Consider the following 106855-nt stretch of genomic DNA (forward strand, 5'->3'; position numbering starts at 1 on the left):
TATTTTTATAATAAATTAACTGAGACTCATAAATGTGAATATCATTTGCTAGAAACTTGATCAAACATGAATCACTAGGAACCAGTCTCTATCACATTAATTTTTTGAATGTCAATTAGGAGGTCTAAACATAAGGTAATTATAAGACTAATTGCATAAGCCGTGACGAATTCGCGAGACAAATTTATTAAGCCTAATTATTTTATTATTAGTATATGTTTACTATAGCATCACATTCGTTATAGATTCGTTTCGCGAATTAGTCATGACTTATACAATTAGCTTTGTAATTATTTTATATTTAACACTTCTAATTAGTATTAAATATCCAATGTTACAGGGACTAAAGTTTAGTCACATGTATCAAACACCCCTGCTGGCACCCAATAGTTGCATTCTTTTATGTAGTAATAACTAATAATATAACTTGTCACATGAGTCCATTACTCCGTCCCATTATCTAAAACAATGTCATTCTCATCTGATTCTCTTGAGCAGCGCGATGATAAATTTATTAGTCGATTCTCAAAACACTGATTCTGACAATCCTAACAACCCGATTCCTAACACTCCTAAATGAAACCCTAACAATATCATTGAAACCCTAATACATGATTAAGAAAGCAGTTCAACTTTGTCTCAACTCGCGGTTGGAGCTCGCCGGTGCATTATGGCATTTCACGCCTCCTGAAGCCAGTTTTGGCATAGGGTGCGTCCTTTGAAGCAGTGGCGGCACTTCGCCGCGAAGAAGGAGTTTGCTGGCGTGGTGTTGGTGTTCTGCCTTCTTCACAGGCTTCTTTATTGCACCTAGTTTTAAAAACAAAACTAGGTATATCCCATGTGTATATATAGTTATAAATAAAGCTCAATATCAAAGATAATGCCTTTATGATTTATTAGGATTATTGCACATGGGCTTTGAGTGTTAAAAAAAAGGCAGATTTTATTATTTTCGGAATTAATTAATTTTGTGTATACAATAATTTTAGAAAAGTACAGAATTAATATTTAAGCTGCAAAAATACTTTGAAAGGTTCGGAAATTTGAGAAAAAATTTCAGAGACATTATGGAACATGAGAAACCCAAATAAAGTATTTAGAGCTCATGATTGGAGCATCATAAAATTAAATTATGCTCATAGACAAGTGGGAACAAGTTCTAGAAAAACCTAGAAAATTTCTCAAAAAGTTTGTAGAGATTGATTAATGGCGAGGAACTAAAAGGAGTGATTTAGGTCACAAAGAAAAAATTTTAGGAAGCTCTCCTAATGAAAATTTGAGCCAAGAAACAAGGAATTTGATTGTAGAAAAAAACAAAGGCGTGCTGGAGAAGGAAGATCGACCTACTAATAAACACAATTAAAGATTTTGCCCACTCTCAACACACAAAGAAGCAACAAGGAAACATCACATCAAGCAATAGCCCATCAAATTAGTTCAGAAAAATTTAAAGATTCATATTTTTCTATAACTAATTGACGCTATCTTAAACTAAACTTGGAAAATTTTATCTAAACATCGAAACATTTATTGTAGTTAGTGTTTTCTATACACAACCCAAAATAAGAAATTTTGGGGTGTGACATTCTTGCCGTGGTTGCGCGCACCATCTTCTTCTAATTCATCTCCATTGCAAAGGAGGCGACCACAACCTTCTTCTTGAATGTTGGCACTTCTTTTTGCACATTACTACACCCGCCTTCTTCCTTGCCGCCTCATCATGGCCAAGGAAGAGGTGAACCTGCTAGTGCCTAGGTCTCTCTAGCAGTGGCGCCTCTCTAGCCTCATCATCATCTCTGATGGTGGTGACTGTAGCAGCAGAGGAGGCAAGGGGATTGGAGGTGGCGACGACAAGATGCGTGGAGGCGTCTACGGCGAGGGAGGCAAGAGGACAAGAAGTGAAATGTGATTGTGAACGATGGTGAGTGAATGTGAACGATTGTTTATTAGTAGATTAGATTGTAGTCAGGTGAAGGGATGCGACCACTCCCCGCCTTTTCTTTTCTTGCTTTAGACGAGTTTTACTAACACGCATCTGTAAACCACGAATGGTGTTGATTCAATCTTTGGAAAGAGGTCACTTTCTCCCTATGTGAGGGGCTTGCCACCCAATGTGTGGGTAAACCAAGTGTAGTACTTGGAAGATTAATATGGAAGTGGTGATCTAGAGGACTTTTGAGATGCTTAGTTGAAGCAATCAAAAGGGTTGATCAAGAAATTAAGCAACACCCGAAAAAGAGCTAGTCATGAGATTTCAAATGGTATTCTAAATGGTTCTCTCATGTAAGCAATTGTCAAAAGAAGAAGCAAGCGAACCACAATAAAAATAGTGCACATGATCATATAAGTAGTTCTCAATTTATATGGGTGAAGATTTGATCTATCAATTGGTATCTATGATTGGTCTTCACCAAGCTTATAATTGAACTTCACATTGCTATTTGGAGCAAAATTGGAATCTTATTGACTATCCTCTACTCCAAGATAGCAAATGTATCATTGTAATGTGCATGATCATTTCATGCCTTACTAGTATGTGGTTAGTGCATAGAGTACATGCTTAATAGGATCATGCGTCACAAATGAAAAGTTTAAATTCAGAGCCTACCACTATTGCTTGAATGGTTAATTGATTTAGTGGTATGTATATGAGTTTGTTCATGAGCTAGTGAACCCAAGTACTTGATCTATTTTGGATTGTTAACAAGTGACATGTATGATATTGGCAAGATAACCCTTATATGAGGTGTGAAGAAGCTTGTCATTGGTTCAAACCGGATTTGGAAGCTTAGGCAAATCAACTTAGTTCAAGTCAATAATTAGAAGTTCATGATGATAAGAATACAAAAACAAGACAAAAATGCAAATGGATATCTAGTTTATTTCAAGAGATGCAGGTAGTATAATATCACCATGAAAATGGCTATATGAGCCGCCCGAGGATGGCATGGTAGGATGATTGAAAATCTACCACTTCAAACTTGATGAACTCAGTGCGGTAGTTTGTAGGACTTTCAAACGTGATGGGTAGAGTAATCTGTCCTAGAGGTATAGCTGCTTCGTCGGGTACTATTCTAAAAAATAGAACGCCTGTTGGAGTGATCACCTTTGAGAACTCTAACCCCATCTTCCTCAGTGTATCAAAAAAATATGATGTTGAGCCCAGCTCCTCCTTCGATTAAGACTTTGGTGACAATCATGCCAGTAATGGTAGGATCTAGGATGAGTGGATAGATCCCACTGTTTCCTACGTTTGTCTACTCATCTTCTCTTGAAAACTGAATCAGATATTGTGACCAATTGAGGTATCTTGAAGTAGTTGGTTCTACCTCCATGATGGACCGGAGGGCTAGTTTAACCTGATGCTTGCTCCTAGACCCTGGGACACCAGCGAAGATTACAAGTACTGTGCCTTTTGATTTTGGAATCCCTTGTCTCCTTGATCTTTTTCTTCTTTCTTCTGATCGACTTCTTTATTGTCTCCCTTCTTTCTCATATATCTATCGATGAAGATTTGACAATCCTCGGTTGTGTGATTCCTATGTGGATGCCATATATAGGGTATATTCTCAGTGTCATCAAACTTCTTGGATTTGGAAAAATGGCTTATTTGCCTTGTCTGTTGTAGCCACGGTGTTGTTAGGTCCTCACTTTCCCTATTGTCCATTGCTATGATGGTTTTGTCTATCAGAGTTGTCCCTGTTGTTTCGATCTAGGAACCTTCCATGAGTTTTCTCCTCTATGGTAATCATACTTTCTATCGTGTATTTGAAGTCCTCATTTGTCTACGGTTTCTTTGTTGAGAAATCATCGAATTACCACTTGGCTAGAATCCCATAGGAGAGAGCTTCAATGACTTCTCGCTCATTTATGTCATGGACCTGGGCACGCAATTCACTGAATTGTCGGTAAAATTGTTTGATGCTCTCGCCACTCTTTTGCTTAAGTCTTTTTAATTCACTTGAGTGAGGGGGTGTGTGATGATGCTTGCACAATTTTTGCAAAAAACTCTCTACAAGTCTCCATAGCCTCTGATTGATCCAGGCTTTAGCTTGTCAAACAATTGGAGTAGTAATGCCTCGAGCGCCATAGGAAAGAAGAGTGCTTTGATATCATTGTCTCTGCCAGTTAGTTCAATCAACTGACAGTAGTTCTGAGCCATTGTGTTAGTTCTATCTTTGTATCATACTTTGAGTGATTAGACAGTTTGAACTTATAGGGTAGTCATACCAAAAGAAGTCAATTAGCAAAGCAAAGGAACCTATCGGGGTTTCCTGCCTCCATGTACCCAGATTCTGCTCCTCCCTCTAGCCAAATGTTGATTTTGTGAGAGCATGAGTAGTTTTGGGGTAGCGCGAGGATCTATGGTCTATTCCTATTTTCCTTTGGTGGCTCAACTCGGTTACTTTCAGCTCTATTCTACCTAGCTTCTTATGTTGTTGCTTTCAATTAGACCTAGCCTTTCAAAGGTAGACTTCTGTTGGTTTCGATTGTCTTGTCTATGTAAACCTACCCTAGAGGGTTGTTTTGAGTGGACCTTTTTGTCTTGCTAGACTACTGATCACATGACTTCCTTGAGGAGCTCTTTTTCTTCATTGGGGTAAGAGATAGCCTCAAGTTCTTCTAAGAGCCCTTGAATCTTGGTGTGTGGCGGAGTTGTTTGTTTTTCTTTTCACACACATGTTCTCTTTCCCGCTTCAACCTTTTTTTATCATATTCTGCTAGGTCAAACTCAAACTTGCCCCATGCTTCTTTGCATTGCCTTGCTTAGTGCAAATGTCCTTCTTTCAACTTGTTCTTCTTTTCTTTGATTTGCCTTTGATCTTTAGTCTCACTCTCGTGGCCTTAGATATCGGGTGATATATTCAATTCTAATTCATCTCATGATCTGATATCTTGTGCTTCTAGAAAGATCAACGGTGAATGAGGACGACGAACCATGAGTACTTCTTAGGTGTGCAAAACCTTAGCTCTACTCACGTTAGATTTGTTGAGAACTTTTGTGGCAACTTTTGAGTCATAGAGTGAATCTCCTTGGTACTATAGGACCATCGTTGTGTCGACTGGCTAGGTATTGTTATCTTTAGTAATAGAACGTGGCCAATCGACGATGCAATCCTGTGATGTCACTATCACCACGAGTCCTTCCTAAGCTCCCATCAACAACATCCTTTGTGCCAGCCTAGCTAAATCTTGGAACAACGCTTGATAAGACGTAGCTGCGTTGGAGAGCCCAAATGCGAAAGTACCTGACTTCTCTCAAGAGAATCTTTAAAAAGTCTTGAGTTCAGTCTTGGTATGTTGAGGCTATGCTTCCACAGTCCTATTAGAAGAGAACCCAAAATCATGAGCTACGAAAACTTCTCAACGAGTTGATTTGTCACAGTTGATGAGATAGTGAGTGTTCTTTGGGCCTCTGAGTCTTTGAGGAGACATCTTTGGAGCTTGCCATCACCGTCTGCCTCGTAGATCCAGGATCCAAAAATAAAGATTGATCCCACCAGGAAGATCATGTTGTCGAGGTCTATCGAGCTCTTGGATGAAACTCTGTCGAACCCATCTATAGCCACAACATACTACTATGATCTATAGTATTTTCCTTACTATAGACCTGAAGCGCCCCTGGTAAACCAGGAACTCAAATGTGATACAATACTAGTCCCAGGAGGCTAGTAACACATTTATTACATCATATAAGTTTCAGCGTAGTAGTCTTGGAAAGCGTGGACAAGAAAGGCACGCGATAATAATAAGACACCAAAATACAACACCGGTCCAAAGGACCCAGAAACAAACGATATCGCCATCGAACATCTGATGAGTCCCAATGCCACAGGCTTAGTTGGGTGCAGACACGACCTTACTCGAACGCCACTTCGGGATCGAAGTCCGGATCTTCCTCTGTTTAATAAAGCAAGGGTGAGTACAAAGTACTCAGCAAATCCAACCTTACCCTACGGAAGGGGATAACAATATATGCATATGGATAAATCAAGGATGAGGTTTAGTTTTATTTGCATAAAGCTATCTTTTTACACATGCAAGATTTCATTTCATAAATACTGTTGTAAAAGACCTCTTTTTCCCATATATGATAGTATTTCTAAAAAATAGGGGTTTGATCACAATTTTAAGTGTTGTTGAACCTTTGTTCCCACAACACAATAGCAGTCAACCATTTATTTCCAAAATCACACTCACTCACATGTTTTCACTCATACCATCCCATCTAGTTGTTGAAACCAAACCATAACCCGTCCGAGACCGCGGACACGGCTATCCAGATAGATTTACACTCTGCAGAGGTTGTACACTTTTCCCACAAGTAGGATACCATAACTTACACCGTCGTGCAAGCACAGATCCATCAAAGTCATTACCCTCCATAGCTAAGTAATGGCGCTCACCACGGGAACACTAAGGCCACATCTCATGATACCACAATAATTCACAAAGCTCTTTTCATATATTTCCACAATTTCACATACATCACTTAGTGTCCCGTTGCACACCTGCCTCCAGGTGATTGCCATACTAACTAGAGGGATTTAGACTAAGCCTTTCCCATGCAAGGCGAGTGGTTGTACGATAAATGAGTTAGGCAAGATGAATCATCAACTCAGTCCTTAATCGAGACAAGGCGGATATCTTCACGCTTAACCCCGCAAGGTATAAGCCACAACACCAAGGCATCCCCCAACAGGGATCCCATCCGCCCCATCTCTAGTGATCACATTTATAACTTGTTCATTAACCCTTTCACAATACCCACAATTTATTTTTACCACTCACACCTTTTACTTTTAAAATCATTATATTTGAGAAAATATAGCGATGAGTATCCGGGATGAGTAACAAGTCCTAAGCATACTAAATAATAATATTTCTGTCATAGCATATTATTTGTTCCTAGGTTCGAACAAGACAATTACCGGGTAATATCAATTCAAGGATGGCTATTCAACAGGTTTTAACTAAGCAGCGAAAATACTTCGTACATATATCGTACATGCAATATTTAAAACGGCTTCTACGGGTTGTGTTTAAAAATAGGATCAATATGCATCAAAGGGGATCGGTTGGACTTGCCTCCGTCGGCGTCCTCGGCAAACTCCTGCTGACAGTCCGGGTCCTCGGCGTCAAACTCGCGGTACTCGTTTCCAACGTTCTCGTTTTCCAGTTCGTTCACTCCGTCAACTAAAATACGCGACGAACGACACAGACAACAGGCACAGATAAATAATCACATAAATTCAAATGAGCTCCAAAAATCATGAAATTAATATGAGAGGTAGATCATGAATTTAGGAAAAAGAATTATTAAAATCAGAGTTATCATGTGGCATTTGTGAAATGGCCGGAATTTAATCATGCGAAAAAGGCTAGCGATGATTAAGGAATGGATGCTTCACGTGGGCATTTGTTTGGCTGGTAGTGCATGTTGCATGCATGCATGTACTATTTGGAGTTAATGCTTGGCCCACACATGCATGGTTAGAGAGAAATTAGCAGGGGTCATTAGAACTCTTCTGTATGTCATGGTTCTATTCGTGGAGTTCTTGGCAGTGAACCGGTACAGACAAATACATGGAAAAATACAGAAAAATACTACAGAAAGACAGAGAAGAGCAATGAGATGCTCATGAGCTGCTCACCTCGTCTTGCGACGACAGTCGAGCTCGGCTTATGCGTATGGCCGTATACGGTATACGCGAAGTGAGAGCGAGTGAGCGAGTGAGTGAACGTGTTTCTCGGATGGTGAGAGTGAGCACCCGAGGCTGGCTTTTTATAGGCCAAAGCGCTCAGCTGCGTGCCATTAAAAATGCTACTGTAGCGTATGGTCGGTGCCTAATTTCATGCGAAGGACGATGTTCCATTTGCATGCACGTTGCATGCAAATGGATGATGCCTAATCACCGTGTCCTTGCATGCAGGTGCATGCAAATGGACGGTGCATGCTCGTCCTGCATGCATACATGCATGCATGAGATATATATTCATGTAGGTGCACTGCTATGTTTTCTTACATGTAAGCTTGCGGGTACTTGCTATTATTTGTGTGCGAAAAATATAAATGGTGCCTAGTTGTACGTTGCGACTTGCTATCTTTTTGTACAACAAAAGAGGCGCGGAAAAGGCAAGAGGTGGGGCCCGCATGCCGCGGTGCGCGCGCGAGCGAGTGCGCTCGGCGAGGGGGCCGGGCGTGAGTGCGCTGCGGTGCTGATGGTGGTGGGGTCGGCGCACGCGCCGTTGCCAGGTATCGGGCTGAGCGAGCGAGCAAGAGGGATAAGTAGCGGACATATGATGCTCATGCCATGCGGTGCAGGTTATATTTAAAGTTGGATAATTAGAATGGATGGAAAAAGAATTAGATGGAGATACTATAGAGCTCAAATGATTTATAGTTTTTGAAATATATTTTGAAAATAATTTTTTTTAAAGCGAGTGATTTTTGAATGTGAATTTTTGGGATGTTACAAACCTACCCCACTTAAAAGGAATCTCGTCCTCGACATTCGGCTGGGTTCTAAACAGGTGAGGAAACTCTTTTCTCAGGGCATCTTCTCTTTCCCATGTTGCTTCGGCTTCAGTGTGTCTACTCCATTGAACACGACAAATTCGGACTGTTGTCGTTCGAGTTTGCTTGGTGACTGTATCTAGGATTTTTATTGGGACTTCTTGATATCTTAGGTCATCTTGTAAATCAACTGTATCTGGCGATATTTGTTCCTCTGGTACTCTGAGACATTTCTTCAATTGGGAGACATGAAACACATTGTGTATATCTGACATTTCTTCAGGTAGCCGAACACGATAGGCTACAACTCCAATCCTCTGTAATACTTGATATGGTCCAATATACCGAGGTGCTAGCTTGCCTCTAACTTGGAACCTTCGAGTTCCTCGAATAGGAGAGACTTTGACATACACAAAATCTCCAACTGCAAAACTTAACTCTCGCCTTCTTTTATCAGAATAGCTCTTTTGACGTGATTGTGCCTCTTTCAATTTTTCTCTGATTTCAGCTACACGATCTTCTGCTTCTTTTATAAGGGCTGGTCCAAGCAAGGTTCGTTCTCCAACTTCTGACCACATCAATGGGGTTCTACATTTTCTTCCATACAGGGCCTCAAAAGGTGACATGCCCAAACTAGCTTGGTAACTGTTATTATAGGAGAACTCTGCATAAGTTAGGCTTTTCTCCCAATCTTTACCATATGTGAGCACACATGCTCTTAGCATATCTTCCATAATCTGATTTACTCTTTCAGTCTGGCCATCTGTTTGAGGATGATAAGCTGAGCTAAAATCTAGCTTGGTTCCCATAGCTTCATGCAAACTTTTCCAGAACTTAGAGGTAAATTGGGTACCTCGGTCGGATACAATCCTACTTGGCACTCCATGCAATTTGACTATGTTATCCACATATAACTGGGCTAACTTGTCTCCACTATATTTGGTGCGCACAGGTATGAAGTGGGCAACCTTGGTAAGGCAGTCCACTATTACCCATATTGAATCATTTCCTTTCAGAGTTTTGGGTAACCCATTCACAAAATCCATGCCTATCTCATCCCATTTCCAAACAGGAATAGGCAATGGCTGGAGCAAGCCTGCTGGTTTCTGATGCTCCGCTTTAACCCTTTGGCAAACATCACATTGTGCAACAAATCGTGCCACATCAGCTTTCATGCCATTCCACCAATATCTTTCTTTTAGGTCCATGTACATCTTGGTGGCACCAGGATGGATAGAATAAGCTGAGTTATGGGCTTCATCAAGGATTAATTCTTGAAACTTTCCCTCCTTGGGCACACAAATCCTGTTTTTATACTACAATACTCCTTTGTTATCCACTCTAAAGTATGGAGCTTTATTTTCTCCAGTTTGCTCACAAATCTTTATCAGATCCTTATCCTTATGTTGTGTCTGTTTGATTTCTTCCATAAGAGTTGGCTGCACCATCAGACTGCCATTTTGAGGTTGGCGTACTATATGCATGTTCAACTGTGCTATCTCTTCTTGTAGGTGAGTGTTCTTAGGCACCAACTGCTGACCATATGACCTTCTGCTTAGGGCATCTGCTACCACGTTGGCCTTTCCTGGGTGGTAATGAATCTCAAGGTTGTAGTCCTTGATTAACTCCAACCATCTTCTTTGCCTTAGGTTCAAGTCTGACTGTGTGAAGATGTACTTCAAACTCTTGTGATCAGTGTAGATTTCACATTTGTTTCCAATGAGATAGTGCCTCCAAATCTTGAGAGCATGTACTATCGCTGCTAACTCCAAATCATGGGTAGGGTAATTTTGCTCATGAGGTCTAAGCTGACGGGATGCATAAGCAACCACTTTTCCTCCTTGCATGAGAACACATCCTAAACCTTGTCTTGAGGCATCACAGTATATGATGAAATCTTGGTGAATGTCTGGCAAAGTTAACACTGGTGCTGTTGTCAGTCTCTTCTTCAACTCTTGGAAACTCTTCTCACATGATTCTGTCCAAGTGAATTTCTTGTCCTTCCTAAGAAGCTCTGTCATGGGTCTGGATATCTTGGAAAATCCTTCTATAAACCTTCGATAATATCCAGCTAATCCAAGAAAACTTCTAACCTCACTCACATTGGTGGGTTGCTGCCAATGGGAGACAACTTCTACTTTCTCAGGGTCAACTGCAACTCCTTCAGCTGTCAAGATATGGCCAAGAAATGCAACCTTCTCAAGCCAAAATTCACACTTGCTGAATTTAGCATACAACTTGTGTATTCTTAGCTTTTCCAACACTACTCTCAAGTGTTGCCCATGTTCTTCAGCACTCTTAGAGTAGATAAGTATGTCATCAATGAAGACTACAACAAACTTATCTAACTCTTCCATGAATACCTTATTCATGAGGTTCATGAAATAGGCAGGGGCATTGGTTAACCCAAAAGACATCACTGTAAACTCATATTGTCCATATCTGGTTAGAAAGGCTGTCTTGGGGACATCACTATTCTTGATCTTGAGTTGGTGATAACCTGATCTCAAATCAATCTTTGAGAAATACTTGGCTCCTTTAAGCTGATCAAAAAGGTCATCTATCCTTGGCAGGGGATACTTATTCTTTATGGTGACTGTTGACACTTGCTAACACCACTTGAATACTAGGTTGTCATCCCCAGCATGGCACTAGAGTGTACTATGGTATTTATACGCACACAGATGATCCGCAAGCGCACGGATACCGTTGAAGCTTTTACCCGGTTAAAGGTTTTATCGTATCCACAGGGAAACGGGAGAACCAACTACGCTCTAACTTAACCAAGATAGATAGATAGGTGTAAATAGGAAAGATGATAGAATCGAATAAGAACAATATTAAAGGTAAGATAACAGTGAGTGATAATATGGAAATAGAGAATAGAGCAATTCTAGTATATGGGCGATGGTAGCAGAATAGAGAGGATAACTATGGTTTCTCTACTTCAAAGGGGTATGTCTATGTCTAGGACGAACCACGTGATAAGAGTACACCACAAAGGATGCTTATCCATAGGCCGATAAACCCTACCCGTCCTGCTAACGAGAGGTGGACTACAGGGGACCAACGTAACTGTCACCTACGCGGCCTACCACACGATCCAGCTAGTCAGGGGATATCCACAAGTAATCTAGGTCTAAGCACCACGCTTACACCTATACTACAACTCTAACCTATAGGGTCCTATAGATTAGAAGTACTCAAAAGAGTTGTGAACCAGAACATACATGATTAGTAATTGCATAATGAATTAGAAGTAGATTACCAGAGTCATCCCATGAGCAAGCTTGATTAGAGCTTGATCATGGCGAAGTACAACCGGAGGAAGAACCGACAGGCCGGCCTCTCCTCTAATCCTCCTTCGCTCTCCATCTCGCTACTATCTAGATCTACTCTAGTTTAGAGAAGAGAGGAGAGCTCTCATCTCTAAACCCTAGCTTTTGCTCTGTCTATGAATAATGAATAATGATCAAGGGGGTGCCTCCTCCAGGGGCCAGGGGGTCTGGTTTTATAGTCCCCTCAAGTGAACCTGGGCCGTCGGATCAAACCGACATTGATTGAACGGTTATTCTTGATCCTTTAGGTCGGTGGAGCATAATCCGCGAGGTTGAACATGATTGGCCACTGTAGCAGGGCGGGCGCCCTAAGGACTTGGGCGGGCGCCCAGGTCCTGGGCCCGATCGGCCTCCCGTTCGTTCCCGTGGCTTCTGGAGTCTTCTAGATGGTAGAAAATTGCGCGACACGTTGATATCTCTATGTAAACCCGACGTGTGGGCCTTTCTTTCTTATTTCCTGATAACCCCCTGCAGAAATAGACAAACACCAAAACTCGTGGGATTCTGTTAGATAAAACCCTAAGTCTCGATGTTGATTTCATTTGGATCCTTTTCTTTGTTTATTTGATAGTTAAATTTGATACTTAAGGACCGTCAACAAACTCCCCCAAGCTTACCTCTTGCTCGTCCCTGAGCAAGGATAGACTCAGCTATGGATCATAAGTTGTTGCAATATCTTTAAAAATTGACGGTACACATGATTTTAAATGAGGTCTCATCTCTGAGTTAGAGTAAACTGTCAAGACTTAAAACTTACTTACTTTACCTTTCACCATGGGACTTGTAACCGTCACTTCTGTCTTGAGTGGTTAAAAGATAGAACAGTCTAGCCAAGTGCCATGTCTCTTATTCTTGATCAGCTATAGCTCTGGAGTTTTTGTAGATTTTCAAATAAAACTCAGAGATTCCTTGTATGACTCTCTAAATCTCTCTTTTGTGGTATTTCTGGATCCTTACCAAGACAGTGATGGTATATGCCTTCTCTCAAGATATGTGGTATTTGTGGTATAAGGCACAGTGACATTGTCTTCTCTCTCACCCTACTCTAATAAGGCTTTAATATCTGGAGCTCATAGGTGGGAGATAAAATATACATACTTACAAGACATTTATTGTATAGTCAAACCATGGATCCAAAGAAACAAATCAATAAGCCAAATCAAGATGTGCATGTGTGGCGAATGAATAGTGTATGGTGATGATGGTGATAACAATGGTGAAAGTCTAATTCTACTTTTGCTCTTTTGAGGGGATACATACCTTCCTTGCTTTTTAAAACTTTATGAGGAGAATGAGATGCTCTTCTTTTTCTTTCCTCTCAGGTGGGTATCTTATACCCCTAATTCTACTGTCGGACACTTGTCCATTTTTACCTCTCGTCTCACTTTTTCTTTCTTTCGAGGTTCCGGGCACTTGCCCCTTTTTATTTCCTCGTTTATTATTATTTTTTTCTTTTCTTCTCTTTTCTTTTTTTTTCAGAGCACTCATCTCCTGAAATAATGTAGCAAGTGGTAGTAACCAAAATAACTGGAGCATTTATTTCACAGGGAATAACAGGGATAGGAAAATGTTTTTGGCTATTCTCTCCCGGATTAGGAGTAGAATGATTTTGGGTGAAACTGGAGATGGAAATGGATGGATATATGTGGATGGTACTTCCGGAGTAGAAGTAGCATATATGAGTGAACGTGCAAGTGAATCTTGATTTAACCACATGACAAGCTCCTAAAGGTCTACATAGCTTGACCACACTCAATGCTCATAAGCAGTAAATAATAAATGTGTGGCTCAAATTCTAGCAAGCATGTATATATGGCTGTGGTAGGAATTTAAACTTTCATCATACAGGAACTCATCATGCAACATTTTAAAGATTTTTTTCAAAGATAAAATTCTCCAGAATTCTAGCATCTCTAGGAACAGATAAACAGCAGCTCAACCTTTCCATATCATATCCGTTAACAACTTAGATTTCAGATCAAGTTTTCATCCCACAAGTTTAGATCTAGAGCAAGCTTTAAATTATAACAGTTATGTCTAAACTTGAGAGAGAACTTCAAATTTGCAAATTAGGCAGAGCAACTATTCATCATATCCATGCTAGAGTTTTATTATTAAGATTCATAGCAAACTTTATTTATTTATTTATTTATTTATTTAGCAAACTAAGAAAAGATATATATATATATAAGCATAAAATCTTTATTTGGTTTTTCATAGTTTATGTATTTTAATATTCTAATATAATATAAGTATAAAGATAGGTAGAAATACTTAGCGAGATAAATGGGGGTGCTCTCCCCCAAGCTGAATTTTGACGTAATTTCTCTTGACGTAGCTAGCAGGTGGCAGAGGTGTATTTGAAAGTCAGCAGCATTCTGACAGCGATTAGAATGTCCTCCGTCTGCTAGTCTTCTTGATTCTTAAATTCTGTGGAGCTCAAATAGACAACAAAGCTTGTGGAACTAATTAAGTGTTAGCATAAATATCTAGCCTTCATCACGTTGAGCTTCCTCAATAAATATTACTCCCTGTTTTTATATTTTTATTTTATAAAGTAAAAAAGAAATATTTATTTTATTTTTATGCCACCACAGTGAAGGTATTTATGGGTTTTATGCCACTCGTATACTCACATGGGGCTTAGTATTTTTTAACATTTTTATTTTCTTTTCAAGATTGCATGATTAACTAATAATCTATTTAAGGCAAGTAAATAATTAAAGGGAAAAGGGAATGCAGAAAGGATAAATATGGATAACTACCATTCTTACCTTTCGGCGAGGGTTCAATGTTTTAAGTCTTCTTGACAAGACTTCTCACCGTGTTCATTCTTCAGGTGCGTCATTTGATTCAGGTGCGGACCTTGACGTCTGCACCTTTTAATACGGTGTCACCCATGTTCTTCGTTTGCCCAGCAGTTCGAAGTGCGGTGTTAGCAGTATCTTGCTCAGTGTGTTTGTGCTCGTAGTGTATCTGCTCATAGAGACAAGGCAGAGATCAAGTGCATGGGTCTTGTTGGTGGAAAACACCAACAGAACCTAAAGTGTATTTGTTCTTCTTTAACCCTAAGCATAGTGAGCAAGACAAAGTTGATGGATGATAAGTTCATGAGTGTAGCACTTATAACATTTGTTAGATCAGATCGCACAACCTTATGGAAAGATAATTTATCTATGTATATGTCTTTTTCTTTATATCTCTCAATGATTGAATGTGTAACATTTTAGCTCATATGATTAGGAGTGTGGGATCACGGAGGTAGTACTAAGAACAAGGATTAAAGGACTAAACATGTTGAATCAGATGGGTTGGTTAATCTAGAGTTGTAAATCATACACGTTTGTCTCTTTTATTTATATGAACGCCAGAACCAAGGAGAAGCTTATAAAAGTGATAGTCAAGTACCTTAAGATGTTACCTTGCTCGAATAGTGATGGTACAGTATCATCTTGTGGAAGCTTTCCTTTCTTAGCGGTTGTGCGTCGTGTTTGTGACACCCTCCATGGATCATCTCTTATGAGCTATGTCTTCCTTGTGTAAATTGTTAAACTTCATGTGTCACTCTCTTCGTCTCTGATGTGAGTTTATCTCAGGACTTCCCAAATTGATATTGAAAGTTTTTCTGCAGGGGTTAGTCCGACAAAATATACCAATATCTACTCAAGCAGTTTTTTTTAGTTCAATAACCAAACTAGACTCCATGTCTAATCAGATTAAGGAAGGCTATTTAACCTAAGCACCATGCTTAATTTAAATGCCAATGGAAGTATGGCGAGTACTTCCAAACCAACACTTGCTAGTAAATAGACAAAGGTAGCATGACAGCGTTTATAGAGATCTACTCAAGTGGAGATGAAGTAGTGTGATTAGTATTTAACAAATTGAGCATGTCTCAAAGGTAGGGACAACTAGCATAGCAACATGGCAAAGGATGTTTTTATGTAAAGTACTCCCCCAAGCTTGAATTTTGCAAAATTCAAGTTTGGATGAATTTAATTCAATGTTGTATGATGATTGGTTGGACATACCTTGTGCTTGTCATTCATCCGATCTTCTTGCTCCAATCCTAGAAAGGTTAGTGACAAGAATACCCGAAGGAATATTTTTTTACAATTATCCTTATATGCTCAATACACAAGGTAATGTTGCAAATAATTAAAAGCTCATGTTACGATCTGATCAATGCTTATTTTAAGACACTAAGCTTGTCCTTGGGAAACCATCAGTTTATGTTGGCGAAGTGGTTTCCCCTCCGAAGCTAACCTATATCTAGATCAACTCAACGAGATCTGCAATATTTATTATAGACATATGCATCGACAACCGCTCTTTTAAAGTTTTTATAAATAGAAAGGAAGAGGGGGTTGGAGATCTCAAGTGTGGTGATGTCGGAGAGACCAATAGATTGGGAAGATGTTGCATATGAGCATGGAGTAAACGAAGTGGCTATGAAATAAATTCCATGCTCATTAATGTTATCTTCGTCTCTAATCTGAATGTTCGGAGTTTCTCCTGGATTGGTCTCACCTATGTCCTCTTCTGTAGTTGGATGAATCTCATCTTCAAAGAGAGTCAAGAACTCACCATTTGAAATTGAGCCAAAGTCAGAACCCATTAAGGCTTCTTCCTTATCCATCCATTCTACACATTCTAGCCATTTAGAACTTGTGATCAAAATAGGGGAGGTGTTAGAATTTTCTATATGGCTTAGCTCTCCTTCTATGGCATTACTTGACATGCCATCCTTATGGTCTTCATGACTCCTATGGTTTGGTCGTCTTGGTGAATTGCTAGGATCATCATGAGACTGAAAAGAAGAGGGATAAGAGGGATCTCTAAGGTCAAGGATGGATTTAGAACTTGTGAACATGGAAGGGGAGTAGATAGAATTGTCTATATGGCTTAGCTCTCCTTCACTTGATATGTCATCCTCGACTTCTTCATGATAGGAACCAGGACATTCTCTAAGAGAAACATTATTGCAATGATTTGAATTATCCCTGCTTGAAGGTCTCTTATAGAACCAGAAGTCTAAACCATCAGCATCTAAAAGATTTAAGGTCGGAATTCCTTCCTCCATTGGAGAATTTTGGGGTATTGATGGTTTAGGATCGATAGCTAAAGTTTGGGATTGAAGTGGTTGTGATCTGGCTATCGAAGCTTCTTCTTCTTGTCTAGGAACTGGTTCTTTCTCTTTCTCAGGGATATAAAAGCTAGGAGACTTTTCGCTCATTAAATCAATCAAATTCCAAGCTTCACTAGCGGATAGGTGGTGGAAAGATCCTCCAGAGGCCGCATGAAGGGTTTGCTTATTTTTCCTACTAAGGCCCTCAAAAAAGTGAATTAGAAGAACTTCTTCTGGAATAGAAAGTTTTGGGCCAGTGAGAGTAAGGTTAATAAAGCGGTCCCATGATTTGCCAAGAGATTCTTCTTCCAGTTGTCTAAAAGAAAGAATCTCACGCCGAAGTTCCACCACTTTGGAGATTGGAAAATATTTAGAATGAAAACTACTATATAACTCCTTCCAATCTCCATGAACACTCCCTACTTTGAGTTTATACCAATGTCTAGCTTTTCCCGTTAAAGAGAACGGAAAGAGCTTCCATTTAAGGGTCTCATCGGACATGCCTTCTATGCGAAGGAGGTCACAGACTCGATAAAACTCTCTTAGGTGTGTGTATGGGTTTTCCTCACCTTCTCCTGAGAAAGGTTGTTTTTGAATAAATTCTATGTATTCGGGGTCTATCTCAAAGCTAGATGCTATGATAGGCTTTGAAGATTTTGGTGGTTCGAGATGTGTGCCCATAGGTCTATGAAATTCATAGATAGACATGTTTGAATTCATAATAGACCAGAGATCAAGGATTAGATAAGAAGAAAGAATAGCAGAGATGAGGCAAAGGATAAAAGGAAAATATTTTTTTATTTATTTTTTAGAAAATGATTAAACTAGTTCGTAGTCAACTCAGCAACCGTTTCCCCGGCAACGGCGCCAAAAATGCTTGTTGACACTTGCTAACACCACTTGAATACTAGGTTGTCATCCCCAGCATGGCACTAGAGTGTACTATGGTATTTATACGCACACAGATGATCCGCAAGCGCACGGATACCGTTGAAGCTTTTACCCGGTTAAAGGTTTTATCGTATCCACAGGGAAACGGGAGAACCAACTACGCTCTAACTTAACCAAGATAGATAGATAGGTGTAAATAGGAAAGATGATAGAATCGAATAAGAACAATATTAAAGGTAAGATAACAGTGAGTGATAATATGGAAATAGAGAATAGAGCAATTCTAGTATATGGGCGATGGTAGCAGAATAGAGAGGATAACTATGGTTTCTCTACTTCAAAGGGGTATGTCTATGTCTGGGACGAACCACGTGATAAGAGTACACCACAAAGGATGCTTATCCATAGGCCGATAAACCCTACCCGTCCTGCTAACGAGAGGTGGACTACAGGGGACCAACGTAACTGTCACCTACGCGGCCTACCACACGATCCAGCTAGTCAGGGGATATCCACAAGTAATCTAGGTCTAAGCACCACGCTTACACCTATACTACAACTCTAACCTATAGGGTCCTATAGATTAGAAGTACTCAAAAGAGTTGTGAACCAGAACATACATGATTAGTAATTGCATAATGAATTAGAAGTAGATTACCAGAGTCATCCCATGAGCAAGCTTGATTAGAGCTTGATCATGGCGAAGTACAACCGGAGGAAGAACCGACAGGCCGGCCTCTCCTCTAATCCTCCTTCGCTCTCCATCTCGCTACTATCTAGATCTACTCTAGTTTAGAGAAGAGAGGAGAGCTCTCATCTCTAAACCCTAGCTTTTGCTCTGTCTATGAATAATGAATAATGATCAAGGGGGTGCCTCCTCCAGGGGCCAGGGGGTCTGGTTTTATAGTCCCCTCAAGTGAACCTGGGCCGTCGGATCAAACCGACATTGATTGAACGGTTATTCTTGATCCTTTAGGTCGGTGGAGCATAATCCGCGAGGTTGAACGTGATTGGCCACTGTAGCAGGGCGGGCGCCCTAAGGACTTGGGCGGGCGCCCAGGTCCTGGGCCCGATCGGCCTCCCGTTCGTTCCCGTGGCTTCTGGAATCTTCTAGATGGTAGAAAATTGCGCGGCACATTGATATCTCTATGTAAACCCGACGTGTGGGCCTTTCTTTCTTATTTCCTGATAACCCCCTGCAGAAATAGACAAACACCAAAACTCGTGGAATTCTGTCAGATAAAACCCTAAGTCTCGATGTTGATTTCATTTGGATCCTTTTCTTTGTTTATTTGATAGTTAAATTTGATACTTAAGGACCGTCAACAATGACTTCATTTAGAGACCTATAATCCACACACATCCTCATACTTCCATCTTTCTTCTTCACAAATAAGACTGGGGCTCCCCATGGTGAAGAACTAGGTCTAATATAACCTTTCTGCTGCAATTCTCTTAGCTGCTCTTTTAGTTCAGCTAACTCTGCCGGAGCCATTCTGTAAGGTCTCTTGGCTATGGGGGCAGTCCCGGGGATAAGATCAATGATGAACTCTATATCCCTGTCTGGTGGCATTCCAGGTAGTTCCTCAGGGAATACATCAGGGTATTCTTGCACTATTGGTACTTCCTCTATGGTCCTTGCATCCAAGTTGAAGACCATTGGATTAACTTTAGACCCTCGGGTTTGGCATTTCACTTTAATCCCTTCATGGTTAACTAATGATACTTCCTTGGTTGCACAACTAATAATTCCATTGTGTCTGGTTAACCAATCCATTCCAAGGATAACATCTATTCCTTTGGACTTGAGCACTACTAAGTCTGCTAAGAAAACTACCCCACTTAGAATGATCCTTACATTTGAACAACCTAGATGACATTTGATGTCAGACCCAGGCGTTCGGGTTATTAGGGGTAACTTTAGTAGTACTGTGGGTATTTGATGCTTCTCAACAAAACTTGATGATATGAATGAATGTGATGCTCCAGAATCAAATAATACTGTTGCAAGTACTGAATCGACTAAGAACTCACCAAGTACCACTCCTGAAGCAGTCTGAGCATCCTGAGCATGAATATGGTTGACACGGGCTCTACCATAGGATTGTTGAGGTTGCTTCATCATCTGGCTATTATTGTTGGTGTTGCTATTGTTGCGAGGGAAACCACGGTTGACTCCAGGCACTGCAGGTCTTGGTCCATTAACAGTGTGGGACTGAGTGGATACTGCTGGTGGGTTGTTCTTGTAGGGACAGTTGGCGATGTAGTGTCCAGTCTCATGGCAATTAAAGCAAGTCCTAACATTGTTTGTGACTTGACCAGTGCTGTTCTGTTGAGTCTTGCCATAAGTTTGATTCTGATAGGTTGTCTTGGGCTGATATGATGTCTGCATTTGGTTATTGGAGATACTAGCAGGAGAGCGAAACTGCATTGGGGCTTGAGTCCGCTGGCTCGGTTGGCTAAAGGTTTTCAGCCTCTGGGATCTAGCACCATCTTGAACCTTGCGCTCCAGAAACTTGCGCTTGTTTTCCTTCCTTTCTTCAGTCTTGGCCACATCAGTCAGAATGGTCCTGTTCATCAAGGTGTTGAAGTCTGGTTAGATCTGTGGGGTCATGAGGGTTCTGAGCTCACAGGTCAATCCTTCTATGAACTTTGTCTGCTTCTTGGCATCAGTGTTGACCAATTCTGGGGCATAGCGAGACAACTCAGTGAATTGGAAGATGTATTCACTCAGGGTTTTATTTCCTTGCTTCAAGTTGCGAAATTCATCCGCTTTCAGCTTCATGATCCCATCTGGAATGTGGTACCGGCGGATTTCATCCACAAATTCTTCCCATGTGATAGTGTTTGCATTGTCCACAGCTCCACTATAGGCTTCCCACCAAGAAAGGGCAATTCCTGTCAGCTGATGAGATGCTAGCAGAACTCTATCCCTTCCATCGCAGTGGATTGTGTCCAACTTCCTTTCAATCACCTTAAGCCAATCATTTGCTTCCATGGGGTTGTCAGATCCAGTAAAGGTGGGTGGCTTAAGCCTCATGAACTCAGTCATCTTGTCTTGGACTCCGGCTCCACGGTTGTTCCTAGGGCGGTTCATGCCTTGAGCCAAGGTCTCCAGAAGGCGAGTCTGAGTTGCCATGATTTGTGCTAAGTCAATTACTGGAGGAGGGGGCAAGTCATCTTCTTCATTATGGTTCCTAGTCTGACTCACTTCATCTTCATGAATACCGTCAACATTTGCATTGGCTTGACTTCCATTTGGATTTTGGCTTTGTCTACTAGCTGCACGACCACTTGGTTGAGAGCGGGTAGCTGGTTTGGGAGGCATCTGTTGGTTAAGATGAGAAAGCATTAGATAAGAGTTAGATCTATTGAGTGATGTTGTTTTTTTTGTTAAGGCGTTATATTTTAAAAAGGTGCAAGTTTTAAGACTTGCTATCCCGTAAGGGAACAACATAGAGCACTCAATTATTTAGCACAACCAACAAGCACAAATATATATTTTGAATAAGAGGACGGTTTACAACGTAGTAATGGAGGAAATAAGCGTACTACAATACGATTCATCTACTTTGGGGGTTGAACAAAAGTGAAGTAAACTCCACTTCCCCAAGACATAAGGAGGAACTAGGTGCTACTATTCTTCAACTTCTTCAGACAGAACGGCTTCATTCCCTTGGTGTTGAGGAAGATCATGCTTCCGGCATTTGTGGTTCTTCTTTTGGACTAAGAGGTGGGTCACTGTCTTCTTTTGGTGCTAGCTGGGTGAGGAGGGGAAATCCTTCTTCCTTACTGGGCTCCAACTCTAAAGCTTCATGAGAGGCTTCTGTGGGTGGGGGAGCTGATGGCCCTTCTATGTCCATCTTTCTTTTGGTTTTTAGGGACATGATTGTGATTCCTTTTAGGACTATGGGCTCTTGGTCTTCCTCTGCTAACATCCTTCTTTTGATCCTGGTGATAAGGTAGGCATCCTTCAACTCCTGAGCATGGCAGTCTTCAGCTGCCTTCAAGACTTCAGCAATGGCAGTTTCACGACTCTCGGCTGCAGCTGCTTGGGCCTGAGCTTCCGCGAGCTGCACATGGAGCTTTCTAACTATGATCTCGGCTTCCTCCGCATGATGGATGCACTTCCTTAACTCTGAGGCCTGCTCATCATATTGCTTATCTAGAGCAAGTAGGTATGTGGTCATGAATACCACAGTTGGGTCATCTTCAAGTGAGTAACGTCCTTGCAAGAGCTCCATGCGGGTCCTCCAAACTGGTCGGTCTTTTTCATCGGGTGGAAAGAACCTCATGGGTGTACGGGTGATGGTCTTCTCGTAGATCTGGCATAGGTACCTCAAGGCTTTGCGGGTGACGGCTTGATATGTATCTGCAAACCGAAATCCGGTCGCAGTCATACTCCAAGCTTCAGCTATGTTAGGGAAGTCCTCACTTTTCTCAATATAGACGGTAACTTCACACCGCTCGGTCTCATGCTCTTCATATTCTCTGCCTTCGTATTCTGTGCGATCCTTGATTCCAAGTTTCTGCATGGTAGCATACAAGAGCTTGGGAAAACCTTCTACACTTAGACAGTAACTGCTGGTCCAAACTCCTTCGGCCATCTGAGAGACATAGATGAGAGTAAATATTTTTTTTAAATAGAGGGAAGAGGGTAAGAACTTTTGTAAAATACGTTTATTTAGTAAAATATTGGTGCAGAAAAGCCTAAGGTCGCGTCCTACAGCCAACTACGGCTCTGATACCACCTGAAGCGCCCCTGGTAAACCAGGAACTCAAATGTGATACAATACTAGTCCCAGGAGGCTAGTAACATATTTATTACATCAGATAAGTTTCAGCGTAGTAGTCTTGGAAAGCATGGACAAGGAAGGCACGCGATAATAATAAGATACCAAAATACAACACCGGTCCAAAGGACCCAGAAACAAACGATATCGCCATCGAACATCTGATGAGTCCCAATGCCACAGGCTTAGTTGGGTGCAGACACGACCTTACTCGAACGCCACTTCGGGATCGAAGTCCGGATCTTCCTCTGTTTAATAAAGCAAAGGTGAGTACAAAGTACTCAGCAAATCCAACCTTACCCTACGGAAGGGGATAACAATATAGGCATATGGATAAATCAAGGATGAGGTTTAGTTTTATTTGCATAAAGCTATCTTTTTACACATGCAAGATTTCATTTCATAAATACTGTTGTAAAAGACCTCTTTTTCCCATATATGATAGTATTTCTAAAAAATAGGGGTTTGATCACAATTTTAAGTGTTGTTGAACCCTTGTTCCCACAACACAATAGCAGTCAACCATTTATTTCCAAAATCACACTCACTCACATGTTTTCACTCATACCATCCCATCTAGTTGTTGAAACCAAACCATAACCCGTCCGAGACCGCGGACACGGCTATCCAGATAGATTTACACTCTGCAGAGGTTGTACACTTTTCCCACAAGTAGGATACCATAACTTACACCGTCGTGCAAGCACAGATCCATCAAAGTCATTACCCTCCATAGCTAAGTAATGGCGCTCACCACGGGAACACTAAGGCCACATCTCATGATACCACAATAATTCACAAAGCTCTTTTCATATATTTTCACAATTTCACATACATCACTTAGTGTCCCGTTGCACACCTGCCTCCAGGTGATTGCCATACTAACTAGAGGGATTTAGACTAAGCCTTTCCCATGCAAGGCGAGTGGTTGTACGATAAATGAGTTAGGCAAGATGAATCATCAACTCAGTCCTTAATCGAGACAAGGCGGATATCTTCACGCTTAACCCCGCAAGGTATAAGCCACAACACCAAGGCATCCCCCAACAGGGATCCCATCCGCCCCATCTCTAGTGATCACATTTATAACTTGTTCATTAACCCTTTCACAATACCCACAATTTATTTTTACCACTCACACCTTTTACTTTTAAAATCATTATATTTGAGAAAATATAGCGATGAGTATCCGGGATGAGTAACAAGTCCTAAGCATACTAAATAATAATATTTCTGTCATAGCATATTATTTGTTCCTAGGTTCGAACAAGACAATTACCGGGTAATATCAATTCAAGGATGGCTATTCAACAGGTTTAACTAAGCAGCGAAAATACTTCGTACATATATCGTACATGCAATATTTAAAACGGCTTCTACGGGTTATGTTTAAAAATAGGATCAATATGCATCAAAGGGGATCGGTTGGACTTGCCTCCGTCGGCGTCCTCGGCAAACTCCTGCTGACAGTCCGGGTCCTCGGCGTCAAACTCGCGGTACTCGTCTCGAACGTTCTCGTTTTCCAGTTCGTTCACTCCGTCAACTAAAATACGCGACGAACGACACAGACAACAGGCACAGATAAATAATCACATAAATTCAAATGAGCTCCAAAAATCATGAAATTAATATAAGAGGTAGATCATGATTTTAGATGAATTTAGGAAAAAGAATTATTAAAATCAGAGTTATCATGTGGCATTTGTGAAATGGCCGGAATTTAATCATGCGAAAAAGGCTAACGATGATTAAGGAATGGATGCTTCACGTGGGCATTTGTTTGGCTGGTAGTGCATGTTGCATGCATGCATGTACTATTTGGAGTTAATGCTTGGCCCACACATGCATGGTTAGAGAGAAATTAGCAGGGGTCATTAGAACTCTTCTGTATGTCATGGTTCTATTCGTGGAGTTCTTGGCAGTGAACCGGTACAGACAAATACATGGAAAAATACAGAAAAATACTACAGAAAGACAGAGAAGAGCAAGGAGATGCTCATGAGCTGCTCACCTCGTCTTGCGACGACAGTCGAGCTCGGCTTATGCGTATGGCCGTATACGGTATACGCGAAGTGAGAGCGAGTGAGCGAGTGAGTGAACGTGTTTCTCGGGTGGTGAGAGTGAGCACCCGAGGCTGGCTTTTTATAGGCCAAAGCGCTCAGCTGCGTGCCATTAAAAATGCTACTGTAGCGTATGGTCGGTGCCTAATTTCATGCGAAGGACGATGTCCCATTTGCATGCACGTTGCATGCAAATGGACGGTGCCTAATCACCGTGTCCTTGCATGCAGGTGCATGCAAATGGACGGTGCATGCTCGTCCTGCATGCATGCATGCATGAGATATATATTCATGTAGGTGCACTGCTATGTTTTCTTACATGTAAGCTTGCTGGTACTTGCTATTATTTGTGTGCGAAAAATATAAATGGTGCCTAGTTGTACGTTGCGACTTGCTATCTTTTTTACAGCAAAAGAGGCGCGGGAAAAGGCAAGAGGTGGGGCCCGCATGCCGCGGTGCGCGCGCGAGCGAGTGCGCTCGGCGAGGGGGCCGGGCGTGAGTGCGCTGCGGTGCTGATGGTGGTGGGGTCGGCGCACGCGCCGTTGCCGGGTATCGGGCAGAGCGAGCGAGCAAGAGGGATAAGTAGCGGACATATGATGCTCATGCCATGCGGTGCAGGTTATATTTAAAGATGGATAATTAGAATGGATGGAAAAAGAATTAGATGGAGATACTATAGAGCTCAAATGATTTATAGTTTTTGAAATATATTTTGAAAATAATTTTTTTTAAGGCGAGTGATTTTTGAATGTGAATTTTTGGGCTGTTACAAGACCCGTCTATAGTTCACAACACAAATATACACAGACTGTGATGTGTCTGAACGTGCATATATGATGTGTTTTTTACATAGTGGGGCATAACAGAGCGAGATAGTATGGGACTATGAAACTAAGTTTAGCAACCTATTACCACAATTTTCGTCTGATGTTAGTAAAAATTCATCTAGCTGGAGATAGTATGGGTCATTAAGTTTTAGGTTTATACGATAGTAGGGACCAAATAACATGGATTCACCAAAAGGCATTAATTTGTTACACTGATCAAGGAACGCCATTATATTAGCCTCAAGCTGTCCAGACCATCCAGCCCATGCTTACCAAGCAAATTAAGACTACATGAGATATTTATATATATCTGTATAACAAAAGAACAATAAGATTGTAGGGTTGCAGCATATTCCTAAAAACTACAGAAGTCAGATGAGGAACTTTCTAATTGCATTGGTGGCAACATGTATGATTAACATGTACTAATTAGGAATAATATAATTGCCTGCGGATACTCCAAATAGCTGAACATATAAAACGCACAGTGGAAGTTGGAATGACAAATATACTTTATAGATGTATCTAGCCAAGTAATGAAGGCCAATAAGGCATATGTGCAAAGGAAAAAAATTGGATGCCTAGTGTAAATCCTAAGACACCAGGAAATAAACCGAAGCACAACTTCGTCAGTTACTAGATATTTGAACTCCACATAGTGTTGTGGCAGACATGTCGGCCGAACAATAATCTATGTAGTCTTGTTCATCGAAAACCTGCAAAAATAAAAGGCAAACCAATTAGATAAGAAGTATAGTAACAAAACCAAAACCTTACCGATCAATGTCAATAATCAGAGGGAACCTTCATCTGGTATACTGAACAGTATTCAATTATCAATATCAGCGCACGAAGAAAACATTGTAGGAATAAATATGATTTATACCGAATGATCATGATTAACTGCCTATGGCAAGAACTTTGCAGGAATAAACATTTTTTATATGCATATGGAAACATAGATAAACTACGGATATTCTTTGTAGTAGTGGGCTGGCTAGTGGCTATTGTGGCATCATGAATTTGTAACAGAGAGAGATCAAACTCCAAAATTCAGAGCAAAGGCAATGATACCAAATGGACGGTAGAAAATGCATCGAATGGACTGTAGAAAATCCAAAGCAAAGATCCTAGGCAGGCCACAAATTCCCCCTTTGGGATTTGGCATAAAGCACCATTATAGTTGTTATTCTGATTTGTGACTAAAAATAATTCACAGGACCTGTTAGCAAACAATTTCTTTTGAGATCTAGGACATAGCCAGTCCTAAGACATAAGACATCATTGCTAGCTCCACTATTGGAGGGTCTTGAACCTCCATGGTTAGTAACAATCATCATTGGTAGCCTCATATCTGAGTATGTAAATAATATTCAGTGTAGGAGAAAAATAAGGTAGATTTGGACCAAAGGGCAGTCAAGTGCAAAATTCATAAGGTGATAAAAAATCAAGTAAAGGAGAGATTTTGATGGTGCAGCGGTGCCTCATAATTATACGCAGAATACTTTTAGAAAGATGAAACTTTATTGCAACAACTATATGTCTGCAACAAAGATACTTAGGGCACTCACAATGCAAGACTCTATCACAGAGTCCAAGATAATTAATTATATATTGTTTATGGTATTTTGCTGATGTGGCAGCATATTTATTGAAGAAAGAGGTAGAAAAAATAAGACTCCAAGTCTTATTTAGACTTCAAGTCCATATTGTTCGAGGTAATAAATAACTTTAGACTCTATGATAGAGTATGTATTGTGAGTGCCCTTATACCATTCTGGCTTATGAACCACAGATAGTTATACCAATAATAAAGCACATGAACAATAGTGACTCAAAATCAATTCATACCCAAATCATGCAGTCATTCAGCAGTATTTTTCTCGCAACAAATCAGCAAGTACTGTTCACTTAGCTTAAAAGCCATGACTAAAAGTACTATTTATTGAGAGAAAAACACTACTGAATGTTTGACTAATTTAGCTGATAAACTCAAGCGAACAGGCAGCCGCGATGGACAAATTATAGAAAAATACAGAGTAGTATTCCTTAGAATGTAAGGACAAATTTTCCACGCATCATGACCCAGCAAGATACTTCTTCTTTGTTATCTGAACATATGTTAGCTTGGGATTTGCTAAGAACCCATTAAGGAAACCTAAAGGTCGATATTAATGTAAGTACGTAACCGATCGAACCTCATCTAGGATTATATTGGGAAGAAAAGATGCATGCAAGTAATTTGTTTGTCCTCTTGCTCTGCAATATACATGGGAAAACAATGTCTGGAGGAACAAAGCACAAATCAGTAACAAATAGTAGATGGACATGATATCAGAGACGGAAAAGTCTAGCTATGAAGTATGAACCAATAAACTTTGTAAGAGAGACAAGTGGACTACATATTAATGGTCAGAACCGGTCTTAAGTTATATATTTTAGACCTAGAACAAAACTAAAACTTATTTGGATGTTTTCGCTTCTCAATGCATAATGTTACTATCCATTTAACCTCTCTTATGACATTGTAATTTCAAATAATATCAATACGCTAGGAAGGAAAATTCACACGGATTAAACAATTATATATACAACACCTTAGGGAGTCAAGTGCATGCCTAGCACATTGAATATTGAAATACTCAATTAAATCGCAATTTGCAAGTCCCAAATAATGTCCGGCCGTCCGGGTCCTTGAAGCACGGATTAGTCAATCACAAAGACACCAATCAGCTTCAACATATAATTACACAATTTTATAAAGTACGATATCATCGGGCCGTACGTACATGATTAGGGATCATCATAGGAAAGATATTCGCACACCTGGTTGCTGCCGCTACCTGCTGAAAGCCTGGAATACGACGTCGTCGACTCGTCCTCGCCGTGTGCGGAATCGGCGAGAATTGCGGATCACGTGTGGACGCGCGGCCGGCGACTCGCTGCCTTGCGGCGGTGGCTGGCGTCAGGCGTGAGGAAGAGGAAGTCCAACAGCCGACGGTGGAGCGGGGCCAAGCCGGGGGCCCGTGCAGCATGGCCGGTCGGCGGCAGCCACGGGCGCCTGCGCACGCAGGCAGGACACGGCGCGGGGGGAACGGGGTGGCGGCGGCGCGCAAGCTCAGGAGCAGGGCCGGCACAGCGGCGTGCCGGCCCGAGCACAGCAGGTGGAGCATCTCCATCGGCGGCGGCCTGTGTTCAATTCTCGCCGTTCGACCTTTTCGGCGTACGGTTAGAACGGCGGCGGTGTCGCGGCGCCCAAGGACGTACGACGTGGTGTGCACGAATCGGTCGGCGTCGTCGTCGTCGTCGTCCTCCTCGGCGAAGAACTCGATGGCCTCTGCAAGTCGTATTCTGTACCGGACTTGGTGAGAAGAGGAACAGTTTCCGTTCTCTGTGAACCTGCTCGTTTCTTGGCTTGCTGTGATGAAGTTCTGCTGCATGCACGTACGGTGTGCTCTGTTTCTGTGCAGCAATGATTCTCAATCTGAATGGCTCGGCTGTTTAACCTATTGCTCAGTGACTGACTCTTCAAAGCCTACTGTTGCTCGATCGATCAGACCATTTCAGTTTAACAGTTTGTTGCTGCTAAGGCTAACCGAATAAACTAAGGTGGCCTTGTTTAGATGTCAAAAGTTTTTGAAATTTGACACTGTAGCACTTTCGTTTATATTTGACAATTATTGTCTAACCATAGACTAACTAGGCTCAAAAAATTCATCTCACAAATCAGACAAACTGTGTAATTAGTTAATGTTTTTATATATTTTTAATGCTTCATGCATGCATCTAAAGATTCGATGTGATAGAAAATTTTATAAATTTTTAGAATTTTGGATGCATCTAAACAAGGACGTACTAAACGTGCATAGTTGGTCTACAATTTGTCTTGGCATAACTTATCACGGTACAATATAGGAATTAAATGTTACGACTAACCTATGAAACCGTAAAATATAACCTTTACCATCGAGAGAACCTTTTTCATTAAGAGTTATCACTGTTATCATATCTTAGAAACAGTGGAATGATGAGATTGGCCTAAGGACGTGATTAGGGTGCGACCCGTCGCACAAATGGGGAAGATGTGACCCATAGACCGCACACCTCGCCCCACATGCAATTCAGCCTCCACACTAGCAACCACGTGCGCAAGGTAGCACGAAGGCATGGCCTAGTTATCGGACCGAGTTTATTTCAGAGGTGTTGTGCGGCCATCAACCAGTGCCACCAGTTGTGAATTAGAACATACACAATACTAACGTATGTCTAGGAGGGGCGCATCGGCTCCTAGGGTCTGGCCGGGAGATGTCTCCTCCTCAACACCCCCTCCTCTCCCTTTTCTCTATGGCTGGGTTTGTTAATAGTGAAGAGTTAACTACTCTACGGGTGGGTTGAGCTGTAAAAGTCTTACAACTAGCATTTGATTATATTATTCACCTTGTTCTAAACCGTAAAGTCAAGAGAACAGTAAAAAAAAATTACTGTTGGCCTTCCAAGCCGATCTGGCCAACTGGCTTCAGGCGGTATATAAAAAAAAAAGAAAGGAAAAAAAAGGATTCAGGCGGCACTGTTATGCTACGGTCGAAGATGACGTAACGAGGTCGCTTGGCTTGTTCTTGTCACATTTGTTTGGGCTGTTGTCTAACTTTTTCGAAACAGACATTTAGCGAGTGCGCTGATTTTTGATTGGCCGATGCTAAGACATGGCCCGCATGTCTCTTATGTAGTTAGTTTAAGTAGAGGTGAGAGATAAAAGCAAAGATTATTTTATATAATTTTATTTTATATGTTAAATTAGAGATATATGTCATTCTCTTAAATTCTTGGACTACACAAATTAGATATGCTATTTGCTCGTCGCTAGTAACTATTTTTTCCTACTTTTTCTATATCCACGTCAGAACAATGATTATTCTCTCAAATTTTTAAACTACGTAAAATAGATAGATTATTTATCTCTCCTTCCCCTTTCCTCATCCTAGGTGTGGCTCACCTTCTGCCAACGCCAGTGGCGGATCCAAAGGGGGGCTGGGTGGGCTCCAGCCCCCCCTATAAGTATGATTTGTCCATTAGATTAGGGTTAATTAGTCTTAAATTTTTATTAATTTCTAGCTTTAACCCTATAAGTTTACTGTTTAGCCCCCCCCTTGGCCTTCATCCTGGATCCGCCACTGGCCAACGCCCTTATTAATTGTTGCCTTCCCTTCTATTCTATGGACTCCTTGTCCTCTACTTCACTGGTTTCTCGAGGATCCAAGAGTATTTCTAAAATTTATCCTCTAAATTATGATTTAAATAATTATGTGAGTAAAAATTATTTTCTATATTTTTGTACCCTCCACCCTTTTTGTGTGCACTCGAGGGAGTCACTACCACTCCATCTTTAGCTAGCTAGAAATTCATAATCGAGAATATCTATATTTAGAGAGTATTTAAAGAGGTTATTTGAGGTATTTTTTTCACCAAAATATGTATTCCTATAAATTACAAAGAATATAAAGAATCTCTTGGAGTTGCTCTAACTGCCGAACAAGATATGCAAATGGAAAATTCAACCACCCCAAGTGCATCAATCGTGCAAAAGAAAAAACGACTTCAAGGATGACAAGAGCAAGAGAAAAATGGCAAAAACGTGTGGAGTGGGCTTCAAGAAGGGCAACAAAAAGCGCCAAGAGCAATGACAAGGAAGACAAGAGCATGAGCATGGGCTTGTGGAATGCTTATTATGTGGAGTGGGATTTTGACGCCTCCACAAGTGATGATGATGATGATGATGATGAGAAGACTATACATGAGCAAATTGAGCCTAGTCTTAGCCCGATGGGTTTGGACCCGCCCACGAACCTTACTAGACAAGGCCTGGGCACAGATCTTGCTGTGTAGAAAAAAATTTCTTGGCCTAAATCCGGTCCAAAATATTATTTTAGCTATTTAATAGTGTAAAACACGAGGATGGCCTGCCCAGGCCCAGGCCTGGCCCAAAAAAACTAGGCCCAACTTGCCCAATGTACGGTCATGGGCAGGATTTTTTTGGCTTGAAATAACTGGTTTTTTCGGCCCGACCTGAAACCGGGGCGGCCTGCAAAATGCTCAGGTCTAGAGAAGACCCCCCCCTCCCCCTCCAAGACTCTTGCGAGCATTGGTATCAACAAGAGGCCCATCTTCGACATTCCATCATACTTCATGGCCAAGGGACCTAAGTAGGAGCTTTATTGAGCTCTTCCAAGAGGCCCATGGTTATATGATGAAGGAGAGGGAAGTGAAGGAGTTGAAAAGAGTTGCAAATCTCTTGGTCACTCCTTGGAGGAGGTAATGGCCACTCATGAGACCCTCATTGAGACTCATGATGTGCTTAAGGAAGCTCACACCTCTCTCCACTCTCTTGTACATGAGCCTATTGCAAGGGACAACATAGCAGTGACATGTGATATACTTTATGATTCCACATGTCCCCCTAGTACTATTATTGTTATGGACACTAACACCTTTTGTAGCTTAAGGAAGTGATATTCCTTGAGTGATGGTTTTACTTTGGACTCGTCACTCATTTTGTTGACAATGAAAAATTGAAGAATGAGGTGGATGAGGTCACACATGCTTTGAGCAAGCCATTTGTGGTTGAGGCAAAATTGTGCCAATGCCTTGGAAGCCAAAGGTTCTCCCTCAACAAAGAAAGCTTGAGCTATGTGCCTAAGAAAGGCAAGAATGTCTTTGCTCCTCACAAGTCTAGCTAGGTTTGTGAAGAACAATGTGGCACATATTGCCCCAAATGCATGCAAGGAAGTTGGCCAGTTAGAGAAGGATTGCAAGAGTAAGAACAAGATCATATCATCAATAAAATTTGATTCTTGTTATTTGCTTCCTAAGAGATCTAATGGTGTGTATGCTAGATTCATTGGTACTCTAATTGTGGACACAAAGAAGAAACTATTTGGGTGCCAAACAATTTAGTAATTAACCTTGGAGAATAGGTGGAGACAACATGGACCTTTTTGATGGGGGCACATCTTTGGAACGCATTGGAACGACAACGTCGAGGAAAGGGGAAGCAGATAGTGAAGTGACATTTTCCATCTTCAGGTTCATGATGATCAGTCATCAGTCCACCATAGGAAATATACGAGGGATGAGGTGGCGGCTTCTATTCTGCGGGGGAGAATGTGGTGGGGCATTGTACATGTGGTGGAGGCATTGAGGGCGCAGGAGGGTTGTGTGGGAGGGGTAGGCAATATGCGAGACGGGCTTGTGTGCGGAGGGGTAGGTGGGCGCTGCTTTTTTCCGTATGGGAGGGTGGCCAGGGAGTGTTGTGGTGTGATGGTGCGTGGGAGGGGCTTATGGCGGTGCTATAGGGTGGTGTGAGGTGGGTGTAGGTTAGGTTTTGGGTGTTCTTTTTGAGCTAAAATTAGCCGCTGGCTAGGGTTCTCACTAATGATGTGCTTGAGGGGATTGGAGGTTTGGGGTTTTGGGCTTCTTTATGCCAGCATGTGGCCTAAATATTGTTTAGCCAATTCCCCTATGCGTTATTTTGATAACCAATAGAAAAAAATAAAAATAGATAGGATAATCCATAATTTTTATATTTTTTGGCTGCCAACAAAATAAATAATTTTCCAATTGGAGTCGGAGAATTGACACTCATAGGATGTCAACTATTCCCTCTATCCTTGAATAAATAGATTTTTAGAGTTGTTTTAAGTCAAACTTTTTAAACTTTAACCAAATTTTTAGAAAAAATGTTAAGTTTTATGGTATCAAATTAGTATCATTAGATTAGATTTACCATAGAATATATTTTTATAAGGTGCTCATTTTATAACATAGATGTTACTTTTTTTCTTTAAAGTTAGTCAAACTTAAAAAAAAATTGATTACCACATATTCTACGAATTGATTTATTTGGAGATGTTAGGAGTATTCTGTCGGTTAGGCATTTTCTTGTATGTTTTCTCGAAATTCAAAAACAATTATTCTGTCGATGTAGCTAATAATAGCCATAAGAAATTTCATTACCACGAGGAAATTAGTAGTGTAAATATTCATTATATATTTGCTCACCTGATGGAGCTTGCATTGTATTATACTATTGACGACGTATACGTCAAGAGTTAGCTTTGTCATTATTAGCTGAGTGAGCCCTTGCTGTCCCCCGGTGTCCCCTCATTGGCACTATATATATACCACCCGCCACCACCCAGGGAACTCACCAAGCAAGGAAGATTAGCAAGCACTAGCGAGGTCTAGCTGCGTGTCCTAGCTAGCTATAGCTAGTTTCTGTAGTTACTCCCCCTGTTTCTTTGTTATATTATTAGGCATATTGGTATTTGTAGTGTAGTCTTTAGAATCATACTTCTACCATCAATCACTTGTATACGATACATCATCAATTCCTTCAAAAATAGCTTTGTAGGAGTACTGCTAATGTAAACACACATGAAATTTGAATCTGTTGAAACAACCTTTACTATCTGCTAACTATGCATGTAATTTAATTAGTAATCATTACTAGTTAAAATCAGTGAAGTTTGACCTTTTGGAATTATATTATGCCTTGTTATTATTTGAAATGGAGGGAGTACAAGCTGATTAGGGAGATATATATATAGCTAATTAAACTATAGCTAACGTACATGCAGGTACTGCGGTAGCCATGGACGAGTTCTTGTACCAGTCGCTCCTCCTCTCCGTCGTCGCCGTCACGCTGCTGCAGCTGGTGAAGCTGGCCTTCATCAAGCGGAGGCCACGGCTGCCGCCGGGGCCCTGGAAGCTGCCGGTGATTGGCAGCATGCACCACCTCATCAACGTGCTGCCGCACCGCGCGCTACGGGACCTGGCGGCCGTCCACGGCCCGCTCATGATGCTGCAGCTCGGCCAGACGCCGCTCGTCGTCGCCTCGTCCAAGGAGACGGAGCGCGCCGTGCTCAAGACCCACGACACCAACTTCGCCACGCGGCCCAAGCTCCTCGCCGGCCAGATCGTCGCGTACGAGTGGCTCGACATCCTCTTCGCCCCCTCCGGCGACTACTGGCGCAAGCTCCGTCAGCTCTGTGCTGCCGAGATCCTTAGCCCTAAGCGGGTGCTCTCCTTTCGCCACATCCGGGAGGACGAGGTGAGCACTGGCAGTCTACTCGCTACCTCTGCTTTCACAAGCACCCGCGAGAGACTGACGCTGACACGAATTCATGGCTGCAGGTGATGCTGCGGGTCGAGGAGATCCGCGCGGCGGGGCCGTCGACGCCGGTGAACCTGAGCGTGATGTTCCACAGCATCACCAACAGCGTCGTGTCCCGGGCGGCATTCGGGAAGAAGCGGAAGAACGCGGCGGAGTTCCTGGCGGCGACCAAGGCCGTCGTCGGCCTGTCGAGCGGCTTCAACATCCCGGACCTGTTCCCGGGGTGGACCACCGTGCTGGCAAGGCTCACCGGCATGACGCGCAGCCTCAAGGACATCCACAAGACGGTGGACACCATCCTCGAGGAAATTATCCAGGAGCGCAAGGCCATCCGCGATGAGAAGATCAGTAGCGGCGCCGAGGACGTCGACGAGAACCTCGTCGACGTGCTCCTCGGCCTGCAAGAGAAAGGCGGCTTCGGCTTCCAGCTCAACAACAGCATCATCAAGGCCATCATACTGGTAATAATAACATAGGAGTACATATATTAAAAACAAACACAAACACACGCACACGTGTGAACTTTTAAGGAAGCATGTGCGGCATACGCATGCATGGCAGCAGGGATGATGAAAACGATATGGATATTTACCGACCGTTTTTTAGACCAAATTCGTTTAGAGAGGTTTAGATTCATCTGTATCCGAGTCCAGATATTTAATATTTATCGACCGTATTCGAGACTAAATTCGTATAAAAGGGTTTAGGTCTATCTATATTAAAGTCCAGATATTTAATATTCGATACCATATCTATATCCGAATACTTAAATCATATATTTATGATGTTAATATTTAATCGTATTTTATTCGGCACGGTTGACACTATACATATTTGAATCTGAATCCGAAAAAAAATAAAAACAAATATAATATTAATGATATCCGTTCATATTCAATTCGTTTTTATCGCAGGACATGTTCGCGGGCGGGACGGGGACGTCAGGGTCAGCAATGGAGTGGGGGATGTCGGAGCTAATGCGGAACCCGGAGGTGATGAAGAAGCTGCAGGGGCAGATCAGGGAGGCATTCCGGGGGAAGACGGTGGTGACGGAGGGCGACCTGCAGGCCAGCAACCTTGTGTACATGAAGCTGGTGATCAAGGAAATCCTGCGGCTGCACCCGCCGGCGCCATTGCTAGTGCCCCGGGAGAGCATCGAGGAATGCGAGCTTGACGGGTACACGATCCCAGCAAAGTCACGCGTCATCATCAACGCGTGGGCCATCGGCCGCGACCCTAGGTACTGGGAGGACGCCGACGAGTTCAAGCCGGAGCGGTTCGAGGACGGCTCCCGGGACTTCACCGGCGGCAGCTACGAGTTCTTGCCCTTTGGGTCCGGCCGGAGGATGTGCCCCGGCTTCAACTACGGGCTCGCCAGCATGGAGCTCGCCTTCGTCGGGCTTCTCTACCACTTCGACTGGTCGCTGCCGGAGGGCGTCAAGGAGGTCGACATGGGGGAAGCGCCTGGACTCGGCGTCCGCCGCCGCTCACCGCTGCTGCTCTGCGCCACCCCGTTCGTCCCGGTCGACGCCGTGAAGCATGGCTAGATATATACATAATACATCGTCGTCGTCTTAGCCCTTGAGAGCACGTGCTGCTCCCTCATTGACACTATATATAACCCACCACCACCCAGGGAACTCACCATTACCAAGCAAGGAAGATTAGCAAGCACTAGCGCGAGGTCTAGCCGGGTGTCCTAGCTATACCTAGTTTCTGTATTACTCAGTCTTTAGAAGCATATACTTTTACCATCAATCACTCTTATACAATACATATCATCAATTGCTAGTTAGTTTAATTAGGTAGAGCTGGTGAAGCTTGGCCATGGACGAGTTCTTGTACCAGTCGCTCCTCCTCTCCGTCGTCGCCGTCACGCTGCTGCAGCTGGTGAAGCTGGCCTTCATCAAGCGGAGGCCACGGCTGCCGCCGGGGCCCTGGAAGCTGCCGGTGATTGGCAGCATGCACCACCTCATCAACGTGCTGCCGCACCGCGCGCTACGGGACCTGGCGGCCGTCCACGGCCCGCTCATGATGCTGCAGCTCGGCCAGACGCCGCTCGTCGTCGCCTCGTCCAAGGAGACGGCGCGCGCCGTGCTCAAGACCCACGACACCAACTTCGCCACGCGGCCCAAGCTCCTCGCCGGCCAGATCGTCGCGTACGAGTGGCTCGACATCCTCTTCGCCCCCTCCGGCGACTACTGGCGCAAGCTCCGTCAGCTCTGTGCTGCCGAGATCCTTAGCCCTAAGCGGGTGCTCTCCTTTCGCCACATCCGGGAGGACGAGGTGAGCACTGGCAGTCTACTCGCTACCTCTGCTTTCACAAGCACCCGCGAGAGACTGACGCTGACACGAATTCATGGCTGCAGGTGATGCTGCGGGTCGAGGAGATCCGCGCGGCGGGGCCGTCGACGCCGGTGAACCTGAGCGTGATGTTCCACAGCATCACCAACAGCGTCGTGTCCCGGGCGGCATTCGGGAAGAAGCGGAAGAACGCGGCGGAGTTCCTGGCGGCGACCAAGGCCGTCGTCGGCCTGTCGAGCGGCTTCAACATCCCGGACCTGTTCCCGGGGTGGACCACCGTGCTGGCAAGGCTCACCGGCATGACGCGCAGCCTCAAGGACATCCACAAGACGGTGGACACCATCCTCGAGGAAATTATCCAGGAGCGCAAGGCCATCCGCGATGAGAAGATCAGTAGCGGCGCCGAGGACGTCGACGAGAACCTCGTCGACGTGCTCCTTGGCCTGCAGGAGAAAGGCGGCTTCGGCTTCCAGCTTAACAACAGCATCATCAAGGCCATCATACTGGTAGTAATAACATATAGGAGTATAAATAATAAAAACAAATACAAACACCCACACCCGCACACGCACACGTGTCGAAACTTTTAGCGAAGCACGTGCGCTGTACCCATGGTCGCATGCATGCATGGTAGTAGGAATAAAAACGGTATGAATATTTTTCGATCGAATTCGAGATCGAATTTGTTTAGAAGAGTTTATGTCTACTCATATCCGAGCCTAGATAGTCAAGATCTGATACCATATATATCAATATCCGAATAGTCAAATCGTATATTTATGATGTTGATATCCAATCGTATCCTAACCGATATGGTTGACACTATTCGTATTTGAATTCGAATCTGAACAGAAAAATGAAAACAAATATAATATCAGTGATATTCGTTCATATTCGATTTGTTTTCATCCCAACATGGCAGGACATGTTCGCGGGCGGGACGGGGACATCAGGGTCAGCCATGGAGTGGGGGATGTCGGAGCTGATGCGGAATCCGGAGGTGATGAAGAAGCTGCAGGGGCAGATCAGGGAGGCATTTCGGGGGAAGACGGTGGTGACGGAGGGCGACCTGCAGCAGGCCAGCAACCATGGCCTTATGTACATGAAGCTGGTGATCAAGGAAACCCTGCGGCTGCACCCGCCGGCACCGCTGCTGGTGCCCCGGGAGAGCATCGAGGAGTGCGAGCTTGACGGGTACACGATCCCAGCAAAGTCACGCGTCATCATCAACGCATGGGCCATCGGCCGCGACCCTAGGTACTGGGAGGACGCCGACGAGTTCAAGCCGGAGCGGTTCGAGGACGGCTCCCGGGACTTCACCGGCGGCAGCTACGAGTTCTTGCCCTTTGGGTCTGGTCGGAGGATGTGCCCTGGCTTCAACTACGGGCTCGCCAGCATGGAGCTCGCCTTCGTCGGGCTGCTCTACCACTTCGATTGGTCGCTGCCCGACGGCGTCAAGGAGGTCGAGATGGGGGAGGCGCCTGGACTCGGTGTCCGCCGCCGCACACCACTGCTGCTCTGCGCCACCCCGTTCGTCCCGGTCGACGCCGTGAAGCATGGCTAGATATATACATAATACATCGTCGTCGTCTTAGCCCTTGAGAGCACGTGCTGTGAACCTCCAACCCATTGGATTCGTATTGAAAAGTGTGTAAATATATATCTTAATGTACTTTTATATTGAGATATATGTTTGCACATTTTTTAATGCGAATCTAATGGATGAGAGAGTAAGAACATGTGCTCTCAAGTGCAGGAAAAAACTTTACAGTAGCCGCCCATGGCGGCCCAGCTACGTACTTTCTGGCGACTATATGCAACCAAAGCTAGCTGCATGCAACGCGATCGACGTGTGTGCATGTGCTGGCCACACGTACTACGACACGACGTGTCTATCTCAGCTAGTATGTACGCGTCTTCCAAAAGCGTCTACCTACCTAAAGTTTGTACTTCCATTGTAACGTGTGGTGTGTCCTCAGCAATAAACACAGTCGTATGTAATATATTCCTTTGCTATATATATGTTTTGCTTGCAACATCTGGAAGAGTTAGTGCTATGTTAACGATTTCACAGCATGTCTCCGTGACATTGCTTCAATTTATATCCGTCTTTCAAAGAGTATCATTTTCATTTTAAAAGAAATCAAGTATTTTTAAATATATATACATCCTATAGTCAGCTACAAAATATCTTATTCTATAGGCAGGCCAATCCCACCGTTCACCAGCATATATAGCAATGACTATCCAGACGCGGGCTAGTTGGTTCCCATAATTCCATCCCGTCTATACTAAACAAATACTTAGATTATGTTTGGTTCCCTTGCTAAATTTTAGCTAGCTAAACTTTAGTCACTTTAGTAGCTAAAGTTCCAAACACATTGACTAATTAAAAAAAATTAAAATAGTTTAGTTCCATTAGTCATCCAAAAGTAGTTAAAATAATTTTAGCTAGGCCCTTAGCAAAATATTTCTCCTCATCATACAACTTCCATACTACTATTCCAAGCTACTACTCACATGCATGTACGTCTTCTCCTTATCAGGAGTCACGCCATAGTTGCCGACGATGTTGGTTGAAGAGGAGTGTAACTAATCTTGCTGATACGTGTAAGGCATGACGATGGTGAAGAGTTCTCGCTGCTGTCCCATTTGGCATCGGCGTCGTCACCGTCACCGGCGGCACCGACAACCCAACCTGCACCAGCTCTGTTGACTGCTCTTCATGGCCGACCGCCATGGATGAACATGGCCGATGGAATTGATAAGTCGCCAGCCGGCGATGTTAGGCGACTCAATGCACGATGAATCTAGAATCTGAATTAGTACATTGGAAGTGCAATGGATGTACGGCTACGTACATGTAAGCGTTGAAGGCTTGTTTCGTTTCAAAAAATTTTAGGAAATCGACACGGTAGCATTTTCGTTTGTATTTAACAAATATTATCCAATCATAAACTAACTAGGCTCAAAAGATTCGTCTCGTCAATTCCGACCAAACTGTGTAATTAGTTTTTATTTTCGTTTATATTTAATACTCCATGTATGCGTCAAAAAATTCGATGTAAGCAAAAATCTGAAAAATATTGTAAATTTTTTTGAGAAATAAACAAGACCTAGCGCCGGAAAGTAGTAAATGCACCCATGCTCATTAGGTACCTGCATGCATGCACTAGTGCTATATGGACTTCATGCATGCCACAGAATTCTACGACAAATACCATAAAGCAGCCATCTTGACTGCGGCCCAGTTCACCCTAACGATCAAAAACTTTTCAAAATTCTCTGTCACATCAAATCTTGGAGCACATACATGAAGCATTAGATATAGACGAAAATAAAAACTAATTGCACAGTTTGTATGTAAATCACGAGATGAATCTTTTGAGCCTAGTTAGTCCATGATTAGATAATATTTGTCAAATAAAAACGAAAATGCTATAGTGCCGAAATTCGAAATTTTTTTCGAAACTAAACAAGGCCTGCATATAAATGAGCCATCATCAATGAGAAGGACCGGTCTCTCTCATATTAAAGGGCTAATCTCAATAGAAATTTTATACGAGATTCATTTGCATTAAATAGATTGCCATAAAGATATTTTTTTATGACATGGCAGTGTATTTAAGAGGAGAGAGAAGAAATGAGTTTCATCTCTTGGCATGATTACCAACTCTATTGAGTCTTGGAATTAAATGCCTATGAAATTATGAAATGAAACTCTCTATTGACAGTAGGTGTTTCATTCGAGTTTCATTTTATTTCACATACATGGCAGTCTTGGAAACAACACTGTTGACGGGAGATAACGTCAACTTTTATTATAACTTTAAACCTGAAGGAGAACATGAATACACACTAGTATATGGTTTAAACTAACAATTTCCAACAGTTTGCCTTATCCCTCGTAACTAAATATTATGGAATCTTTGAACTTTGTTAGTTCTTTATCCTTATCCCTCGTAACTAAATATTCTCACCACTAAGTTATTGTTGTAAGCATCTCCAACAGTTTGGTAAAACTCACTTGTCAAATCTTGTGATTTGGCAAGTTGCTAAAACATATAGCAAGTGAGATTTTCTTCTGTCTCCAACAGTTTGCTAATTGGGTTTGATAAACTTAAAAAGAAGACCCACAACCAACAACCAAATTAACTAATATGCTGGATAGCAAGTTGACAAATATGGACGCGCGGTGCTGCTGGATGGCAAGTTGCCAAAAGATGACAACTCATTTACCAAACTGTTGGAGTGACTATTTTCTAGTTTTGTCAAGTAAACAAGAAATAGCAAGTTCATTTAGGAAACTATTGGAGATGCTCAGAAATAAAACTTATTATTAGAACATGGATTCATCGATGGTCTAATTAATCAAACCATAAACTAAAATCTCGAGTATTTTTTAACTTAATGGAAATAAATGTATCTTTAAGTTGTACCTATACACAAATACAATCCTCAACAAGGGTTTCTATGTGGAAATTTAATCGAGGGAGATCTTGACAACAACTAAGAGCATCTTCAACGGTTTTGCAATTTTTGTTTTGCAAAACAAGGAGTTTGCCAAGTCTTAAATGAATATGCCAAGTCACAAAATTGAGTGTCTCCAATGATTTTGGCAAAATTGAGTTGGCAAAACCAAATATTTTTTTCACGCGTGTGAAGAAACCTATCGGCCTTTGCCAAGTCGTCCGGGGTTTGGCAAAAATGCTAAGTTTCCTCCCTCATTTGTCAACTTTGTAAAAATATAAAACTCAAATGCAAAACCATTGGATACCTCAATTTGAGTTTTTTTTGGCAAATTAGTCAAATGCAAATCTCAATTGCAAAACCGTTGGAGATGCTCTAAGAGCATCCCCAACCGTTTTGCATAATTGGTTTAGCAAATAAGGGAATTTGACAAATCTCAAAAAAATATGGCAAAGGTGAAAAGAGGCAATCTCCAATGGTTTGGCATTAATCACTTCGCGCCAATTTCCCAATGCCAAGTGTGAACAGGTTTGGCATATATGCCAATCCTTCCTCTCTTTTTGCCAAGTTAACAAAATTGCAAAGTCTAAATGCCAAACCGTTGGATAAGTGTTTTTAAGACTTTTTTGCAAATACATGAATGCAAAGCTTATTTGCAAAACGGTTGGGGATGCTCTAAGGGCACTCACAATGCAAAACTCTATCACAGAGTCCAAGACAATTAATTACATATTATTTATGGTATTTTGCTGATGTGGCAGCATATTTATTGAAGAAAGAGGTAGAAAAAATAAGACTCCAAGTCTTATTTAGACTCTAAGTCCACATTATTTGAGGTAATAAATAACTTTAGACTCTATGATAGAGTCTGCATTGTGAATGCTCTAACTCCTTGCTGATTTTAATCAGATATCATAATTACATAATGATGCCACGTAGAAATTGAGGTCTTTGACAACAACTAACTCATTGCCTATTTTAACCAAATATTATAATTACATAGTTTTATGTATTCTAAAAAGAAGTAACTTATATCTAACTCTACAAACAATGAAAAATAAAAATGGTAAATTTATGAGTACATATTTGTGTGCCTTACAATGGAGGAAAAAATCTATCAAAGTTGTAGTTTAATTCAGGCTTTGGCACCGAAGCAAGTGAAGTCACACCAAACAAGATCGCATGGAGGAGGGCTTTTATCCTTCCATACATGAGCCAAAGTTTTTTTTTTTTGACAAGGGTACATGGAGCCAAAGTTGTTTTAGTGGCTCCGCCTATAGGCCTTCTGACTCAGGCTTCGTCTTCAACCATACAATACTTGGCACAGAGCCGCACCAAATGTGCATGCCCTTATATTATGGTTGCCATAGTGATCATATAATAAATTATGGCTATTAAATATTCTAGAAATGATAAAAATAAATAGATATGTAATATCTCATCCTAATTTTTTATTAAAAAAATGATAGATTTTCTCTCGTGTTGTAACATACGGATATATTTTCTAGTATTTATTAAAGTAGAACCTTGAAAGAATGAGAAGGGAGATGAAAGACAAACCTGAAAGAATAATGAGCTTGGAGAGATGTCAAAGGAACATTATTTTTGATCTGCACCTAACTACTCTATCTGTCTATAAAAGAATGTAATTATGTGATCTGCATTGGTCAATCTAACTTAACTTTGACCAAATTTACAGTAAAATAGTATTAATTTTTATGTGTCTAAATCAATTTATTATAAAAATACATTTTATAACTAATATAATAGTACTTATTTTATATCATGAATGTTAATACTTTTTATATAAATTAGTTAAAGTTTAAACGGGTTGACTTCTCAATTCTTTTTTTTAGACGGAGGGAGTAATACGTGCGGCGGTTTCAATGCTCTACAAAAGCAGCCCGCAGTCCACTCCACCCTGCGTGACTTAATCGGTATCAGTATCACTAGTTAACGTCACAAGCTTATCAGTATAATTATTTATCGTCACAAGCTGGTTGTCGCATGCAAATCCTCGCCAATTCGTCTTGTGATCTTGTCACGTGACAACAAAAGCATTGCGCGCAGTCCCCGCCGGCCGGTGGCTCAGTCATTATCAAAATTATCATCGCAAAACATCGTCAAGTTGTCAGTTCAGATGCCCCCCCCCCCCCCCCCAGCCCGCGCCGGACCAAGGAGGGCAAAAGAGCAGGCAAGTCTAGGGTCTATTTGGATGAGACAGTGCTAATTAATGCAGTTTCAGCTAAAAATTAACTCAAGCTAAGTTTGGCTAACTAATTAGCTAATAACAACAACTTCCTCCGTCATAAAATAAGTGATGTTTTTTACTATCAAACATCTCGTTTGACCATTTATCTTATTCAAAATTTTATATAAATATTATCTATTTTGTTATGAGTTTATGACTTATTTTATCTAGAGACACTTTAATAATAATTTATTTATTTTACAATTTATACAAAAATTTTGAATAAGACAAATAGTTAAACACGATGTCTAAAAATAAAAAATGACATTTATTTTAGAATAGAGGGAGTAGTTAGAGACTTAGCTTAAAAAATTAGCCTGTCTATTAGCCACTCTATTTAGGTACACTAGAGCTAGTCTTAGCTTATTTTAGTTAGCCAGTAATTAGCTCTTATATCAAACAAGCTCTGCCTCTATATATGATGTAACTCAAATTGTAATAGTCAGTACCAATGACTAACTAAATAGGTTATTATATTTTGTTCCAGGAACCAACTACTGCCAACGTCTCTACGAATCAACGGTTTGTTGAGGCTTTTATCCAGTCATCTTTATAACTCGATTTATAGAGACGTCTATATGTTGAGCTTTCTCTACAAATTGTCCTAAATAAATAATAATAAAAAAATAATCTTGTCCAACGTCTCTACTAATCAACAATTTGTTGAGACTTTTATCCAGTCAACTTCATAAATCGATTTATAGAGACGTCTATATTTCGAGCCTTCTGTACAAATTATCCTAAATATAGTAACAAGAATAATAATAATAATCTAGGGAGACCCTACCAGGTAGGCAGTCACAAAGTCACAAGATTTCTCGTGTGTAAACGTGCTTCGTGGTCATAGCGGCTCGGTCCTGTGACATCAGGCCTCGCGTTTATCTCATCTAACCACTCTATCCATAAATCACTTTGTGTCCATGTGAGATATTCTTTCTCCCCGTATTATCTTCGTCCGACATTAGGCCTTGTTTGGTTTATGAGAAAAACGTAGGAAGATCAAAGGAATCAAGTTCCTATAGGATTTTTTACTGTAGCAGTGTTTGGAACAAAGGAAGAGACCCAAACCATTCCAGAGGAAAGGTAATAAAACCTGCAGTTTTGGAGGAAAGAAAAAATGAAGTCAGACCTCATGGGAATATTTCCTGTGGCTCATGCGCACTCACAGCACTAATCTGCATAATCCCTTCTTATCTGCATGCACAGCATGTGCTACTTCCTGATCCCTACCTGCATGCACAACCATATGGGCTCGTCCAAGACACGTCAATTTTTTTAAAACTGCTATATGTTGCTTTGTAAAGAAGTAATTAGCTCATACTTAATCTAAACAATTGTGTTTAGCACAAACAAATAGTCTTTGATGCTATTAGTATTCCTGTGTTCCAAACACGCGTTTCTACAAAATTCTTGTGTGTTTCCAATCCTCTGTTTTACACCTCTATTCCTTTCATATTCCTGTGTTTTCTTTCATTCCTTTGTTTTGCATTCCTTTGTTCCAAACAGGGCCATAATGTTTTTAACTGCAAAGTTGTAGTCACCGTCGAGATCTAAAACTTTCATGGAAGCATATTTTGAGTGTATTAGTTTGCCATAATGTTTTTAAATAGTTTTAATAAAGGGGGCATATTCATCGTTCACAAAAAAAAAATGGATAGACTACACTGTGACATAGTTAGCATTTCATAATAAAAGAATATCCATTTATACATTACTTTGGTAGCAAACAACCGAGAAAGTGTTTGGAGAGAGAGTTTTTTTACTTTATTATTGTAAGCAAACATGCATGTGCGTTGCAACGGGAGAAAAGACATATAAAACCTTAATGGAAAGCGACGATGTTAATGATATAGTTTTTATTTATAATTTATGTTTTCTATAAAACTTGAAATCTATAATTTATTTTACGATGATTATGACATCTACAATATAACTTAATGTTGGCATTAATATAACAATACCCTATTAACACATGTATTCAAATTAAAATACAATCTTCAGATCTCGACGTATCTGACATAGAAACATGGATCCGATCTTTATGTCGAAATCGGGTAGGATACTAACCCAATTTTTTACAGTTTAACTTTTTTTTTAAGAAAATTCTCTTTTGGATCTCTGGTTGACAAAAACTCAGTTTTGGACCCAGAGGGTCGAGGTTACACGTCTCGACGCCATGAATCACGGCGTCGAGCTCCCTGGCCGAGCCCTGCGTGGCGTCTGCGTGGCGGTTTACGTGGCAAAAAAAAAATACTCGACGCCGTGGATCATGGCGTCGAGCTCGACGCCGTGATCTGTGGCGCCGAGCTCGACGCCGCAGATCACGGCGTTGACCTATGTAATCCAAAACAGCCAATCCACGGTTTGTGCAGGCCGCAGCACACCGGCGTGTAGGTCACTGCCGGTGGGGAGCGAGGTCCCCGGCTGCCCAACGAAGGACGAACCCAGAGGGCCGGAGACAAACGCAAAAACCACCTCCTCCCACGGACGAAATCCCTCGCAATTCGCAAGTCACAAGCCGGGCTGCGCAGCGGATGTACCAGCTTTGTAGCCTCTGTACCCGGGGCCAACAGAATCGATCGTCATCCGCCCCCGTGCTGATTATTTACTAGTAGGTTGTATCATAGCTGCATTTGCCGTGGCAAGCACATCGATCCACCAATGCAATACGGCCAAGGTGACGGCTGGCCAAGCTTTTTAGGCTAGGCCTCGGGTGGGTGCCGCGCGAGCCGCGCTTTTCTTCGTGTACTGGGCTACTGGCATGGCGCGCAGCGGGGCAGTTGGGGCCGACCGGCCGAGCGAGCGAGCGCGCCCAGGACGGCCGGGCGCTCCATCACGAGATCACTGGACGCGCGCGGTCGAGCTCACGCAGGCAGTGTAGTCGGAGGCCGAGGCAGGGCAGGGGCCGCAGCCCGCAGGCGCAAGACGCGCAACGCATCCGGCCTGGGGCGGCTCGCTCATAGGTCGACGCCATGATCTGCGGCGTCGAGTATTTTTTTTGCCACGTAAACTGCCACGCAGACGCCACGCTGGGCTCGGCCAGAGAGTTCGACGCCGTGATCCATGGCGTCGAGACGTGTAACCTCGACGCCATGAAGCATGGCGTCGACCCCCTGGGTCCAAAACTGAGTTTTTGTCAACCAAGGGTCCATAAGAAAACTTTCTTCAAAAAAAGTGACAAAATGTAAAAAAATGGGGGATACTAACGTCTGAGCACTGAATAGACTATGATTTGTATTGAACATAGAAGCGTGAATAGAGATGAAGATTTAGTATCACCAAGTAGATGACGACTTTAGAGTCTTTTTAGGTGTAGAGAGAAGAAATAGAGATGGAGGTTCAAATGCAAATCCAAAGCTGAGCTAATTCGGGTTTTTTTTTTAATCCTGAGCTAATTCGTTCTGTATTCGTAACCAAGGACATTCGGATCCGTTTTCATATTCGACAAAAAAAAAAAGGGTAAACAGCGACATGGGTATCCGATCTGTTTCCAGTTTTCCACCCCTACCACCAGCGGGCAGGGTTCAGTCATTCAGATGGTGCAATTAGGTGAATTCTTACTTTGGCATACGTCTAATATGGCAAAATAGAAAGGCTGCACACGACTAGTCAGAGTAGGATATCCAGATGATACATTCTAATTGCGGCGCACCCGAAGTCCCGAAAACACCTCATTTTCCACTTCTGAATCCGAGCCAAATCCCTGGGATAACCCGTCCATGCACGCAGGCAGGAATACGGCAGACCTGACGCTGCCGGTCAGAGTTGGCAATGAACATCTCACCGTCTCCGGAAACCACGCATTGCATCCAATTGCCGCTGCCTCAGGTTGCCATACTTCCTTCTACGTCGTCCAGTACCAGCAGCAGCCTGATAGACACAGTTGCATAAGTTTTTCTTTATCTCAACAAAAAAGATGTTTTGCTCCAAATTTATTGTTGGGATCTGGAATAGAGATGTCTGTTACCTGCTCCTCAGCTTTCATTGATTCCATGAGCTCGTCCATATCTGGTGACTCTTTTCCTTGTATAGCACCCATCATTTTCTGCATTTTTGCACGCATTTGGAAGAGTTGCGCAACCAATTGACCCACCTTATAGTTTAAAGAACAGCTAATCAGGTCTCTTGGTGAATAGTTTGGTTTATACTAGAGCATATAGGAAAACATTATGCATGATATGAACTGAACCTGCTGTTCAGTCTTTCCAGAGTCCTTGGCCACTCGTTTCCTTCTCTCGCGTGATTCAGCTAGTAACTCTGGTCTTTCCCTTTCCTCTGCACAAGCCCCAATAAACGACTGAGCATGCATAGAGGGGAGATGAAGTTATTGCGATCAAGGAACTTAGGATTAGTTATTGACTGAGACATCGTTCAGTTAGTGGCCTTAGATTTCAGCCTCAAAGTTAAATATGACGATATGATATGCATGTGAAGTTAAAAACTTGAGCAATGCATCCCTCTGGTCAGAGTTCAGACTCTAAAAGAAACTTGTCAAATATATTTGTAAAACTGTAAAGAAAAAAATAGATATTTTTGAAAGTGGAACAATCTGAAATTGTGGGCCTCTTTTGCAACTGTGAGAATAGTAGAATACCGACCAAACTGATGATAGCAATTGGAAGCTAATCTATATATTCACACTATTACATGTTTCTTCATGCTGGTCAAGAGCAAGCTCAGACAAGCTACTGACTTCGTGGCAAATCATTGGGCTCAAAAATCAAATACTAAATAAGTTTCACATAAAAGCTCCTAATATGTGTTAGAAGACTTAAAACAGTATATAAGAAACACTGGATAGTAAAGTTGAGGAGGAATATGCAAAAAAGATATTTTCAAGATGTCTCTTGACTGTGGAATACATACCAGGAGTCATAACATTGATCATTGACTCCATAAACTTGAGATTCTTCTCAGCTTCACGGATTTGTGCAGGGGTAACCTATTTAAACATGGCAAGATTTGTCTTAAATCTTAATAATGTGAATTTTATAGCTTGAATATGATCATTAATTGCTTTCGTAAGACATTCCAACGTTCCAACATACAGTATAAATAAGGTCCAAAAGTTCATATTTATACCTTGTTCATGCCTGGAATCATGCCAATTAAACGACTGAATGAACCCATTTGGGCGATCATTTGTGTTTGCTTCAGAAAGTCGTTAAAGTTAAATTTTGCACTCAAGATCTTCTTCTGTAATTCCTCGGCATCTTCTTGACGCATCTACTTGTACAAATACGTAATGCCATACAGTATCAAATTATAGTCTAATATTTAATAAAAGACAAGACAAAAGGAACATTTCACAAGAAGTGACTTACCACTTCTTGTGCTTTTTCAACAAATGAAAGCACATCTCCCATTCCCAGGATACGTTGTGCCATACGATCTGGGTAGAAAGGCTCTAGATCTTCAATACGCTCTCCTTGTCCTACAAATTTAATTGGCTTTCCAGACACCTGCAAATTTTGTCAAATTTTCATATTTATCAGGATGCGTACTAAGAACACCTGCTAATGAATGTAAGCGTAAAACAAGTAATCGTTGATTGAGCATTTATGGTTTAATCACTTGTATATAACAGTACTCCTTTTCCCTTTTGTTCATACCACATGTAAGTTAAAAAAATAAGTATTATAGTAAAAGAGGGAATACAAGAAAGTCATGGGACATGACCAATTGAACACATAGGGCCTGTTTGGTTCTAATTCCTAAGAAACCAAGCCAAAATTTGACCGGCCCTGAAAATTTGTCTGTTATTTAATTTGAGACCAAATGTGTCCTGACCAAAGAAATTTGTCAGTGGTCAGCTACAGTCAACAACCAAACTTGGTTCTACCTTGGTGGAGCAATTTGGCCAGGCTGCTAACCACGCCCATGGGTGAGGTGTCAAGCACCCATGGGTGTGGTTAGCTCAAAATTTGAAGGTGTCAAGCAACCATGGATGAGGTGTCAAACTTCAAAACCACGTGTATAATTTTCAATTTGTTTTCACCATAAATCCATAATATTTCCTCACAAATTTTTCTACAAAACAAGATCAAACATGGCTATTATGTTTCAATGAAGAAAGAATTAATCGCATGTGAGCAGTGCATGTCAGACTCACAGTTTGACAACATTTGGCATGGCTACATCCAATCTTTTTTTTCTGGCCATGTCCAAATTTTGGCATGGGCCATGCATGTGAGACTCAAGTTTGACAAAATTTGTCATGGCTACATCCAAACATTTTTTCTGGCCATGTCCAAATTTTGGCATGGCTACGAATGAACATATTTTTTGCTACATTTTGCCATTGAACATAATTGGCTATGACCAAAGTTTTGGCTTGGCCACTCCATGTCATAAACCAAACAGGCCCTAAAGCCATAGTGCAACTATTAAGTGATCCTACAAATATGTGGTCTAAGTCTAACCATGAATTAGTAGTTTACTTGTGAAGAACCATGAATCAATAGTAGTTTTCTGAAGCTAATCCATGAAACAAAATGATAGAAAACAAGAAACCTCTTTAACACTCAGTGCAGCTCCACCTCTTGAGTCACCATCCAGCTTTGTCAGAATAGCACCAGTTATACCAATCTCATCATTGAAGGAGCTGACCAACCCTGACCATATCATTAAAAAAAGGGGTAAGTGCCCCACTCAAAGAATTTGAGATTTATGTCGACATGTCCTGCTACTTATAGTGGGCACATTATGCTTCCACTCCTATCCTATATGAGAAGAACACAAGAAATCATGTAGAAGACTAATAATGTTGATCAAAGGTTACTATATATACATGAGACACGAAAAATGTGGGATCTCCAAATCTAGATGGGGATATACAAGAAATTTATATAAAGGAAGCTATGAAACAGTCAAGTTTCAACCTGTGAAATCCTTTTTCCCAAAACATGGGCAGAGCATTAGGTAGGTTACAAACATATTAAGTATATAAAGCGATGATGAAATAGAACCCTAAACCCAACTTTAGAATAAACAAGATGCAGTTGTATACCTGCAGCTTCTTGGCCAGTCATGGCATCAACCACAAGAAGAACTTCTGTAGGATTCACTGCTTTTTTTACTTCTTTCAACTCATTCATCATTGATTTATCTACCTAGTGATACAAAAGATTAATCAGATGACATCAATGGAACTGATCAAATTTACTGCAAAAAGTATGAAGGGCAGCTAGCTGCCAATACTCCAATCATTAAAAAAAACCAAAAGTCTAAAACTACATAGACATGCATCAGTGTAGCAAAACGGAAAGTAGTAGATTGAAATCATGCTATGAAAGACAGTTTTAAGTTGTGAAACACACTTATTTTCAGTTTTCACAGAAGCTCACGATAGATTATCTGCTGATTTACTTTAAAATACTATAATGGACTTCACTTTTCAGTTGAAATATTATTTTAAGATTCAAAGAAGTATAGAACAATATCAAAATCTCTGTTTTGCTGGATAGCATTTTTTGTTGAGATATTATTTTAAGATTCAAAGAAGCCATAACATTTCTATTTTGCTGAATAGCCTGTTGTATAATTCTGCTGTGCTTCTTGACGCTTCTGTTTTGTTTCTTATCTTTATATTTTTTTATGTATTTATATAATACAGTAGGGTATTCCCCTACTGCATGAATCTCAAAAAATAATATCAACATCTCATTCAAAGTAAACATTTCAGACCCTTTTTCATGTTGTTACCAACTTAATTCCTTACAAGAAAACAAATAATGCAATTTTACCACATATCTGAAGTACAACCTGACATTTTCAAAGCTCAGCATTATTATGGCCTGGATTCAAGATCTCTCATAGTTGCGACTTATCATTTATACTCACAGCTGAAACAAATCAGTGGAATAAATATTGAAGCAACATGTGTATGACCTGCAGTCTTCCAGCCGTGTCCACTATAATTACGTCAGCCTTATTGACTTTTGCCTCCTTCAAACCGTTTTTGGCTATTTGTGAAGGTTTTGCTTCAGTTCCTTCTGAGTAAACTGGTACACCAACCTATCAACATTCAAATGTTTTCTACTGAAGATTAAGTTATAGCAGAACATTCAAGCAAGTGTGTATTCACAAAGAGACGGAACATGCATCAATGGCAAGTTCTACTTCTACCACTTTTACCTTTTTACCCAGAATAGTGAGTTGATCAATAGCAGCAGGCCTGTAAACATCTGCAGCAACTAGCATGCAACTCTTGCCCTGTAATCTGAGACTGGTCTATAAGTACCAAAAGTCTATGGATGAATCAGAAAATGTTAAAAATAGTCAAAGTACAGGCTTAAGGAAAGCACCATTTTTTTTAGATAGAAGGCAAGCTTCGCACAAACAGTAGTTTTTCCAACACCTTGCAGACCTGCCAACAAGATAATAGTTGGCCCAGATTTTGCAAACACCAAATCTGATACCTCCCCGCCCATCAGTTGTACCAGTTCATCATTCACAACCTGCATCATTGAGATAACTTAGTCTTCAGTGTTCCAAGCATATGAAACAGCTTGCGAAGAACCATTAATCAAGTCAATATTAAGCACCAAATTCCTTTGATAAGGTTGCTTCTGTGCACAATCATATCCATTAATTTATCTGCCTCTCCCAGAAAGGGAAATGAGAAATTTTTGGTAACCATGCAATTAAAAGATGGCTAAGGAGCCGAAGTCAAACAAGGGCATTGCATGTACAACACTAAAATGGCATGTTACTAAAATATGGGTATACCTTCACCAACTGCTGGTCAGGTCGGACACCTCGGATCACATCAGTGCCTACGGCCTTTTCACTTACAGACTCAATAAATCTTCTTACTACTGGCAAACTTACCTGCAAAATAGGTTCGACATAAGATTATGAAGGGGGGAAAAGGAATACAAACAAAAATCATGCAGAAGTACGAATCAGACATACATCTGCCTCCAAAAGTGCTCTTCTGATATCCCGCATTGGTTCGGCTATGTTTTCCTTTGTCAATATATCTTGAGACACAAAAAACATATTGCTTAGTGAAAAATTGAGCTGAGTTATAGAGGATGCAGACATAAATGACAAATGCAGAGCATATCAGCTGATAATATCATAGCAGAATCAAACACAAGTTATCCATGGATAACTTCGCTACACTCAAAAACGGTTTCCTCTTTTGTTGCAAAGAAGACGATTTTGATATCTGCCCAAATTAATAAGACTGGATAGATCATACATCTTGAATAAGTGATCAGTCAGGTAGGCCTTGTAAATGAAACTACAGGAAACAGTGCCATCAACTATTTCCGAAAAGTTTGACCAATGGTTGCTGAGTAGTTCGTATATGTATAACATATAACATAAAACCGATGTCGAGAGACATATACCACATGACGTCTATGGATCGAACAAAGCATTTGAGAAAAAAAAAACAACAGAAAACATCACAAATTCAGACTATTATTGCCATTATATTCTATACCTGTTACGATGCATCGCAAATAACGACACATTTGGAAACATAATTTGGTGTATCGACATATTTACTTCGTACTAAAATTCCGAGCTGTGTCTACCTTTTTTTTTTTTGAGTTTCGGACAAAAAAAATTTAGACTGGATGAGCATCAGATGTGTGAAAAAACGTTATATTCGCGGGAAGCAACAAAAACGCTCACCGACTCCCCTCAACTTGTTCCAGGCGGACTCAAGGCCGGTGGTGAGCTGGCCGAACATCTCCGCGCGAACCACCAGCCCTCCCGCCCTCCCCCGCCGCCTCCATCCCTGATATCACACAGAGCAAACATGCTAAACAGATTCAATCCCAGAAACGCGAAAACGAAAGGCCGAGCAGCGAAAGGGTGCTGATTACTGAAGCGGACCTGGAAGGGTGACGACGACGGGTGGGAGCGAGGCGCTGGGCTCCGGGCAGCGCGGAGGTGGTGGAGCGAGGAGGTAGCGGAGAAGTTTCGGAGGCGGAGGGACGAAGCAGCGGCCGCCTTCTCCGGCGAGCGGCGTGCGGTGGCGAGCGACGAGGAGAGCGCGAGCGCTGTGGTGGCCTCCATTGGGGCAGGAGTGTGTTCTGCGGAGGAGAGGGAAGCGACGAGGCGGATAAGAGCAGTTGGAAAAACTGATTCCCCCTTCAGTTGGGCGGGCCTGTTGGGCTTTTGTGGGCTCGTAATGCTTCAGATGTGTGGTCTAAAGCGGGCCCTGGATGCCAAAAAGGCTTCGAATTGATCATTGGACGTTGATGAGCTCTACGTTAAAAACAAAAAAAAAAGGTAAATTAACGTGCATCTTTTCCGTTTTGGCCTAGTTGCTTACAAACAACCCACTCAAGTTTCTAGTGTAGAATTCGCAAGCACAACCTAAGAGTTCTCATTCATCTCTTCTAGCATTGTAGCGACCTAACCTCCTATTATTATATATTGCATAGGCACTTCAGATGAGAAAGTAAGGTCCGGCAGGACAAATGCCACACAACATATCTAGTACTCCTAGCAATGGAGATTAATTATTTGTAGACGTATTACCATAGCTAATTTGGACTAATTTTTAACTAGCTATTAGTGATTGGCCCTTGGATCCAAACCAGCCCTTATTCAAAGCTTATTTGGAGGTCATAGTTTTGAGAAAATTTCATGTTAAAGGGACCGTAGTTTTAGAACCTAAAGACATGTAAAAAAACACGTGGGGGGATTGTTAAAGTGCAAAACCATAAAAGGCTATTTTTTTAGCAACACATGGCTTCCAATAGCAAAATATTTTGCAAAAACACCAGCACATTATATCATTTTGTTGATAACTGATGGGTCAAGGGGCAACTCGATTGTCCATTCAAAGAAAAAAGGGGAACCCGATTTACGGAATCCAACAGACAATACTAACAAGTACTGGTACTATTAACAAGGGCAAACATAACTAGCACCAAAGTGCAAATTCAGACTTCCAGTCCATCCCCACAAACAACTTATGGTACCTAGCATGTGGTGTTTACATAGAGTAACCAGAGTTCATGAGAGGCATAGCACAGGCTGTAGATAAAACAAAAGCTGCAGAATTTGCAAGTGAGTAATGGATCAGCGACCTCGCGCCCTCAGAACCATGGGAAGCGATCCACAGGAGCCAACTCCAGCAGTACATCCGCAGAAGCCCTTGGCCAGAGATGGAGTTCCCTTCGGGCTGCCTCAAGCTTGGCTGCATGCTCCGGCTTGACCTGCGAATGATGGTACACGATGCTCATTCTTTTGAGGACCCTCGCGTTCATCACCAAGAACTTGCAAATGCCCCCACAAGGGTGGCCTTCCAAGAGCGAATCAGTGTAGAAGGTGACACTTGACAGGTGATACAGAAATCCGTCTGCAGTTATCTGCTTCTCCCAAAACTCTACAGCTAAGGGCACAGGGCTTCCCGGATGCCGAAGCTCCTGATAACAAAAAGGTTAACTATTTTACGAGCGGTTAACAGGAAATAGAACAGAATGGAAATCATCAGTTGTCTAGGACTTACAATGATTCTGAGATCCTTGAGGTTGGGAGAGCTGTTCAGCAAGCATGAAACTAAGGTAGCAAGAACTTCATGGTTGTGATCCAGAGTTAGGCTGAGTGATTTCAAGCCAAGCAGGTACTTTTTCTTGGGCAAACTCATCAACGTTGAAGCCTTGGCCATGTTCAAAACCTAATCAAAACACAAATATATATATGAAAGTTTCCACACCAGTATATTATATAGATTGTAAGTCTATGTTATTCTAACAATAACTAGTATCATCCTTAAGCTATCCACAGTAGTTTTGTGCTGAGATGGACCAACCTTGAACTACCAAGAGCCAATAGTGAAGGATGCATGCATGACAGTAGCTAGCACACATTAAAATGAAGTGTGATATGCTATCATTGCAAGAAAAATGGAGGAATTATAACAAACAATAGAGCATGATAAAAGACTTGTTTTTTTTTATCTCATCATCATGGAAGCTGTGATGTAAGTATAAAATATTTCACCTTGCAATTTAACAAGACCACACTAAATGATGCGAGTAGTAAAGGAGCCAAAAAGATGCACACTGACCAAAACAAAAACTTACCTCGGAGTATTCAGTCGATAAATGCAACTGGAGCGTTTTGGTGAAGCTGAGTGCAGTGAGGAATGTTTCCATGTTCTTGATCTCATCCGTCTGCTTGTGCTCCCTCTCAGACATCTTCTTGTAATCAAGGATCTCCTCGATTTCATGATTGGAGCACTCCCTGTTGGTGTCCAAGGTGTCGTGGAGGCTCCAAGAATGCTCAGGGTAGCCGTAGGAGAGGCTCAGCCTCACCATGTTCAGTGGCTGTGCCTTTGCCTTCTTCAGGGAGATGCAGAGCGGGCGATACGAGTAGATGTCTAGCTTCTTGAGGCAAGGCGCGCGTATGACGATGTTTCGCGCCATGTGGATGTCATGGATCTCCAGACGCTCTATGGCGGAGCACCGGCAGATGATGAGACGGATGTCGCTGTCGCTCGCGACCACGTTGCGGAGGCGGAGCGACTGCAGGGCGCGCAGCGCCATCGCAGCGGCCCTGCTCGGCACCTGGAGCCAGCAGTTGTAGAGGTCCAGCGACGTGAGCGTCGTGCAGGTGTACACAGCGTCGGGCAGCGCGTAGCACTCTTTGTAGTCGGTGTTGGCGATGCTGAGCTCCAGGAGCCCGCCGCTCCCGCAGAGCTCGCGGAAGACCCAGGAGAACCACTCACCGTACAGGCTCATGAATCTGCAGTCGATCTCGAAAGCCGCGACCGGCGCGGCGCGGCGGTCGAGGACGCAGCGGAGTGCGCGCATCCAGCGTGTCGGGTCCTCGCAGCGGTCCTCGTCGCCCTCCTCGTCGGGGAAGCCGCGGCGGTTGAAGGTGGCGGGGCGGAGGACCAGGCGCGGGAGCGTGGCGAAGACGCGGGGCCACCGGCGGGAGAGCACGACCGTGGCCGCCGCGTCGCGGAGCGGCAAGCGGACGAGGATGGAGTGGAGGGTGCCGTCGTCGAGCGCGCCGAGCCGGTCCTCCGCGCCGGCTTGCGGAGGAGGCGAGCGCCTTGCCCTCTTCGTCGCCGGCGGGGTGCGTTCCTGGTCCATGGGAGGAATGAGAGGAAAGAGGAGGAATGGGGAGCGAAGATTTTTGCTGCTTTCCTTTCCCGCCAGATTGTGCAATGCGCGCCCTTTTTCCGATCTTTTTTTGGAAATGTAGAAAACTTCGGGCAAAAAACCGCGTAGGCGAAATTTCCGAATCGGTGCACGCAGGGGAGTACGGGCGAGGACGACGCGACGCGACGCGGTTTGAGGGTCGCGGCGGCGGCGGCGAGTTCGAGGAGCGGCGGCGGTGGATACCTGGGCCGCTGGGCCCTGCGAAATTCAAGAATGGGCTGAGCATCGAAGACAACGGAAAAAAAATGTCATGGCCCTGAGTCCCTATGATATTATATTAAATTTATGTTATGAATTAAGAGTGTGTTTGGTTGCACGCCGCAACTCGCCATGCCAAAAGTTCGGCAACTTTGGCAGCTGCTTGGTTTCCGTGTAAACTTTGGCTGTCACAGCTGTCGTTTTTCCTCCCTAGCTTATCGTTTTGTCTGTGGCGAAGGCGTGGCGTGTGGCGGTCATTCATCTCGCTACAGGGATGTGGCGCTGCCGAACCTATGGCGTGGCTGGCCGTGGCCCGTATCCAAACACCCTCTAAATTTTAAATCCTAAAAAATAAGTGTTTTATGTGCAGTCTAATGGAAAATGTTCATCAACTAAGGATAATATATTGCTATATCTCTGACTACCATAGGGAGATGCTGATACAGGCAGTAGCATGTATTTAGGAAAAGAGGGATCATGCCAGGAATCTTTAGGATTGCTCCTATTTTGAAGTTAACAAAAGATTTGGATCCCAAATCCCCCTTCAAAAACAGGCCTTATTAAGTGTGATCCAAAGAATGTTTATATGTATATAAGTGACGAAGCAAATTTCAACTCACAGCTGAAGATAACATAGCACTGCCAAAAAGCACCCAAGCATAAGCGTGCATTGTCAGTTAATTGGTTGAGTAGAATTTTCTTTATTTTTTCAAACTGGAATATTGTTTGGAAGAAGGGATTGTAAGTGTTATGAGAACTAACATATCAGAAATTTGGATTTTTTTTTTGTAGATCTGCAGAAGAATCTGCTGATTGGTGTTTGATGGATAACATATCTTTTTTACCATGAGGATTGACTGGTCAGGATTGTAGAACAGCATCAGCTAGGCAGGATTAAAAATTGCCGTACAATCCTATTGGTAATGGAATCAAGTAACAAGCGATGAAAGAGAGTAACCTCATCCAGTCATCCTGGCACATGCTCTTCACTTTAGGCCTTGTTTAGTTCCCAAAAAAAATTGCAAAATTTTTCAGATTCTCCCGTCACATCAAATCTTTAATTAGACGCATGCATGAAGTATTAAATATAGACGAAAATAAAAACTAATTGCACAGTTTAATCGAAATTGACGAGACGAATCTTTTGAGCCTAGTTAGTCCATAATTGGATAATATTTGTCAAATACAAATAAAAGTGCTACTATTTCTATTTTGCAAAAAAATTTGGAAGTAAACAAGACCGAAAACGAAACCCACCTTGTGGCTTCCTTCTGTATACTAGTCCTCTGTTCCTATTACAAGACATATGAAAATTGTTACAATACCTAAGCCTAAACTGAAACAAATATGACAGTAGGAAACATAGTTGTAAAAAAAACATAAATAAACTAAATACAACATACCAGAGGCTACAGGTGCGGCAACTGAAGAGACAGTGAACAAGGTCGCTAGGTCCCTGTGCTCTGCAATCATCGACCGCCTCGCTGGTCTAAAAAGTCATAGCTGGCTGGCATAAAAAAATACGGCTGATATGGTATTCTGCAAAATAGGCCGGCTGTACTGAACTTGAACGTACATGGATAACACTGTTTTTTTGAGAGAAACATGGATAACACTGTCACCCTCAACGGTAGGCAGCACCCTAGATGAGACACTCATGCTCCTTTCTCCAGCAATCAAACAATTGCCTCCGATACTTGTCACTCGGAGGAACCTTTGCTGCACAAGGTCTACAGGTTTGTAAGCTAAAATCTGCGACATAGAGGAGGAATCCTTGTGGCGATCAGCAGGATGTTCGAATCAGATTTACCAGACGCATTGGCCGTAGAAGATTGCATACAAGGATTGTGGCAATCAGCCTGGGCGGTTTCAGCGAAAACAAACCCTGTTGATGAGCTCGCTGCCTCATCCTGAACTGGTGGATCAATCTGAAGAACCTGGTGTACATTTCTGCCACATGAACTGGGACTAGGAGGAGTATGCAGGATGTACAGCTAACAGCTTGCCTCTGAATGGGAAAGGTGTGTTGCATTGCCTGATGGCAATGGCCAGCTTGCCAGAGTCCATTGCTCGTTCAAGGAAGACGCAAAGCCTACTCGGTGACGGTGATGGCTCCTCCTCGACCTCGATTACCGAAGCAAGCAGCAGCACAGGCCACGTTCGTGAGCTTCTTGAGCCTGTGTATGGCGCAGGGCAGCTGAGTAGCACCGTGCCCAGCTGCGGGAGGAGGGGGGCAAGCGGTGGGAGGTCGGTGACGTCGCCGGTGAAAGGGTGGAGGAGGCGGACGGCGAGCTGTCGTTGTACAGGTCCCGCAGCAGGAGGAGGAGGAGGAGGCCGTCGACGGAGTCGATGGCGCAGCGGTCGTGGAGGAGCGAGATCTCCGGGCGCGCACCATGCGCCTCGTGTCGAGGTTGAGGAACCGGGCGTAGCCGCCCAGGTCGGCGTGGCCGGGGTAGAGGCCGTGGCCCTCGGGGAGCATCATCCATCGCCGCGCGGCCAAGCGGGGAGTCCGTGCCGGACCGCCAGCCGCGGCAGACGGCCCCGGAAGCGGACGTAGTCTAGCAGGTCGCCGGCGGCGGCCAGCAACCGCGACGCGACCAGGCGGAGCAGGTCTTCCGGCAGCGACGCCCATCTGGGGTTCGAGAAGCTTAGCGGCGGCGCTTGCTTGTGCTGGCTGGCACTGGCACACCCCTCGGCACCCGGTGCCGGAGGCGTCGACGACATCTTGAATTCTTGATGGATTGGAGATTGCACTCCCGACCTCGCCAATCTGATCCATCAATCAGAAGAGGATGGATTGGAACGCATAAGAAATGAAATTTCCGCTCGTGCAACTCGAATCACATCTCAAAACCGACCGACCTTGCGGACTGACGCGGGCGGCGGGCGTGAGGACTGAAGGACGAAAAGCATGACGTCACAAAGGTTTGAGTCGGTGCTTTGCTCTCGTTGCCGATGTCATGGGCAACCATTTCTTGTAATCTTGTCATTACAATTATCGACTGAAAATGTTAATTATTAATAATAAGCTAAGAGCATCCTCATTGATTGAGCCAATGCAGTCCTTTTCTAAAAAAAATCATAATCCCTCAAAGCCTTTCCTATATATCTCACTAAGAACCGACTATATTTTTTTTTTCCCCATGTAATTGATGCGCCTATGGCTAAAGGAAGGTCTTTTGCTGGCACAACATGTTAGCAAAAATAGACTTATCATTCAATCAGACTGTATGGAGGTGGTAGAAACAATGAAGGATGGAGGTTTTTCGGCAAATTTGGCGGCTGCTATCTATGATAAGCTCAAACGAACGGGCTCTTTCTCTTTGTGCTCTGCAATTTAATTTTTCTCAACCGCGTATACTAGATTTTAAGGGAAAAGAAATCTAGTGATGATGCTCTTAGAGCAACTCCAAGAGTTTCAAATTCTATTATTTAGCCATTTTGAAAAATAAAAAACTTCTTAAAAAAAGAAGAAGTCCATAACAGCCTTGCTATTAAAAAATTAGATAGCCAGTGTCAGTGGTTGGCTATATATAGCCGCCGTAAACCAAGGGATAACCAATTTTCTATTTTACAAAATCAAATAGCACATCTGTCGGAGCCTACTTTTTACTATGCAAATTCTAAAATAGTCACCATAACAAGAATAACTAAGCTCTTAGTTGCTCTTAATTTGTATCTATGTAAAACTAATTCCCACTATAAGTGTATCCCAACATGCAAGTCATCTATATATCATTCTCCACTGTTGTCAACATCATCTCCCACTAATAGCCAGAGCATCTCCAAAAGTATCCTATTTTTTCTCGCAAAAAGATGTAGTTTTGCAACTCCTAAAAAAGTATTAGGAGAAAAAAAAAGAATATCATCTCCAAGATTTTTCAATAGTCCACTCCTAAAATAAAAAATAGTTTTACATTCGGAATCCTATACTATTTCTAAATTATCGTAGTCACTTTTATATATTCTTTCTCTCTCATACATTTGCATTAGGAACCTTTTCCGACTCTCTATTTTTCCCACACCCTTCCACCTGTAAAAGACAGTGCGGCGAAGAGCAATGCGCGTGACAAAAGGCAAAATGTCATTTTTACGCACGATGCTGCCCTATTTGCCAATAGATGGTGAAGGGGTATGAGATACTTTGGAGATGCTCTCATGTCATTCCACTAACTTTCAACTTCTCGTTTTGCACCTCTTGTTGCAAGCTATACACATATATAATTTTCACTTAATTTCATTCTAAATTTTTGGTAATCCCCGCAACAATGTGCGGGGCATCTTCTAGTTAATACTATCTCCATATCATAAGGAGTTGTTATTTCTGTTTTATCCTAAATCAAAATATGCTAACTTTTACCAAATTTAAAAAGAGTATCAACATTTATAACACCGCACATGCATATGTTGAGGATGTATCTAATGATATTTGTTCATATCATAAATATTAAGAGAAAGCTGATCAAGATTGATTTCCGATTTGAGATCCCCAAATCCTCGTGACAACAAAGTCAGTTCTTTTTTTTGAATGTTAACGAAGTCTGTTTATTCACCGCTAATGCAACAATGACTCGCATCACAAAACACATTTGGATTCAGACACAGTAGGCAGCCTACATCGATCTCTCGTTCTCTACATTTCCTGTCAACGAGGCCTGTCGAACTCCAGCACCGCAATTCACACACCAATGTCTGTCAGTAGGACTACCAGCCGAACTCCAGCATCGCATCCACGTAGGCGTCATCTTGGCCTCGTCGTGCCTGAACTTGCGCCTGCCCCTGCCCGACCCGGGCCTCTCCCTTGCCGATCAGGGCCTTGTACGCGCGATCGACCTGCACCGCGCGGGAGCGGCACTGCTCGTGAGATCAGGGGCTGCCTGTGAGATCTATTACAGTCACTGTAACAAGCACAGGTCTGAATGTTCAGAAAAACAGAAAATCAGTCCTTACATGCATACAATAGGAATGCGAATTTGCAGTGAAACAATACAGGTGTCTTTGGGCACCAATTTGCAGAGCAGGTCAATGACAGGTTGCCTTTTTTTTAATTACAGCAGATCAGCACTCCGCTCACCACAATGATAGGCTGCTTCATCAGTGCTATATGATTCTGTAAGCTGGAAGGGCTTGACCTGTCCTCATGAAACATGACAGTGAGCTTGCAGTTGCAACTTTGCATGGGTGTGGCTTGAGAAGATCATATTCACCAGGATGGGAATTCAGATAAGACCAGCATATCAGTTTTAGATCGCGTGACGCATACGTTTGGGAGAGGAATTTTCCAGGGCGACATTGCAACTCAAAGAGGCATCTCTTCATGGTGGGTTATCTTGCACTGGGATTTGTCTGGCCCGAGCAAAGTATTTGAGCTCAAGATGGAAGTTATGGTATGTTCAGCATATACATCTGTCTGCTCAAATTCGATTCTGATCTCGAGTGGCGCCAAGAAACAACACAGAGATCGCAACCTGGCAATTTTCTCCGACCAGCAGTGCACTTGTCACTAAATAACACTGATGTCATATCATGAAGAAGAGGGAATAAGGTCAATCCTGGCTGAGTTTCTTTATGAACTCTGAAGAATGCCTCATTGTCTGAATCTTAACGAAATGGCAATAGGTCGCATCGTGCAGGTTTACATGTGTAGTCTCTCTGAAAAGCTAGGAAATCTTAGTGTAGATCTAGTAAACCTGTAAAAGAAAAGAACTTAAGAACAGAATAAATCATTCAGTACTTTTATGATCCGTCACTCACTCCAGCGAGCACATAGTAATGGGTGTTTCAGAAAGCAGTACTGGCTTGCATGACCCATACGTTAGAAATGGGAATTTGATTGAGCAATAATGCAGCTAGAAGTGGTCTCTTTGTACTGGCATACTGGGCACAGATGGGCCATTGCTTCAGTATTCTGATACAGAAGTTGACTTTTCCTCCATCCTCATGGTGGTGATCATGCATGCAGTGGCATTTGTCTGCCCTACGCAAACCATACAGCTAAGGATTGAAATTCAGTATGGTCAGCGAACCAATATGTCTGCCCCTAATCAGACCGGAAACGTTTTGTGTTTATGTACAAAACTATTTGAGAACGACTAAAGTACAATTGTGTATCTAGTTGCTTCTTAATATAATGATGATACACAAATCTCCTACGTGTATTTGAGTCATCCAGTGCATGGCCATTAAGCTTCCACACAAGGGCTTTTCAGACATTCTCTTACGATAAATCAGCAAATAGTGCTTTCAACTATTTAAGTGCAGCGGTGCTAAGTAAGTGCAGCGGTGCTAAGTAAAGTTTTTTTTAAAAAAATGAATGAGAGGACAGAGGAGTTCGATTATATATTAAAAAAGAAGAAACACATGCTCTACAGTACAACAAAAGAACAACCATTCCAAAGGATCAAACAACAGCGCGACATGAAAATGGACAATTAGACTGGGATTCCATATTCATGAAGGGGAAACAAGCACGAGGCACAAGCAGTAAGGCCAGCACAACAACACCAATCATACCTGAACTTTTAGGCACTTGATAAATTAGGCATAAAAAAGATTAATGTACAAAGGAAAGCACCAGCATCTTTCATTGACTCACAGATGTAACCATAAGAAAGATACACAAGTTAGTAAAGACAAGAAGCTCAAATCTCACAACACAATGACCATGATACAGTAAGGAATGATAAGCGCATAGAAAATGCAAAATGTGCAAGCAGTTCGGGGTGCTATTTTCAGGAAACACTGGGTCAGTCATCTAGTACACAACAACAATGGAAATGGCTTTTGATTTCATCTCCATGCTTCGATCCGCTCAACCTTGGAGTTTATCCGGCTCACGATGCTCGCACCTCTTGATTTTTCAGCTGCAGGTGTTGTGCGTGTACCAGACTGGCTCTGGCCCTTGCCCTTTCTAGTCCTCCTCCGATTCAGGCTTCGGCTTCCCTTGCCTTGAAGAGAATTTGTAGCCGTCGCGCCCGAAGCATCAGCAATAGCAACTGGGCCAGCAGTTGCAGGTTGTGAGCCACTAGTGGAGTCCTCCACACTCGTTACTACTTCACTTGTCTGGGCAGTGAAAGCAGCAGTGACTCCTAAAGTCGTATTAGTTTCATTAGACTTATCATCAGTGCTGTGGGCAGGACTGCTCAGAAGGGGCTCTTCCTTGGCAAAAGAAGGGCGCCTGGATCCTTCCTCAAGGAGAGAATCAAGTGTCACGCTGGGTTTCTGATGCCCATTTTCATCAGATGGGTCCTTCTGGGGTAGCAAAACATCCTCTGGAGTGGACTCCACTCTATCCTTGAGGGTCTTCTGTACAAGCATCTTGAGAAAATTCATCACTTGGACTGCATACATCAGTGCAGTCAAAGGATCTGCCATCTGCATTGTAAGTGTGGTACAGTTAGCATGCCTAACCATTTCATTACTCGGGGTGAGGTATATTGCTAGTTTGTTAATTGCTATGAGATTAACACAATGCAATACCTGAGTCATATTTGGTGCAAAAACCATAGCAATATTTCGATCATTCATCTTGTTTATCTGTTCTTCTTGGACTACATCAGCCATCAGATTAACAGCCCAGTCAAGCAAAGCTGCTTCAGCTGGTGGAAGGCATTTTGCTACCCGAGCACAGTCCTCTTCAGATTGGCATTGCATCACCTGTTCAGGTGGGATAGAGTCCAGTACCCCCCTTGGCATTTCTCTAAACCAGGCCTGAAAAGAGATGAAAAATTAAATTGGATGAGAACATACTTATGTCTTGCGGAGTAAACATGACTAGCTCATGAGCATAAACAGTTAATCTCAAATAAGTTGACCAAACTCCTTGACTTCTCCAAAAGCAAGATCACAGATCCATAGTTACAACTTTGTATGCATTGGGAAAAAAAGGTTTTGAGGCAATATCATTGTGCAAGAAAAAGAGATGGTCAAGAAAGTTAAGTCTGGATTCTCTGGTAGGCGTTGGAATGAAATTCCACCAGTAAAGGTAAGCACGATCTTTCATAACTATCTGATTACTAAGCAGGTGATTAAGATACAGATGCTGCCAATAGAATGATTATGATTGTATAAGCTACATGAAAGAAATTAGCTTACTTTTATTAGACCTGCCAAACAGTGGACATCAATGCCATCTGGAACAATTCCACTATTTAATTGGTCTCTCACAAACTCCTCCTGGCTATTCTCTGCATTTATACGGAAGATACCTTCTGCCTGAAAGGACAAAATAAGGAAAACACTTATTTGATCAGAACAAAGGTTCCAAACACTGAGGGCAACAGACTAAGAATCATAGTTTACCCATAAAAACACACCTGAAGACCACCCTGTTCATAAAGGCGTCTCTGCATCATCAAGAGGATTGTTGGGACACTGTTTCCTCTGGAATCATAGGAACACTGCATTGATTCTGTTGAAACACCGAAGACACTTGCACTGCATATCACGTTTTAATCAGCCAATGAACAAGATTAATCAAAGTGAACTTAATGGTAGTAACAATTTATGTTTTCAGAAAATGCATATTAGCACTGAAAAATGAGCAAAATAGATGTGACTTGCAAGGTTAAGGATATGCCCACATGAACACGAGACTACCATCCTTGATGTCAAATCATCTTTTAAAGAATCAAATTGTAAATTTATGGTACCAACAATATCTCCAATTATCAAGTGATTTTTATTGATCATATACTAGCAATCCTTGAGTTTGAAGATTAGATGTTAGGTGTTCGTGCCACTTTATCTTCTTTTGGAGCACAGGCTCCCATCCTTCTATAAAGCGGAACTGATATAGAACCAATTTGTATATTCTTTAGCCTAATGCTGAAAACCGACATCTTGGAACTCCCAATAAGAAACAAGATACAAGACACATATGTACTTTTCTTATACTTTGTGCCCTGTTCCTATAATAAGTCAGATAGTATAGCAAAGCACAAAAAAAAAATAATATACCAAGTATTTGAAGCCAAGGTCTACTATACGAACAATAGATGAAGGATAACAAAAGTTAAAAACCAAAGCAATTTGCAAGTCTAGTGAAAAGAATAGTGAATAATCTAATCAAGACAAAATAGGCCATACATAAATCATGGAATCCCTGGCAACTTTTCAATCTTACTAATGACAGATGATGTAACAATCAACTTTATGTACCTAGTTGAATCGAAATAATTCTTAGATGAGGTAAGCAAGTACAGCAAAATGATGGAAGCTTAAGAGTGCATCAGAAAAATGATTGACCAATTATTTGATGGAACATGGGAAAAAAAATGCAGAAATTATTTCTATGCACAGTTGTGGTCCAAAGCATATCCAAGTCCAAAGCATAGTTCAAAATCTGCTAAGGCTGCCAACGCGAAATCCAAGTTCATACTTTATACCATGATTCAAATAGAATTCAAAATTTCAGTTAAAATTTTGCTTTTTCAATAATATTTTAGATCAAAGCAGCATGGAGGCTGTAGCACAAACAAAAGGGACCATCTTTTCAAGGATGAAAACTATAGCACTGAAACAACCATGCCATCAAAATGCAACTATTAACCACCCCCGTATCAAGCAAACATCATTTCCCATTTTACAACTTTCGAACACAACAGAATCTAATACTTGTTGTCTGCATCTGTTCAAACCAAAGCACCACATATATTTGGAATTAAGACAAGGAAAAAAAAAAGAGTGCAGACACCCTCCAAGCTAAAATTCAAATTGGAGCTAAAGAAAAAGTTCCATGTTATTGCATAAGTAAATTCCGAAAAGAAAATCAGATTTCTGGAAGCGTGAACTCAATGCCAATTTTGATGAGGGAACAAGAGACATACCTCGCACTGGGAGCACGGCGGGGCACTTCAGGCTCGAATTCAACGGGCAGCCCCAGGAATCCATGGAACCTATCGAACGTGACGTGCGCCACGTGCTGCACGTCCGTGGGCAACCCAATCTCCATCCCGCAGCCGCCGTGTTCGCCTTCGCCGCTGCCGCCGCTCACCGTTCTGCACCCGAGCAGCGACTTCCGCAGCAGTTCAAAGAGCAGCGCCAAGAACGACCACCGCTCCTCTTCCTCCTCCGCCGCCTCTTGCCCGCGCAGTTCAAGGAGTCGTCGGCTCCCTGCAGATCCGGCTGCGCGCTCCGGGCTGCCGCTTCCTGGGAGCACGTCGCTGTCGGCATTGGCTAAATAGCGCAGCGCTGCGGAGGAGGAGGAGGAGGAGGCGGCGGAGGCGCGGCTTGCGGTGGAAGCGAGGTTGGTCGGGCCCCGGAGGAGCGCCACCTCCGTCATTGCTTCCTCCTTTTCGAATTCTCACTGGAATTATGAGCTGTGATCTGGTGCGGTGTAGGACCGACCGATTCAGGATGAGTTTTCTTGGGAATTTCGATGATGGTGGAGGCCTGGAGGGGGGGCCAAATGCACCAAGAAATGATTGGGGATTCTCAGTGGAGTTCTTGGTGCGCCCCTATTTAGGATTTCTTGATGCTTGCTTTCTTCCGGAGATTGGGATTGTTGGGGCAGGATGGGACTGGAAGGAGAGGGGAGAGAGGAGGATTGGTTGTGGTGGTGCGCGTGGTCCAAATCCACGAACCCAAATCGCAACAAAAAAGAAAAAAAAAAACAATTGGCGCGTCGAGAACTGGACAACAAAAGGGGGAATTTTTTTTAACTCCAGTGACGAATCTTTAGGCGGAAAAAGACGCAATTTCTAGCCGGAGATGATGAACTCTCCTCGTGGGGGCGTTTGGTGGAGAATGGATAGGATTTTTGTGGAGGTGGAGTTGGATTGAAGGGAGGGGCTTGAGCTGGAGCTGATGGCACCATCATTCGTCTCCTGCTCCTACTCCTCTCCTTGCCCTTTATGGACACATGGATCCGAGCTCATGCGCATGCTCTCCTCCTCGCTTCTCGTTCACGCGTGCGTTTTCTTCACTATTTAAGCTACCACCCATCATCTCAGGCTAGGAGAAAAAGTCTAGCCTTTTGTAACTGTCTCGAATTGCCTACGTCACCGGAAGTTTATGTGATGGATTAATAACTGTAAAACATATCATGGCTTTCAGAGTACTTGAGTGATTTAACTGCTGTTAGGTGTTCTTGTCTCCTTTTGGACCCTACAGGTTTCCAGCTTCTGCCTTTTCCTTATAACCACCTCCATTTTTAGTTACAAAAAGTTTTGGAGTACAGAATTGTTATTATATATAATAAAGTGAAAAAGAGGCATAAATATTTCTACTCCTATCAAGAAGAAAATTTGTGCTCAAACTTCAAACTAAGGACTAAAAAACAACCAAATGAGCTTTCTCTCTTCCAAATGGTGTCAAAACTGTGAAGCGGAAGGTATTCACTGTACGGTCCATTTGCATCATACTCCTATATGGCAAATAAAAAGTCGTAGTTTGGTTCAGCTAATGAAAAGGTCCAATTTGGCTGCTAGGGACAATCGGACAGAAGGTTAAAGGTACAGAGAAAAATGGCTGATAAGAGTAATCAAATACCGGCTCCATCATCATGTTTCAATTTGTACCAAAAACCTTTACTGCCGTCTGTTAATTGACATGTCCTCAAAGTTGTGTACCATGTGGAACGCTGTACTATACCGGCAGAAACCTTTTTGTCCCAGCGGCTCATCAACTTAATTACTACTCCCTCAATCCCAAATTGTAAGTCATTCCAAAAATCTTGAAGAGTCAAACTTTTCTAAATTTGACCAAATTTATATGATAAAATAATAATTATTATGATACCAACTAAATATCATTAGATTCTTCTTTAATTATATTTTCCTAGTATACTCACTTTACGTTACAAATCTTAGTATTTCACTCTATAATTTTGTTCAAACGTGAAAATACTTTGACTCTCCAAGATTCTTGGAATGACTTACAATTTGGGATTGAGGGAGTACTATAGTACTCCATAAAGCTGGAAATGCATTTTTTTTTGCTGTTTTTCATCTAGACCATTATCCATTATTTGTGGTTTGTACAAGGAGAAAGATGTCACATGCCATGCCATTCCACACTTCTTCAGATGTCAGAGACAAGCATTGCAGGAGAAATGAATTGGAATATATATGCTCCAGACTCCAGTATATAGGATTCCTCTGCTGATCACGTGATGTGCATGTGCTCTTTTTTCTCAGTAGTCAGTATTGGGCTCACAAGTCACAAGTCACAACAGGAGGTCTTGGTTTCATTCAGGTTTCAGAACTCAGAACTAGTAGCATATATATCTGGAGGAATTTAAGACCTAAGGTACAGCTAACAAGAGCTGATGAATCATTAAACTGTAGCTCAGTAGTCAGTATTGTTGGACTCACAAGTCACAACAGGAGGTCTTGGTTTCATTCAGGTTTCAAAACTCAGAACTACTAGCATATATATCTGGAGGAATTTAAGACCTAAGGTACAGCCAACAAGAGCTGATGAATCATTGAACTGTAGGTATGCCCAATTATTTGGCTAATTAGGTGCCAGCTAATATAATTTAAGTCTTCATGCATTTAATCCTTGCCAAGGCAATACACATGCGTGTCAATCAAGCTGAAACAACATTCTGCCGTATCCTACCGTAGTACTAGCTCATAGTAGAGCGGTTGGTGGGTAGTCAAAGACTCAGGAGCGAAAAGATATGGCACCGAGTGCTACTACTACAGTAATGAAGAATACTTGGTTATGATTAGTGGTGAAGTTAGAGCATTTTCACCCAGTTTTCAAGCGAAATGGTGATTTTGCCCTTGTTTTTTTAACTTTGTGATTTTACCTCTGCGATTTCAAAGAAACTTTACCCCTACTCTGTGAAGTATACCTAACAATGTTAACTTTTAGACCAAAGGACAACTTTGCTCATGTATTTTTACCCCTATTTTTTTTTATATATGTGTTTTCATACCTATTTTTAGATCATCAATTTGGCAATTTTGATACAAGATTATACAATTCAATCGGTGTAAAACCCAAGTGGCGTTCAAATATTCGTTATTTTTGGACTCTCTGACTCAAGTTTATGAGACCACACCAGAATGCTGCATAGACGCAAAAACCACTTTCAAAACGGTTTCCATAGACCCATAACCACTTTCATTTCAACACGATTTCACAGCAGCAGCATAACTAGGAACATAATCATGTTTGATGCAAATTTAATCTACAACAAATCTAATCAATTGTTCATCATCATATCATGTGATGGGCTTCTTCAGCTTAGCTTCCTATCTGTCGATCTCATCAAGCACTGCCTAGAGCTTGGGTTCTTCATAATAGTGTGTGAGAGCCTTATGATTCATTTGTACAGCGGTACTCATGGTTAAAAAATAAGCATGTACCACTACTAACAATTTTGAGTGAGGGCATGTGCTCTCACTCCATATAACCTAGATCTCCTCCAGAGGACATGTGAGTGGGATATCTTCAAGTGCACATGTAGGCTCTCATGAAAAGACGGGCCTTTTCGGAGTGTGTGTTGGCAAAAGAGTAATGGTTCTTCCACCTCTGCATAGTGCATACAATTACAATGCTACTTTAAGTTTATTAGAGTTATACCAAAGCTCCTGCTCCACCACCACTAGCACCAAACCAATGTTAACACTTGGAGTTGCGCGGCATGTGTGATCTAGAACTCAAGATGAGTAACCAAATCAATGTTAACACTTGGCCTAACAATAACATGAGAGCCAATATCCAGCTTGCCAAGACAAAGGCTAGTTTACTCTTAGGGCACTCATAATGTGGGGGTATAAACCCCTATACCCTTACGGCTAGACTTGGGCCAAGAGGCTTGACCCATCATGAAGACAGTCTGAGGCTTGATCCAACTGCTCGGAGTTTCGCGCAAGGAAACAAGACGTGGAGATCAAGTCGGATTCTAGTCGGTTAGAATAGGAATTGATATTGTGCTATCTATGGCAATTGTAACCGACTAGGATTAGTTTCCAGATCTGTAACCCTGCCCTCTGGACTATATAAGGAGAGGCAAGGGACCCCCCTTAGGACATATTATCTCAACACAATTCAATACAACCAGACGCAGGACGTAGGTATTACGCCCACACGGCGGCCGAACCTGGATAAAAACCTTGTTCGTGTCTTGCGTCACCATCAAGTTCGTAGCTTGCGCACCGTCTACCGATAAACTACTACCGTGGGTATACCCCAAGGTAGACTGCCGACTAGCTTTCGTCGACAGTGGCGCGCCAGGTAGGGGGTGTGCGTACAGCTTCTCAGACGAACAAGATGGTCATAATGCCCGACTTCACGGCCATGGCGGGCGGCTTCACGTTCACCGTTAGCTTCAACAGCTTCACCGCCACGACCATGGAGGAGGCGTAGATCCGATCTGTGCCAATCACTTCTTCATCGACGTCGGCCACGGCTCCAACCACGCTGGCTACGACTCTGACTACTTCAGCAACGTCTCCGACCACGCCGACAACGTGTCACCCGCTCCCCTGCTACAAAGGGAGGCAGATCGACGACACTGACCTGCTCGGGCCATCGACCAAGTTGTTTGGCCTACTTGCTCTGACCACCCGTCGCAATAATAATCGCCGCGAAGAACGGCGCTACGACAACCGCGACCACCGTCATGACAACAAGTCAAAAAGCTCGAGGGCCAGACAATTTTGTCGTCACCGACCAGACTTTCGTCCAAAGATAAGTACACTTCTAATATTTTATTTATTTTTGGCATAATATTTTTTATTATCCTTCTGTAAGGACCTTGATGTCGCCTAGAGGGGGGTGAATAGGCGTATCTAAAAATTTCTACACAACTCAAAGTCACTTGTCAGCAACTGTCGGAACTGATGACAGTTTAGGTCGGAACTTCCGACGTCGTCAGATGTTCCAACGCATACTGTCAGAAGTTCCGACGCCTACGGGAAATGAACTACAAGTGCTTAAATGAACTTTGTGAAGCCAATAACTTACAACCCCACTTCCTAGTGGTAAGATGAAGTTATCCAAGTGCTTCCTTGACCTTAGAGAGCCACCAATTTGTAGATCAGGACCAAACCCTAGAATCAAAGATAAACAAGTAGAAAGCAACACAAATAGCAAGAACACAAAGCGACAAGGTATTTATCCCGTGGTTCAGCTCGCCACCAAGGCTTGCCTATGTCCACGTTGTTGAGGAAGCCACACAAGCTTTTCGGGTCTCTTTCAACCCTATCCTCGTTCTCAAGTCAAGAGAGCAATCTCTTGAGATGAGGGGTGATTTCACTAGATGATTTGAGTGATTACAAACCTCCCGGGGCTACCACATAAGTTGGAAGCTCCACGGGCAACGCCTAGCCGGCTAGGAGCCTTGCTCCAAGAGTAACAAACACAAATCCAACCGGCTTGACAAAGAAATCAAGTGCTCAAGCTTTGCTTTGATGTTTCTCTCACCAAGAATCCTTCTCTCACTCAATCCCTTGCAAGATTTGAAGTTAGGAGCAAAGGGGATAGAAGAGAGGAGTTTTTGGGAGCTAGAGAGGTGCTCTTCAGAAGGTTTGGTCGAGTGAATAACTTGGCCAACGGTTAGAAGTGTCGAGAAAGCTATTTATACAAGAAGCTGAAAACTAACCGTTCAGATCTACGTCGGAAGTTCCGACGCGGATCTCGGGACTTCCGACATACACTAAAAACACTGTTCACCTTAGTTAGAAGTCTGCACAAAAACCAGTCAACGTCATCAGTTCCGACGCACGTCATCAGTTCCGACGCGTCATCAGTTCTGACACATGTCATCACTTCCGACACGTCATCAGTTCCGACGTACGTCGGGACTTCCGACGCAAGCGCGAGCAGAGGTAGCAAGAGGGCCAGGTGTCGGGACTTCCGACGAACGTCATCACTTCCGACATGCGTCATTAGTTCCGACGCGCGTCGGGACTTCCGACGCAAGCGCAAGCAGAGGTAGCAAGAGGGCCAGGTGTCGGGACTTCTGACGAACGTCATCACTTCCGACATACGTCATCAGTTCCGACGTACGTCGGGACTTCCGACACCCCAAGTCATACAAAACTATTCTACGTGCTCGTGAAGTGCTAGAGTGTCTCTCTTTTGATTTAGTTTTAATACTTGAGCACTCTATCTTCCTCAGACCAACTAAATTTGCATCCCTCTTTATAGTACGGCATATCCTAAACTCAAGATCAAAAGTATATAACCATTTTAACCACTTGAGTCTTCAATGTCTTCATATGCCACTTCTCACTATCACTTCATTAGGGATGCAATTAACTTTGTCTCCTCTCTTTGAGTAAATATAGCTTGAGCATGTGACTTGAATCATTTCAACACATGTGAGTTCAATCCATGGCTTCAAGTCACTTCCACTAATGATTTGATCCTCAACACAATATGACTCCTCATAGCTCAATTAGTACCTCGACTCAATGCAAGTACTCTCTTCTTCACCTTAGCCATGGTACCTCGGTCTACAAGCCATTGCTTGCCCTTCACCTTCGCTTAGTCCCTCGAAGCCCTTTCCTTGCTATCTTCACCCTATTGAGCCATACTCAAGTCACATCATGTTAAGCATCCATTGAAAAACCATTTCTTCAATATTGTGATCCTTGCTTGAATATCTTCTTGATATGAGTGTTGATATCAATCAAGCTTCAGTTTATAACAATACACAATTTTGGTCTTCATTTGAACATTATGTGAAATACCATCAAATTTGCTTTCTTGTTGAACCTTTGATACACTTAGCAAACTTGTTAGACCTTTAACTTTGTTGTCATTCAATTCACCAAAACCCACTAAAGGGCTAGATGCACTTACACCTTCAAAACAACTTTTTGGTTAGCCGACTAGTTTTTTCTCCTACACGAGTTTTACACGAGTTTTTCAGAGCCGGTACTGTCTCCGACTCCTCCCTACACGTGTATGAGTTCCGCCCTCTACATTCCGGGTGGTCGGCAGTAGCTCTCTGTCGAGGCTGGCAATCTCACGCGTGTATAGGTTCCGCACCTCATGCTGATTGTTGGCTAGACCAGAGCTGGTACAAGCTCTAGGATGAATTAACTACCCGTGCTAATTTTATAATAAAAAATCTAAAACTTATCTCAGTACTGATTTTTTTATCTAGAGTTTATTTATACAACATGTACTACCTATTCTCTGTATTTATTTTTCAGGAGTTTGGCCCAGTCGACAAGCTGCGCTCAGGTACTCGTCAACTATTCCCTACGCTGTGCTCGGGGACTGCTCCGACCACCGAGCACGTTTACGTTCCCAACCACGCTCGGAGACTTGTCGACTACTCTCTACGCGGTGCTTGAAGACTGTGCCGACCATTGAGCACAATTACGTTCCCAACCACGCTCGGGGACTTGTCCACCAGTCCCTACGCCGTGCTCGGGGACAGTACCGACCACCGAGCACGTCTACATTCTCAACCGTGCTCGGGAACTCGTTAATCACTCCCTTCACGATGCTCGGGGCTTGCTTCGATCACTCTCCAACCACAGCTTGGGGATTGTTCTTCTCAGTTACCTATGAATTGGACTCATATACAACTGAGGGGTAATTTTATTTTTTAGACCTTGCTACAAGGCTCATACTTCGCCTTTCAGCAAGCTCGGGGACTACATCGGTACGATGCATCTGGCGATGCATCTCAGTTTTAGAATTTCTATGAAGACTTTTTTGACCCTGGCACCACGTGTCTACGTCACCTACTACCAGGCTCGGGGACTAAGTGGGCACACTTCACCTTGCGGTGAACATGCTTGCTTTTTGAAAGTTTGTAATTTTCAGAAAAGTAAAGTGGACACACTTTACCAGGAAAGAAGTCTTTTTTTATTAAGAGCACCATACATTCTTCGAACAACCTGCTTCTTCGATGTCAATGTTGATCAACTGTCTTTTGAGTTGGTTAAAATACCGTTGCAACTGTTTGGACGACTTTCCTGCTTATTGAAGACGTCAAGCCTCACTGGTCGAAGAAGCTCAAGACGGCGTGTTACATCACAATACATGATGCTCGGGGACTAGCTGTGGGGGTATAAACCCCTATACCCTTACGGCTAGACTTGGGCCAGGAGGCTTGGCCCGTCACGAAGACAGTCTGAGGCTTGATCCAACTGCTCGGAGTTTCGCGCAAGGAAACAAGACGTGGAGATCAAGCCGGATTCTAGTCGGTTAGAATAGGAATTGATATTATGCTATCTATGGCAATTGTAACCGACTAGGATTAGTTTCCAGATCTGTAACCCTGCCCTCTGGACTATATAAGGAGAGGCAAAGGACCTCCTTAGGACACATTATCTCAACACAATTCAATACAACCAGACGCAGGACGTAGATATTACGCCCACACGGCGGCCGAACCTAGATAAAAATCTTATCCGTGTCTTGCGTCACCATAAGTTCGTAGCTTACGCACCGTCTACCGATAAACTACTACCGTGGATATACCCTAAGATAGACTACCGACTAGTAGTTTTCGTCGACACATACCATAGTTTCTATAATCTTGATTATGTAGCAAGAAACTATTCTTTCAAAGTCCAAATAAAAATTCAGCCAATCAACCACGATGCACTTCTCTCCCGTGCGAGGATTGTGTGCGCCATAAACTTTATCATGTCCACACTCGCCATGGAGAGCTGTGACCGGGAGTGGCTCATTGCGCCGTAAATTCAAGGAGAAAGAGTAGAATACATCAGCATGAGACAACAAACTCCAAGCTCCACAACAGATCCCTGACACGGCTCCTGCCAGTTGATTGGTCTGAAAATTCTTGGCTGAAAATACTATTCGCTGATATATCGTATAAAAAAACAGTGTTGGTTGACCGAAAAGATACCGCTCATAACACTTACGGGTGGCGAGTCTGTAAGCAAGAGAGTGGCCGAACTTTGAGGGCTGGCGACTGGCGAGGAAACAAAAATCAAGCGGATGTCAATGTCAATTACAGGCGTCTGCCTACTACGGAGTACGTTGTTTTGCATGTCTGTCTATCAGACAATGCATACAATTGCCGCTGTTGGAACGTCGCTCTGCCTCTGCGTCGTCATGCATGTCTTTTGCCGTCTGCTTCCAAAAGTCGCTCACACGGCACCATCGACTAGCTAGCTAGCTAGTGTGCATCCAAATACAATACCCTGCTGTTACGTTCTTGGAATTGTGCAGCACAACAACAATAATATACAATATATGCTAGCATCAGGAGGCAAATAACTTAGTTATAGATAAAGCATAGATTTATAACAAGAATAAAGCTAAATAAATCTATAACTAAATTATACTTGATCCAATGGATATGAAATTTTTACCATAGTTCAAGCATACAATAATGAGCCCACCATAAAAAATTTACCACAATTGAACCATAAGAACTACATATATGAATTATTCTTTTTAATTATAGAAAAACATAGATTTAAATCTACAACAAAAACTTTGTACTAAAGTATACCATATTATATATTCATTGTGTAGATCTACTCATCAAAAGTCCAACAAAATTGAATTTTTTATTTTATGATTTTTCTGTAATTTATTATGATTTTTCAAAGATTCAGCGGAAATAAATAAAAAATAAAAAGACAAAACCACCCTCTAAAACCACTCGAGGGGGTTATTTGACCGGTTTTAAAAGTTAAGGGGGTAGAATATCCGGTTTTATAGTTTGGGGGGTGAAGTATTCCACCCTAGATAGTTTTGGGGGGTTATGTAGACTTTTTCCTTTTATATTTGATTTCGATGATAAAATTATAACAGGCCCAAATAGATCCAACAAAACTAACTTAATATGTCCAATATTGAAAAGTCAGTTTTTTTGTGGTATTGTATAATGTAGTTCATAAGGGACAAATTAAAAACCGATTTTCTACTTGAAGCTAGCTAGTTAAATGGGCTTGAATCCTTTGATGCGTAGCTGTTGTGAACAAGACGTGCGGTTCATGGCCTGTGCAGTGAGTAGCGGCGTGCAGCCCGGCCCCATATGGAAATGGACTTGTCCTTTGTGATTGTGAGCATGTTGAGCCGGTTCAAAAAATTTCCAACTTTATATATTCAAATCAACCTTAAAAATTAGACATCTGGCCTTTCCAGCTGAGCTCGTGAAAATGGAGGGAATTAGTTCTGTAGAATCTCATCGCCCAATTAGAGAAAAAAAAGGATACTCTATTCTGTAGCACTACTTTATCGTTACTTCTCAGCGAAAAAAATATTTTTCTCTTGTAATATTTCAACATGAGCATCAGCATTAGCAGATACTAAATTTCAGCAAAACGAACAGGGAACAAGGAATCGTTGACCATTGAAATGAGCTAGTACATGGATATATTTGTCCCGTTAATAGTTCGGTGCTCAAAGATTTAGGATTTGTTGAGTTCGCGAAATTTTTAGGATTTCACTACCGTATTATTTTCATTTTTATTTAAGAATTATTGTTAAAGCATAAATTAACTAGGCTTAAAAGATTCGTCTTACAAATTATAAATAAACTACGTAATTAATTATCTTTTTTATTTATATATTTAATGCTTCATATACGTACCATAAAATTCGATATAGTAGAAAATTTTGAAAAAATTTAAAAACTAAACAAGGCTTTATTGCCGGACGACCGTGTTTGCATTCCTGCGACGTCGCACCCATCCGCGGCCACGTAGCTTTGTAGGATTAGGATACCGAGGGGGCCGGGGGAGGCCGAGAAGGCCTTTGGGCCAACCTAGCCGAGCCCGAGCGGAAGAAAGGAAAACGGGCTGGAAACGGGCCAAGAACGAATGGGCTTACAAAATTTCTGAAACAAAAAAATCTGTAAAACCTAGAAAGATAAGAAAATGGCATGTAAATCTGTAATTTTGTAGTTCTAAAAAAGCTGTAAATTTGCAATGTGGGCTGTAGTTTCTCCTAGGTGTGTTTGGATGCGTTTTGTTTTCGGACGCTTCTCTCCTTTACCCTATGCACACTCATAATAAAATGATGCACAATTATTCTCCGCGTGTGTTCGAGGAAAAAAGTATAATATTGTGATTAAGGCCCTTGATCCTTACAAAATCTACGTATCTTTTACATCTATTATTCTTGCAGTCCTATACTATCGGATATTGCAGATTTATGATGTTTTTATGTGTAACCATTGGACTTTCTACTTACTAGTATAGTGCTCGGGCTAACGCTATGACTTTATTTAAAAAATGCACATGAAAACAACCAAAGGGAAGACCAATCATTTATTTATCCTGAATATCTACCACTACAGACCGTATTTAAGTCCAAAGTTAATTCTATCAAATATGAAGTTCTTCATTGGATTGAATCAAAAACATATTTCCCAAGGAACGGTTAATCTACTTAGGCCTTGTTTAGTTCACCCAAAAACCAAAAAGTTTTCAAGATTACCTGTCACATCGAATCTTTCGACACATGTATGAAGCATTAAATATAAATAAAAATAAAAACTAATCGCACAGTTTAACTGTAAATCGCGAGACGGATCTTTTGATCCTATTTAGTCCATGATTAGACAACATTTGCCCCAAATAAACGAAAATGATACGGTAGCGAAATCTAAAATCTTTTCGCATCTAAACAAGACCTTAGTGTCTTGTCTATCTATTTCTTATATCTAGAACCATGAGCGTTTGTGTCAGTATTGACATACATCAAAGACATTTTACAAAGTCAAATGTGGAGAGTATTTTTTTTAATATTTTTGTAATTTACTATATATTCCTCTATCTTAAAAAGTTACGTAAACAATTTTAGGATCAAATAAAGTGTATGGCAAAAGACTAATTTGCTTCTCACTAATTAATTAGTTAGGTTATTAACTTGCTTAATTTTCTATTAAGACATAGTTTAGAAAGACATGTATGCACGTTATTGATTCCGGCTACGATTACATGAGTTTTTTTTTGACAATAACGATTACATGAGTTATTTATGTTTAAAAGACATACATGAATGAGGTTTAAAAGGCAAACACGTTTGGATGGAGTTATAAGCAGTGTGAGCATCTCCAATAGTTTCCAAAAAGTTAATTGGTAAATCAATGAGTTTTCTGAGTGGCTACAAAAAGTTGAGAGTATATTTGTTGCGCTTCTCTAATAATTTCTAAAACTCTGCTCCTAAAATATAGAAGACAACTTTGCACGAGGAATCCTCGACTATTTCTAAATCACCCTAGCTGTTTTTATATTTTTTTTCTCTCTTATACATTTATATTGGGAATCTTGTTTTACACCTTATTTTTCTTCACATGCTTCAATCTTCATATTGGTTGATCAATACACGAGCGTATATTTTTGTGCGACTGGGTGAATTTTCCCAAGTGCCTAAAGATTGAGAGTTAAGATTGGGAGTTGTTGGGGAGCAGTTTTTTCAGTCTCACAAAAAAAAATCAAGATTGAGAGTGGGTTTGGAAACTCTTGAAGATTCACTAAAGTACCTAATAATCTGAGATAAAATTTGAACCTTCCATACCTTGTACTCAGTACTGAGTGAGTATATACTAAACCTGAAAAATCTTTGCAGCCCTTCAAAGAAAAATTCTTCCCACGAAGTTTGATTACCATACATGTTCTTTTCAAATAGCTCTCTCATGTTTTCTGTGATCAGGTACAATCTTGTATTTTTTTTCTGTACATGTTTATATTGAGAATGATATCACTCCACTTGGTTTTTGCGTGGTGCTGCGAACTTCTGTTCTTTATAGCTATTATTTTGGTTTTTGTGATGCCGGTCACTTTGTGACACCACTGCAGTTCGCCACTATCCAAAGTTGGTTTGTCTGTTTGTTCCAGAGACTAGCTTTGTGTGATACCCTTGGTCCACTAGATACACAACTGACCATGCATGTTATTTGTTGGCTTCCTCCAAAAACAAAGGAGCGTACTATGTCCACACATCACGACTATGGAGGATAGCAACACTTGGAAGTTGGTAAGCATTCAACCAAACATATTAGTTGGATCTGTAGCTGTAGAGAAAAAAGAACTTGGATATCTTCAATCTTTTAAGTGTGCCACACGTGGTTGTTTTTTCGTTTGATCTTTATGCGTGCGATTAACAAGGTGGCATTATACAACATTATATAACAAACCATTAACATGGAATATTTAGGGAAAAATGGCCTTAAAGTTCCCATCAATTTGCAAGAATCATGCCAATATGATGTTTGTACATGCTTAGTGAGGGCCATAGCCCCCCCAAGCTTGATCAATTCTTTATGAAGGTCTTAGCTTTAATTACTAATGAAATATTAATATATCACCATGTATTGCACCACTATCATTGAACATGTCTAAGTATGACAAAGATTCTCATGACATGATTTTGTGTGGCATGATTTGGTAAAATGATACAATCAATACTAATAAATATGACAGTGAATCTACTATTTTCTGAAAACAAGATATTATTGAAAACAAGAGGCCTAAACATATATTTGGCTCAAAAAAACTTGGGGCATCTAACATTTTATTGTTGTGTTAGTACTTGGTACCTATATTGGTGGCATGTTAGATTGAAAAGCATACTATAAACATTGGCACATTTTGTATGGGCACATTACTATATTCAATAATGGCAAAATTATTGAAAGCATGAGATTATGATAATCCATTCATAGTGCACTATTTTCACTTTAAGATGAAAGGCTCTTGATTGCTTCCACCTATGAGTATATATATGGTTAACCTGTTGCAAAAGATCGACTTTGTGCAGCAGACCATAGTATATTTTTCATTTTCATCTTTGACCTATCAAAGATCAACAATAACCAAAGTTAACATTCTATTTATTAGTTTTCACCCTACAAAAGCTCGTTCCACTCCACCAACTGCATCATGGCATATCCACAATATATGAAGTTGTGGCTTCGCCCTAAAGTAGGTCCACCTGTTTGGTTTATACCGTACCTTGAGCTCTTAGAATGAGAGGTTTTTCATGCGAATAACGTCATATGGGCCTACGATATATGGTAGTTGTTTGGCATTTGTAGCATGTGTTTATAAATTAAATGTAAAAGTTGTAATGTAAATGGAAATAAGTTCTTTGCATTATGCATATATTTTGGTCAAGAACACTTATGGTATTATGACAAAAAGGTCTCTAAAATTGATAACTTTAGTTCCAACATGGACACATTATGCAATGGATGTAAAAGGCTATAAATATGTTGGAGCTATGATTACTTAATGGTTCCAAGAAACACACAACACTGCGAAGGTCAAATATATGTGTTCTCGTATGAAATTACAATTATGATATGATAACATGTCAAATAATCTGGTCCCCAACAAACATTACAATTACAATATAATAACATGCCAAATAATTTGATCTCCAAGAACTATGCTCTTTGCAAATATCTATTGGACTACCTTTTTATAAGTAAGAACTAAACTAGTCATGAATCGTAGACCCCTGGTATCAAACAAAATTAGATTTAGGCACTTTTCTTTGTAGTGTACTCCCTCCATACCTGAATTAGTTGACGTTTATGACATGATTGTGGTAACCAAGGAGTAATTAATTAGAGAGCATTTTCTCTTCTTTGCCCTTATTAAATACCACTGCGGGTGTTATTTTTACAACGACCTTGTGTAGCTCAAGTGGCTAGTTCTCTTGGATTGAGGCTGCTGGTCAATGGTTCAAGTGCTCTTTTTTTATTGTTGTAAGGCATTACTAATTTAGGTTATAAAGAAAGTCGTTTAGGCCAGTCTCAATGTATAGTTTCATGGCACAGTTACCAAAACTATAAACTAGGTAATCGAGCCATATGAGTTTCATGGGGATGAAACTCCTCTCTCATCTGATGAAACTCCTTCATTTAATGCCCCTGCCAAGTCAGCAGTTTTGCTTATGTGGCACCCTATTTAATGTGCATGACACTCTCATGAAATATGCATTGAGAGTGGCCTTAGGACAATGACACGATCTCCAAAGTCTAACTTTGATTCTTTGTTTTTATAAAAAAAAATATCAAAAAGTGGTACATGTATATTTTTATGAAAGTATTTTTCAAGACAAATCTATTCATATGGTTTTCATATTTCTAAACTCAACAACTTAAAAGTTATTCATGATTTATATTCCCAATGTTTTGATCCAAATCTCATCCAAAACGATTTTCTTTATGGGTATGGAAGGAGTATATACATGCATAGAGGGCTTGTTTGGTTCAAGGCCTGAATTAGTTGCCTAAGTAAAACTACCACCTGGAGATAGACTAAGAACTTGGTAAATATTACCTAGTTAGGTAAGCATGGGAGAATATTGTTTTGTACACATCATTAAAGCTCTATTAGAGTATGAGGGGTGCTATCTGGCTCCATCAAACAATTGATGAATAGGCATACCTCTGCTAGCCAACAAAATAGGGTTCCAACCAATAGCCATACCTAGGCACCACTTTAACTACTAGGAAATTTCTATCCAATGCTTTGTCCAAGTGAGCCCATAGTGTATTAGCATTTGCTTGAATTGATGTTGTCCGATGAACAAGCATACTACATATAGAAAACTTGTTGAAGACTTTAGAAACATGGTTTTTCACTCTCAAGGGCATGTGTTGTACATCACCTTTAGATGTGTATGGAATGTGTGCACTACTGGAGGATGCACTTGCTCCTGAGTGCAAATTTAACTTTCTAGATATTTAAGAGAATCCTTGTGACTCACTATGATTCTTATGGCTAAATGGTTGGCAAAGGCTTGCCTGGCACTGGCATGGGTGGATGTGACCGACCCTAGATAGCTGGGGCGATAGAGGCAATGACTATGTTTGGGTTGGCAGCTAGTGCTTCATGGCTTCACTGAGCAAGCCAAATATTTGGTGGCAGTGTGATGGTAGAATAGAGCAACCAATGCCTTTGTGTGAAGGCCCTTTGGGTGATGAGAGGAACCGCAACAAAGGTGTTGTGGATAGAAAAATGGTGTTGACCGATGGAGGATCACTAGTTCAATCCATCGCGATGGTCACCTCTCATTGGTGAAGAGCCCTTGGCGGCCATATTGAAAGGAGTCGACACTAGGGATGATGTCATTGTCAAACAGGGAGAGAGTTGAAGGGACGAAGGCCTAAATTGGTGCAAAGAAATATAACATTTGTAATTAGTGAGTGCTAGATAGTTTGCTTCTAACTCTATATGAAGATTAGAACTGGAAGTGTTTTTAGAGAAGCTTCACAAATAGTTAAAGTAATAACTAATAGTAAGCAGCTAATAGCTACGAACTAGGTGGTTGGATAATTAGGGTCTATTTGGATGCATCTACTAATAGGTGGTTGGATAATCAAGGTATGTTTGAATCCTATGTAACTAATATAAGTAGACCCCCCACAAAAAAAAAAACTAATGTAAATAGATGCTAAAACTTATCAAGGTTATATTTGGACCCTCAGCCTATAAGTCAGCTAAAGTCTTGCATGAGACCTAGCTAACAACTAGCTATTACCTTATTGTTTTATACTCCCTCCATCCTAAATTGTAAGTCATTCTAAAAAATTTAAAGAATCAAACTTTTCTAGAAAAATCAAGACACTCTATAAATAGAAAATAGTGATCGTAACTATTAGCAATAGTAGATCTAGAATGGGAACGATGGAACTAGAACCAATCTTTTTTTTTACAACTAGCTAGAACTAGAACTAGATTTGTTTTTTTCGTTCTTGTGAACCTATACTTTTTTTGTGTTGCGATCTCGAGAGTGGAGCTGAAATGGCTGAAACATAGGAGATCAGATTGCTCTACTACGCGGTTGGTGGAACAAGAACACATCCGTCGTCCCCTCCTCCAACGACCGTCCCCACGGGTTCCCAGAGATTCTTTGGCGGTAGGTGATGATGGATCCCAACAAAACTCCTGTCCCCACCGGAACCACTGACCGACTGACGCAGCACACCCAATCCGCGCGCCCACCACCGCATCCGTCCACCTGCCGCCACCCAACCCAACGTGCTGCGCCGGCGGCGGGCTAGCCCGCCAGATCCCCGTCCCGTCGCCGTCGCCAGCACGGGTTTGCCGACTTCGACAGCCACGCTGCCCGGCCATCACCGACGAGGCCGTGGGCGCCGCAAAAATTAGAGGAGACCGCCCAGCCCAGGACGCTCGGCGGAAAAATCCTCTCCAGCCGCCGGAGCCGAATCGCCGATTTCTGTGGCTGGGCCTCCGCCTCCGCTACCCGCCGCGCTCCACGTCCATCCAAACGCCATCCGCTCGCTCCGCCTCCCGTTGCCGATCACATTCCAGTTGCCCCCGTCACCTACTCCCCGTGTCGTCTGCGTGCGTGCTGACTCCACCTCCACTATACCACTCGCAGCTGCTCTCCTGCTCCTGCATGCATTACTAGCCAAGCCAGGCACCCAGCCGCCGCCCGCTCTTCTCGTCAGGAGGAGCGGAAGCCGAGTCCTCTCCCACCGCGGGGCGGGCCACTTCCCATTCCTCCGCCTCGCCTCGCGCCCCCTCCCCTACCCACCCAACCAGATGGAGCGCGCACGCCGCCACGCCAGCCGCGCGCTGCTGCGCCGCCTGCTCGCGGCGGCCACCACCACCACCACCACCGCGTCCCCTGCCACGTCATCGTCCCGCGGCATCTCCACCCTGTCGCCGGCGGCTCCCGCGGCGGGGAGGCAGCAGCAGCAGCGCCGCCGGCCTCCTCCCCACCAGCACGCGCAGGGCCGGCCGGTGTCGGTGTCGGCGCTACAGCCGAGCGACACGTTCCCGCGGCGGCACAACTCGGCGACGCCCGCGGAGCAGGCGGCGATGGCAACAACCTGCGGGTTCGACGGCGGCCTCGACGCGCTGATCGACGCGACGGTGCCAGCCGCCATCCGCGCCCCGCCGATGCGCTTCTCCGGGAGGTTCGACGCCGGGCTCACCGAGTCGCAGATGCTGGACCACATGCAGCGCCTGGCGTCCATGAACAAAGCCTACAAGTCCTTCATCGGGATGGGGTACTACGGCACGCACGTCCCGGGCGTCGTGCTGCGCAACCTCATGGAGAACCCGGCGTGGTACACGCAGTACACCCCGTACCAGGCGGAGATCGCGCAGGGCCGCCTCGAGTCGCTGCTCAACTACCAGACCATGGTCGCCGATCTCACCGGTCTCCCCATGTCCAACGCGTCCCTCCTCGACGAGGCCACCGCCGCCGCTGAGGCCATGGCCATGTGCAACGGCATCGTTAGGGGGAAGAAGAAGACGTTCCTCATCGCGTCCAACTGCCACCCGCAGACCATCGATGTCTGCCGGACGCGCGCCGACGGATTCGACATCAGTGTCGTCGTCGCTGACGCCAAGGACTTTGACTACAGCGGCGGCGACGTCTGCGGCGTGCTCGTGCAGTACCCGGGGACGGAGGGCGAGGTGCTCGACTACGCGCAGTTCGTCAGGGACGCGCACGCGCACGGCGTCAAGGTCGTCATGGCCACCGACCTGCTCGCGCTCACCACGCTGCGCCCGCCGGGCGAGATCGGCGCCGACATCGCCGTCGGATCCGCGCAGCGGTTCGGCGTGCCCATGGGCTACGGTGGCCCGCACGCCGCGTTCCTCGCCACGTCGCAGGAGTACAAGCGTCTCATGCCCGGCCGGATCATCGGGGTTAGCGTCGATTCCACCGGCAAGCCCGCGCTCCGCATGGCGATGCAGACCCGGGAGCAGCACATCCGCAGGGACAAGGCCACCAGCAACATCTGCACTGCCCAGGTACCTCTCGATCTCGGCGCACTCCACCCACCCCGCCACCCGCTCACCAAATTGCCTGACAGTGACCCGATCGGTCGTTCACTAGTGTGTTAGTGATAGAGTAGCAGTTAGTGACAAGGACATTTGTGGTGGTTGACACTTGACAGGCCTTGCTCGCCAACATGGCTGCCATGTACGCTGTCTACCACGGTCCGGCGGGGCTGAAGGCGATCGCTGACCGGGTTCATGGCCTGGCTGGCACCTTCGCCCACGGCCTCAAGAAGCTCGGGACAGTGACGGTTCAGGATCTGCCCTTCTTCGACACGGTCAAGGTCACGTGCTCTGATGCACGTGCAATCGCCAAGGAAGCTGTCAAAAACGAGATGAACCTTAGGGTTGTCGACGCCAACACGGTGGGCTTTTATTGTCCTCACTATACATGTCACTATTTCATTCCAGCTCGTAGTGATGATTTTGAGAGCTGAGCAACTCCTTGTTCTGATGCACTCCTGCAGATAACCGTAGCATTTGATGAGACCTCCACCCTGGAGGATGTTGACAAGCTGTTCAAGGTGTTCAACAATGGCAAATCAGTAAGTACTCATTCAGTTACTGCAAAGTATAATGTGCGTGTGTTATTAACTGGTGATGATGTCAAATTAGATCCAAATATTAAATTAAATGGTTTGCCATTGGAAACACTTTCAGGCAAGCTTCACAGCTGAATCCCTCGCCCCAGAGGTCTCAAGCTCAATTCCTAGCAGCCTTGCTCGCGAGAGCCCCTACCTAACGCATCCAATCTTCAACATGTACGTGGCTCTGAAATCTGCAGCTTGCTCGTCTGCTCCACTAATTTGTCGGTTATGTTTCTGATTTGCCATGCTGCTGTGGACTTGCAGGTACCACACAGAGCATGAGCTTCTTCGTTACCTGCATAAGTTGCAGTCCAAGGATCTCTCACTGTGCCACAGTATGATCCCTCTTGGTTCTTGCACAATGAAGCTAAACGCTACTGTTGAGATGATGCCTGTTACGTATCCCAACTTCGCGAACCTCCACCCATTTGCCCCAACTGATCAGGCTGCAGGGTACCATGTAAGGACGACCATGATTCAGTTTCTATCCTAACGGCAAAGTTTTCGCAGCATGAATTTCCAAACATCTGAAATAACTTGTTTTCTGTCATAGGAAATGTTTGACGACTTGGGCAACCTGTTATGCACGATCACAGGTTTTGATTCTTTCTCTTTGCAACCAAATGCTGGTGCTGCAGGAGAGTATGCTGGATTGATGGTTATCCGTGCTTACCTCAACGTATGTCATGATATATGTGGCCTAACCTTTTCCTCTCTTGCTTTTCTAGTAATCTTTGTTAAAGAATTATGCTGATAAAATGCAGTCAAGAGGAGAACACCACCGCGATGTCTGCATCATTCCTGTCTCAGCACACGGCACAAATCCTGCAAGTGCTGCTATGGTTGGAATGAAGATTGTTGCCGTTGGAACCGATTCCAAGGGTAACATAAACATCGAGGAATTGAGGAAAGCTGCAGAAGCAAACAAGGACAACTTGGCTGCTCTGATGGTACTCTTGCTCTTGTTATACCCTTTTGATATGAGGATTTACATCTGAAATTTACTCTTTCATCTCTATTTTATATATGCATGGCGATTCTCTCGCCTGTGGCTTTTCAAAAAATAGCTGACCTTTATGTAGTTCATTCTTATATTATATTGAAAGATTGTCACTGTTTGTTTCAAAAAAAAAATGTCACTGTGTAGCCTTTCTTGCTTTATTTGGTGTTATGGTGTGAGATAGATGACTTCTGCAATCACATCTGCCTCATAATACTTCATCTAATGGTACTTGTCATACATAACATATACAATAGGAGGAAATAGGAATAGAAAGAGGTGCCAACCATTGATGTACATATAATTGGTGGATTAGAGCGAATATTGTTGAACCATGGAAATGTGAAAATTCAATTAGTTTTTTTAAGGAAAATGAAAATTTTAATTAGGATGGAATTTGTAGTTTTCAAAAGAATCTTTTCAAATTCTTTTTGCTGTATGCCGAAAATAACAGTGTTACAATATTAACATATTTTCAGGTTACCTACCCTTCAACTCACGGAGTCTATGAAGAAGGCATTGATGAGATCTGCAGGATCATTCATGAAAATGGCGGACAGGTCTACATGGACGGGGCTAACATGAATGCTCAGGTTATTTTTTCATAGTCTGCTATTCCATCTTCTGTACTTTGTTCATTATGCGAGCACTCTCTTCAAGAAATCATTGTTCTAAAAAATTATGGGACACATTTATATTGCTATGTGTAGATAGCACTCCAACATGCCATGAAGTTGATTCTTCTTAATTTTGAAAATAAAATACTTGCGTAGTGAACTTGTGAGACAAATCTATTAGAGTTCAGTACTTAGCATTAGCAAGATAAGTAATTCTGTGGTTCTCTTGAAAATATTTAGTGATAAAATTTTGTGTATAATCTATCAAACTGTATGTTCCTAACTACTTTTTGTTCTATAAGAAAAATATTTTCTCCTAGTTCACCTGAAGGACTTAAATGGCCCCTTATTGGATAGCTATTGCCAAAATAATCGGTTCACTAGAAATTTCCTTGAGCTTACAAAAGTTTCCTTATTACAGGTTGGGTTAACAAGCCCTGGTTTTATTGGAGCTGATGTTTGTCACCTTAACCTTCACAAGACATTTTGCATTCCACATGGTGGAGGTGGTCCTGGCATGGGTCCTATTGGGGTTAAGAAGCATTTGGCACCGTTTTTACCCTCTCACCCAGTGGTAAGTTCCCTTAATTCTTTATCTTCTCGTTTGTCAATCTGTAAAAATTCATATTCCGATCTGAGGCAAATATTCAGATTTTGAGGCATATTAGCACTGCCCAATATTAAACACTTAACTTGATTTGTGACACAAGTTTAGTATTATAGAAAGTGTCACGACCTTGCACTCTTATTTTACGAGCTTATAAAGTTCCATGTTCATACAACACAAAACAGATTATTATAACCATGTTTAACTTCCAAGAACAGTTTCCTAAGATGTTCAGATTGAAGATTAAGATAGATTTCCCATGTGTTTCTCTATGCTACGACCAATCTTAGGCCTTGTTTAGTTTGCGAAAGAAAAGTTTTTGGTACTGTAACACATTTGTAACTATAGCAATTAGTACAATCATGGATTAATTAGGCTTAAAAGATTCGTCTCGCAAAATACATGCAAACTGTGTAATTAGTTATTTTTTTAATTTATATTTAATGCTCCATGCATGTGTCTAAACATTGGATGTGATGGGGCGAAAAGTTTTTTGGTAGGAACTAAACATGGCCTGACATTATTCTTTTGAGACTATAACCCTTGTTGTCTATCGTATTCTGCAACCTAAGGACTTATTTTCATGTCCTGTCCTAAACTAGTGAAGCAAGAAAGTGTTTGCAGCATTTTCTTTCATGTTGAAAGCATTGCAGGTGATACTACTGTACTATTTAGTGGTGATGTGTTAACAAATCAGACCCTTCTATAAATGCAGAGCACTAAACCAGAAAAATTATTCATAATTTATCCATGCTTCCATCATTTCATCCAAAAGAAAATACAACCACACCATCTGATTAACCCAGTTATTATCAGATTCCCACTGGTGGCTTTCCTCTCCCTGAGAAAACCGACCCTCTCGGTACCATTTCTGCTGCTCCATGGGGATCTGCCTTGATTCTGCCAATTTCCTATGCATATATAGCCATGATGGGTTCACAAGGACTCACTGATGCTTCAAAGATCGCGATCTTGAATGCAAACTACATGGCAAAACGTCTAGAGGTACTTTTTCATTCAGTGACAGCATACCTTAGTGACTTTTGTTATATTCATCAAATTAGTTTAAAATTTACTTGGTAATGATCATTTTTGCAGAAACACTACCCAGTTTTGTTCCGTGGAGTCAATGGAACTGTTGCCCATGAATTCATCATTGATTTAAGAGGATTTAAGGTACTTGTATCTGAATCATACTAGCAATCCAACCATGCATCGATGCATTGCAGTCTCTAACCGGCTCCTGGAACTTTGTCAGACGACTGCTGGTATAGAACCAGAGGACGTGGCAAAGCGCCTGATGGACTACGGATTTCACTCACCAACCATGTCATGGCCTGTTCCTGGCACACTTATGATTGAACCAACTGAAAGTGAGAGCAAGGTAAGCATATGTAGCTTTTGGTAATCTTTTGCTTCCCATTAATATCAGTTAGTTGATTTCACATTAGCTTATGATATCATAACATTTTGTCGTCGCGGCAGGCCGAGCTGGACAGGTTCTGTGATGCTCTTATCTCCATCAGGGAAGAGATCGCAGAGATAGAAAATGGCAAAGCAGATGTGCTCAACAATGTCCTGAAGGTAATATCTCAGTGTCAAAAAATGGTATCAGTCAGGTAGCATTTGTTCACCATATCAAGCCATATCTCTCTTCACATAGGTCCTTCTGAATCATATTCCTTGCCTGTTGGGTCTGAATAACTTTAAAGAAAGAAGCGATCACTAACTGTAAAGAGTATGTGTCTTTTAGCATGCTAAGTCTTCCACACTGGAGATGGTTTCGCAGTCACACAGCCAGGGCACCTCTTGCATTTGCATGTGTTACAGAGTTTCACAGGTGTTTTTGCTTTGTTTGTGCAGGGCGCTCCTCACCCACCGCAACTCTTGATGGGTGACACATGGAGCAAGCCGTATTCCAGGGAGTACGCTGCGTTCCCCGCGGCATGGCTCCGGGGCGCCAAGTTCTGGCCAACAACTGGTACGAATCGCTCAACCGTCGTCTCCAAAGGCGAAAGCCTTCTCGTCGCTTAACAGTTAACACTTCCAGCGAGGCTAATCTAATCTCTGCTTCCCCTGTTGTGTTCTTGCCAGGTCGTGTGGACAACGTCTACGGCGACCGCAACCTCATCTGCACACTGCAGCAGGCGTCCCAGGTGACCGAGGAAGCCGCCGCAGCTGCAACTGCGTAATCTCGTCGTGAAACCACGATCGGCAGTGTGCGAAACAGCCTCAAGAAGAAACTGTAATGCATGCTTCCTCTCGGAGGGAAGCAGCATTTGCTCCTCGTCCTTTCTGCAATGTATATACTTGCTCATGGAAGCTCCTGATTCCCCCCATAAAGCTGCCACCTTGTAATTCTGCACTTCATTGCTTCTCCATTCCCATGTAAATTAAAGATAGCTTTTTATTGACTAGAATTGAATAGCTTCTCTTTTCCGAACAGTCAAGTAGTTGACACGGAAGTATGTCTTGATATGTTCATATCAAAACTGGGAGAAATGGAGGTGGTTGGAAATATGCCTCAGTCCCAATAAATTGGATTCAGTTTGGACTCAAATTAGACTTCAGATTGGGCCTCAAACTGATTGAGACCCAATTTATTGTGTACATAAAATGGTGGGAAAAGTCTATTTTGCCTCTCTAGGCTACCTACACCGTCCAATTTTCCCTCAAAGTACAAAATCAGATATTATTTTATACAGCCTTGACTGTCTAATTATGGACAAATTGGTTTAAACCGTGGGTTCACAATGATTTTAGTCTATGTGGCATCACACTAGTCGTGAGTCGCGAGGGACAAATTGGTTTTAACCTTGGCTCTTAGTGACTCGAGCCCGAGAAGAGAGGGTCAGGTGTGAGTTCCAAATCTCACCAGCAGGAGTATCATGTTGATAAGAGCCTTGACAGACAGAAGTCAACAAAAAAAAAACGATAATGCCTGACAAGAAACAACTGAACAAACAAAGCACAGTAATAACCTCTCGTTTAGCAGATGTCACATTGTTTTCTGTCTCTTTCCTCACTGTTGCATTTCATGAGGTCGGTACAACAGAAGGTGCAGTTGCAGCCAGGATAGCTAGAACTTCCTGGTGTCTCCTCTGAGTTTCTGTGCTTCTTAGCTTCCCTCAGATCACGAAGAAACTGATTCACAATGATATGATCTCATTTTCCTTTTTTATTGAAAGAATCCAACTCATAAGAAATATTCTGGACAACCTTGAGTATCAAATCTTCTGCAAGATATAACATGGACTGAAATTTCGATTCAGAAAGCTAAAGAAATATAAACACATCTAAGCAGTTCATTTTAGCACTGTGAAGACTAATTATTAAGATAGTACTGCAGCAGCATGGGAGTTAATAGAGCAACAACCAAAACCATCTTGTATAGCTGCATAAGGAATAATAATGTACATGACAAATAAAAACTTACCATATCTCAGCTTCATAGAAATAACACCATTGATAGCCTGGATTGTAAATAAACTATTTCCCCTTCTATTTCATCATGAGGTGAATGCTTGAGAGTATCTGATGATTTTGCCTTACAGACTTGATCCAGGGCAGCTTTGTCTGCTAATTGTGCAAGTTTTGCTGATGGTCCTCATCGTGAAGAGAGCAAGATAACTCTTCTACTCAAATTGGGAGAAAATAAAGTTGATTTTTAGATGTGAAAAAAGAAACTGGCAGTGAATTCTGTTTAATTGACAGGAAGGAGGCAGCAGGAATTTACTATGATGACCATTTTTCTGTATTAGTTTGCTCCAAGTTATTACTCCACAAACCTTGCAACCTTTTCGCAGTGACAGGATGAATATAGCAGCAGTAAGCATCCATGCTACATGGAAAAAAGAAGGATTAAGTTATTTATCCATTCAAATGAAACACCGCCTATAATAATGTGTGAGAAGGGCCCACTGTATCGAAGTAACTAAAGCCTGTGTACACACATGCCTGTAATGGAGACAGGAAGAGGGGAAAGGAAGGGGGGAGGGGAGAGAGAGGAGAGAGAGACACATCGGGATTGTGGATAGGCATACTTGAACAAATGCTGGCCAGATATCTGATTTACATCAGGATCAGGACATCTATCAAAGCCATTTCGAACTAAATCACCCTTATAAGCATTGTCATTTCCTGGAAAATGATGATCAGTCGATGAAATGGCTTCTTACTTTCACTCCTAAGCAATGTACCTGTTCATAAATACCAGCAGAACCAACAAGTCTATATTAATGAAATTGAGGCTTCATTGCTCTGGAGTAGTTTAATTTTCAAAAAGGGATAATCAGATGCTCGATCCCAAGTTTTGTTAAAAAGAAAAAAAGAAACAGAAAAGGTAGGCTGCATGCCCAACACTACCAAGAAACTTCTAAAGCAAGTATATCAAAACGGTACATCACAATTAGCACTGGCACACTAATAAACAATAGCATCATATCTAAGGGTATGTGGTTTGTGCTGATGCTTTTCAAAAACTGGCTTTTAAATGATGTCACTGCTTCTAGAGACATGTTTGTTAGAATGTATAATATATGTAATACCCCTCAGATTATCATCCCTTAGAACTTAGAAGTCAACATAAGTTCCTACAGACCAGCTTCTAGCTTCTAAATTTCTAATAAAAATAAAGTGTTGCTTCCCAAAAGCCGATTTCAAAAGCTGGCTGTTTGCTTCAGCTTTCTGCTTCTGGGCAAAAGGCAGAAGCTGGCTGAAACAAACAGAGCCTAAGTATCACACATTAGATATCATTTTATACAGGCTGTACACAGTAATGAAAATTGGCAAATGTTAGCTTATTCAGCCATGACCTGTTGAAAAAAAAAGAGAATAGAACTGCTATAAATATTGAGAATTGTAGGTACAGGAGAGATAAATATCACCCAGAATAAATGGTATCCTAATTTTATATCAGGTAGCATACTATGGGTCTGTTTGGTTCAGCTGTGTGCCATAAATATTAATGAGGAGTATTTAAAGTATTCTACAGTATCTAAAATCATTTCATGACATGGTATACTACTCTTTGTTTTAGATCCATCTGCAAGACATGTGCACAATTACTAGCAAACAACAGCTTAGGCACAATCTATCAAGACACAGTTACAGAGGCAAACACTTCTTGTTAGATCGTATAAAAGAACCGTGCAAAACTACAAACATAAGCACTAAACAGGAAGTTTGTTTTTTTTAAAAGTACTGAAGTAGACATTACAAGGGATTGTCAGGGAAAGAAGAACACGATTGCCTAAAATTACCAAATTAAACATACTCACTCAGCATCCAGTAAACACTCGCCACAGCCAAAGTCAGCTACCACTTTGCCAGTTATGTCATCAAAACTATTCTCTGCCTGGTTGTTTATCAAATCAACATGAATACGAATATATGGTAAAGCTAAGTAAAGTACTCCATCCATCCCAAATTATAAGACATTCCAAGAATCTTGGAGAGTCAAAGCATTTCAAGTTTGACCAAAATTATACAATAAGATAATAACATTTATTATACTAAGTACCATTAGATTCTTCATTAATTATATCTTCATAGTATATCTATTTGATGTCATAACTCTTTCTAATTCTGTCTATAATTTTGGTCAAACTTGAGTTTCTTTGACTCTCCAAGATTCTTGGAATGCCTTATAATTTGGAATGGATGGAGTAGTAAACATCAAATCGTAAGCGGTAGAATTTCAGTATTTGATTACCGCTTGCACCAGAACAATACACAACCATAGAGAAGGAATAATCTACTCAAACTAGTTGTCCACCAAAGGCTTTTGCATACACTTTTACAATACTAACAGCCAGGCTAAACATTACCAAATGTTGGATTATAGGTTGATACAGACCAATAAGAATTAGAATATTCCTAAGTTTGGGCTTCAATGGAATCATGAACAAAATGGAAGAAAGACTCCACATGATCTGTGGGACCACTAACCATTATATCGGATGACCCAGATGAAATGGATGCTTACAAAATGTTAAGCACTGGCACACAGAAAACAATTGCGCACCGTGGGAAAGAATACAAAATGAATTTTACCATGGGTCAGGTCAGGCAGCTTCTCCTCTGAGTTCACTGACTACACTGCCAGAAGCCTCATGAATATTATCAGTCACCATTGAATATGTCTCAGAGTCAATCTGACAATGTCTATTCTCCATAGCAGACAGCAACTGTGAACAAAAATCCACATGGCCAGCTTTGAGCAAACCATCATTCAAAATTTTCCATGCAACTTCATTATGATTATAGTCCTCCATTCCTAGTAAGTCACAGAACAGTGATTTAGCCTTGTCATAGTCCCCCTCATCACAGAGGCCTACAATAAGATAGTGGTAGGACTCGAGATGAGGCTGAAACCCAAATTCTATCATATCGGTAACAAATGACACGGCCTTTCCAAAGAGCTTGATATCACAACAACACTTGATAAGCATTGTGTATATCTCTTCATTGGGAGATATATCTTTTCCACGCATATGATCAAAAAGTACACATGCTTCTTCTAGACGTGTTGCTTTGCAGAATCCTGCAATGATAGAACTGTATGTCACTGCTGTAGGATTTAAGCCATGTTTCACCATCCTTTCAAGAAGCTGCCAAACTGTGTCCAGCTCAATCCAGTTCCACATACCAGATGTGTCTACATAATGAGCATCAACCAAACTCATTTTTAGAAAATGCTTGAGCAAAATCCAATAAGTCCAGTAATTTGGCTCACATGATGCATCTATCATGCGCTTCAGAGTAGAAAATGCACGATCCATATATCCCATATGCCCACAACCATTAATGAATACATTATAGGTTACCACATCAGGTGCGACACCGTCTCTTTCCATTTCCCCAATTAGATGCTCAGCCTCCTCTATTTGACCTATCTTGCAGTACGAGCTAATGAATACAGTATATGTGGTTGCACTAGGCTTATGTCCTGATGAAATCATTTCATTGAACATGCTCTTAGCATGGTCATGCTTCCCTTCTTTGATCATTTCACTGATAATTATTGTATAAGCAACAATGTTACACTTGACTCCACTTAGGGTCATCTGATCCAGTATAGACAAAGCTTCATTCAGCTTTTTTTGTTTACATAAAGCCTGCAACAGTACACTATATGTGTACGAATCTGCCTTACAACCCTCATTGACCATCTTCTCTATAAGGACAGCAGCAAAGTCGGTATTGCCTGCCTTGCTAAAACCATCAACTAAAGATGTATATGTTACCTTTGTGAGGACCACTCCCTTCCTGACGAGAAACGAATAAGCTTCTTCAGCTCTTCCAGACTTGCATAGTGCATGAGTTAGGACATTATATGCTTGCTCATCAGGCGTCAAGCCATTCTGCTCCATCATTTCAAATAACCTGAAAGCATTATCAAATTCATGTTTTTTGCACTGGCCTTGAATCAGAGTAGTATACGTGATAACACCAGGAGTTATCCCATCCTCTTGCATTTTAGTTATTAAAGCCATTGCCTTATGAAGCTTTTGATCCTGAATTAACCCATATATCAAAGAACTGTAAGTCCATGCATTTGGACGGCAACCTTCATGTTCCATCAATCTGAAGACCTCTAGTGCAGCACCAACCTTCCCAACCTTGCAATACCCATCAATTATAGAGGTGTAGATGACAACATTAGGAGCTAAACCATTTGCAAACATCTCGCTCACTGTCTCTTTAGCCTCTTTGAATCTACACTTCTTGATCAGGACATTGATCAACACTCCATATGCCTGTAAATCAAGTTTGCAATTGCTTGATAACATGCTAGTCTTTACCCTGAGTGCATCATCAATCCTTTCAGCCTTGCAATATCCATTAATGATGTTAGTGAATGTGATAACTGTAGGTGTGAAGCCCCTCACAATAGCGTCATTCAGCAATTCTTCGGCTTCGTCTGGCTTCTCACCACATAGGCCATAAATCAGAATGTTGTATGTCCAATCATCTGGATTACACCCATTTCGTTCCATCAGTGCCTTAATCCCCAATGCATCCTTCATCCTTCCTGACTTACAGTAACCATCAATCATTGCATTATACGTCCAAACACTTGGAACCACCCCTCTCAGAGGCATTTCTTCAAGCACCCTCCTGGCACCATGAATCCTACCCTCCTTACAAAGACCTTTGATCAAGAGTGTATATGTGTGCAGATTCAGGGAGCACCCATCTTGTACCATCATGACCAGAAGCACAAGTGCCTCCCTTACACACCGTGTTTCACAGAGCCCCTGAATCAGAATGGTGTAGGAGTACTCGTTCCTCCTGCAACCCATCAGCGGCATCATCATAAGTAGCCAGCAAGCCTTTCTCAAGTCACCTGTTCGGCAGTACCCCAGCAACAATGCATTACATGTGTATGTATCCATCTCCATCCCAGACTCCCTCAAGAGACGGAAATACCGGTGTGCTACGGCAAGACTGCCCTTCTTGCAGTATGCCATGATCATAGTGTTGTAAGTCACTGTGTCTGGCAACAATCCCTCCTGCACGAGGTGCGAGTACAACTTCTCCATATACTCCGTCATGTCGAATCGCAGCAGCGACCTGAGCGCCAAGTTGTAGCACTTTGGGGACAGCACGAGTCGCTTACCACCCACTCGACGGATTGCCTGAATTGCGTCGACGGCCTCGCGCATGTCCTCCGCGGTGTCGGAACAGCTGACCATGGAGACGACAAGCTTGTCGTAGTTGGCCGGCGCGCGGCGGCGGGCGAGGAGCTGGAGCAGCGCGGCGTGGGAGGCGGCGGTGTGGCGGAACCCGGGGCGGCGCGCGACCCACTCGAAGAAGGCCAGAGCGGTGGCCGGGTCGAGAGGCGCCACCGGGGCGCGGAAGAGGTCGGCTACGTGCGCGGCCGTCACGGAGGGGGCCAGCCGCTTGTAGGCGCGGCCCTTGTTCCAGCGGCGCGTGGAGATGACGCGGCCGAGCTCCGCGACGATGTCCGGTGTGGATGTGGATGCGACGGCGGCGGCGGCGGCGGGGCGGGGGAGGGGCGGGAGGCGGCCCATGGTGGCGGCGGCCTTTAGGGTTCAGGGTTCTGCGGGGCGGCGGCGACGGTGGCGGCGGCCGCGGCGAAGCGGAACGAATGGCCCGACTCTATTCCTGTCGCTCTCTCTGATATACACGATATTGCCATTAAAAAAAAGGGTACGCTCAATCCCGTCGACTCGTAGGATTCGTGTCTGGCGGCCGGCGGCCCCTCCCTCCCGCTGCGCCGTCGCCTCCATCCCCGCACTCCTCCCCTGCCGCTGCGGCGCCATCGTCGCCTCCTCCCGCAACGCCGGACAATCGGTCGGTTGCGGCCGCTTCCTCGACGTCGAGGGGAGGACGGCTGCGCCATCTTCTCCACCACGCCGCGCCCGTCTTCATCTTCGCGTTCACGCAAGGAGGATGCCCAGCGGCGGGCCGGTGTGGATCTGAGGCCACCACTGCCTGAGCATTGCCCGACCCTGTTTCCCCTCTGTCAACGGCCACCACCGTCACAGACCCGCTCGGTGAGCACTCTTATTCGCCCAGACGAGCCTCATCCTTTCTTGCGTCGTATCACTGTGTGTGGTGCCAAACTTTTAAGTGGAATTGTGCCAGCTAATTATTAATGTATAGTTGTATACAAATGGCTTCAAAGATTACTACTCGGACATCGTTTTATGTATTGTCAAATATGCAACTAGCTGCAGCTTACATATTCATGCATACAGCATACACATACCTTCATAGATGATTACTCGAACGTAATTTTATCTATAATGGATCCGTACAAGCCAGGGCCTATATGACCAAATGCACTCCTACAGAGCATGATTATTTTAAGAATAGAGTTGAAATTACCAGCTTATGAACCTGTACATAAACTTCTGTTCTTCTCTTAATTGAAAGGCATAGCTCCTGCCATTGCGTTAAAAACAACAGCTTATGAACTGATGGGACTAGTACATTCGATGATTATATATTACTTGTGATGCTCGTTAGTTCCTATTTTTCTAACTACTCATTGGCAATTATTATCAGGTTTGATCCTGGCCTTATTCAAAAAGTCAGAGCCAGTTGCCCTGCCACTGCAAAATCACAGTACGTTATGTTCTACGATTTGTTCTGCTTGCCTCACTCGCATTGGTCTTGTATGTTCTATAGTTTGCCTATGATAGAGAATAAACATATCAGAAAAAATGTAGCTTTCATGACAAACAGGATTTTCATTCTCATGACCTTATGCCTTTTAATAATCACGTATATGGTATAGAAGTCTACTTTTATGTCTATTACTAACTGCGAAAATGTACTACTATCGACTAGTATTTAATCGTGCAAGTCTACTTTTATGTCTATTACTAACTGTGAAAATGTACTACTATCGACTAGTATTTAATCGTGCACTGCATCATAGACTCGTGAAAAACTTGAACATTTTGATTCTGTAGAATATACATACGGAAACTTCTATCACAGGCTTGTACTTAAGGTGAACTCTAATTAGCTTTATTATCTGTCCTTATTGTACACAACTCAGTGCCTTGTTCCTTGCCTACAGTTTAGTTTTGTTTCTTGTAGTAACTTTTAAGCTCAAATGGCCTAGAACTAAGGTGATACAAATTTGAAATAAACCAAGGTATGAGAGAGGATTAAAATGTGTGTTGAACTATGAATGCAGTACCTTATTCTAAAACTGCCTAGCATAATTTCAGGTCCATTGTTCAATTTATAAACCCTTTTTCTATTTAACAAACCTGAATCCAATTACCTTATGTTTAAATAACTTGAGCTTTCCTGCTCGCTGAGAGGTCATCGACCCTTGAGTACATAAATTTGCCATAACTGAAAAGACCTGATACATGGACCCTTCATCTCGAGTTACAGTATCAACAGCTAATAGTTCTGCTGCCATTGTGAATCATCTGTTTTTGGTCTGCTAAGACGTTACTGCAGCAATATTGAATTGCCTCCATTTGACCGCTTGTTCCTGCCATGTTTAAATTGATGAAGGTGAAAAAAGTTACTGTGTTGTGGCTGCTGCGGCTGGTTGCAGCTCCTGCTGGCTTGGCTGCTTCAGCCAGCTTGCCGAACACCCCTGCAGTCTCGGACAGAGGGAGTACTCAAAACCCCAACTGCTGATGGATCTCCTCTCCGCTGCATATGGCGCTACCTCTGACGACGAGGATGCTGCTGACCCACCCTCCTCCGTACCGGTTGCCACTGGGTCTGCCTCCTTCGCTCCACCTCCCCTGAAGCGGCCGCGGTGGGAATCTCACCAATACCTCCCTCCAACCCACTGCTTCCCGCAACAGCCCCTGCTCAACACAGTGACGCCGCTAGCATCTCCATCCAGCGGCAGGTATGTTTCCAAGAGGGAGCGTGCTCTCCTAGCTTCATCGCAGGTGCATGTAGAATCTGGATCACCCCTGTCTCCGGTGACGAGAGCGGAGGTTTATTGTGCAGGTGAGCTTTCTGGGCCCCTATTGCAGCAGATTGAAAGATGCTGATTATCCTAGCATAAAATTCATCCCGGGTTGCTGACTAGCTGCTCTCATGGGAAGACACCAGCTTCACCAGACTGCTGGCTGGGTTCAGGATAGTTTTATGTGATTAGTTCTGACATAAATTGACTTGTCAATTGTGTAGTGGATCCCAGGACGAATTTAATCTTCCATGATTAGATATCTGAAATGGTTTAAACTGTTTGAAGAAAATGTTCAGGGGTCTTGGATAAAGGCTGATAAAAAGCTTGTTTCGTAATTTGTAATTGTTGTGTCACTTGTGTGAGAAAACTGAGGGGCTTTGTTTCAAGAGTCCTGTTTTTTGTTATCATGATGATTTCACGAGGAACTAGTTTAGGGAGTGACACATCTGTACTTTAGTATTTTTATATGTTGCTTGAGCAGACCATTTTCTACCTTCTGTATTTCTTGTAACAGTGAACATGTTGTTACAGTTGGCTCTATCAACAATACAAATCTACGAGCTGACATTTTGCATTCCTTGCAATGCCAACCAAAGCCTGGACCAAGCACAAGTTTCCCTTTGAAGCTCTCAGTTTGTTTGAAGGGTCACACTAAGGCAATCAACTGTGTAGATTGGTCACCGAGTCATGGTTAGTAATTATTCTTACATAGTTCTGCTTCCATGATCTTTAATATTCTGTTTGACTTATGTTATTAATGAGTAAATGTTCTTAGAACTTTATGAGTTAGCCATTCTGTAGGGTCATGTATTAGGATATTAAGAGAATGCAGAATTATCCCTCTTCTAATCAAAGACATAATGCATTGGTTTTACAGCAGTCATGGGGATTTGGGGTATGCAATTTGAGATATAATAAGGTGGTTCTTCAACATGATACATTTCTCTACTTCCCTTATAGTAACCAGGAAGCAAAGTGGGTGCCCAGTGCTGTGCTGGTATTAATGTTGTACCGACATTAAAATCGAAACTGACAAATTATTATCTATAAATTTTAGTTATGAGAAGTTTTTTTTCCCATATTCTACAAGAAAATGGCAATAATAGGTGTTGCACGGGTTGTCCTTCCACCATGCAAACATGGATTCTCTACTAATGCTCTTCTGGCATTCTCAGTGTTCTCAACAATCTAGCTACTAGCCCTAGTAGATTAGCACTGAACCATCTAAACTCACAGTGTGAATGATGATGCTATGAAGGTACACGGTAATATTGTAAGTCTAAGAAAACTACAAAAGGTTCTCATGTAGGGATTTTTCACCTTATTGCTTTTGAATGCTTATATTGTAACTCTTTAGATTAGGGAAGGCTATCAGGACTGAACTGACCATACCGAAATTCTGATCTTATGCAAACCAAGATATATCTTCTCCACTGTCCCCTTGATCTTCACCTTCGATTTTGTACTTCTAATCTTCTATGGAAATGCTTACAATCCTTGTTTCTTGGTAATTTGATGTCAAATAGGGATGCTTTTGAAATATTACATTTGGCAATATCTTCATGGAATTTTCCTTGTTATTCTTCGTGTTTCACTTTTAACTCACACTATTAATAATATGGTGCACGTGTCAATTTGATAGGAAGTACCAATGCATGAGATGAGTTGTTTCATAGAATTACCAGCTTCAAATTTTGTTGGTTGGTTATTGACATACAGTACAAAATACCCATGATGATTTTGCATAGCTTTTATTTAATTAGTCTCACTCAATAGACATTCACAAAGAAAAGTATTTGCAGGGCATCTTCTTGCTTCTGCTGGAATGGATCACAAGGTTCATGTATGGAACGTATGGGACAAAGGGAATACTACAGCTCGTGTTTTGAAACATCACACTGCTGCTGTAAAGGATGTAAGGTGGTCCCTTCATAGGCCCTTTTTACTTTCTGGAGGGCTTGATTGTTCCTTACAGCTAGTTGATGTTGTTGAGGGAAAAGTAATGAAAGTATTCAAGGATGATCAAGCTGTGGAGGTTATCAAGTTCAATCCAAGCAACCCTGATCTCTTCCTATCTGGTGGGTCCAAGGGTTCCCTTAGACTTTGGGATATTCGATGTGGTCTGGTAACAAAAGAATTTCAAAGAAGCCTTGGAACCATCCTTGACATTGACTTCAGTGCTGATGGGAGACAATTTATCTCTTCAACTGACACAACCAGAAGCAATATTAGTGAGAACACTATAGTTGTTTGGGATGTCTCGCGACAAGTTCCTTTATCTAACCAGGTAATAGGTGTATAGCTCTTATTAGTCCTTAAGTGTATGTGGTTCTGTTAGTTCCATATATCTGTGTGTTTGTAGTACTACCTCCTTTCGGATTCATTTAAAGTTGGCAAATCTGTGGTCAAACATTCAAGCATCAGAACATCGACATATTTAAAATTGTCAAAGTTGGATGTATGAAAATGCCATTACTATATTTGCTAGTACTAGTATTAAGTTTAATTTCAAACTAAATTTATAAGTCAGAGTGTAGTAAGTTACAGATAATAAGTAACAATCAAAGTCACATTTTGAAGGCTGAAATGTAAAATCTTACCCTATAATATTAAGCCACTTAGAGTTTCTTTGTTGGACCCTTCTTTGTTTGGTCCTTGTTTTTTTTCCCTTTCAGTTTTTTCCTTTTTTTATATATAAATAAACATCACGTTCTAGTCTATTTCTTCCATCTTTAGTCCAGGGAGTGTATTTTGCAGTAACAGGGATTGGGCTCCTACCAGCAGGATGGAAGTTAACAGAATGAACCATTTGTATATGACAGGTTTATACTGAAGCATTCACATGCCCGTGTGTAAGATACCACCCACGTGAAGCATCTTTTGTTGCACAATCCAATGGGAACTACATTGCTATTTTTTCAGCAAGGCCACCCTTCAAGCTGAACAAGTACATGCGGTTTGAAGGACATGGAGTGTGGGGTTTCCCTGTGAAGTGCAACTTTTCCCTGAGCGGAAGAGAACTTGCATCTGGTTCATCTGATGGATGTATCTACTTTTATGATTACAAGTCGGCAAGGCTTTTAAGGAAAATAGAAGCCTTCAAAGAAGCATGCACTGATGTTGTGTACCACCCAGTCATGCCTAATGTGATTGCTTCTTGTAGCTGGTCTGGTGAAATATCTGTCTTTGAGTGACTTGATATAATGCTTGGTAGGGAAGTAAAGTTGAGTGTTACATGGCAAAGTTTTTACAAGTTGAGTGTTACATCGCTGGCACCGGCGGGTTACCGGAGGCGGCTGGCAAGGTGATTTCCAGCAATCTGGCAGAGCCGGTGAAGATTTTTGGTGCCACGGGGATATAGACACAAACAACTTGTAACCTTGGAAGACTTGACAGATTCACTATTCTCGTCTGAGGAGCATCAGAAGTTCAGAACCGTAACACAAATATATATCCTATAACTCAAACACCGATTAATGGTCAAAGCAGATTCCAAAATAAAAATAATTTGTTGTATGGAGCTTATCGTCTGAATGTCAGTCTCAGCCTCGCCTGTGAACAGATTATTTATAGTTACAAACAGCCCTGTTCTTTCTGTTTAAAGTAGATGAACACTGATTGTTGTGGCAACATGCCCGGCACCACTCTTTACCTGTAAACAAAGGAATTAAAAAAAAAGGAAAACTATCATTGTGGTATTTAATGGTGATATAAGAATATGCCTAGAAGTAGTATGCTATATGTAGACACTTTCTCAAATCAAAGTGCCTAGAATTTATGATCAGCCGAAATGGTTTCCCATGGAGAAATTGTTTCTATATATCTCCTCCCCAATTGATATGCCACATCATCAAAAATCCGTAAGGAATTGTGATAGTGGAACACGTGGATTAACACTTCATACGTATACTGTATATATTCCATATGCATCTCAAGACACACAAGAACAAATACTACTAAAAAGAATAACAAACACTACTAAAAAGAATATTTTTTTGCTGATGTCTGGATTTACACTGACAATAGTGTTAAGTGAACCGCTAGTATAAGTATAAGATTTGCACTGTCCATTTACTTAGCAATACCGCCAGTGTAAAAAAATGATTCTCAATTGGCTTTATCACCGGTGTAAAATCGTATGTTTACATTAGCAGTTTCTTAAGGGTACTGTTGGTGTATAAACATTTAAACTATCTGTTTTCTTAATGTGGCACATGTACAAATTACACAATAAATACCCTTCTTCCTTCACTAACTATAAGTGTACAGACCGAGCACCTTCCATTTTTAGTGTCATTGGAAATCCAAAAATTGCAAATATAAGATCCTATGCACCTTAAGTATAGACAATAAAGATGTAGAATAGCTTACCATGGATTTCTGTTAAACACACATGATGGTGTTGGAGCTCATCCTAGTGTTGATACACAACTTATGAGAATTACAAGGATGAGTAAGCCGGGCGTGCTTTACAAGTTGTACCAAGATCGCTTGACCATTCAGGAAAGTCTAGATTCTATTTACAAAGAAATCATTTCTCTAAAAGTACAACAATATGTTGTACATCTCTATATCATAAACCGGTTCATGCCCTCATGGATATTACATGGTATTTGAGATACATATCTTAACAACACTAGCAAATGCAAATCGTTGGGGTGGTTGTGGGTTTGTGCATGGAATGTACCACCATGCGGCCATAAAAGGTGGTCACTCTTTTGTAGCTAGTTCGATGACCTACGAAACATCCCTGTAATGGCAGAATAGACAGATGGTACAATTTGTTAATGTGGCCTAGTCCTTTACACTGATCAAATCAAGCTTGTTAAAAACAAATCCATTCTTCACGTGGTTCCTCCAATATCTCAATCACTTAGCATTCTGATTTGCTTCATCACAACACTAGCTATCCAATTTGCTCTTCATCACAACACCAGCAAGATATTACTAACGTATGGTGAAAAAATATATTTGTTTTTAGATACAAAAGTTCCAATAGCAAGCCATATTTATACTGTGCGCAAAACCCATGCAAACTATAACCACTCGGCTCATGTATAAGTTGTGTCTTAGTTCTTTCATTCATGCACTGTGTATTGGTGCTCTCACCATATGTGTGTGCATTGTTTGATATACACGTTTGGGACATACAAGTGCGATCTTTTGCTATACTTCCAAGAGCAAATTACAAACGTGTATCGAAAAGTTTTGAAAAAGAGAACTTTCGCCTAAAAGACTAACAGCTTCAACTCCTACTAACACTAGTAAAAAATGATTTTTTTTTTTACAAACATCTCTATTTTTCAGGTAGAGGTGGCTCTACGAAAATTGTTTTTAAAAAATTTTCAAAGTTGATCTGCCTCTAGAAATCGATTTTAGAGGTGGCTAAAAAGCCTAGCCATCTCTAGAAACGGTCTCGGTTGGAAAGGCCACTTGCCTCTAAAATATCATTTTTAGAGGCGGTTAACAGATGAAGACATACCCTTTGCCTTGCACGCTCCACCTGCATGACACTCATGTTGGTGCACTCCTTCGGTTTCTATGGCAACAAACAAACTATTCTTCGGTTTCTATGTTATTTGCTTAGTTTGTTGCCTTTCCTTTTTTATTTTTCTAAAAATTTTAATTAATTTTTAGTATTTAATTGTTGTATGCAACTCAAAAATCAAAGGCTAAGATTTGTTTGAGATTTTACCTCCTATGAGGTAAAGTTTGTACCTGAGCAAGGCCATTTAAGTTTTCAGTTTCAAGATTCTTTTTTTAATTTTTAAATGACTTTAGATGAACAAATGATCTAAACAAAAGTTACAGACAAACTTTTTTGCTATTTTTTGGCTTGAATTATAAATTAGAGTAATTTTTAGAGGCGACTAGGCTTTGGTCCGCTTATAAAATTTAATCTCTATGGGTGGCTAGATATCCACCTCTAACAAAAATCATTTGTTTGTAAAGAGGCGTAAACAGAGGGGTCAAACAAACGCCTTTGGCATCGTAAAGAAAACTATAGAGAGAAGAAATATGTTTCATCCGCTTACAAATGCCAAAGAAACAGAATGAAGCCAAACTATCCCTAATTCATTTCATCCTATATCTTGGAAATAGAAATAAAGCCCCTCTAGGAGCAGTTCATAATGCAACGCAACAATTAAACGCTATGGCTAACCTATAAAACTGTTAAATACAATTGTGCATTGCAAATATTATTTTATTGATCAAGCTAAACTAGTATATGTAGTACTTTTGGAAACCTAGTAACTATTGTTAGATCAAGGTGACCGACTAGAGGGGTGTGATTTGTTGTCAGGAAGCATAAAAAATATATAGTCACATTGCAATATTTTGCACTGACCATATTTTACAAGAAAAAGAAGCATAGATAACTGATCATATTTTTTGAATGGCACCATATTTTTTAGAAAGAAGACTAAAGATATGTTGGTACATAGTTGTATGCTGGTAAATCGATTTTTTGTCAAAGTTCCTAGCTGTGCACCCGTGTGAAGCGGTTTTGGTTGCCACGTCAACGAAAGTGAACTTACAGGGGAAAAAGTCTACATAACTCCCCAAACTACACAAGGTGAATTTCTTCACTCCCAAACTATAAAACCAAATATTCTACCCCTTGAACTTTCCAAAACCAGCCAACCCCCCCCCCCCCCCCCCCCCCTAAGCAGTTTTAGACAGTGGTTTGCTACAGTAGAGTGATTTTGCCCTTTTTTATTATTTATTTTGACTGAATCTTTGAAAAATTATAAAAAAATTAAAAGTCTAATTTTGTTGGACTCTGTGTGAGAATCTAGAATCTGTACCAAAGGAACCCTTAGACTTTACAAGGGTAGATAATGGCATAGTACAAAAGA

General features: G+C 42.1%; 8 protein-coding genes and 1 pseudogene across 12 annotated transcripts; 4 read left to right on the forward strand and 5 right to left on the reverse strand.

Moving 5' to 3' along the window:
* On the forward strand, window positions 34203-36271 carry LOC8066984 (premnaspirodiene oxygenase). Its single transcript, XM_002441802.1, has 3 exons — window positions 34203-34661; window positions 34745-35185; window positions 35639-36271. Exons 1-3 carry the CDS (start codon window positions 34203-34205, stop codon window positions 36269-36271), a joined length of 1533 nt encoding a protein of 510 aa, XP_002441847.1.
* On the forward strand, window positions 36368-38592 carry LOC8079831 (cytochrome P450 71D7). Its single transcript, XM_021446222.1, is given in 3 exon segments — window positions 36368-37010; window positions 37094-37723; window positions 37951-38592. Coding segments are annotated over 3 exon segments (1731 nt in total). The 5' UTR covers window positions 36368-36551.
* LOC8079832 (signal recognition particle 54 kDa protein, chloroplastic) lies at window positions 47222-53815 on the reverse strand. Its single transcript, XM_002442779.2, has 15 exons — window positions 53602-53815; window positions 53398-53503; window positions 52666-52733; window positions 52480-52581; window positions 52056-52208; window positions 51886-51963; window positions 51640-51765; window positions 50759-50861; window positions 50263-50363; window positions 49074-49211; window positions 48832-48975; window positions 48616-48691; window positions 47939-48024; window positions 47717-47842; window positions 47222-47619 (listed from the first exon to the last, which is right to left on the reverse strand). Exons 1-15 carry the CDS (start codon window positions 53782-53784, stop codon window positions 47530-47532), a joined length of 1680 nt encoding a protein of 559 aa, XP_002442824.1. The 5' UTR covers window positions 53785-53815; the 3' UTR covers window positions 47222-47529.
* On the reverse strand, window positions 54580-56819 carry LOC8066985 (putative F-box/FBD/LRR-repeat protein At4g00315). Its single transcript, XM_002442780.2, has 3 exons — window positions 55806-56819; window positions 55229-55396; window positions 54580-55145 (listed from the first exon to the last, which is right to left on the reverse strand). The coding sequence occupies exons 1-3, from the start codon at window positions 56817-56819 to the stop codon at window positions 54816-54818; spliced, it is 1512 nt and encodes a 503-aa protein (XP_002442825.1). The 3' UTR covers window positions 54580-54815.
* On the reverse strand, window positions 58510-59906 carry LOC110437471 (annotated as a pseudogene).
* LOC8066986 (rho GTPase-activating protein 5) lies at window positions 63597-68027 on the reverse strand. Its single transcript, XM_002442781.2, has 5 exons — window positions 66914-68027; window positions 65402-65522; window positions 65181-65300; window positions 64566-64796; window positions 63597-64460 (listed from the first exon to the last, which is right to left on the reverse strand). Exons 1-5 carry the CDS (start codon window positions 67366-67368, stop codon window positions 63876-63878), a joined length of 1512 nt encoding a protein of 503 aa, XP_002442826.1. The 5' UTR covers window positions 67369-68027; the 3' UTR covers window positions 63597-63875.
* On the forward strand, window positions 84193-91130 carry LOC8066987 (glycine dehydrogenase (decarboxylating), mitochondrial). Its single transcript, XM_002441804.2, has 15 exons — window positions 84193-85732; window positions 85879-86124; window positions 86227-86304; window positions 86420-86520; window positions 86611-86806; window positions 86900-87025; window positions 87111-87296; window positions 87826-87939; window positions 88385-88537; window positions 89387-89575; window positions 89669-89746; window positions 89829-89954; window positions 90056-90154; window positions 90434-90551; window positions 90665-91130. The coding sequence occupies exons 1-15, from the start codon at window positions 84512-84514 to the stop codon at window positions 90760-90762; spliced, it is 3129 nt and encodes a 1042-aa protein (XP_002441849.1). The 5' UTR covers window positions 84193-84511; the 3' UTR covers window positions 90763-91130.
* On the reverse strand, window positions 91429-97632 carry LOC8079833 (pentatricopeptide repeat-containing protein At5g65560). Of its 5 annotated transcripts, none has more exons than XM_021446082.1 (5): window positions 94625-97632; window positions 92614-92769; window positions 92359-92411; window positions 92007-92205; window positions 91429-91806 (listed from the first exon to the last, which is right to left on the reverse strand). In XM_021446082.1, the coding sequence occupies exon 1, from the start codon at window positions 97606-97608 to the stop codon at window positions 94636-94638; it is 2973 nt and encodes a 990-aa protein (XP_021301757.1). In that variant the 5' UTR covers window positions 97609-97632; the 3' UTR covers window positions 91429-91806; window positions 92007-92205; window positions 92359-92411; window positions 92614-92769; window positions 94625-94635. The 5 variants fall into 5 exon arrangements, with proteins under 5 accessions (XP_021301757.1, XP_021301756.1, XP_021301755.1 ...); XM_021446081.1 differs by having other exon boundaries at window positions 92316-92411; XM_021446080.1 differs by having other exon boundaries at window positions 92307-92411.
* LOC8066988 (WD repeat-containing protein 25) lies at window positions 97958-103693 on the forward strand. Its single transcript, XM_002441805.2, has 6 exons — window positions 97958-98094; window positions 98609-98668; window positions 99581-100033; window positions 100527-100685; window positions 101798-102282; window positions 102818-103693. Exons 3-6 carry the CDS (start codon window positions 99709-99711, stop codon window positions 103187-103189), a joined length of 1341 nt encoding a protein of 446 aa, XP_002441850.1. The 5' UTR covers window positions 97958-98094; window positions 98609-98668; window positions 99581-99708; the 3' UTR covers window positions 103190-103693.

This window comes from Sorghum bicolor, chromosome 8 (genome assembly GCF_000003195.3).
Source record: "Sorghum bicolor cultivar BTx623 chromosome 8, Sorghum_bicolor_NCBIv3, whole genome shotgun sequence".
Classification (NCBI taxonomy): domain Eukaryota; kingdom Viridiplantae; phylum Streptophyta; class Magnoliopsida; order Poales; family Poaceae; genus Sorghum; species Sorghum bicolor.

Coding starts and splice junctions, on each gene's coding strand:
- LOC8079833 (XM_021446082.1), bottom strand. CDS start 97,608: ATGGGCCGCCTCCCGCCCCTCCCCCGCCCCGCCGCCGCCGCCGCCGTC.
- LOC8066987 (XM_002441804.2), top strand. CDS start 84,512: ATGGAGCGCGCACGCCGCCACGCCAGCCGCGCGCTGCTGCGCCGCCTG. Junction 89,747..89,828: donor TTGATTTAAGAGGATTTAAG/GTACTTGTATCT, acceptor GAACTTTGTCAG/ACGACTGCTGGTATAGAACC. Junction 89,955..90,055: donor CAACTGAAAGTGAGAGCAAG/GTAAGCATATGT, acceptor TCGTCGCGGCAG/GCCGAGCTGGACAGGTTCTG.
- LOC8079832 (XM_002442779.2), bottom strand. CDS start 53,784: ATGGAGGCCACCACAGCGCTCGCGCTCTCCTCGTCGCTCGCCACCGCA. Junction 52,734..53,397: donor GAACAAGTTGAGGGGAGTCG/GTGAGCGTTTTT, acceptor TTGTGTCTCAAG/ATATATTGACAAAGGAAAAC. Junction 47,620..47,716: donor CAATGAAAGCTGAGGAGCAG/GTAACAGACATC, acceptor TGTGTCTATCAG/GCTGCTGCTGGTACTGGACG.
- LOC8066984 (XM_002441802.1), top strand. CDS start 34,203: ATGGACGAGTTCTTGTACCAGTCGCTCCTCCTCTCCGTCGTCGCCGTC. Junction 34,662..34,744: donor GCCACATCCGGGAGGACGAG/GTGAGCACTGGC, acceptor TCATGGCTGCAG/GTGATGCTGCGGGTCGAGGA. Junction 35,186..35,638: donor TCATCAAGGCCATCATACTG/GTAATAATAACA, acceptor TTTTTATCGCAG/GACATGTTCGCGGGCGGGAC.
- LOC8066986 (XM_002442781.2), bottom strand. CDS start 67,368: ATGACGGAGGTGGCGCTCCTCCGGGGCCCGACCAACCTCGCTTCCACC. Junction 65,301..65,401: donor ATGAACAGGGTGGTCTTCAG/GTGTGTTTTTAT, acceptor TTGTCCTTTCAG/GCAGAAGGTATCTTCCGTAT. Junction 64,797..65,180: donor GTTTGGCAGGTCTAATAAAA/GTAAGCTAATTT, acceptor ATCTCTTTTCAG/GCCTGGTTTAGAGAAATGCC.
- LOC8066988 (XM_002441805.2), top strand. CDS start 99,709: ATGGATCTCCTCTCCGCTGCATATGGCGCTACCTCTGACGACGAGGAT. Junction 100,034..100,526: donor AGCGGAGGTTTATTGTGCAG/GTGAGCTTTCTG, acceptor ATGTTGTTACAG/TTGGCTCTATCAACAATACA. Junction 100,686..101,797: donor AGATTGGTCACCGAGTCATG/GTTAGTAATTAT, acceptor AAGTATTTGCAG/GGCATCTTCTTGCTTCTGCT.
- LOC8066985 (XM_002442780.2), bottom strand. CDS start 56,819: ATGGACCAGGAACGCACCCCGCCGGCGACGAAGAGGGCAAGGCGCTCG. Junction 55,397..55,805: donor TATCGACTGAATACTCCGAG/GTAAGTTTTTGT, acceptor TGTTTTGATTAG/GTTTTGAACATGGCCAAGGC. Junction 55,146..55,228: donor TCAAGGATCTCAGAATCATT/GTAAGTCCTAGA, acceptor TTTTGTTATCAG/GAGCTTCGGCATCCGGGAAG.